This window comes from Sparus aurata, chromosome 13 (genome assembly GCF_900880675.1).
Source record: "Sparus aurata chromosome 13, fSpaAur1.1, whole genome shotgun sequence".
Lineage (NCBI taxonomy): Eukaryota > Metazoa > Chordata > Actinopteri > Spariformes > Sparidae > Sparus > Sparus aurata.
Genome location: NC_044199.1, coordinates 17,640,449 through 17,763,721, shown reverse-complemented (window position 1 = coordinate 17,763,721; position 123,273 = coordinate 17,640,449). Strand labels below are relative to the sequence as shown.

The 123,273-nt window shown below is 40.2% G+C and overlaps 7 protein-coding genes across 9 annotated transcripts; 5 read left to right on the top strand and 2 right to left on the bottom strand.

Moving 5' to 3' along the window:
- The first annotated feature begins 4,275 nt into the window (after positions 1–4,275).
- nccrp1 (P1, F-box associated domain containing) lies at positions 4,276–7,985 on the top strand. The gene is made up of 6 exons (XM_030437037.1): positions 4,276–4,514; positions 5,755–5,835; positions 5,929–6,025; positions 6,177–6,272; positions 6,883–7,021; positions 7,550–7,985. Exons 1-6 carry the CDS (start codon positions 4,373–4,375, stop codon positions 7,694–7,696), a joined length of 702 nt encoding a protein of 233 aa, XP_030292897.1. The 5' UTR covers positions 4,276–4,372; the 3' UTR covers positions 7,697–7,985.
- A 1,794-nt stretch (positions 7,986–9,779) lies between these two features.
- slc8a2a (solute carrier family 8 member 2a) lies at positions 9,780–36,581 on the top strand. Of its 2 annotated transcripts, XM_030437230.1 has the most exons (14): positions 9,780–9,923; positions 24,235–24,648; positions 25,384–25,521; positions 25,709–25,936; positions 26,017–26,295; positions 26,941–27,375; positions 27,813–28,174; positions 29,616–29,719; positions 30,293–30,310; positions 31,401–31,513; positions 31,852–31,875; positions 32,535–32,634; positions 34,879–35,142; positions 35,334–36,581. In XM_030437230.1, the coding sequence occupies exons 2-14, from the start codon at positions 24,301–24,303 to the stop codon at positions 35,708–35,710; spliced, it is 2,790 nt and encodes a 929-aa protein (XP_030293090.1). In that variant the 5' UTR covers positions 9,780–9,923; positions 24,235–24,300; the 3' UTR covers positions 35,711–36,581. The 2 variants fall into 2 exon arrangements, with proteins under 2 accessions (XP_030293090.1, XP_030293091.1); XM_030437231.1 differs by lacking the exons at positions 30,293–30,310; positions 31,852–31,875.
- A 2,651-nt stretch (positions 36,582–39,232) lies between these two features.
- hnrnpl (heterogeneous nuclear ribonucleoprotein L) lies at positions 39,233–50,724 on the top strand. Its single transcript, XM_030436901.1, has 14 exons — positions 39,233–39,345; positions 39,849–39,967; positions 40,653–40,890; positions 41,947–42,032; positions 42,178–42,274; positions 42,381–42,453; positions 47,633–47,668; positions 47,915–47,983; positions 48,077–48,327; positions 48,855–48,976; positions 49,092–49,293; positions 49,383–49,440; positions 50,030–50,125; positions 50,248–50,724. The coding sequence occupies exons 1-14, from the start codon at positions 39,262–39,264 to the stop codon at positions 50,304–50,306; spliced, it is 1,590 nt and encodes a 529-aa protein (XP_030292761.1). The 5' UTR covers positions 39,233–39,261; the 3' UTR covers positions 50,307–50,724.
- Positions 50,725–52,022: 1,298 nt separating this feature from the next.
- LOC115593407 (interferon regulatory factor 2-binding protein 1-like) lies at positions 52,023–57,428 on the top strand. The gene is made up of 2 exons (XM_030436900.1): positions 52,023–54,068; positions 56,528–57,428. The coding sequence occupies exon 1, from the start codon at positions 52,268–52,270 to the stop codon at positions 54,041–54,043; it is 1,776 nt and encodes a 591-aa protein (XP_030292760.1). The 5' UTR covers positions 52,023–52,267; the 3' UTR covers positions 54,044–54,068; positions 56,528–57,428.
- On the bottom strand, positions 57,423–65,041 carry micu2 (mitochondrial calcium uptake 2). The gene is made up of 12 exons (XM_030436902.1): positions 64,797–65,041; positions 64,333–64,462; positions 62,371–62,402; positions 62,204–62,279; positions 61,938–61,985; positions 61,509–61,591; positions 60,737–60,790; positions 60,519–60,616; positions 59,363–59,534; positions 59,178–59,286; positions 58,919–59,076; positions 57,423–58,026 (listed from the first exon to the last, which is right to left on the bottom strand). Exons 1-12 carry the CDS (start codon positions 64,992–64,994, stop codon positions 57,925–57,927), a joined length of 1,260 nt encoding a protein of 419 aa, XP_030292762.1. The 5' UTR covers positions 64,995–65,041; the 3' UTR covers positions 57,423–57,924.
- A 2,834-nt stretch (positions 65,042–67,875) lies between these two features.
- On the bottom strand, positions 67,876–99,452 carry sptbn4a (spectrin, beta, non-erythrocytic 4a). 2 transcript variants are annotated; one of them, XM_030437937.1, is made up of 20 exons: positions 98,694–99,452; positions 98,334–98,488; positions 88,290–88,553; positions 86,940–87,173; positions 86,606–86,695; positions 86,234–86,512; positions 86,007–86,137; positions 85,645–85,849; positions 81,952–82,197; positions 81,685–81,819; positions 81,124–81,365; positions 77,630–77,768; positions 77,424–77,508; positions 76,883–77,094; positions 75,090–76,540; positions 74,875–74,935; positions 74,509–74,777; positions 73,614–73,784; positions 73,409–73,451; positions 67,876–71,080 (listed from the first exon to the last, which is right to left on the bottom strand). In XM_030437937.1, the coding sequence occupies exons 2-20, from the start codon at positions 98,454–98,456 to the stop codon at positions 70,781–70,783; spliced, it is 4,680 nt and encodes a 1,559-aa protein (XP_030293797.1). In that variant the 5' UTR covers positions 98,457–98,488; positions 98,694–99,452; the 3' UTR covers positions 67,876–70,780. The 2 variants fall into 2 exon arrangements, with proteins under 2 accessions (XP_030293797.1, XP_030293796.1); XM_030437936.1 differs by having other exon boundaries at positions 98,334–99,452.
- A 20,069-nt stretch (positions 99,453–119,521) lies between these two features.
- On the top strand, positions 119,522–121,145 carry bhlha9 (basic helix-loop-helix family, member a9). The gene has a single exon (XM_030438605.1). The coding sequence runs from the start codon at positions 119,716–119,718 to the stop codon at positions 120,586–120,588; it is 873 nt and encodes a 290-aa protein (XP_030294465.1). The 5' UTR covers positions 119,522–119,715; the 3' UTR covers positions 120,589–121,145.
- Positions 121,146–123,273: the final 2,128 nt, after the last annotated feature.

Here is a 123,273-nt window from a genome sequence, read left to right as displayed (position 1 = left end):
TTGCCTCTAACACATCCCCCAGCTTTATGGAAGTGCAACACAAAATTACTGAAATACACCTATACTATATCTGCTAGAGGTATATATGCATGGCTTTGATGACTGATGACTTCAACGGGTTGCTGTTCATCTAAATGTAATGCCTTTAAGATATATTCTTGAATTTAAGCAGTTGCTGCATTAGATGCTCTTATACAGGGAAAAAAAGACAATTGTACTTCTGCAAAATACAAGCAATGTGTTCTCTTCTTCAGACCCTCAGACATTTTGCCCATGCACTGTAGGGAAAGTTTAAAATATTTTTCACACCACTTCTTGATGCACCTAGAATCCACAAGGTGGAGACATTTACATAAAGTGTGTGTTTGTGTTTGTTGATCCTGCCCCTCTCTGTCATCTTTGTTTTGCCAAATGGTTGCTTTCGATGTAAGTATTTATATAAAATGCCATATCCAACTCCAGAGTCAAATCAGCGCTGATCAAAAACATTTGCAACAAACAGACAAGTTACAGTATAAAGGTAAATGGGTCAGTAAGATAAGGGCCTTTTACAGGTTGTAAGTCAGGTCAGTTAAAAGCATCAGTAGGCACCTAATAATACAGCTAAAGGCAGGATGTTGTACAGCTACAGTACATACTTAACACATATATTAAATGTATGTATGTAGCAAAACAAAAAGAAAGATGAAACGTGTCTGAAATGATCACTGTTCAAACCTGGTTGTCTTAGTTTCAGTAAAAATATAATTTTCATAATGAATACATTTGACATAATATCTACTTCACCTTAAAACAAAACTGCACACCCATTTCTGGTTTATAGGGGGGACTGTTTACTATCTGCAGCTGGCCTTCCTGAAAGGAAAGAGAAACAGTAAAGTTAAAGAGTCTCGACTGCCAGGAATCACAGTGCAGTCACATCCTTTTATATCATTGAACAAGTGACGTTAAAAGTACCCTGCTGAAGTCATTACATTATTAAAAGTCCAGTGTGTAGGATTTAGTGGCATCTGGCATATCCCCCTGAATCCTACATCTGAGACTTTAATACTCTTTAGCGTACAGTTGGCCACACCTTCTTAAGGCCTGTACACTGTTTACAGGTCACCTACTGAAGGAAAGACTGTAATGAATATATATAATATACATAGTAAAGCAGGTTGGGTTTGAAAATGTCAATTGTTTCAGTTTAGAAAAAATCACAAAATCAGTAACACATAAAGCTTATTTTAGTTTAACCAGTGCACAGTTAGTATCAATTCATATCTGCCCTGTGAACATAATGTGCCTTCATTTAAACAGTGCAAAGGTCAGGGCAGAAATGTCTCTACAACAATCCTGTAACCAGGGAGGGATCATATAGGGGCAAAGTGCAAAAGAAATAATGAATTAAAGTTAGCTTACATGCTGCCACTGCACACTCATAACATTGTACAATATGAGTGTGTTCTGTGGATTCTGCAACTGTAACAATTGAAAACTATGCACGCTTGAAGCGACAAAATGGAGCCTCCTGGAGAAAAATAGCTGATTGTTGAGTCTCATCCCCAGAATATGAAATAGCAGACTGAAGCTTCAGGTTGGCTCACATGCTACACCAGCTCATAGCATTAGTTTTTGACAACCTGGGGACGACACTCGACATCAAATAATTCCTCTAGGAAGTTACGTGTTGTCGCTTTGAAATAAATCATACAATCAAAAACAGTAGCCCATAGCATAAGAAGTTATTTGAAAGACTTTTTACATTTTGCTCTTCCATTAACCCATTTGGTCAGAGAACATTTGATACCCACTTTTTATACACACAGGTTCTGTTACGTCCTCACTTGTGTGAAAGATAATCAGACAAAACAAAAAGCCTCATACTTTAACCTGTAACCTCCAATCAGCTGATAAAAAAAGAGAGTAAATGACAATCAACATAGATAACAAATTAAATCAACCAAACACATACAACAAAAGAAAATAATAAATAGATTAAAATAGTTGAAAAAGTACAATGAAATTAGAAAAAAGTTGTTTTTTTAACATTACACTTAATTTTTATTATTAGTAGTAGTATTATTGTTGTTGTTATTTGTAGTTTGGTTACATTTTGGACTAATCTAACACGCTCACAGCCTTTTGTCAGTTCTGGGGCTCCATAATCAAAACCACTTGATCAGACACCTCTCTTCATAGCAAAACATTAGCCTCATAGCATAATTGCCTAAGTCATTTTTTGGCCAAATTGTGATATCTGCCTAACTTTACTCTCCTACCACTGCTGCATCATCCTGCCTTTCTGCCTATGTCCTTGGCCAATCACAACACTCATTAGAATCCAAAAACACTATCTGCCTTAGTCATCTCTTTGACTTAGGCAGTTTTGATGATACAACAAAAATGGCAGAAAACATGAGAAAGAGGGCTCGGCTGTCCACAAGTGAAGCATTAGCTCTTCTCTTTGATTCGTTTTTATCTGGAAGAGTTCATATTTATTCAATATCCAGTGACAAACTTTCAGTGTGGACAATGGACCATCAATGGGTTCTTATGTGCCCCCAGACAAAAGCAAGTACAATGTATTATAAAACTAAATTACAGATGCACAACTTTGCTTGCTTCAACCTGAGTAACAAAGATAGGTATTGTTATGCTTGGGAGGAGCATGAAGGCTCCCTCAGCAGTGAGGTTTTTGCCCATCTGCAGTCCAAACACTTTGAATCAATCCTAGAGGCCAACAGAAACATCGAGAAAGTCATTGTCTGGAGTGATGGCTGTGGATATCAAAATCGGTGTGGTACCATCAGCAACACCTACCTTCATCTGGCCATGAAGCATGGTGTCACCATTGAACAAAAGTTTGTGGTTGCAGGGCACATACAAATGGAGTGTGACTCCATGCATAGCCTCATTGAACGGCGCATCATCAAAGATATTCACACTCCACGTGATTATATTGTCATTTTTGAGACTGCACGAATGCATCCATCCCCATACAATGTGACTCAGCTATACCACAATGACTTCATGAAGTTATCTGGGGCCTATGTCAATATTCAACCAGGTAAAAAAGTTGGTGACCCCACAGTCCATAACCTCCGGGCTCTCCAGTACTTGGCTGATGGTCAAATCCGGTACAAGTTGGATTTTGAGTCTGACTGGGAGGACCTGCCTCAGCGAATCAGCATCTCCGAAGAACCATCCCAGAGGAAAATGTTACTGCTCAAAGCTTGCTCCTTTATGGCTATGGAGCCGTAAAGGAGCTCAATGAGAGTTCTCATTTCAGTCTCGTTGTAGTCTTTTTTGGTCTCAAACATTTCTCATTTGTTTCTCCTAAAATTCCTTAGGATCAATAGGTGAGACTTGAGACTTTACCACTTAAACCTTGCTCCTTTCCAGCAATGGGGAGACATTCTGAAACTTCATTGAGAGCTTGATGAGATCTCCTTTGAAACTTAAAGGGAGCCCAAGTTGAGATTTTCTGCACCTGTTTCTCAGGAGAAACAATTGAGAAACAAAAGAAATCAGCCACAGCCTCACTTTGGTCTCACATAGATCTCATAGTTGTCTAGGAGAAATGAATGAGACACTACTGAGATCTCTTTTTCAATTTTCATTTCCTCTGGGATTCCACTGGGTCCCACTCTTTCCTTCCCAATTGCCAATTACTCTCAGGAAATTCAATGACTTGCAGGCAATGAAACCAGTACTAGCAAGAGTGGCCCACCAGTACTATGACAACCTCCCTCATCAATAGACAGTGTGAAAATGAGTTTGCACAGCACCTGAGTGGAACTTTGATTAAGGGTGGGAAAGGAAAACAGTAATTAAGGTTAGACATTAATAAACAACTTGGTTAAGGTTGACAAGTTAAACATCTTGGTTATATTTAGGAGAGTAAAACAACTTTGGTTATGTGATGTTTGCATCTATATGTAAGAGCAAAAAATGCCTAAGTCATGGCATATTCTGCCTAAGTCACTTTTTATTTGTTAGGGAATTGATGATGGGTCTTTTTCTTTTTGCATACTTGTTCACACATCTGGTTGAATGTACTGTTACAATATCAATAAAAAATATCAATATGTTTTCTAAAAAATATTTTTTTTCTTGTTTTCCAAAAACATTAAAATATGACTTAGGCAATTATGCTATGAGGCTGACGAAAAAAAAAATATATATTACAATATCTTGTTATTAATGATATGGTATTATTCTTTTAGCAGCACTATGAAACTACTGTGACTTTAAGAGGCCAGGGAGCCGTTTATATTGCAATACTCGTTGCGACACTGGGGTGTGGTTTAGAGTACAGAGCAGAGAAAGATCCTCGCTGACTTCCTGGATGGATCAGTGACTTTTGACAGGATTGTGTGGTGGCACCATGTCCGCCGCCGACTGGAAGCAGAGGTGTGAGGCTGAGTGGAGTCTGCAGGGCGCGCCGATGCCCGACAGCGTGGACTGGAAGTCCGTGTACGAAGCCAAACCGCTCGGGAGGAATCTACTGAAGAACCCTTCGCCTCACGGTACCACAACACTGACACACACGATTCCTGCCTGTTCTGTACTGATCCAGAGACAGATTTAATTCACTGTGCTGATGCAGAGGACCATCAGACGTCAGCGATCTCCAGTTGGTTCAGGTTTCAGTGCTGACACAGATGGGTATGCTTATTAACTTGGGGAGGCGTTTAACGAAGTTTCTGCGTTGTGTTTTGATCCATTAGCAATCATAAAGTAAAGTAAAGTTTAGGCCTCTTCCTTAACTGACCATGGAAAGTTTCTGAAAGTGGTTTCAGTGTGTTGTAATCAACCATATTGAGCCAATTAACTGCAACCTTTCTCTACTTATTGAATCAGTTGCGCAGCTTTGTGCAATCCGGCCAGTGGTTTTTGTAGGTCTAATGCAATACTAGCCCCAACTTGTGGATGGGTCTGTTCTTCATTGCTGTTTAGATGCTCAATATAAATTCTGGATCTACAGTGTCTACATGTACACTCAGCATTGTGGCCTCTTCATCAGGGCTCCCCAAAGTGGGGCCCAGCCATAAGGTTTGATTTGGCCTACCAGGTGTTTCTAGCAAAACAATGAAAAGATGATATTCAATATGATATAGATCTGTGTTTACGCTAGTTTACTGTCTGTAAGGTAAACCGTAGGACTGTAGGTTGGTCAAAATAAAGTACTTTGAAAATGTTACTTTGGGCTCCAGCAAATTGTGCTGAGCCTTTATCACGTTTAATGGGACATTTTGAATTGATTCATCTTGAAAAATAACTGGCAGAATAATAGAGAATGAAAACAAATAGTAACAGCCTTAATAGTAATGAATAACTCTTTTAAAGCAGGTTTCGTTAGCTCTATTTCTAAATTTAAAAGGTAAGTTAATTGAGGTTTAAAGGGGCAATTCATCCACATCCACATTAAAGGATAAAGGAATAACAGAAGCTAGGTAATTGTATTGTACTTTCCAATTCAATCTATTTTTTTCTAAACACAAGTGATTACTCTGTTCACTTGGATTAAAAAAAAAAAAACTTGCAAATTAAAAAGCTGGATTACTCAGTGACACTCAGCATGACTACACTGGGTGTGTCCCACAATGCAGACATAAGCTTTTGTGCCGACTGATACTTTTAAAGTATGTGTTTTCTACACAGCGGCACACCTAGTGACAGGCAGATATATCTTGTTTGTGACATTTACAGTGGGATTACAGTGGCATGGTAACATGAACAGTTGTCCCTTTGTCTTATTTCTCTCAGGCTTGAGCAAGGACACCCCTCCACCTGAACCGCAACTGTCTGATGTACCAAGACGTGGACCTCCACGTTTTCAACCTGAGGGTGAGGGATCAGGATATTTTTGCAGCAAATAAAAACGAAGGAAATTAAGTTCGTAAAGCCTCAGATCATGTTAATGTTTCTCTTAATTCATAGGTGACTTCAGTGGCTGGACCACAGGCATAGAGGTCCTACCCTATGATACAAGCGACATCCCACCAGGTGCTGTGGTCTGTCAACTGCCTCAGTACAGGTGGGTGTTACTGGGAATTAGATGTTTATCTCACAGCTGGTTGTAGCAGGGAATGCCAGTGAGCATATAAATATATGGTCAGGGTACAACTTAAAAAAGTTGATCCCACAAAATGACCATGTAATAAGTGTGTCTCATGTCTCATCCTTAGCTGGTTCTCCATGGAGCAGGTTGTGGACCTGAAGGCAGAGGGACTGTGGGAGGAGCTGCTGGACGAGTTTCAGCCTGAAATAGTCATCCAAGACTGGTGAGTTAATGAGCACCCCACCCACCTCCCACCTGCAGCCCTGCAATAGACCATGTTATCTTATCAGCAGGGCTGTAACACACGTAGATGACATCATGTACAGTACATGTTTTACAGTCTGTGTAGGTCTACCTGAATAATATAAGTTTGGCATGTGTTTGTAGATGATATGCAAACAAAGGATAATCTGGATTTGCCTGTATAAAATTAACTGCCTTTCAGTCATTATTCATTTTATTTCACATCCCTTTTGACAGGATGTTAAGATATTGAATCCAAGGTTCATAATTAATAAAGCTATAGATTGTATAATCTAATAAGACTATAATTACAACTTTTGTATCTTCTGCAGCACAGAAGTATTTCTTCCTGTTTTGTTGAATATTCATATCATTGTTATTTGATAGAAGTTACCAAAAAGTCCATGATTTTCAAAAGTGTTCCATTAAATTACCTCAGTGAGGAACTCTGGAAAGATCTTTTGTCATTCGGTTCTGATAATAGGGAAAATAGGATTTTCCTCTGTTACTTTCTTTCATAAAATACTACACTTTGCTATGATTTCTTCTTCTCCTCAACATAAACTTCTTATTGTCTATCGTTATGTCAGGTATGAGGAGAGTCAGCTGCATAAGCACATCTATCAGCTGCATGTCAAGTTACTGGGTGCGGACAAAAGTACAGTGATCTCAGAGCACACTGTCAACCCCACCGAAGACTGTAGCGCTTACTCACACACATGGAAGGAGGTGAGTTACAGATTCCCCTGGCAAATGCAGAAGAAGTATTCAAATCCTTTAGTTAAGTAAAAATACTAATCTGGCAATGTAAAAATACAACATACCACATAAATATGACAAGTGAAAGTTCTGCATGAAAAATGATACTCAAGTAGTACATAAGAATTAGGATAAATGTAGTTGGTACTGGCCATTTGAGCAAGTATTGAAATGACACCATGTGAGAACAGGGAAAAAAAAATCACTATTTGTCAGAGCTGTTAACAACACATAGACATCTGAAATGTGACCCCGTTTTTGCACTGTTTTTTGTGAGACGTGAAAAGGCAAAGGGCTGGAAACAACATGTTTAATCTTTCTTTAATTTAAAAGCTAGTTTAATTATCCATTGTGTTAAAGTAACTGTAACTGAAGCTGGCAAATGAATGTCATGGAGTACAAAAAGTACTTAAAAATTTTCCTTGAGTACAAGGCTAAATGTGAATGTACTTTCCACCACTGCAGTTTTTCATTGCATGTCTCTCTGTTGGCCTGCAGGTGTCATATGTGTTCTCTGGATATGGACCAGGGGTGAGATATGTCCACTTCCTGCACCGACTCAAGAACAGCTGGATGAATGATTTCTTCTCCACAGTGTTCGCCAACAGCTCAGTGATTGTCAAACCAACCAAAACCAGCTCCTAGGCTGGATACGACCAAAAAGTGCCATGCAGATATAGTTCATTTAGCCATTAGCCACATGCCATGCAGACTTAGCTTACACAGTCTATGTAACCACATGATCAACACATATTCGCTTTTACGCCGGTTATCATATCTAGATTTCATCACACTTAGAAAAATGTCAAAGTATGTGATCGTCAGACCTTTGTATTTACTTTTTTATGCTTTAAAATATTTTACATTTGCATTTGGTGATATTCACAAAATACCTATACAATGTTTTGTGCAATAATAAAACCCAGTTTTCTTATTTCAGAGTTCATTATTTATTTCAAGCAAGGAAACACGTGTCTGAAAAACTAATCTACATGAAGCGGACATACAGTATACTGTATAAACCATATACGCACTCTTACTCCATATTTTCAGCATATTTTCTCTAATGTTAGTGGTGGGTCTGTGTGGATAGTGGACTGTTGATGTTACTGTAGGGGGTGATTCTGTCCTAACTGATGCAAAACTCATGAATCAACAGGAATCAGGATTGCCTAGGAATATATATTTTTTTTAAGATTTCATTTGATTTCTCAGTATAAACAATCTACATCATTTACACTTACACTTACATCAGCGGAAACAGAGACCTAAACAAATGGGGGGAAAAAAACCAACAACACACACACACACATTTACTCCACATTTGAAATAAGCAGGTACGGTTCTAGGGGGGGGGGGGCCAACAGGGGCCAGTGCCCCCGTAACTCTGAGTCTGGACCCCCCTGTGGCCCCCCTGACAGTGAATCTGCATTAATAATACAATGACAGATTTCTTGCTATGATTTTGTTCTGAAGGGAAAGGCAGAAATAAAGTGTCTCAGCAGTTTACTACCCAATCAAAATTGCTGAAATTGTAAACACTGCTTTGTCTGAATGAGGGATTTATCCTTTTTTACGGGTTGTATGTGCCCCCTAACAAAAAAGCCGGCCCCAACCTGGCCCCCCTATTAAAACTGGTCTAGAACCGCCACTGGAAATAAGCAAGCTCAACTTGTGACCTGAACACCCATCTTTTATCCTCAACAATATGAGCACTTCTTACGACTTTATCATGTCCTAGATGTCATTAATAATGTAATTTAACCTAACCCTTAGTGTGGAGATTGCCAGTGTTTCAGAACAAGTCTCTTACATAAAATTGAGAACAAAAGAAAATCTCACTCCTAATATCTTTGTTAATATACAGTTTATTCTAGGTCCATAATTATGTATAATTTCAAACCTTCATTTCATACACTTTCTCCTGTATTGTCATTAAGTCTGTTTACATGTCTCAGATCACCTTTAAGATGACACTGTCCGGCACCTTATTTGAAGGGGTTGTAAATTATAATTTGTAATATTTATCCTATTATTATACTAATAGTGGATTTGTAAAATGTATACACATTTCGCACATTTATTGATAAATATTTCAGTGCTCTCAGCAAATAAACCCTAAATAGCTGTTTATGCTTATTGCTTATATGCTAAAATTATTATTTTCTTTTCCTTTTTATATCAATGTTTGTTTTTAATATTCTGTGATATTATGTGGTGATATTACTCTGTGATTTTATGCTTTTATCCTATGTAAGGTGACCTTGGGTGACTTGAAAGGCGCCATCAAACAAATAAAATGTATTATTATTATTATTATTATTATTATTATTATTATTATTATTATTATTCTATATTAGGAGATTCAGACCAACTGAACGTAGGTTCTGTAGTGTCCAGCTCCACTTCTATCAACTTTGCGGTTGCGATCCTTTACCTGCTTTTGCTGCCTTCAAGTGTTCTCGAAAACAACTCGTATGAGATGTATATACACACATCACAAAGACTAGCAAAACAAAATGCTGTCTGGCGTTTAAATTAACAGAATACTGTATGGACAGCAAATGGACACATTTCTAAAAAGCCGTAGTTTCCGACCAGAAATTCTTAAATCCGCGTATACAAGTCGCTTTCAAATTTTCACAATGTCCGAAACGCGAACTTGGGAGGAGACACTGAACGCGTCACGTCATCCGCCGCGTGCGCTCGCAGCATCAGCAGCGCCGTTAGTGAACGGCGATGTGAGTTAACGGGAAAGTTCACTCTGTGAGTCCAGCTGTGTGTCGAGACGGGGATAGTTTTACCAGGCGTGTGTTTCCAGACTTTCAGAAGCAATGCCAACCTTTGGTGGAGCTGTGCCATAAACCAAAAGGTAAGAGACGATGGGAAGGGGGGATACAGGGAACAGGTGTAGCGTTAAACTTGTTCTTTTGGTACACTGCTAAAGGCTACGCCCTGGTGACAGTCTGTAGTTTTGATTGATAACATACTGATATTAAATAGGTCAACGACCACCGCTCCAATGTATAGCCTATGGACCTGTCTATTGACTTTTAACTACACTATTACTCAGAGCAGCAGCTTTTTTAAACTTTACAATAAAGAAATGTGGCTAAGAGTGGCATTGTAAATATAGGCTAGCTACTGTCTCAACGAATCCTCATTCAGCAAGGGAGCACATATTGTACAGGTATGACGTCGGTTAAACAATGTCATAAATACAATCTAATCATTAAGAATTAAAATCTTTGTGAGTTGAAACTATTAAATGTTGCTGGGGACCATTTGAATCTCTACTATAGGCTACTCCTTGGTAATAAAACAAGAACAACAAAACACCCCAAATACATACATTGAAAGTTGTAGTAGTCAATTTACTGGCACAGCACACTGAAATACGACATGGTTAGATGAATTTGGTTTAAAATCTATACCATGTGTTTCAATATACCTCAACTGGAAACACTAATGTGGATCATCACTGGCAGCTTTCCTGGCTCTGGCACAACATGCATCATTTGTTTGATGGGATAAAACCACATGTATCCTGCTGCAGCTTCACTTGCATGCACATATGACAGTCCATGTCTGGAACTAATCAACAATGCCCTGCTTGGCTGTGTCTGCCTAACCCTAAGCCTGCTCTAACCCTTTTCTTCTAGTTGAAGGAAGAGATAAACATTTAGATTAGAACTTTTAAGTCAAGGATGTAAAGGATTGTATATTGATGTTTGTGAATTCCTTCTGGACACTTAGAAGGTCCTATTGATTTTATTTTGAAAGATCACTGTGCTTTGGCTCTGACATTTTCTGATGAGGTTCTGAACTTCAGAGCTGACATTTAGCTGACATAAAAGCATCATTCATTTAGCAGATTGGCAGCACCACATACAGCGTCCCGCTCGCCTATCTCTTGTGTCCACGACAGTCCTGGCTGCCCACAGGCGTGTTAAGAGTTGGTGATGTGAGACAGGAGGCGTTGACTGCAGATTCAACCCCAGTGCCTGTCCATTATATTTGATTACGCACACGATAACCCATATATCACTTTTCAGATATGAATACAAAAAGACACCATGATCACTCTTATGGTTTTTGCATATTTTAACTCATACATGCCGTTGAGGCACATGTACAGTGAACTTGGGGTCATTTCAGCACCACAGAACAAGCAAAAAAAACCCAGAACACTAAAGCAGAGTTTATTTCAAGTTATTTATCCACAATAATGGGTTATATATAAAGATTATATTATAATTGTGATATTAGTTATATTGTGATATTAGTTATATGATGATATGAGACTATATATGGTCTTACGTTTGGATATCATGATATTGTGAAAGGGCGTGTTTCTTTTCCCGTATTTAAAGGCTGCATTACAGTGATGTATTTTCTGAACTTTCCCGACTGTTCCACTTGTTCTAATACTATATGTCTTTACCCACTTAGTCATTTCATCGACATACTTCAATAATCTCACTGTTTTAATATGTTGTGAAAATACCAAAAGCCATGCCTACAGTATTGTTGCAACATGCATATGAATGTATTCGATCAACAATATTGTGATATTTGGTTTTGTTCCTGAGTCCCAGCATTTATCAAGTGCTTTAGAGGACATTTCAGAGTATCAACATATCAGCTATATACCTGAACACACATTTTTTGCAATGATCCGTCAAATGTGCTTATCAAAGGTAAGTACCTTTGAGGCAGGATATTTTACAGATTAACAATAAACTTTTCGTCAAAAATGACCTCAGTGCTTGGAAACAGTAAACTTTACTGGGAAATCATTATAAAGTACCTCAGACACTTACTGCATCATGTTCGTGAACAATAAAAAAAAGAAGTTATCATATTGGGACAAATCGGACAACATAAATGCCAATACCAATACAACGAGCTAGCCAAAATTGGCCATAAATATGCAGTTTTCTTATGAGACAACCAAGAAAATAATTAGCAGGGCTGCACAATTAATTGTATGTAAAACAAGTATGCAGAATTGCAATATGGCTAAGTACAATATCTACAAAGAATCGCACTTTTTGATAAAGGTAAAATGTTTGACACAACAGCAATATAATGAAGTGCTGTATGGTTGCAGAGAAGTCATGGTACACAAAGCCTGTTCTCCAGATGTAAGAAAACATGTTTGTGGTGACATTAAAGGTTTTTCAGTGAAAAATTGGAAATTGTGGGGCAAAAATGATCGTTCCCAATAATCATAAATCAAATCTCAATTGCAGTCCAATAAAATAATTGCAATATCATTTTTGAAGGTATTGTGCAGCTCTAATTAGCAGGTTTATCCATATTTAAAAGAATCACAAGCTGCAGCCCTATTTGCAAGTTGTTTGAGGTATGCAGTTGTTGTCGTGTCTTTGGAGGCATTTAAACACAAGGAAGACAATATGTGTTGCGGTGCAGAAGCTAAATCCAAGCAGTCCACCACTAAAGCTCACTGACACTTATCCTGAAATGCAACCACAACCTCCCCCACGTATGTGCCGGCTCAGGTAAACCAATGCTGCAGCATTGTATGCAGGCACCGATATGTGTGCAATCCCAGGTGCCACAAGACACAGGGCTATACTACACCTTACGTTTCTCTCACATTTCCCCCGCGTTCGGTCAGTACAACTGTGGAGTCGATCAGACTCTCCTGCTGAAACCTTTTCATCCAGTTGGGTCTCCTTTACCCTGAGAGAATTAGATTACTGTACCTCATTTTGTCATTGATTTATAATTTACATTAATGACTCATGAAGGCCAAAAGCCCCTGCCACATACATAAGGATCAGATAAATATTGTAGTTCTATGTCACAGCTCTCAGTCACAGTTTTGTTTGTGGTTTGTTAACAGACATTATATAGCTTGAGGTTACAGCAGTGTATAGATAGTATTTAGCAGCCTCTCTGCTACTGTATGTCTGTGAGAGAGGAGAGATGGTGCCTGTGGGGGTCTGTTTTGTTTTCATTGACTCCCTAGTCTATTGTGTGTTCAGGCCTGCTGGCTGCCTCTGCACATTTTGTTAACATGTTGTTGGTCTGAACTAGATCGTTGCCCAGAATCCAAACGATAAGTGTGAAGAATAAAAGGCACCATGAAAATGTTTTAAATGGAAATTAGTTAGTTGTTTGTTGCCTTTTCCTTGCTGTCATCTTTGTTATTCAGTGGGTTTTTCCACCTTGTGATGTCACCCAATATGTTAACTTGAACTGAGTTATAAGTAGAGATTTTCTCCTAATTGAGTCACAATGGAAAAAAACCCACAAAGTTTCAGAGATTAGTGTTTATACAGCTGACACCCTTAGATTGTCATATCACCTCTCTCATGCATGACTTGTACATTTTAATGGTACAATTACATATGTCTGACACAACACTAGAGATGTATAAAATTGCATGGCCATTTGTCTCTCACAACAGTTTTTGTTTTTCGAAACAGAAATAAGACAGTAATCAAATAATACAGTACACAATGATATATAGATTTAAGCAAAAAATCAGGTATTATTTCTGTCATGCACATGCTATGCCCTTGAATGCCCTCACTTTAGTGGTGCAATGCTCCTTTTCCTACTTTGTTGCCATTGATTTACATTGCACTGAAAGCCCAACTCTTAACCCACAACTACCTCGAAAAATAATGTACTGTAAAGTCCTTTTTTCGAAATAAGAACAGAGAACAGAACAGAGTGTGCAGTATGTGTTTGTATATCCTTAGGGATGCACAGACCAATAACTTAGCTGCCCGATTTTGGGAAATGTATATTGTCTGCTTTTTATTTGGATCTTTCTGTATGTAATAGAGCTGATGCTAGGAAACCAAATTGCTTTCATTGACTTAACAAGCGCGGGACCTATACACTGAGATACAGTAGGTGGTGGTATGCACCTTTAAAGTTGGTTTGTGATTACAGTGAGAAGAGTTGTAATTTGCACAACACATGTTCCACAAGGATTCAGAAAGGAGGGAAAAAGTCTACAAGTCATGTGTGAAGTCAGTTATCCTTTCGGTATTGGCCATTAGAAGCAGGTAATTATCAGTTACTGGCTGAAAAAAAACAACGTATTGTGCATCCATATATATTGAGTTAGTTATTGAAGTTTCTGACAGTATCCTGAATATTGCATAACTAGCGTCCCAATCAGGGGTCATGCTGAAGTTGAGAATGCTGCTCCTTCTAAGGTGACAGTGGCTGAGCAGGGTGTCTCAGGTAATGGAAACCTCAGGAGCCGCTGTCTGCTGGCTGTCACTCGTTTGTCTGCCAATCCGTTTCTGTCCACCTCACCTCCGGCCCCATGCGGCCTCTCACTGTCCACCCACCTCTTCCTGTACGATGACCCTGGCTGAGGCACACGTGGAGAAATCTTCAGAAAAGGAAGTGTGTAACGTTCTCACCAGATGGGAAGAAATGAGAGAAGAGAACGGCTTAGAGATGTCAAATGGATTGTTTACCCCAGAGTCAAGCTGATTAGAGAGGAAGAGATACATTGACCCCCCTACTAGCCCTGAGGTTTCAAGTGGTGTTTTCTGAAATCTCACGATGTATAATTCATGGTAAACATGAAATCACCCCAGGATGAAGTAGCATTTGTTGGTATGAAAATATATACCATGAGATGGTTTAAGATAACATCAGTGTCAGAAAATGGTGAGAAATGTCAACCAGTGTTTCCCAAAGCACAATACAGCATCCTCAAATGTCTTCTTTAGTCTATAGCCTAAATATATTGATTTTAGAAATGAAAAAAAGAGAATGAACAATAGCTCAATTGCTCTAAATGGGATTCAGGAAATCGGATTTAATCTGTAACTGGTGTCCAAAATTTATCTTGTAAGCTTATGGGCCAATTAGTAGGCTATCAAAGTGTATTGACCTCTTCCTAATGAGCATTGTCAGTCACAATTTTCAAACATGTAAATGTCTATCAAAGCTACCATGCTTCATCATCATCGGAGTATAAACTATCTATTATGGTTTTTAAGAGTTATGTTGCTAAGAAAAAAATTCAACAGTCACATTATTTCTGATGATTTGGTTTTTAATTCATGGCACTGCTAATGCTTCATAAGAAGGCAGTGTTCATTAGTCCACAGAAAATCATCCTGAATACTGTTGGAGTCACATTTGTCTGTTTTTTTCGTCTTCACAGGACAATGTGAATGCTTCATGTTGCTGACGATTGGAGAGTGTAGTACGTGCTTTTCACCAGAGGGCAAGACTTGCACAAAATAGAAATTATATTTAGTTTCTGTACTTTTACTTACTCAAGTTCATTGTAGTTAATGAACAAAACATTTGTAGTCAGTCACTCACTCTAGTACCTCCACCAATGAGGTTACTATATGTTTTCACCTGTGTCCATTTGTTTGTTTGTTGGTTTGTCAGCAGGATTACACAAAAAACTACTGAATGTATTTTTCACAAAACTTGGATGGAGGATGGGTCTCTGCCCAGAATAGACTCCATTCATTTTCGTGTGAATCCAGACAAAGGGTGTATGTATCTAGGATTTTTTTCTCACTTTCTTTTACAGTGCAGGATTGTGAGGCAGTTTTCAACATTTTAATGTATCTCGATGAATAATACAAATTAATATTAATACAAATCCGAGATCTGGTGATCTTATATTATGATTAAGCAGTTATGAGTGGTTTAAGATTTAGAATGGCACAGGGCTATTGAGGTGGATCTTGGATTAGGCTTGATTGAATTAAAGGGGGCTGCGGGACCCTGGCAGAGGTATGCGCTGTCCTGAGTGCAATTCTAGGTAAAGCTTCAGGCCTTCATCAGGTATTATTCTGTGCAAGAACTTCGCAGTGATTTTTCAATGTAGCAGACATTGAAAATTCACCATTGGACTATACATAAGCAGGCCAGAGAAATGGAGCTGAACTGTGCTGACTGAAAGTAGATCACCATACATGAGGAACTGAACAGTATGGCAGCGTGCCCACCGTGCTGTAAACTAAACCTTGTGCTCAGTCGAGCTTGCACTGCTGCTGTCCAGATTGATGGTAATATTGACCCAGTGCATACAAGGGGAACAGAGACTGTGCACCACTTGGGTTATCTTTCCGCCATTACGTCTGCATGTGCTTCTCCAAAACCAATTAATTCCACATGGGTACTGATTGAGCTGGTGCAGTTAATTTATATTCTGAGTTACTTCACACAGTGCAGAGATATAGTACAGCTCTTTGAGAGGCTTTGAGAGTTACTACTGCAGAAGTTTAACCTTTTCTGTAGGTCACTTTCTGAAAAGTTAAGGTTAAAGTCGTTTGCAATTGTCTTTTAAGCATCACTGGATCCACACAGTTGAAGACTCTTCAGTCTTTCAAAATAAGTGCATTCTTGCATTCACTCCTGTATCCAGTGACTAACATATCTTGCTTGTGTGGGACAACACACATGTTTAAAGGTTGTTTAAACATTTGCAGAGATTACGCTTTGTGGAAAGTTTCCTTGAATGAAAACAACTTAACTGGATAACTCTTTAACAACCCCTGGTCTGCTTTGTATATACTTGCACTAAAGGTTAAGAGCCCTTATACATAAAAATGTTGTATGACTTAATTTGAAAAGATGAGTATTAATGACTTACAGCTTCTGCTCTACACTCACATATCTTTCTTCGTGTTTTTTAAGGCTTTAGAAGCCCTTTTTTTCTACATTGACACAGAGTGTCCTAGTTATTCCTACTAAAACAGTTAAATCCTAGGAAAAGAATTAGAGACAGAAAGTGTTACTTTTCTTGGTGACAGATTTGGTCTATTCTATCATCCATTTTCATCCACATTGAAACACTAAGATGAAAATAGTATTGGCACAGTGCAGCCCTTAAGTCGCATTCTGACCATCTGTATTATTTAAGGTTAAGGTAATCCAACGTTATTTGGTAAAAAATGGGAAATGTTGGATACAAAAAAGTCATGTTTGTTTACAATGAAGCCTGCGTGAGATACCTTTAATGCCACATTAGTGGTTTGGCCCAGTCTGTCCGTCTGTCTGTATGACTGTGTGGAGACTGGTGGATTGTCTTACACTCTGATTCATTGGGTTCATTGACAGGCCCATAGCAGCGAGCCAAAGCCCTGTGTTACTTATTAAAGGGATGGATCTCTTTCCTTTCTTTACTTGAACTGCAAACAGAGAGACAGTTAAACAGAGAGACTGTCTAACTGTCTTGATTTGTGTGCAACTTCAACATAACAAACATTGTTGCGCTTTACTTAATTCTTTCATACTTTTTTGCTCAAATTAAAAACGGAACCTATAGGAAAATTTGCTTGGAGCTGTGGTCCATAAGACTGAAGGGAAAACATCTGTTGAATGAATTTGCTTTGGTGCAATGTCCGAGTGGCATGAATTTGTACCAGTGGTATGTCTCATAACCATGAAAAAGACTTCCAAAACACTTTGTAGCACCTTTAAAGTCCCAAAAATGTTTACAATTCTTTGGATAATGGAAAAAAAACAACATTTTAGAACAAACAGGGTAGAAGCAGAAGGACTAACATAATAGACAATAACACAAATACCACCAGTAAGTAGCAGTTACAACTCAGCACCAAACATGCAGCCCAAAATGAATAAATTACCATTTAACCCTCTATTCCCAGCTTTCTCTGCTCATGATACTAGTGCTGATGAACAGCAGCAGATTAAGAATGTTGTGATAATCCTTGTCTTGAATATTAACAAAATGATATCAGATTCCTGTAGGTGATATCAGATGGAAGAATTAACTTATAATTAAGATTGCACATATAGATACAACCATTCAGTAATAATAAATAAAAGAACTTAGGATAGACTAACACTTTGCTTATTAATTAGCAAGGTTAGGGGTGTCCTCTCTGGCAAACCCTGACTGATCACGTACACAGAAATATACACATATTTGCAAAAAAATAATGAAAAAACCTCTCCAGAGCCAGTGTTTGGTTTGTCTGTTCTGGGCTACTATAGTAACAAGGCTGTGCAACATTGCGGACTCTGTTGAAGGGGAGCCGCTCCCTCTGTAGATATAAAAAGCGCGGAAACACAAAACAACACAACAACAAGACAGAGAAATTGCATTATTATTATTCTTAATTATTATATCCAATTTATGCCAATACACCCCCTAAATCCTACACATTACACCTTTAATGGAAATAGTATTTCTTTTCACCTTCAAAATTATTTAGAACTGTTATAACTAATATCTTGATATTGATCGTTTAAATGAACCCAGAGAGAATTATGACCTGATTCTGCAGAGTGTTTTAGCATCATTCAGCTCATTTATTTTGGTTTTACAGCAGCCCTTATCCACCAGGTTTCCAGCAGCAGCAGTACAGCTGGTTGAGCACCGAGCAGCAGACAAACACAGTTAGAGACTAACTGGTGAACATTTGAGCATTTAGCTGCCAAATATTTCCCTCACTTGTGATTGACAGATGTTTTGTACCATGTTCACCATCTCAACTTGACCAGATGACAGTATGTTGTCAATAATATTAATTTGTGTATCAATAATGTTATAGGGAGAAATGAGTGGCACCAGGTGATTTATAACCACACAGATAAACTGCATTTCCTTCACAGTATTCTAACATCTAGTTGTGAACACAAAGGTTCCTTGGTATTTATGTGTAGCTAAGATGTTTGTTTTTTCGTCTTGATGCATTGATGAGCTTTGGGTTGTAAAGTCTGAAGATACTTCATCCACTGATGCATTCATTATTATCGTCTTAGATGGCATCTTGTGGTAGCAGCCAGCGGAAGATGTTTCCACAAAGCTGTGAATGACAATGGAGTCACTCTTGGGATTTAAAATGAACCTGTTTGTTTGTAGACAGCTAAATAAATGCTATACATGGGGCTTCTCTGTGCTTAAGAGTAACGCTGGCTTGGATTGGCTTTCTGTGAAATGGACGCATGGTATGTTACCTGTGCATATACAACATTTATTATCTGTGCATCTGTGTGCAAAGAGCTTACATCCAGGAAAGGTGATCTGTGTCAATCTGCAGACAGTTAATGTTCAAGCTGTGCAGTCAATGCTGTTTCTTCCCACCAGTGATGGACTGGTGATCGAGAAAGGGTGTGTGTGTTAACATGACACATTTCAGGTCCTTGCCTCTAAATCAACTGTGGCAGTGGACCAAATTCAACTGTCTTTGGAATTCTCCAAATTCTCTTGCAAAAACATGGCTCATAGGTTTAATCACACATTACTCAGCTGCAAGTCCAAATCAAAAGCCCCTTTTCACAGCCTGTTCAAGGTGGCAATTGTTATGAAATTAATGGATTAGGTCTAAAAAATGGCAGAACATGGTGAAATGTTTCGTTTTGTCATCAACCCAAAGATATTTAGTTGACTGTCTGGAGGAGGAGGAAACAGAAAACATTTACATTTAAAATGCTGGAATCAGAGAATTTTGACTTTTATTTTTTATTTAAAAAAAACACAATTGATTAATTGTTGCAAATCTTGAAGATGTGCCAGTGTAACTGCACACATGTGCCACCCTCTAAACCTGTATTATACCACCTATATTATATTGAGTTATCAGGCCCTTCTGTTAAATCTTGAAGATACATCGGATACTACTTTATGAACTGTGTCGTGTTTCTTTTTTCTTTTGATTTTGTTCGTTTGTTTTCATGCATTGAATTTCATTCTCTGCCCTTGTCTCTTTTTTGTGTCTTTGCACACTTTCACTTTCAAAAGATTGTTTTGATAAATAAATAAAAAATCCTTGAGGTAACAAAAGTTAAGCTGCCTATCATGCCACAGAATCTGACAGGTATGCTCGAAGCCATATTAGAAAGGATGTCATCCACTGGTTCATCTGCACTAAAAACATTTGAGTCACTAACTTTTCTCTGCAGTTGAACATCTGGAGCAATGTTGTGTTTTATGTCAAGTTTAAATGAAATCACATTAATTTCCTATTATTGACGCTTGAATGCTCATTCTCTGCCTCACCCGAGTGCTGTGCTTGTCAAAAGGAGCATCCTTCATCTGACAGTACCCCATGTCAGGGTACAGGCAGGAAATATTAAACTGTTGAAGGTGCTAACTCCCTTTTTTGTTGACACTCTTATCAGTGTAAGATAACCCCAGGCAATCACTTATCGGTGGTGCTGAATGATAGCAGCCGTGTCAGAGGCAGTAAGGGGAGATGAGCTGCCACCCAGCTCTCTGTCCCTGTGTGCTGAGAGGCCAAGCAGACCACAGATCTGTCAACACCCCGGGACCCCCAATGACCAGCAATAACCAAGGCTTTGTGCCTTATGCTGTGCACTTGTCTCAACTTTTAACATGAATGTGTAACACATTTAAAGCTTTTTCATCCTTTTTTGAAGTAACACACATTTAAATGCTCTGTTGAGTCAAATCAAAGAGAGTTTACCTTAATAAATGGTACTGCAGACGAAAGCTCTGATCTTTGTACGAGTGGCAGTAATTGAGCCATTTATCTCTCTATTTACTCCATCTCAACTGGAGAGACTAGGAAGTACTCTCTTTATGTCTGGCTGATGAATCCACCCAGCTCCTCTACTGAATGATGTTTACAGTGCTGCTCGTAGGTGACATGAAAGGAAGCGATATCCTGCTATATTTAGGTGAATGCATTAATCAATAATGCATCCAGCTCTTCCAGCACTGGCTTCTTGATTATCTGGCACTCACATGTTGTCCTCTGTAGCCCTACAGAGCAAATCTGGATTTGGACCTTAAGCATGTTACACATATTAAAACAAATATGTAATACAAGATGCTAGTTAACTTTTACTGATGCACTTTAAAAATGTTGAAGCATTTGATCACACATATGCTTTTTGATTAATTGGTGTGTTATGTGAACATGTTTGTATGTGTGTTTTAAATGAAAGAGTTGGCTTTTGTTGTACAAGCAAGCTGGTGCTGTCATTACATATAATGATATTTTAATACGTTTAATAGGGCCACCATATTTAGAATTGTTTTGGAAGGAAGATGTATTTTATGGTCACTTTGTTATTAGTGCACTATTGTTGTCCAAAAATGAACGTTGAGGAAGTTATTTTTGCCCCCCGCCCCAGCACTCACTAGTGTAAGGTGGCCCTCTGTCTGAGGTCGTGGTAACCATAGCAGGCCTTGGAAAGTGAAATGCGATGCGGCGGGCCCTCTGTGCTGTGTTTCTGAATCACAACTCCATAATGAGCTGGCAGAGCTCAGGCTGCATCAAAGATGCAGCACCCCAGTATCTGTTTCAACTCACGCTGCACAATAGTGCAGTGTCACCTGTACAGGGGGAGTGGAGGTGGTGGGCCTGGGAGGAGCACAGAGAGACTGAAAGCTTTCTACCACCCTGCTCCACTCACACCAGTACATCCTCAGATGAGCTCACTGTGTAATCTGCCTGGTAGACGTTACTATGTGACTGTCCCGTCCCTGCTTTGACATTGTTAAGCCTTCCTTTAGTCGAAAAACACTTAATGATCATAACGCACATTAATTATACATGAGGAAGATAAAGTATAGTTACTAAAAACAAATAGATAAATATAAAAACAATTGGAGGTTTCTGGGAAAAATCATCATGACTCAGACATGTATTACACTTTGTGTTGTCAATTGTAAATTGAGGGATTTAAGTGGCAGATTTAGCTGTAGAAGAAAAGATGAAAACTTTGTATCAAAATAGGGTTTGTATCAAACAACATCTTTAAGGCTAAAGAATCAGCCTCAGAAATTGACAGTGGATAGTAATTAAAGGCAGACTATGCAGGATAAGACAATTGCTGTTTGTTATCACACCATTCGAAGAGTAAATTATTCTAGAGGAAGATTGTTGAGTTTCACTCCTAGGTCATCAAATACTGATGCTTTGGGTTAGTGGCTTTCCAGCTAACCCATCAGAAATGTCCCAAACGTAGCAAAATAGTAAAGATAAACAGGCAGTGGTTAGGAGTCTCTGCAGACACAGATACAGTCACACACTTCTAATGAGTCATAGGTGATGTTTATTTTTGTATGTGTCTATGCATTTTTTGTGGGGGAGATCCTGCATAGTATACCTATAACTGTTTTTGAACTGTATCAAAGTAAATCTTTGACAGGGCTGTAAGACAGATATTTGAGAACAGTGTAATGCTTGGTAACATTACAACCCAGTGATTAGTTATAAGACCTGTAATGGCCAATAAATAACACACACACACGCATGCACACACACACACACACACACACACACACACACACACACACACACACACACACACACAGAGTGGGTGTCACAGAGTGACAGGTTAAGGTTCCTCTCACTGTGTGTCAACATTAGCTGAGATAAATAAACTGTCTGTCTGACTATAGTCTGGATTTTGACTCTTTATAAGTTTGCAAATTTGTTTTCAAGTAGTGTCATCACAGCATGAACGTGTTGAGACAATGCTTCTGCTAGTAAAAGACTGCCTGAGTCATGAATTAGCACGTAGTCATTCTTACCACCTGTGCTCACTGATTAGTGCCAGAGAATAAGAACCACGTGATCTGCATGGCTTAACAACCTGGCTTTAGTTTCTCTGGGGTCATTTTGATATGCTGTTAAGATCACTCTGTTGGGTCAGTTTACTTTTAACCGCTAATAACACGCCTTTGTGTTGGTGTCTAGGTGTAAAACAAAACAAACTGCATTCTGGCTTACTGTGCTGCACTGTCCAACAAAGACATCCGCGAATCAGCATGTGGCTGATTATCAGTTTTGCAGGATGAAGAGATGGTGCTCTGAGAAGGACCTTCGGTTTTTCACTCCTTGTGCAGAGTTGTTTTACATCTACATACTTTTGTCGACGGTGTATCTTTACACAGAAAGCTGAGGTGCTCTACATTTGAAAATAAATCCCTTTACAGTAGTGTTAGACCTCACATTGGCTCCCTTAAATGTTTGTTCGCACTTCAATAGCTTTTTTTAAACAACAAAATAGGCTACTGCCTGAAACTCTTTTGCACGCATGTCAATATTGTTTTAAAATTTTACATCATTACATGTTATGTGTAACTTAACTAGACTAGGCTATCTCGTTTCCATTACCTTGCGTTTTTAAGTAGCCGCTTGCCCCTCAGAACAGAGTAACAAGAAGCAGCTGTTTAAATCCCCCTCTATGAAATGGGACGGCGCTTCAAGACCCTAATACCCCATCAATTGTTGCTGATTGGGTGTCCGTGAACAGAAACGGCCGGGCATTTTCCAATATGCCGTCTTCAGCTGTGGTAATATCTTTTGTGTTACTGTGGCAATCCTGACATTATGATCATAATGGCATGTGTAACTCATCTGATGGAGACTGAAAAGCATGGAAGCTCACAATTAGTTCACAACTTCACGCTATCAATCAAGTCATCAAATAAAAAACAACACTGCTTCACTACCTGGCCACTATTGGTGCTTTATAGGCTAATAGCGGCTTGTGCTCTTACACTGCCAGTCTGCACTGATGTTAAGGGAGCGGTATCAAGTGCAGCAATTTCACTGCTGGACTTGAGTTAAATTTTGGGTGTCATATGGCATTAAAGGTTGGGAATGCAACTTTGAAATATGTCAAAATGTCTGACTGTCATTCACAAATCAGCAATAACAATTTTGGGAGGGCAATGTTGCCCAAACACTTCACCCTACCCTAACAAGGATCAGGACACAACACCCCTAGGTTTTATGTCCAAAACAGAGAGGTAGGGCTAAGTGGAAGAGGCCCAGAGGTGTATTGGGATTGGCTCTAAGAGTCTGTTTACTGAGGCAGTTCTTAAGCAGTATGGTACATTGAGCAAAATGCTAATGTTGCACTATGTACAGCTGAGGCTGATAGAATTGCCATTAGTTTCGCAGGTATTTGGTCATGTCCCAAAGTACTCGACAAATTAAAGTTTGACCAGATGATGTGGCCAGAAGTCAGAGGATCATATAAGTATTATGATCATAATTTGTATTTGTAAAAAACAAAAACAAAAAAAAAAACAATAAAAATAATCCAGAATCCATCCAGTAGTTGTTGAAATATTTCAGCCTGAGCCAGTGTGCTGGACCAAAACCAGGCAGACCGCTGTGTAAAAGTGAAAGATTCTCTAGACAGAAATAAGGTAGACATAAACTGTAAATCTGTTACACCCCATTGTTTCCTCTGTTCCTCAGGAGAGTCCTCTGACCCAACGAGTGTCTCCCCCAGTGACTCCCAGACCCTCCTGACGCAGGGACATCATGGGACCCCTCCCCTTTCACCTTTCCCCACTCTTATTCCTCCTCCTCTCCCTCCTCCTCCTGGCACATCCATGTACCTCTTCCAGGCCCCAGGTTGTGGAGCGAGCGTCTGGCCCCGAGCAGCCTCAGTCCTCTGGCAACACTACGGGGTCTGGCAAGCGGACGTGTGCGGACGTTGTAGTGTGTAGACCTGGTATCCTGCTGCCAGTGTGGATGCCAGACAAACCTCCAGTGGGGGAGCAGGCAGGGAGGGCAGTCATCTACTTTGTCTGTCTCATGTACATGTTCCTGGGTGTGTCTATCATCGCAGACCGCTTCATGGCATCCATCGAAGTCATCACCTCTCAGGTATTGTTGAACTTCATATTTATAAGCAGTAAAATGCAGTCATACTTAATTTGATACAGAGCTTTGATGTTACATTCTTACTTTGTCAATGATTAGTTGGTCGGTCCCATTCTACTTTCTCGGTTTGTGGTGGATGTGAGGGATTCTTGGGAGAGTCATTGTGTCATTATCCCACAGTGGCTGCTGGTCAGCAAGAGTTATATAAGCTTGATTGCAGAAATTCTTAAATATATTAAAGATGCACGATGTAAATGGTGTGTAATAATTTATGTTAGCATGCTATCCAGCTAGCCAGAGTTGGTTTAATTCACAAAATGTCTATTATTCCTACACATATTTTCCTTACCCAATAGAAATATATGACAGTTTCTCTATTTTACTGAACTAAGACAAGATAAATTGTCTCGTTAACCCAAATTTAAGCACACTTCATTAAAACTGGACATAAACTGTTCAGCAAAGACCTCACCCAGTGTTGGTTCTCTCTGTTCAGGCCTTTGAGAAAAGTAGACACTGAAAAAAGATGCATCACAAATCCTGGAATCTCTCTATGTTTCCTGTTCTTTTGAATACAGTGGAAACTGCAACTGTACAATCTTCTCAACTGTATTATATCTGGTGTTTTGAACATTGTCATACTGTGACATTTAAAGTGATTCAAATAACTGAACTTGTGTACAATTAATTAATTAATGAAAACACTGTTCACATTTTCACAAACTTGTGTCCTTGTAGGAGAAAGAGGTGACCATCACCAAACCGAATGGTGAAACGACCGTGACGACAGTGAGAGTCTGGAATGAGACTGTCTCCAACCTCACACTCATGGCCCTCGGCTCCTCAGCGCCTGAGATCCTGCTTTCTGTCATTGAGGTACAAACTACCCATGATATGCTTTTAACATATCCGATCAAAGAAAAAAAAAATGTGTCTTTAGCTGTAAATGTGTTTTTTTCTTTTCCTTTCTTACATTTTTAAAAACATGCATGAACTGCTTAGACTTTTTTTGAGTTTTTTTTATGTGACTTTGTTCTGTGTCTGTTCATTGAATGTTTCTCAGGTGTGTGGGCACAACTTCGATGCAGGGGAGCTCGGCCCAGGCACTATAGTGGGCAGCGCTGCCTTCAATATGTTTGTGATAATCGGTCTGTGTGTCTGGGTCATCCCTGAGGGAGAGTCTCGCAAGATCAAGCACCTGCGAGTGTTTTTTATAACGGCTTTCTGGAGTATTTTTGCCTACATTTGGCTCTACCTCATACTGGCTGTCATCTCACCTGGGATTGTAGAGGTGTGTTTTGTTGACTGTATATTCACTTCTAATAAATCAATGTGTAAATCAGATAAACCTCATACTGCCTGTATTACCAGGTTTGGGAGGCTGCCGTGACGCTGCTTTATTTTCCGGTGTGTGTGATCTTGGCTTGGATTGCTGACCGCCGTCTGCTCTTCTACAAATACATGCACAAGCGTTACCGTGCTGACAAGAGGCATGGCATTGTGGTGGAAATGGAAGGTGACCTTGCGCCCAAAGGCATTGATGTGATCATGGATGGAAAGTTGTCAGATGGGAGTTCGTGCCCTGGAAACTCCTCCAGTGTGACAGTCTCTGTGCAGACGGGCAATGAACTAGATCAAAAAAACGACGAGGTAAGACAAGTGACTCAGGGAGAAATGCTCTTGTAGACACACACACTTGAGATTAAATTATGTGAAATCATACCTATTTTGCCTTTGAGTTCAGACTTGGCATTTATTTGTTATAAAGTAATTAGAGCTCCTTATATTAAAAGGTTTGGGCAGAAATACATCTGTAGTGTTTTTTAAAAGAAAGGACTAAAGGAAGAAAGCTACTCGCAGGGGTACATCCCTGTTTAATGGGAATTTAAAGAGAATACCAGGCTAGCAGGGTTCAATCCCAGCAGGAGTCTGACTGGCAGGAGTGCAGACAGCAGGAGTCTTAACAGCAGGATGTTGACCAGTACGAAGATGAGCGGTAGGCGGTTCTAAAGTTTCCTTGAGAAAGATCACTGCATTACTCTGCAAATTGCACTTTTTAAAAGTATTGTCCCAAGACACACCAACACTCTTGTCAGTATGAACTAAGCTATGTCTTATCATCACACCAAACCCTTTGCACACAACTGGTGTAGTCACAAAACTTCTGTTGTAGCTGCCACTACTAAGGAAGATCTGAAGCAGTTGATGTTTTCAAGAGCATTTTTACAGAACATTTGGCAGTACATGTACATTGCAATAAACATGTTGTGTTAAAACTGGTTTCCTCTTGGACAGGTGGTCCGCATCCTGAAGGACCTGAAGGAGAAACACCCAGACAAAGACCTGGACCAGCTGATTGAGATGGCCAATTACTCTGCCCTGGTCCATAAGAAGAAGAGTCGTGCCTTCTACCGGGTTCAGGCAACACGCATGATGATTGGTGCCGGCAACATATTAAAGAAACATGCTGCTGAGCATGCTCGTCGCTCAGCAGGCCAGGATGCTGACATGGCCACATGCTCGCACATTTGTTTTGAAAGTGCCCAGTACCAGTGCACAGAGAACTGTGGCACTATGAGCATGGGGGTGATCCTTGATGGGGGCACAGGCCAGAACACGTTTTATGTGGATTATTGTACAGAAAATGGCTCTGCCAATGCCGGCGCAGACTATGAATTCAGTGAGGGAACCCTGGTGTTTAAGCCAGGAGAGACCCGCAAAGAAATCAAGGTGAGCATGGGAAAAATTTGGCAGTGAAAAGTAGCCATTTTACTCAACGTAAAGGAATTTGTTATTCCACTCTGTTTCCAGTTATTCTTCACCGCTAACTGTCAAAATATCCAAGATACAGAAAATATACAGTAAACAAATTATGCAGATGATGTTGCTAAACTATACTAAGGGCTTAATTTCCAGGTCAGTTCCTGTTAGTAAACACACCAAAGCTGGCTCATCCATCTGGGCTCAACAAGCGACACAGAGAAATCTATATGCCATCTATGTGCCTTCAATACAATGTTCTCTTAGTTTGTGTGAATTTTTAATGATTTCAGACTGTAATAGTGATCATGCCACTTATATTTATGGGAGCCCAGAATAGTAATATGGAGTAAAGGACTATACATGAGGAGTTTGACCATACAATACTCATACAATGTGCTCTTCAGGTGGGCATCTTGGATGACGACATCTTTGAGGAGGATGAGCATTTCTTTGTGCGTCTCAAGAACCTGAGGTTAGAAGAAGGTAGAAATGAAGGGACAGGGAGTCCACCCAAGGGTAGACTAGTGGAGCCGCTGCTTGCCACCATCACTATCTTGGACGATGACCATGCTGGCATCTTCACCTTTGGCCAGCGAGTGCTGCGGGTGAGCGAGAGCACAGGCACTCTGATGGTGACAGTGGTGAGGAACTCAGGCTCCAGGGGCACCGTTGCTGTGCCCTACCATACAGAGGATGGCAGTGCCAAGGCCGGGGTGGACTATGAGGAGACCAGAGGGGAGCTGGAATTCACTAATGAAAAGACCAGGTGAGGCACAGTTGTCAAGCAGACTCCTGCTGGGATTGACAATTTTTTGAGTCTGATACATTTCCTGAACATGAACATCAATCTGTTCCTTTCCAGTTAGGTTGCATCTTCCCACTCTTAAACATGATATACATTAAAACAAGGATTTTACATTATCAAGAGCTGGTAATATGATACCATTGTAGGGTTGCAACATCATCATTTTTATTGTTGATTAATCTTTCAATTGTTTTTTCAATTGTTTTCCCCAAAATATTACTTAAACCGATAAATCGTTTATCAAAATAGTCATCAATCAATTTAATGGTGGACAAGTTGATTAGACTGTTTGATTGTTGCAGCTCTAAAAGATTGCCTATGTCAACCAAGGCCATGTAAAGACCAAAACCAACAACACGTTAGCCTGTCTCTGTACTTTCTGACTCCCCTTTTAGGTATCTGAGAGTCAATCCCAAGCACAGTAGTTCTTACCAATGACATTCATCTTTAAAATTTGGCAAAAATACATAATTTCCTGTTTTGAAAAGGGTAAATGGTTTCCTGGTAATTTCACAAATGCTACTCAAATGCAAGTAAATTAAATTTTTAAAAACACCTAAGACAGTGAACAAGAAGACTTCTGTTCTCTCGCAGTGTTGACACACAGCACCCTCAATGCTTTTAATTTGGCCTATTAGTGCTTAGTTTAGGAAAGGGGCACCTGAACCTCACTGAAAGATTACGATGGGTTCTCAGTCACCCACTCCAAGTGGAGTAGGTCCTATTAGACAGAATTACCTGATGACTTGACACCCAAAGATAATCCCGTCACCGATCAGGTGTGGGAACCTCCAGTCACCCCATGTAAGCTGACAGATCATTTTCCCATTAAATTTTCACGTTATATAAGCTGTGTTTGAACATGGACTAATTGTACACTTAGGTTAAGATTGTCATGTAACATAACCCTTCAACAGATGCTGCACAGTAATGGGTGAAAATGTGTATATTGTATGTAATGAAGAAGTATAATGGGGTGTAGCCCTGTTATTTGATCTTTTTTTCAGCTGGGTCCATTATGCTGTCTTTACATATGTACTCTCCTTCCAATCTGCCGGGAAGTCTTCAAAGTATTTCACTAATGAACTATACAGACATTGATTAAGCAAGGTAATGTGTCTTTTAGTTTAGCTGTATATCTTTGGCACATTGAGAAGCAAGCGCACACTCTGTTTCAGTCTGCATTATTTAATTCCATTGTTCCATTGTGATGAATTATTTAGGTCACTTTAATTTGCGTTGTGATTTAGATGGTAGACCTTTGGTTTAAGATGTGGGGTATTGTGTATTTATGCACCTTAAAGTTCACTGTATTTAACAGTACTTAATTCTTTGTTATATAATTATAAATATATACTGTATGTGTGTGTCTGTGGGTGTGTGCATGCTTACATATCTCCAGTCAGGCCTTAAAAGTGCGCATTATAAATGTGGAGGAGTACGAGAAGCAGGAAAACTTCTTCATTGTGCTCGAGGACCCCAAATGGCTGAAGCGAGGACTCTCTGGTAAGTGTGCAAGCTTTAATGTCGGCTGATGATTGATGATTATGGTAATGAATATCCATTGATTGTCAAAGAAAATTTGGTCATTTACACTAACAATAAAATAATACACTCCAAGTGGATGGCAGAAGAATCCAAGATCAAGTATCACAACAAAAACAATAACAACAGTAGCACAGGTGGCTGAATGCTGGCCACCTGCGTCACAGTCAGTAACCGAAGATTACACGCTGCCATTCACTCAGTCTCTGTTTCAGTGCAGCATAGGCACTGCAGCCAATTATGAATTTAGTATCCTTTAGTTGCCTGTTCCCTGTAACATTAATGTGTTAAAAGGATGGTGCGGGAATTGGATATGTGCTCATTAGTGGAGGCCATAAAAATCAATTACATTAGTTTGTAATGTAAAGAAATGTAATTCATCAGGTGAGAGTGGAAGGGATAACAGTGTTTTCAGTTCTGTTTCTGTTTTAGGTTTAGATTGCATTTTAGATTCTCTCAAGTCACTCTAATGTATTCGACACTGGGAATAGAGATGTTATATTGATTTGAATTATTGTCTGTCTGTATTCACAGCTTTACTGCTAAACCAGGGTAAGAAAATTTTCGTGCAGGTTTTGGTGTTAAAGGTGCGATGTGCAGTATTTTTAATACCAACAAATTACTGTGAAATGACAGCCTAGGGCATGAATGACTGTAAAATAAATAAATAAACAAAAACTACTGAACAGATTTTCACAAAATTTGGATTAATGGTGGATCTTGGCACAGAATGGACACCATTTACTTGTAGTACGGATCCAGATAAAGAGATGACTCAAGTAATTTTTTTCTTACTTTCTTTAACTTCCTGAAAAAGGACATTTTTCATTTTTTTTAGTTTATTTGTCAGAAGACAATGCATGGATCTTGAGACAATGCATGAATCTTGATGAAAAAAAAAACCTGGGAGGATCAAAATAAAAATTGTTTTATATGGTATTGGATTAGGCTTGATTGATTGAAAGGGGACTGTTGCGCCTTGATATGTGCTCTACTGAATTCAATTCAGACTGCTATTCTACTCCATTTATCCTTTTTATAGTTTTTTTGCTGTAATATATTTATCAGAATATTATTATGCTGGTTAATTGTTAATTGCTTATTGGTTAAATATGATCACTGGGTGTTGTCACTGTGCAGCAAGCTGCTTGTATTGGTTGGATGGGGACTTAAGTGCATCTTTGGCTATGGCGTATGACCGCCTCTGAGGTAGGGCCAGTACCATTGCTGCGGTTGGGGTCTGTCAACAGGATATGCCCAGGCATTTTGGGATTATAGCCATTTTTCCTGATCAGAAACTTGCAGGCAGTGGTAGCTGTGCACAAACCTCTTCAAGTTATGCCAGTCATATTTTTAAAGTCATAGGACCATGAGACTATGAATGGGGTTTGGAAAAAAATCCTATTGGGTCCCTGTTTCAACAGGAAAGACACCAAATAATGGAAGCAAGATCCTCTCTAAATGCTACACACAACACCTTTAACGTACTTTGAAAGTGTGTGCAGAGTGTGGAATGGTTTCTTCATCTTTATGCTTTAGGTGTGGGCCTGTATCCTATGCTAAGGTTTTGGATGCATGTGTGTTTTGTAGACAACATGATATTCTAAAGGCTTGATAATAAAATATCTCTGATCCTGGACAGGCAACCCCACACCTGAGGAAGAGGAAGCCCGGAGGATCTCTGAGATGGGCAAACCCATCCTGGGGGAGCACAGCAGGCTAGAAGTCATCATAGAGGAGTCCTGTGAGTTTAAGGTGTGTAACTGGCTGATAGGCGACATTAAAACAACTCTGTACTCTGACAAATGGATCTCCAAATACAAGGGATCAACAGGTGTATTTCAAGTTCATCAGGAAATACCACAGTTTTAACTACCATCAGTTGAACAAACACAGCTAAAAGGAAAGTTTCAACTCATTATTATGACTGCATGTTTATAGACTAAATCTAAATAATTGGAGTTTCTTCAAACAGACATTTGCACATATCATTGCTCTGCGTTATTGCAGACAAAAAAAAAAACTGTGTTGTAAGCATGTTGAAGTGTTTGTGTTTAAATGAATTAACTGCCTTGCACCCTCTTACACATCAGACTCCCAATGGAGTACTAGACCAGGTACAGTTTCTACCTGCATGCTGAGTGTGTCTTGTCTTATCTTATTTTCTCATTAAACTGTTATTATACTCTCTATTTTAATCTTTGCTAATCTTAATTGAAGTTGCAAACAAGTCAGAGTGTATTTATTCATGTGTGTGGTGTATTAAATGTTTGGGTCACTTTGTTCTAAGTTTAATTGGAATTCTGCAGCAGAACAGTGAAGCCATGTGGATGTACTGTAAATATTTCACACTGGGCCTAGTCTGCATCAACTAGTCTATGAAAAGATAGACCTTTTGAGATTAGTTTTAGCCTTTTTAATCTTTTTTCATTTTCAGATACTATATGTAAATGAGTATCTGCAAACAGCCTCATAAAAGAAGGAAAAGAAGACGATAGACAAGATGTATTAAGTTTTAGGTCTTTATACCCCAAACCTATACCGTTTGGCGGTAGAAAAGCAAGAAGAAAGAATATTTTCAAATGAAAAAACCTTATTTACTTTGTTTACTCAGAAGAGATCAAATGATCAATTTGACCTTCAAACCAGCCTCCAAAAGTGCTTGAATAGATAGTATTTTCTCCGACAGAAATGTAAACCTATCTGTTCTGTGTCTACTATTATGAGCTATGTCTACCTCTGTCCCATTATTGACCTATTTAATGTGGAATTACAGAGCACAGTGGACAAACTCCTGAGGGACACAAATCTGGCTTCAGTTATTGGCACTCACTCGTGGAGAGAGCAGTTCATTGAAGCCTTCACAGTTAGTGCAGGTCAGTGGCTGTTATGTTGCTATGTTGTTATGTGTTCTTATTATATTCATTGTTTTTGTGGATCTATGAAATTAAGAGTATTGATCAGAGGCATAGTTGTGGAAATTTAAATTAATATTAAAAAAAACTTTTTGTTTCCTATTTTTGAGACTTTGTGTTGGATATATGTCTGATGGACCATGAACAGGATTCACAATATGGCTAAGGACGCTAACAATGAATAGGGAAGGAATTTCTTCTAATGCGCTACATTAGGTAGACATTCACAAGTTTTGTGTAATTCACAAATTTAAAACAATAGTTCAGTATCACTCATCTAAAGCTCACGAAACGTGTGAAAACAAGAGGTTGTGGTAAATGGGGGGTTACATGCTCGTCCAAATGTTATGCTCATGTGCTTCCTGAAGGAGAGTTAGATGAGAAGATAATAAGCCAGTTGTAAGAATATGTAAGAATTTAAGTTTAAAACATTCAAAAATAACCCTCTTGGATTTTACTCTGTATGTACTGTACTTTTCTAATGTTTTTTATGTTTGTTTGCTTGTTTGTTTATTTGTTTGTTTGTTTTTGTAAGATGCTGTCTCTCTCATCATGTGTATATATGTCCTCTCTTACAACAAATTTAACATGCATTGTCTCTAGATTTACTCATCTATTTTTATCATTACTAGTGCAGTGCCCGTAAGAAAAATGTATTCCTACAGAAAAGTGGGAGGTTAAGTAGCTTTTTCATGGATGGCCAAATGAGGCTGTGTTTGAAGGTGGGACGTCAAGGATATTTAGGTTTGTTGTGAAATCCGATATTCCAGGGTATAATTGGCCGTTTTTGACTATTTTTGAGTTTGCCATTATATTTCACCTTAAAAAATATTTACTTGGTGTCATTATTTTCAGCACAACCTCACATGTGTGACTGTACAGTTATTTTTTTATTTTGACATACTGTATTAACACAATGGACCTAAAATCACAAAAAAACATAAAATCCGAGTAGAAGAAGTTAGATTTTTTTACTGTGAAAACCACAAATATGTTTAACAAACCTTTTTTATTACTTATAATGCAAATATAAATTGTTGTTTGCTAAATATGTGCCTAAATTTAAAACATTTACAAAGTTATTTGTAACTTATTACATTTAAATGCAGGCAATGCTCATTCAGCAGTCTCCTCATTGTTTTGACTCATTAAACAAAAAAACGACTCCACAACACACTAAACACACTACACCAAACACTACATAACACGCTAACTATACACTCCAAACACGCTAAATGTCACAAATCTCTCAACTCTCATCATCGCTGTCTCTATCGCTGTCACTATACCGACCGTCGTTGCCTGTTATTCATCCACCTTTATATATTTACTTTTTGGGGTGGGATTTCTGTTCTGAGTGTTTCTGTATTTCTTTGTTTTGTTGAGAAAAAAGCTCAATAAACAAAGTAAAAAAAAAAACATTCAAAAATGCACCACAATTATTAACAGGATGTGAAGAAATAACGGTTTTGATGTGATATCAAACACATCTATGTTGTGTCTTGCAGAGATATCTAATGAAGTTAGCATGTTAACCACCTAGCCCCTTGCCACTTTGTATCTCAATAGTAGCATAGGTGACAGAAAACATCAACAATCCCCGGTGCTCTGAGCTCCCAGCCAGGCACAATCCGCTAATATGACCGCCGGCTGCACTGTTAACTGAGCTTACTAGCTAATGGCAGCTACAAAGCTATTTGTTACTCTGGCGATATGCTGTCCCCTATTTGTTTGGAATATTTGACAAGCAGCCAATTCTCACATATTGCACCTTTAAATATAAGGCCAAGACTACAGAGGCCATTTTGAAAATGTATCCTTACATTAGAATAATAGATTATTAACAATGAAAATGGCAAAACCTACCCCAGGACCCTTGACCTGTCAGTCAGTTGCTAGGTAGCTAATGAGCACTAAGGGCGCTCCGCATGTCAGAACAGGTGAAAATTAAACATAAAGTGAGAATACTAGTTTACAACACATATCAAAGAAATCAAAGGACATGAGATGTAAAAAAAAACACACACAAAAAGAAAACAGCTGATCTACACAATAATGAAACTGAATATATGACAGCATGGGGTTACAACTTTCCTCTTAACAGATTAATTTTACAAAACAAGTTTTCTGCTGCTTGGCCCAAAATGTTGCTATACCAAATTGCTGCTTTGTATGATTTATCTTCACTGTTTCTTCTTTAAACAGGTGATGGAGATGAGGAGGAGCAGCGAAGTCCCAACTGCTGCGACTATTTCTTGCACATAGTGTGCATTTTCTGGAAGATTGTGTTTGCTTGCATCCCACCCACTGACTACTGGAATGGCTGGGCATGCTTCATAGTGTCAATCTCTGCCATTGGTTTCTTGACAGCCCTTATTGGAGACCTTGCTTCCCATTTTGGCTGCACTGTCGGCCTTAGAGACACTGTCACTGCGGTTGTCTTTGTAGCACTGGGGACCTCACTTCCTGGTAAGTGATTGACAGTCTAAGTTTTTGCAATAGAAAGTCAATACCCAATTGGGAGGCAAAAAAAGTAATGGAATAATAATGTCAGTTCAATTTATTTCAGAAGTCTTAGCCAGGGTAAGAAGCACTGAAAGGGTCTTGTGTCGGATAAAGTATTGAACTCTCTGTGCTCTAACTTCACTCTTTTTTTCCAGATACCTTTGCTAGTAAAGTGGCTGCCACCCAGGACCAGTATGCAGATGCATGTATTGGAAATGTGACAGGGAGCAATGCTGTTAATGTGTTTTTGGGCATCGGGGTGGCCTGGTCTGTGGCTGCCGTATATTGGGAAGTCAATGGTAAGGTCTTCCGTGTGGACCCCGGCTCACTGGCCTTCTCCGTCACACTCTTCACCATTTTTGCCTTCTTCTCTATGGGACTGCTGATGCTACGCCGGAGGCCGTCCATAGGCGGCGAACTGGGAGGCCCGCGGACCACCAAAGTCCTCACCTCACTGCTTCTCTTTGGACTCTGGTTCCTCTACGTCCTCTTCTCCAGCTTGGAGGCCTATTGCCATATACAGGGCTTCTGAGAGAGCACAGCTGGGAAAGTAATAACTGCACAATAACTAACACATCACAAGGACATTTACTGGTACAGTACTGTTACAGTAACTACCACTGAGAAGACCTATCATCACTTGACAACTGCTGCCATGGTTCATGAAAAAATATATACATACTCTAGACTTGCACATTCACATCTTTATGTCACATCCACTGCAGGACAGTTCCAGTCAGTAGAATTGATTGGGACAGTAATGATAAATGAAGCAGACTGAATAACATGTAGTGACTGTTTTTGATAAATGGTCAGCATGTACTTTGTGAAGTCACTGGATTTTGCTTGACACTGGCCTGATGCCTGAAGGATCGTAACCTGAATTTCGTCTTGTTTCTCCTCACGCTTACAAAGGCTGGGTCAGATTAGCCGACCCTAATGTAGTCATAAAATCAATGACAGCTGCTTTTACCTAGATGAGCAATGTAACTGATGATACATAGCTGGTACATGAGAATAATGTTTGCAGAATATCACTGTGCTTTGTGTTATTGCAGCACAGACTGTAATTAATGTATATCAGGACACAACTTAGTGTATCAGCTTATACAAAGGCCACTTGTCACAGGCAAGAGTAGAAGCTCCAATTCCCAAAGTTTGGTGTTGTCAGTAAGCATTAATCCACAATTTGGTCCGTTTGTCCAGTTAGAGTTAATGGCTAATGTAGTGTAAAGCAAAAGTGCTGTTACTATGGTTACCTCCAGTTTTTGCGCACCAGTTTAGATCAATAGTTAAACTGTTGACTGGAAGTGTTTGAGTTGTCTTGGTGTACAATTTTGAATAAAACTGCTAGCCAATCAGAAGAAAGTATTTAACTCTGAAAAAAAAAAAAAAAAACCCACTGAGCACAGATTGATTATAACCTACAGTTTGGGAGATACACTGCTGTTGTACAATAAATCAATATATATTGACATACAATATATGTATATTGTTTAATATGTCTCACTGATAAATTGTGTTTATCTGTTGAGTTATGTGACACAAGGTATTCTTTAGTGTACTATAATGCACCTGCTGAAATTGATCTCACTGTAAGTATTGATCATAGCAATGACCAGAAATGCACTAAATAGACCCATTATTGAAATGTATAATTAATAAAGAATTACATAGACAATGGACCTCTAATAAGCTGTGGAATGAAAAAATGTAACTAGTATCTGCCATTAAGTGTTTCTGTTTGAAAGTGATGGTTTATTCACCCCTGAGGTCCTATCTGTTTATTTATCAATGGTGTAATTTATTGTCTTTGTAATTTCATGTATTTGATCTGATATGAACAAAAATATATTGTAATATATTGCAAGTTCTTATAATTACATTGAAATTTTAACTGAGTGTGTTTCCATTGGATTCATCAAGCACACATGTTTGACTACTGCATTATCCTCGTAACAGTAGATGAAAACAAATGAGTAAATGGCTCTGAAGTAATATCAAGAGGTTTGTAGGGGAATATTGCATGTCATCAAGGGGATTTGTTCTGGATTGTGAACACTTACTTAAATATATATTATGCTGTTTAATTCTGTATTTCGTGTCAAATAGAAGATATGTTTTAGGATTGTGCATCCAAAAACACAGATAACAGTTTCAGGATTCTTGGAATGGTAAAAGAAAATCGTGTGTTAACATGGATAAGGTAAGACCGCTATGCAAGTAAGATATATGATAGTGATACAATAACTACCTGAGATGCTTATCCTGTGTTTGAAGGATATGTTCAACAAAAATGAAAATTCAGTTATTTTCTACTCACCCCCTTGCCGATGCAAAGTCTGGGGAAGTTTCGTAGTCCGCAAAACATTTCTAGCATGCAGCATTCTCCTAAACAACTGAAGTAGCTGGGGACTTACACTACTTAAAAGTAAAAGACAACTATAAAATATACTAAATTTGGCCTTGTCACAATATTGTCAAGTCCCCATCTGCTTTAATGGTTGAGACTACTGCAACACTGTTTTGCTGTAAAGCTAAAACAATTTTTTGAGGACTACTTCGCCGAACTTTCCATCAGCATGTGTGTCAGAGGATAATGACTGAATTTTCATTTTTGGGTGGACTTTTAAGCATGATGACTGTATGCAGAGCTTTACTTAAGTCTAGTGCTAAAACATGTCTAGAAATGTGGCTGTCCGTCACAAAAAGTGTCTTCACTCTGAGCAGAGCTGCCTCAGTGCTGTGTAGGACTCTAAAGCCACATTCACACTTCTCTGAGATCATTCATTTGAACCTGCTTTTCTACAACCCGTTTTCATGTTTTTGTTACACTCAAGTTGAGACAGAGGGTAAACTTTTTTTTATTTCTCCTGACCATAGACCAGGGGAACTATGTTGTTTTGGAGAAAAAATTCAAGCTGAGAATTTTAATATTTACGATATTAATGAGGTTATAATACAAACTCAGAAATATGTATCTTTTTCATAAATGAATAAACAAGCTGTTCTCAGAGGACATAAGGTCCCGGGAACACTGAAGCTAGAAAGGCGGCAGGGTCCGCCAGATATAAACAAAGTAAAACTGTATGAAATTGTGCTGTCCTTTAAGGTCAGTTTGTTTATTCTGTCAAAAAAAAAGAAAAACTAAGCAAGTATGTTTCTTTAGTTTGTTTTGGCAGAAAACAAAATCAGTCAATGAAGGGCTTTCTCTTCTGATTAGAAGGTAGTTTTTAAAAAAACATCTTTAAAGGAACAACAATTGGCATGGACATTTTTGCTGAAATTATCCTTTAGGAATTCAGAAAAAGTGACAGAAGTAAGCGTCAATGATGCAAATGCAGAGACCAAATGAACCTTTGGTCAACTTGTAATAATACAGTTGTTATTTCCTGATTTTCTGAGCTGGAAATTGCTCAATTATAATGTACAACTAGGTAAAACATTTGGAAACATCCTAACGGATTATGTAAATTGCATCATGAAGTTGTCTGTGAGGACAATGAGTCAAGCGGAAGTAGGTTAGTGTTTCACAATTAAGAGTGACAGGTTTGTTACAGAATCTGTGCTGGGGAAAAAATGTTTGACCCATGGTTTAACCCACCGCCTCCCCTGGAGGACGCAATCATTTCAATGATTGACAGGGTAAAGTGACCAACAGTAACATGTGTAACATGTGACGTTTTGCTGCAACATTCACCACCCGTCGTGAAAAAAAAACCAAAAACATTTAAGCAACCTGGTCTAAAAAAAAATCAATGCAGTTGTCATGTCGCAATTTCAGAATAATCAAAGTTTTTGAGGTAAAAAAAAACATGCTGCCATCGCAACATTTGATTAACATTATAAGGGGCGCACTCAGTTGTAGAAAATGTCAAATTATTTGAACATTGTCTCCTCTGCAGAATAAAATGTGATTTTTTTGAAGAACGGGAGTCACCTGAAAGGTTAAGTCAAAACTTCAAACTCCCAGCTATCGACAACGGAACATTTTTGCCATTGTTTTTAGCTGTATTTACAGTGTTCCGTTTTTTCCCACGTACTCTGAATGCAGCAATAGACCGGCATAGGGGACAGGACAACATGGCTGCTGCTGCGGGCCGATATTACGGAGAAGGCGGCAGAGCAACGAAAAGACAGAAAACTGAGGACGGAGGAATGACAACGGTGAGGGTGTCCTCAGTGCCCTGGTGGTTGGTGTTATATTATGCTATTTGATTGGTTTTGCTTTTCATACAGAAGGAAAGCTAAGTAGCTAGCTAACGGACGCAAACCGTTTCACGTTAACGCGAGTTTGGTCAGGTTTAGCCAGAACAGCGTTTTAACATTTACGGCCACATAATCTAATTTGTATTAACTAAATTGCTACTAAAAAAAACATGTAAGTCAGCTGTCTTTTAGGGTACTGATAAAAATACGTTAGTTCATGATTCGCCGTGCAAATGAATATATAATTGGACGTTTTGTCAGGCCAGCGTTTAACATTCATCTGAACGTGGGTTAACGTTACTCAGGCTCATCTCCAATGCAGTAACGGTTATTCTATAAAGCTCACTGACTCCAGCTGCTATTCACCTGCCTCTGCAAATCTGCCGCTCCAGCCCCTCTTCATCAGCGGTGGAAGTATTTTTATGACCCAACAAACATTATGTTGTGTGTTTCGTTTTCAGGAGAGCTACGATGACCCTCATAAACCGCTACCCTCCCCGGTGGTGCACATCAGGGGCTTGGTGGACGGCATCATGGAGGCTGATCTAGTGGAGGCCCTTCAGGAGTTCGGGGCCATCAGGTAATAACGTGCTCACAGTATTCACTGTATTCTTCAGTGGTGTGACTCTCGCGCTGCATGTTTCATGTCCTCTGATGTGTAAGTTAAACATTCCTAATAGCCTCATAAAGGCACTCACAGACAACTCAGTCCTGACCGGCTGTCATCTTATCAAGCTGTCATGTTAGAAAATAGTGACTGAGAGAGCGCTGCCGAAGTCTAGCTCTGGGATAGGTCTACAGTTCCTTTCCCATTTTGGTCTTGAGCCTGTTAGATGCTTCATTTCTTTTTTTCACCAGGCACCAGTTTGCTTCTTATCTGTTCTGTTGCATACAGACCACTAGCTTAAACAGGGATATCTTCGGTTGTCAGCTGCCCTTTGTCTTGTATGGGTACGATGATAAGTGCAATGAAACTCAAATGTATTACAAACGGTGTGCGGCCAGAAAGCCTTAACAGTTACCCTATGTAGGGCTGCAGATTTGAATGTTAATTCTTGCCAACTCTTTCAGATCATTGGGAATCCGTTGTTTCAGCATTAACACAATGCTAGTTTTAATTTTGGTCGTCATAGGCAAGGTCGACGTAATTGCGTTTAACAGATAATTTTTTACATTAGTGTGACTTGTGCTTTTTTTAATGAAATATGGTTAAGTAATCCAGTTTATGGGTCCTCTAATTTTCCTCTTGAAATATTTATTTACAGTTATGTGGTTATGATGCCCAAGAAGCGCCAGGCCCTGGTGGAGTATGAGGACATGAATGGCTCCTGCAATGCTGTTACGTATGCAGCAGAGAACCAGGTTTACATCGCAGGCCACCCTGCCTTCATCAATTACTCCACTAGCCAAAAAATCTCCCGGCCAGGAGACTCAGACGACACCCGCAGCGTCAACAACGTGCTGCTGCTCACGATCATAAACCCCATCTATCCCATCACCACGGTAACGTGATCAAAAAATGTAACCTTGCGTGCAGTGACAGTGGTTCATAATATATGTAGCAGTGTGTTGACCTGAATACATTACTTTATGATTACAAATTAGGACCAATTAGTCCTTCATTAGGAGGTCGAACATTAAACCCTGTGTGACAGTGTTGGATATGAGCAATGACTGACACTTGCTTCATGAGAGATGAAAGGATTAGATTATTAAATGCTGAAAAAATCACTGTTTTATTAGATGTTCCCGTCAAATATTGACCTCCGTTATGTTTATTGAGCTTCGAAACTGACTTTAGACTTTATCACAGACTTACTTTCGTCCTTGTCACTAGATGTGCTTGATTTCAGAAAACATTTGTTCAGGTTGCGTGGTTGACCATATGTGGTCTGTCTTGCGTGTCACATTTGGGTCTGTGGTGGTAAGGCAGGCTATGGCATTCAATGTAAGCATGTGCTTCATTACAGTGAAGCAGGAATGGAAAAAAAATATATGAAAGTGTTTTTCTTCATTGAGTAGGTGGGCCTATTGCCGACACATTCATTAGATTTAGAGATTTAGAGATTTAGAGATTTAGAGAGAGAGAGAGAGAGAGAGAGAGAGAGAGAGAGAGAGAGAGAGAGAGAGAGCCATATGACAGTGGAAACACATCAAGCATGGCCATGCATTTGAAGCGACATCACCCAGGTGTTTCACTGACAGTAATGAAAACGAAGGCTGCTCAACAACTGCTTATCACCGCAGCATTTACAAAGTTATGTTAAAAATTATCCGATCTGTCACTCTGATCCGTGAAATGATCCGAACCGATAATTTTTTTTATCCAATGCACCCCTAATAGATATGTATAGATGTATAGATATATACTACTGTGAATTTTCTCTCCACTACGATGTCACAGAATTTTTTGGGATAAAAGTCTTGGAATAACATCCAGCAAGGCACTTTGCGTCTGTGTTGGGTTGTGTGTAATATTTTTAAAGGTGATTGGTGCAGTCTTACAAAGTGTGCTTTATATCAGGAATTCTAAATAAACTTACCTGTGTACCTCAACAGGATGTGCTCTACACAATTTGTAACAACTGTGGTCCTGTACAGAGGATTGTCATCTTCAGAAAGAATGGGGTTCAGGCCATGGTGGAATATCCTTTTCAATAATTGCCTTTTTAATTGGCATTTACATTTTGACACACTATTATTTTACAGTATGTTGGTGTTTATTTGATTAGATTTGGGCCCTCACAAACCTTCATATAACCAGATGCTGCCTTAACTCATTGCTGCCACATTTGATTCAGTCCAAAGTGCCCAGAGGGCCAAAGCCTCTCTGAATGGGGCGGACATCTATTCTGGCTGCTGCACTCTAAAGATTGAATATGCCAAGGTAAGTGTATGGCATTGTCTAATCAACGTTTGTGCCAGTTGAATTAATATCAAATGTTTGTGACAGGAAGCCATTTTTGATTTTTGTAATGCAATCCTTTTCACAGCCGGCACGCCTTAATGTCTTCAAGAATGACCAGGACACATGGGACTATACAAACCCCAACCTCAGTGGCCAAGGTAACACGCAGTCCCCAGTCCTTCCTTCCCCCTTTTTCTTCCTCTTCTCCTCTCATGCCACTGTATGGGATGGTCAGGGTTCTCTGCCTCCGGGGGTTTTGCTTTTGATCAGAGTTGAATGTTTCTTCCAACTCAGTGATCAGAGGCAGTATCCTTGTGATGCCTTCACAATCTTCATGCATTTTTCCACCACACAGCAGGCTCAAAGTAAGGGCATGAGGAGCAACCTCGAGGGCAGCCAACCTCAATTAAAGGCTCATGCATGTGAGAAGCCCAACGCGCACCCATCACAGCAAATGCAGGCACACCACTCTTCACATAGGTTCACATTCCCTCAAGAGCATGTCACAGCTGCACAGCCTCACATCCCTGCATACTCTTATACAGGAGACACTACAGAGACTATCACACCTGTTAGCATTCTTTCAAACATAGTGGAGATTTTATCATAGCTCAAATTAGACTTACTGGTGATCTGCACTAGTCAGCAGAGTTGACTTATTGTGACCCCTAGACACACCTCTTTTTAAAGGTCCCATGAAATGACCCTTCCCAGGTTTTATTGTACTGTACAAGTATTTCTGCATGAGGCTTGGACCTCATATTTAACCATCAGCGGAATGAATATTCTCCGTGGCACTTTGTAATGATTGTTTGATTCAAAATTATAATCAGCAGAGACGGTAGCTGCTGATGTTGGCTGGCATCTCAGTCTGCAATTACATTTGTATTGGACTTTCATGGATGCACCAATAAATCAGCCAATAATCACCTTGTTAACTGGTATTGGGCTATGTGCAAATAAGATTACATTTAACAATAGCAGTGGCTGATGATTTATGACCTACTACCTTATGATATCCATGCCATCAATTTATAAGGCTATGTAAGTCCTGAAACATGGTAAGCTAGATTTATAGTGATCTAAAAAGGCTTTTAATCTAAAAAAATAAAAAAAAAAACTATCTATTTAACTTGACAGAAGGATTTGGGGTTTTTTCGGAGTGAAGGTAATTTCGTAAACTTGTATGATCAAATTTGTATATTGAAGGGGTGAATGACTTCAAAACTGTCCAGTGTTTTTTTAGAATGATGATATTTTTGTTTCCATGACACAAATGAGGGACTAAATAACAAAAATACCCATTGCTATCAGTAATGACTGGCAGCCAAACTGTTATTTTAAACATTGGTATTGGCCTAATACCAACTGACCCTCAATGACTTTACATGTGCCACAAGCACATTATGTTATTTAAGAGCTGACATTTAAAAGTAAGTTTTTTTTTTAAAGGCTTTTTTTTTGTGTGTATGTTTTGCATGTTAGCATTGATGCAGGAAGAACGGTTCTGGGAAACATTCTGCTTTTCATGGGACCTTTTAATGTTAAACATGTATTACAAACACACTTGGTAGTGTCATCTACATTGTTTAACTTACAAATCAATATTTGTAGTGTCGTTTTGAGACTCACTTAAGATCAGATAATGTCAAAATGGTTTTAAAGGCAGGGATTACCTTATTTGTTATTGGATATGTGTTTTGTTGATGTGATGCTTAATGAATACATTAAGAAATCAATAACTAAAACTCAAGATCATTGCATGTCTGTAACCTCTAGGAAAGAAACTTATCAGCCACCTGGGACTTGTGGTGGTAGAGATTCTTCTCTATCACCATAGTGACCAAAATATGAGTTAAACTTCAGAATACTGCTAGATACAAATATCTACTTAACATGTATTGTGTTAGTAGCCTGATGGAGAAGACAATATTGCAAATCATGATATTACATATTTCCCTCTTTCTGTTTGGTCAGCAGTAGAATTTTACTGTGTTTGTAAACCTGATTACAGATACATATTTTACTTCAGTGTGCCTGTATGGAGGAACTCTTTACTTATGTTTTGGCCATCACTGTAAAATTCTGTAGTTGTTTGTCTTGTACACAACCAGGACCACAACATGTACATTTCAGGTTTCATACAGGTGTTTGACATCCTGATGATTGATATTCTTAAGATTGTGCTGCCTTATCAACCAGAGGTACTCCTTGTGTCCTCACTGGGCAAACTCATACAGACTTACCTGAATCTCTAAGCAGACACAGCGGCTTCTACAGCTACAGTATAACAGCACCCACAGCCACAACTCATGTAAATCTACTCTGTGGCATACATCGGACACAGTGGGGCAAAATACTGGAACACAACCTCAACTCACTACTTCCTTATTCCAAGTCCATCATCACCCCTATCTCCACCACCTGACATGGGACTCCATTTTACTTTTGGTGGTGGACAGTAGCCACCATTTCAGTTTGAGGGACAGAAATACTCCAAGGCCACGCGAACAGACACCTCGCATATCCACCACAGACTGATAGATTGATAAACATCTACCAGCACCTCTTTACCAGTACAGTACATCTCATCTGCAGATCCCTGAGGAGCCACCACTTTTGACACAACACATTGCTGATGAGGGCGGGAGTCAGGTGTGTGGTCGTTGCGGCCCGCCTCCTAGCCCTTGGGATGTGCCTGCCATAACACAACCACAGGTCAACAGAGGATTTTTCAGACACACTCAGCCTGACCAGGGAACAGACGATACCACACACTGGGGCAGTAAACAAGAAAGAGGCCGTTCTCTTTCTCAGATGCTAATACAGCTCGTCTCTACCTTCCTGGGCTGAACACAACATGACATGACAACGAGCTGAACATCCATGGCCACACACAGCTGAACCGCCATGACAGCACATCGTCACGCAGATATTCCAGATTGTCAAGCACTAGATGCCTTTTCACTTTGCAACTGGCCGACAGCTATTAAACCAAATAAGCATCATGAGAGCGTCCATTTTTACATGAGAAGAAATATCCACGGGGGGGCCTATGAAGACACAAGCATCAAACACCAATCAAGCATACAAGCACAGATGCAAACAGATAAAAAATCCTTTCCTAAAGCTTTCTACATTTATGGACTCTGGTGTTCTGTTTTTTCCCTGTACCTTCCTCCCCATTTCCCCCCTTCTCTCTGTGCTGTTCTGTTGTTGTTTCTGCGTTGTTTCATTTTCCCTTTTTTTGCACTGGCCCATAGTGATGCCTTTAACGCCTCCCGTGTGATGCAGGTTTGGCTCTGTGTGTCTGTGGACAGACAGCCCACTCTCAAACGGTGCAAATGTCCTGCTTTGTGGTCAGAGCACGGTAAGCTGGAAATGAGCCTCTAATAGCAACTTTGAAAACAAATCGGCAGCAAGTCAAAACCAAGCTTGGATGTGTGGATGTACTTTTCTCTCTGGTGGTGGGGATGCAAGGAAGGAAAGAAGGAAGAAAAGACTGAAGAGGGAGAATGAGTTGAGGCTGGAGTCAAGAGGTTGGCGGGTAGCATCCTTGCTGAAGACTGCCCCCTACCTGCCCACTGTGTCCCATGCTCCTTGTGTGGTGCTGTAAGTACTTGACAGAAATGAATGAATAATCTGACTTGATGGTTAAAAGTTGACAACATGACTGCTGTTGTCTTAAATTGTTGAGCCTTCATGTTAATACTTCAAAACTGGCTCTGAATTCTCTTGGGAATTTTCTCTTCATAAAACTTAAAATATTGGATTATAAGATTGTGCTACGTAAATGGTCATATGATTACCCAGCTCAAAATTTAGTTCAGTTCTGGGAGTGTAGCAGTTAATATGGATCTTCCATGTTGTTTGTTCTAAATGTAGGATTTTATGTCACAGATGTGGATTTTTGTTAAATTGCTGGTTGTTTTTATTTTATTTTGGGTCTGTTCTAAGGTTGCTGCCACACATTGCAGTGACACAACCACAGGTGTTTTGTTTGCTCCTGCAAGGGTATAATGGAACTGAAACAGATTAAGGGTTTTCTGCTCACTTTGTGTAGAACAAAACATCAGAATTTGTTATATTCAGATTGTACAATTTTCACAATGCTAAATTATATGCAGTATGGGTTGTGATGCCCATTTGCAGACTCATGTCCCTTGTATTGCCTACTGCTGTGTCTTAAGCGGCACATCAGTTAGCAATCCAGGCACACTATAGGCAGCCACTGATTTAGTATGGTTGATTAACTTCACATCTGTTTGAGTGAAATTCAGTTCACTGTCTAGGCCTTTTAATACACAATCTCCCAGTGTACATATCACTGTTCCTGTAGCGTCTGCATATCACACATATTCTGCAGTTAAATATTTAGGTAATTCTGTTTCACTCAACAGATGTGAATATGTTTGGGTGATACTAAGAAAATCTGTCAACTAACAAGCCACTGTAGGCCTGCAAGAGACCTGCTGAGTGTTGCAGACTGGTATTGTCACTTTGACATTACATTACTTAATAATGTGGTTATTTTGATTCTGGTGTGACTGCATCTTCCAAACGTGGTGTAGTCCGATCATAACATCATAACAAACATTAAAGGGTATATCCAGATGGCTTATACTTATTGATGCCCTTGAAAAGTCCTAATTGATACAGTTTTGACAAACATAAAGTTATCATCAAATGATACTCATGAGGAAGACAGTCCTCGTTTGATTTTGTTTGATTGAAAACTTCTTTAATCTTTAATTTGATATCTAGAGTCTTCTATATATACTCCTGATTATAATCTACAATAAATTATATACACAATGTTGATGACCTGAGTAAGATGATGATGATGGTTATTATTATTATTATTATTGTTATTATTAATAATGAAAAATAACTTAAATGAGAACATTAAAATCATGTTTTCATAATTAAAACTTCAAGATTTGGCCTCTACAAAATGGGTGGCTGTCATTGACCATTATGGAGTATGTCAGTACTGGCTTTTCTGTTGGTTTATTCGAGCTAGTCTACAATTTGGGTGTAATTGTTTTCCCTTCCACAGTGTATTCTAGTCAGTGAGTTAGTCCTGATGTCGAATTCACTTTTGATGTTACACCTGTGTGTCATTCTCCTCTGTAATAACTGTATATAGTTCTCACAGTTTTCAATAAAACATGTTTAGACTGCAGGTGCTGCTCATAGCTCTGACGCATATTTTCTCGCTGATCTTTCCGTTATTTAATTGCCTAGGATGTAAAAAAATGTTTTTACAGTGTTGCCAAATTTCTTCTTTTTTAATGTCAATTTGGATTTGATGTGTGTATATGTGTACTTGCACAGATGCTGATGGTGAAGGCAATTGGAACAATTCACAAGGTGTGTGTGTGTTTGTACATGGATGGCAGATGATAGCAGCTATATTTCAAAAATCTCCATTATGTCACTTGTTAGATTAGCAAATTAGAGCCTGCAGACTTTATTTGTAACACTTAAGACGCAGGCCCTCTGTTGCATGTCAATCACAGCCTTGTCCCGTAGCACATAGTAGCCCATGTAAGGTACCTGTTTGAAAAGCTTTAGCAAGGAAGCTGTTTGGCAACTTTGACTTTACCATTCTTTTAGATCCTAATGCCAATCCAAACAAACGCCAGAGGCAGCCTGCTCTTCTGGGAGATCACCCGCCTGATTATGGTAAATGTCCAATAAAGAAATTGATGTGCTGTTTTAAAAGACTAAATTGCATTCCAGTACTGTGTTTGTACCTCAGATCTCTTTTTCTCTAAGGTGGCCCGCAAGGAGGTTATCATGGCTACAATGACGACAATTACGGTCCCCCTCCTCCCCACCGCATGGGGCCAGGAATGGGAGGGCGTGGCCGTGGTAGTCAGCGCTATGGCCCTGGATATGGACCACCACCCCCTGAGTACGGTCCTCATGCTGACTCACCTGTTCTTATGGTGTATGGCCTTGAACCCTCAAAGATCAATGCTGATAAAGTCTTCAACATCTTCTGCCTCTACGGCAACGTAGAGCGGGTGAGTGAAATGATGCTGACCAAACCATGGACAGACGGTTGATCTTTAATTATGTAGGGTTTTTTTCCAGCAAAAATGCAACAGATTAGCTGGTTCCAGCCTCTCAAATAGAACAATTTACTTTCTTTTTGGCATATACAACAGTACATTAAATACATCCTGGTTGTAGACATTCAGTCAAACAAAACCATTTTGTGCCTCAACCTACAATGGCGCAATGTTCTCACAACCTAGAAGTGAAAATTGAACCTACAGAAATGTAAAGGTTCAAGATATCTGTGGTTTGCAGAAATGTACGTTGCCAACGTTTACGCTGGCGACTTGGTTGCAGGACAGTACCATGGCCTCTGAGAAATTCTTCATGTCATTAATTTTTCATTTTATAACATTTCATAACATTTCATAGACTGAATGATGATTCGATTACTTGAGAAAATAACTGACACTTTAATCAATAATGAAAATATTTTTAGTTGCCACGCTAGCTGTTTGTGTGAGTCAGCTGGAGGTTTTCTTTTTTCTTCCAGATTAAGTTCATGAAGAGTAAGCCTGGAGCAGCAATGGTGGAGATGGGAGACTGTTACTCTGTAGACAGGGCTATTACTCACCTCAACAACAACTTCCTTTTTGGACAAAAACTCAATGTTTGGTAAGAGCAGCAGTTCAAACATTACAAAACATTGGCATACACTATTTAAAAAAAAAAAAAAAAATTCAGAGTTGGATTTACAGACACAAGACCTGTGGCCCTCTTTCCTTGGCAGTGTGTCCAAGCAGCAGGCTATTGTGCCAGGGCAGTGCTACCAGTTAGAGGACAATACAAGCAGCTTCAAAGATTTCCATGGATCCCGCAACAACCGCTTCACCTCCCCAGAGCAGGCAGCGAAGAACAGAATCCAGCATCCTAGCAACGTCCTACACTTCTTTAACGCTCAGCCCGACATCTCTGTAGAGATCTTCAACCAGGTAAGAAGAACAAGCAGGACTCTGTCTGAAGTGTAGAATTCCCACAATCCACAGCCTCAGATTTCACTGAAACTGGTCTTACCTTCCAGGTCTGCGATGAATTGGGAATTAAGAGCCCCACAAGTGTGAAACTTTTCACCGGAAAGAGTGAGTTGTTTATATAGATTTTTTTTAAACAGTTTTTAGTGGGTAGGTAGATGTAAGAAAATCAGGCAATAAGTTACACAGTTGAGTCACCTTCAGTGTTTCTTTTGTTGTTCACCTTATTTGGTCCAAAACAGGCCCTTACTGTTCATATATGATATGCAACAACACAGCAAGTTGCCAGAAAAAAAACATTGCATTTGGTCTTCAATCTGGTACTGATGAAAAGTAATCAAAACAAAACCAATCTTTCTATTGGCAAGTTGTTATTTGATAAATGAATAGCTTCAGAAGGGAGGATTTTTTTTTTTTTTTTTAATCATGTCAAGACTATTTCAGAAACAGAAAAATGTTTCATTATTTATTTACTAATATTTTTGTTTACAGTTTTATGATGTAAATTCCAAACAAATGTTTAAAAAAGGAATTCTCTGTGTACTTGAATTCACTTAAATTAAAATGGCAATACATACATTCCAACTGGTTGTGGATCTGTTGGGAGGCCTTTTCAGGTATATTGAGGAAAGATCTTAAAACAGTTGAGTGTCATCTACTATGAGAATCTAATCACCCTTTTTGTGTGGCACTAAAGGTGAGAGAAGTTCCTCAGGCCTTCTAGAATGGGAATCCATCAATGATGCCATGGAAGCCCTAGCTCTGATGAACCATTACCAGATGAAAAACCCCAGTAAGATTTCATCTCATTACTTTAACAAACGTATAGTTTTTATGATTTTACCGTAAATATAAAAGCCTTCTTAGTGTATTTTGTCTTTTAAAATGATTTTTTCCCCCTCTTTTCTCTTACAGGTGGGCCTTACCCTTACACACTGAAACTGTGCTTTTCAACCACACACCATGCCAACTAAATACTCCCCTCTCAAGCTATTTGTAACAGTTTGTGTATTTGCATAGAGTATACTGTAGTTCTGTTGTCACGTCCAATTAAAAACATTAAATCAGTATTGACAAAAACTAGGATTGATGTTACCTAAACTATGCTTTTATATGATTTTTATTTTACTTTAACCATGTTTTTCGATCAGCTGTTTATTTTGTATGTTCACAACACTAGATTTGAATAAACCCCACTACCCTGAAATAACATTTCAGTTTTCTGTTTTTAAATCGAGTGAACAGTGATAATAATGTGAATATTGATGTAACTACGGTTCATGTCTGTCATCAGAGATGGTTTGTATTGTAGCGTTCATCATTACTTCACTCTTGGCATTAAAACATCCATGTCCTTTCATGGGAAAATAAACATACATTTATTGACAAGTTCTTACAGAGAGAAGCAGTTATTTTCTGGATAAAAAGTCACTGACATCTCTGTGCTATACTAAAGTGGTCCAGATACCTTTGCATACATCAGTGTCTGGGCTATAGAAGATAATCACACAGATTAAAGGATGTTTTTTTGTACTAATATGTGTCTATAAACATTTCAATGTCAGTGGCCACTTTTTGTAGTAAGCACTGAATATTATTCTTGCTGGAATTGGTTAAAGTTTCCAGTTTCATGCAAAAGCCACATCTGACTTTGATGACTTGCAACTTGATTGAATACTAAATGATGTAATACTCAAGTTCGACTTGGAGGATACAGACCTGTGACTTAACTTGAATGAAAAAACACGACTCAAATTACCTGCTTGTGTTCATTTTGTGTTTACAGCTGAGTTTTTTTATTGTGGCTGTCAGTATTTCACTGTTTCTAAGTAATGGAATGGATTTTTATTTCTGATTGAAAAGCAATTAAGAAATAAACAAGCTTTCATAAAGTTATTTGTTTTTGATTTGATAACATTTATTTCACTGAGTCAGTTTACAGATTTGTTATCTTGAAATACTTTTTGAACAAGGTCAGAATAATTGGTCATTTGCACAATAACTCAATAGGGACTAATACCTTGTTTTATATATAAAGACTGGATACTGCAGGTAATATTGCAGTATATTGACTTGCCTCGCCTAAGAAAAAATGGCTTTGTTCTTGCTTGAGAGGACCAAATTATTCGAGTCACGTGTATTTAGACCTACAGTGCATTATTCCCAGTGTCAAGTGCTAGATTAATTAAAGCAGTTAAACAAAAGATATATTATCATGTATAGATATATATTGTGTATTTAACTTTTAACCATTTTCTAGAACCCAGCTCTAACATGGAGATCTGACAGTGTGATTAGAATCACAACCTTGATGAACGCATGAACAGGGAGCTGTAGGCAGCAGAGCTATTTACCCTGCCCCTGTAACGAACACCTAAACTCGTGTATACAAACGGGTATGAAGAACAGGGCCATGTCTGTCCCTTTACAGGTATGATATTTTCGATATTTTACGATAAGTGCAGTTTCCAGCGTTCGTGTTCGCTGTCAGTAAAATGCAGCCAACATTTCCTCCCCTCCCTTTTATTAACCGATTTTATAACCCTGCTCATTACCTATCCTGAGTATTTTTATTCCCCTGAAGTGCTCTCAGGAGTGCAATATTGGACAAAAAGAAAAAAATACATACAGCGGTCTAAGAATGAAACTACAACTCCCATAGAGCACTCGGCCTCTGTCGCGTAGGTGTTTCCGGTGTCTTATGACATTTTACTTCCTTCCACACAGACCGACACGAACAAATCGAGAAAGAAGACGTCGCTAACTTTTAAATGCTGCCGTCAACAGTCGCGTTTTGAGCTCAGTTTTCGTTTCGATTCCGACGTAAAATGCCCGGCATGCGGCGTGCGGTGTCCGAGAACTGAAGAATTGCTGAAAACGCCGACCGTTACGTGTAGGCCTCCGAAGAAAGTTTGGTCGAGGGCCTGTAAACAACATGTCCTCCGCCTCGCAGTCTTCCTCCAGACGGCAATGGTGCTACCTCTGCGATCTGCCCAAGATGCCCTGGGCCATGCTGTGGGAGTTCAGCGAGGCTGTGTGCCGGGGATGTGTCAACTACGACGGGGCAGACAGAATAGAGCTCCTCATTGAAACTGCCAGGCAGCTGAAGAGCACGCACGGAGTTTTAGACGGCAGGTCCCCCGGTCCACAGCAGGGAAAACCCAGCTCGGCTGGGCCCATTGAAGCAGGGCGGCAGCATGGAGAGCGTATAGATAGGGGGAGGGGTGAGTATGGGGTGTCTTCTCGCCTCCCCAATGGCCTGCACAGAGCTGAAGATGTGGCCATGTCAGAGGGCAGCAGACAGAGTCCAAACACACGTCGGGCTATCGTTGGGGCAGTTCCTAGTCTTCATGGCTCCATATCCCATGCCTTGATAGCTCAGGGGCTGGTAGCAGCCCCTCATGGGCTGTTACCGTTATCAGGCTCCAGGGCCGGGGCCACACCTATGGCAGTCTCAGCTGCCCCCATAATGGGTGATGCTGGCAGAAGACAGGCTGTGTCCCTGGGTGTGGGTGCCAGCACCTCTGCTCTGGTGGGTATAGATCCTGCACTGTGGAGGAACAATGAAGTGATGGCTGAACTGAACGAGGTGGCTCGCAGCAGGGTTGAAGGCTGGCCAAACCGTCCCAAAGCAGTCCGGGATGTACTTGTAGCTCTCAGCAGCTGTGTCCCCTTTAATGTTCGTTTCAGGAAAGACCATAACCTAGTGGGTCGGGTCCTGGCCTTCGACGTCAGCTCCAGTCCAGAGTTTGAGCTGAAGGTCTTTGTGGAGTATCCTGCCGGCTCTGGAATGATCTTTTCAGGTGTCCCAGACCTGGTCAGGCAGATGTTCCGAGACTCAGCCAAAGATGCAGGTAAAGCAGTGAACTCTGGGCTACGTTATGTGGAATACGAAAAGCGTCAAGGCTCAGGAGACTGGCGTGCGCTCTCTGAGCTGTTGAATGACGGTGTGCGTATGTTTAAGGAGCCCCCAATCCCAGAGGTTCTGCCTCAGCCAGATGCAGGGTTGCCTATGGCAGCCGCTGGGCGCCCTGGACCAGCGAAAGGCACAACTCGACGCCGCAAGGCTTCCCCGGGCTCTGAGAATGGAGAGAGCGAAGGAAGGCCTGATCACCCAGCGAGAGAGCCCTGGCCCCGAGGTGCTTACTCAGGCATGGAACCTCTTCCTGGCATGGCCGCCCCTCAAGAGGGCCCACCCCGTTTACACAGCCAGCCCTCACCTATCTCAGCGCTCATGGGAGTCGCTGACAGCCTGAGCTCCAGCCAGATGGCCAGAGATAGCCCCAGCATGTCCACAGCCCACTCCTCAGCTGGGCGCCCCACCAGCAGCAGCCCCTCCACTGCCTCCACCTCAGTCTCCCAGGCAGCCTTGGCGCAGGGTTTAAGCGCGGTGGGTCAGAGCAGCAACGCCGGTGCTGGGGAGTCTACAAGCAGCGCCCAGGGCACTCTGCTGTGCTGCACCCTCTGCAGAGAGCGCTTGGAGGACACTCATTTTGTCCAATGTCCCTCTGTCCAGCACCACAAGTTCTGCTTCCCGTGCACCCGAGGGTTCATCCGCAGCCAAGGTCAAGGTGGGGAGGTGTACTGCCCAAGTGGAGAGCGCTGTCCCCTGGCTGGATCCACCGTGCCTTGGGCCTTCATGCAGGGGGAGATCTCCACCATCCTGGCTGGAGACGGAGATGTGACAGTAAAGAAGGAGAACGACCCTTGACGTCTCCATCCTGTTGTGGTGAATGGTAAGACAGCAGTGGTCCTGAGAGGGACGGTTAGGATGTCACCAGGTTAGACATAGCATTTAAAAGCAGAAAACAGTTTGAACGAATCAGAACAAAACAAAACAAAAATGAGAAAAAGACAAGTAAGTAAAATTCCCATAATGATAGGATTCAGAAAATCAGTTGAGTTACAAGTGAAAAATGAAATCAGTTTAATCAGTAGTGATACTGTTTTCTTTTTTCAGCTGTGACTGCCCGGCCCCAAATGACATGGCATAAAAGAGTGTTCGTAAAGGTCTTTAAATTTCAGGTCAACTCTTAATCCTTGTGCCTGCATGGTTAAACTCAATCAGAATTAATAGTTTAATGGATGTTATCACCGGTCTTCTACACTACACAACAGAATATACAGAGCAAATAAACTCATTGGAAGGATTGTGTGTGAATAATAACCTTTTACAGTTGCTCAGGTAGTGTAAAAATAGAAGGAAAGGTGAGCTCACAATAATGCATTTAAATAACACCATCATCCCAGTACATACACAGGTTTGACAGGATAAGGGAGGCTTGCTGTCAGAATCACTGCAGAGCAAATGACAGAGGGGAACTATCAGTGTAAATGGTTGTTGTTTAATCTCTTTATATTTTGTGAGCCCCAAAGAAACACGACCTCTGCCAACAGTAGATATTGAATACTTTCCCCATGTTTTGTTTACTGTGTGTGTGTGTGTGTGTGTGTATATGTGTGTGTGTGTGTGTGTGTGTGTGTGTGTGTTAAAACACAGATTACAGTGGAACACTAATAAAGCACCATAATCATTTTGGTGACGCTTTATAATGATCAGCTTGAATAAATGGTAGATTAAAAGTTAACTATAAATTAGTTAACAGTTTTGTCACTCACAACAAAGAAGGAAATGCTTCAAACCATCTTTTAAAGACATTTTAAAGCTTTGTAAACATCAGTTTCAGCTTTAAATTGGTCATTCAAATAATTCTCATACATTAACTACATATTTATTACAAATTCACAAAGTATTATTAACATCAGTTGCAAATTTCCAATAAGCAATTGCTTTGTCAATGGTTTATAGATCAGTTAATTGTTTATTAACAGTGACATAACTTAACTACAGTGTAATTAACCATAAATTTCCCTTTTATAAATGATGAGTGTTATTGTCATTTCTCCCTTGCAATTTGTAAATCATATTTAAAAAACATTTCACTTATGTATATGTATACTGTATATTTTAGACTCCATGTTTTTTTTTGCACATAATCAGACCATTCACTAATAAGACACAAAACAATGTCCAGTGTGAAATGGTGTCAAGAGAGGCCTTAACAGTTTGATGCTGATTCAGAGATCAGGTTGAGGCACAAAATTCAATTAAATCTGACGACACTGGCTGTGTGGAGATTTTTTTTTTTTTTAAAGTGAAGAGACACAGGATAGAATAAACATTTAAGTGGACTGATGTAATTGTATACACAGTTTAAATATCCCACCTCCATTACATTTGTAATGTTTGACCACAATTGGATGGTCATTGCATAAAATGTGTGCAAATTGGCTGATATAAATGGATATCCACATTTTCTTTCTCACTAATATCTGCATTGGCCCCAAAAATCTAGTATTGGTCAGGCTGTACTTTTGGCATACTATAGTAGGGACAATGAGGCCTATTTGTACCTCCCTGCTGTAAATAATAGGGATAGACCGATGATCAGCTGTGGTTGATAATCAGGGCCCATATTCGGCATTTTCTGATTATCGGTATTTGTGTTTTTCTTAACAGATTGCTAATAGTATAAACTAGTTTTAAACATGTGCTACTTTGGCTCTAATGCAGCATCTTCTCACACAATGCCCCGCCCACAACAACATCTAATAGGTAACATGTCACAATTAACAGCCTATAAACGCAGAGTAATCTGAATCTGCAAAGTAACTAAATGTATCAAATAACTACAGTGGGGAGGAAGTATAAATTAGCAGAACATGGAAATACTCAAGTATCAAGGTACCTCAAAATTGTACTTCAACAATATTTCAGTAAATTGTACGCAATTTGCAACTTTATGTTTTTTAGTGTCCTTGATTTCTAATAAATGTTATGAGAAAGTACCTGAACCCAGAGAAAGTTCCTGGATCCAGAAAAAATACTCTCAGACCTTTGTAAATGACATTAGGAATTTTAATACCCTCCAAGAGCCTTTTTAACTGAACTGAATTCAGTATTTTTTAAGCAGCTTTCTTGTCACTTTCTCTCTACTTCTGACATAACTTGTATTGTTAGTAAATTGTGTGTAAAATGCACCTCAGGCATCAAGATAAAAGTTAACATTTAAAAAAAAAAAAGGCGTGGAGCTCAGTTAGAAAAGAAAGCTGTTCATTGTTACTCTACTGTTTGTAATGTTCCCAAATCCTTACACTTACCTTTCTTCTTCTCCTTCTTCTTCTTCTTCCACAGTGGATCAAACACTTTGAAAGCACTTCCCTATTATCTCAAGCAGAGGTCCACTTTGGCTACAGTTCATCATGTGTGCCTCTGAGAACAGAAGAACTCTGAACCACAGGAGGACAACTACACACACCAATAACTAAACACACACCGAGACTCACTTTTGAGAAGAGGGACATGTCCCGTGTGTCAGGGCGGGGCTCACCTGCGAAGGCCGGGCTGCTCCGTCACAACTGAATGTTGATTCCTGACCACATTTCTCTCTCTCTCTCTCTCTCTCTCCCCCCCCCGTCCAGGGGCCTCTCATCAGGCCTCGTCTTCAAAGCCCAGGATAGAAAGCACATGCTTGTTTCAAGAATGACAATCTATTTTGTCTTTCATTTGTGTTTTTGTTATATTCGTTGCATACTGTCTTACACAGGTGGACAACGGCGAGATTGACAGAATAATGCATTTCTTCAAAAAACAAATGAATGTCCAAAATGTGGCAAAACCATTGGGTCCTTAAAGCCAAGGATTTAAAAAAATGTAATCCCACAATATGTCTCTTACGTAATCTCCTTATATTGTATGTCAAAAATGTGAATTTACTTTCAATATGGCTATGTAATTTCTATTTTTGATACAATACAAATTTATATGTATTTGTTTATAGTGATAAGAAGACCAAAGATGGCTTCATGCTCAATGTAATTTTATTGTATTGTAGCTGTGTATGCTGTATTCACTGATAACCTTGGCATCAGTCACTAATTTGTTCATCTATCGCAGAAGTAAGCTTGTTTTGTCTATTTACTTTTTGAATTCTATGTATGGTAAGATAATTAGCACCACAATCTTCAATGGTTAACCCACATACTCATGTGATCTTAACAGGTCAATTCTACAATAAATGACAAAATAGTTACTAGTTATAGCTGCTTTATTCTGTGGACCACCTTGTTGAAACATTTTTATAAAACTTTATTTGATAAATATTTTTCACAAAAACATGAAAAACCCACACCCGATATTATATAAGAACTTGAAAGGGTATCAACATGCACAGGAGTGTATATTCATTGAACCACAGTTTTGTAAACACAGAGGAAAATAATGTAAAAATAAATTAAGAAGTCATCAGCCATTCTAATCTAAACTGCATGAATTGATTAGCAAAAAGGCCAGCACAGTGCACAAAGTAATGCAAATAACGCCACATCCACAGTTTTTAAAAGGTACATACACATATATGTCTGTCTGCACAATGCATTACTTATCTGTAAACATATCTGTACACACAGTAGTGGTGTGAATCCTCTTTACATGTGGTTACATTTATAATCTTGTTCACCCCACTTATTTGATTATAAGAGAACAAGGTTGGTAGTGGTATAGTGATCATCTATCAGAGGTGTCCTGGTGGTTCAGAAGGGGCATCCGTTGTCCCCCAGGGCCTCCCTAGCTGCCTTCATGGTCTCTTTCTTCACACATTTCCAATAGCCAGAGAAGCCGTTCTGATGCTGCACCTGAGGGAAGGACCATGTTCATCACATCAAACTGACATTCAATTAGAAATTCAGAATTCAGAATTTTTATCTTTACAAATAGCTTGCCAGGATAAAATGAAAGGTACATGTATGTAGACAATTGATTTTGTATAAATGAAAAATCACTCTGCTGAACCAAAGAGATACAAGTAGGGTATTTGAGAGCATGCTATGACAAATGCACAAATGTTTTTTGTCTAAGATTTCTTCAGCAGTCGATATGATGACAGGACTAAATTAGAGCAATAGCTCAGAATTTTGGGAAATTTCTTTAACTTTATTGACGAGTTACAGGTTATGGCTACTGATTTTCTCTAGGCTAGCTGTTTCTAGTCTTTATGCTAAGCTTGGCCAACTGGCTGCTTGCTGTAGCCTTCACTTTATGAGTGATATCAACCTTCTCACCTGACTTTTGGTCACCTCACCTTAAGTGTGGCTGGTCAATCCGTATATCATTATCATGATATAAGACAATATATGGTCTCAGATTTTGGATATCGTCATATGTTGATATGACCTACAGGTTTCAAATTCTGCATTCCAGTAAAGGGATTTAACTTAACCAGACTTATTATAGTTCTAATACTTGCCTTCACCCACTTCAGTAATTATATCAATTGGGCCTATTTCTCCTTTACTGATATATGTACCAATATTGTTACATTTGATATTGTCACCCATACTAGTATTTAAAAGCGCTTATGAAATACTGAGATGTATTTTGTGTTATTTTAAGGCCATGTTGCTCAAACAAAAGCAAGTGAGCTAATTACTCAAAATGTGAAATGATTCCTTTCAGATGTACCTTTTTTTTTTTTTTTTTGCAGCTATTAAAATATGATATAAAAATGATTAAGATGGACAGACTAACCTTTAGACCGCGCAGTACTCGGTCTGTCATCACACCCATGAATTCCTTATGGCTCAGGCAGTTGTCTCCGTCCATATCAAAAAGTTTAAATACAGTATCCAGCACGTTCTCAGACAGATCGTGGCCTGTGGCGATCCTCACAGCTCGCTTGAACTGGGCTGTAATGAGAGGAGGAAAGATGTAGTCTCTAGATTCTACTCTACATAGTATTTCATAAAACCTAAATAAATCTGAATTCTACTTAACAGAGAGGTGTTACCCATTTGAACAGGACGATTGGCTCCAGTCACCAGTTTCATTGAAAAGGCAAAATCCTCCAGATTATTGGTGAACAGACAGAAGGCCTTGAACTCATCAAAGGTGATACTCTGCAAGAAAAAACATGTCAGTTTACCTTGATGCAAAACTGAACCAGGTTTTCATCAGATTAACTTTCTGTCCAACCTGGCCAGCAGGGATTTTCTTCCTCATGTTCTCCCAGTAGACTTCATTGTCTTCTTCATTGGTGTAGTGAAGCAGCCACTCTGCAAAGTCTTCTCTTCGCATGGTGTCCATACCTTTGGAGAACTGCAGGAACTCCATCTCCTGGACTTCAGCCTGCAGGTCCTCCATGAACCTGAACAACACAAGATCTTTACTAGAAACCTAACGTGTGAAGAACTAAGAGTCCTGCTGAGGTTTATGAGGAAAAAAAGGTTACAATAGTAGTACTTAAAAGAGTGCAAAACAAATTAAACAGAACATTCCTGGGTCAATTAAAAGGGAAAGTAAATGATAGAAGGGATAATAAAGAAGGGAGGTAAAGAAAAAAAAAATGGTGGTGTGTTATGGTATTTTACAATGGCTTTGGCCACAATATCACACACAGCACATCAAATGAAAAACACCTGCATGGTAATTGGGCAAAAGGTTAATCAGAGCATCACAACATTTGATATTTTATGATTGATTTTTTTTTTTTATTACTATTGCATTTTAAAGTTAGTATCAAGTGCTGTCAGTTATCGTATTCAAATCAGTATGCAGTGGTCAATGTTATACAAATAAAACTGAGATAAAAAAATGAACTGTATTAGTTGAACATGCTGTAATATAGCATAGTATTATATAGCAACATTTCTACAGTGTGGACACACATTTCACCATCTTTTTACCCTTTTTACACACACATCGCGGACGCAGAATTAAATATCCGTTGCAACACGCAGTTTATGTTTATACCTCTGTTTCACACTAACCCCGTGTTTGGTTGATATTCAGGGGATAACCCCACAAAGTCAGGCCTAACCCTGCTCTGGAGCAGGCCCAGCAAGCCCTGGGCTAAAGTCGGGGTTGGCCCCTGTGGAATGTGCCAGGATTATGCCAGTGTGCAGCCAGGTTACAAGGCTGCAATTCGGCCCTGGGATAAGTACAATGTGATGAGCCATTTTGTGTGCAAGGACAGCATTTTGTGTTTAAAGGCAATAATCTGTGCACTTCATCCAGCTCATTGAGAAACTTGATATAAATTGCCATTACATCTCAAATGTGGCTAAACACTGATCATTGTATGTATTGATTACAGCAGTAAAGTATTTGACTACCAAGGACATCTCCTTACCTGCAAAACTGCTGATACTGCAGCTTGTTTTCCCCTTTCTTTCCAAAGAAGTAGGTCTGCAGTGTTGTGTTAACACCTTCTCCTTCTTCCACTGGTTTCTGTTAACATTCAGGGAATATACGGTACAGTACTATTAAACTGAACAGGCAGGCATTTCATTATTTTGCTAGTGATGCTGAAAAGAGCCAAATTCATTTGAAGGTAATGTGAATACTGACCTCTGTGCTTTCCTTAGGAGCTTTCATTTTACTTTTCCCAATGATTTTCTTCAGCTTCAGAAGCAAAAAAAAAATAAAAAAATCAAAAACACAATATTTCCACAATAAAATTAAAAACAACTTAACTCAATTTGAACACACATCCTGAATGCTCGCCAAAAACGAAACAAAAAAAGGATGATTTTACTGATGAAACCAGCGATAAGACCTTTATCCGAGTCATACAGGATAGACACTGCAGCAAATAAGAATCCATGCACTTCTACTGTTGAATGCTTTATACTTGTGCACCAAGTCACTACATGAAAATACGACATAAGGTGCATGCGTGCCAACATGCTGTCTGCCAGCCTGGGCCTGATCTAGACTAAGCACACTGCGGTATTGTGCCGTCATCACAGAGGACGAGTCAGGTTGGAACAGACACAAAAATGTCAAGTGGCTTTACATAAATGGACTACAGTGAGTGGCTGACTCAGGCTGCACAGATGCAAACACATGACAGATGAAAAACAGACTAGAGTCACTAGCAGTGCAGCTCTCCCTCACCTTCACACGGAGCCATGGTCCATACTTACAATGGTGGGGCATCAGTGCTTGACGCAGCATTAAAGGTGGCAGCATTTTCACATTTAAATGCACACGGACATTTGAACAACTGGAATCTCTGTACAATGTGTTTCTCCATAATTACATGTGAAACGACAAGTGTTATGTTCAATATTAACACATCTTGCTGATAAAAAAAATCCTGATACCTCAGAGGTCTTACCTTGAGAAACTCCTTTTTGTCCACATGCTCATTGCCGTCAACATCAAGCATTTTGAATGCAATGTGAAATCCTGTGCGCGGCTCTGCAACAGCAATGCACTGTCAGACATCTGAGCTCTGTCTTAACACTTTTAGAAAACCTCACACAAAACAATGCACTTGGTTAGTAGGGCAGAGTAACATTTCTCAAAACAGCCTTCAAGACAGTGCTTACAGAGTTACAACACAAATCAGGTCAGCAGCTGCTGATTAATGGTCGAGCTCCACTCAAATGTGCAGGTGTGCGTAGCTCCAACAAGCTCTTCCTCGAGACAATGCATCCACTTAAGTCACAAAATTACAGGCCAGTCCATTCATCATCATATTACTGAGGGGGGGGAAGACCCTGTAGGGCCCAGCAGCTCAGGCAAGGTGTGGGAATCTACTTACTAGTCAGGATAGTCAGCAGGAACAGATACTCTGTGTAGGAGATCAACCCTGCAAGACACAAAAAGCGATATTGTGGAAATATTAACCAACAAATATACTGACCGATTTTGGAAAAAAAATGCTAACATACAGACATAAATGTTTCGAGTTAAGGTCACACAGATAAAATTAAACATGAATAGGAAACGAACAAACCCATTCTGATGTGGATCTGAATAATACAGAGTATTCTATTTGAAGGTCCGGTGTGTTGACTGAAGACTCACCATCATCTCCTATGGTTCTGAACAGATCATTACCGGCCCGAACTTTAGAGGCAGACGCCAACATTTTGTCAACTTCCTGCAAAGACGGCGACAAAAAACAGCAAAACTGATGACGTGATAACTATACGTGCTGCTTGAAACTACACAACGTGTTGATTTAAACATACCTTTTGTGTTAAAACTTTCTTCTGCAGCTTTCCTACATGAGAGGAAAAACAAGATGTGTTAACAGAACAACAACCTTCGATCAATGAACAGAGGGTACGTAGATGTACGTAGATGTATTTCATGCACCTTTATCTATACATGGTTTTTATCTTGTACAATAAATTTCATTCTACAAATTAGGGGTGGTGAAAAAAATCGATAATTGATTTATCGCGATTATAATATTGATGATCATGATTCGATTATTAAATTTCCAAAAATCGATTTAAAAAAATAATATACATATATATATATATATATATATATATATATATATATATATATATATATATATATATATATATATAATTTTTTTTTTTTTTTAAATAGTAATACAAACTGGAGTCCTCCTCTTACTGGCTTCCGCTACATGGTCCACAATCTGGAGCCAAGATATGTTATTCCATCCCAGAGCTTTTTCACACTTAAATTGATTCTAAATCTTTACAAGGAGACAAACCTTTCCGTGCAAGTGTCCCTCAACTCTGCTCACAGGGTAGCAATAACGTGCGATGCCTGGACATCCAGAGCTACAGTCTCATATGTGACCGTTACAGCTCATTATGTCAGCAGTTAATGGAAGCTAATGTCCTACGTACTGCAGACGAAAGCTATGGATGATAGCCACACAAGCGCAAATATGTGAGTTTCTCAAAGCAATGGCAGATGAGTGGGGAATAGAGAAACACGCCCTGGTTCTCGTCACCGTCAATGCTTCTAACATGAGTCCGGCTGCTGAGCTTGGCAACTTTCTTTTAAAAGTGAAACACTACATTTAAAACAAATTAAAAAATAACAATTTTGATATTACAATATTGAAGGTGCTGTGAGGTGTTACTCCCAAGATAAGTAAAATAATTCAGCAGCTGACTGATGTTAAATGGAAGATCAATAATCGTTAATAATTGAAAATCGAATCGATAATCGTTAATAATCGAAAATCGATTTGTAATCGAATCGAGACTTCAATAATCGGAATCGAATCGAATCGGGAAATTGGGCCGATTACCACACCTACTACAAATGAAAATCTATCCATGTGACTCAGGCAGAAATATTCACAGATGACGGAATGTTTTGAAGTTTTATTTATGTTTTGTTGAATGTTCACCAGCTTCCCTCCTCAGTCTCTGACTCTGACTCCCCATGAGTTATGTCTCAAGTGATGATATGAAATGCAAAATTACCTACCTACCTATAAAATTACTAATTTCTCTCTGGGTTTGAACCACGATGAAAAACATTTGGTATAATGTCAGTACATAACTCAACAAGATATATTTCAACAAGTCGTTTTTATACATTATAAATGTTGAAATGTTACATATTATATATTTACATTACTTTCTTATATAGAATTTGGCACTGAGGGTTATCTGTAGTTAGGGTTAAATCTGATGACACCATGGCTCCCAGAATAAAAAAAAGAACATTTTTCCTGTTGTAATTATTTTTACAAAGAATGTTTCAATCACAGCCTTACAAAATGATACAATCATCTCCAATACAATAGGAAGCCTTGTTTTATGCATTTGGGTTACATCTGATAGCGACATGAGCTGCAAGCACATTGCAGCTCCCAGCACAGACGTCTGATATGTCTGATCTCACTACCTAATGTCCGTCTATTTGTGTTAAAATAAAACTTTGCAATGCAGCATTTTCACATAACCACTCATATCTTAAAACTGGGCTTTCAGTATACTGCAGGCAAGGTGATCTCATTTTTAATCACTTCAAACAATCAGATTTGTTGTATATATAAAGCTCTTACAAGCAGCTATACCTCCGTGTTTAATGTTTCATTATTTAGCTCAGTCTTTACTGCTAACCAGGACTCTTCTCCTCAGCATTTGCACAATATCAGTCTATTCTAATAAAACCATTAGCTGATGAAGTGAGTGAACGTCAGAGCATCTTACTGTCCACGTTCTCCAGCATCACGGAGAACAGGAAGTCTCGCGGGGTCATGTATGGCTCCTGCTCGTACACCACCGAGGCGAACTGGATGAAACGTACCCTTCTGGCAGAACCCTGGGGAGCTGCGGCTTCCTGGAACAGCACGGGTGACACAAATATCACTGTTGGTATCACAGGAACCGAACCGTGCCAATACTGATGGCTGGTCTGATAGGAAACAAATCCTCTGCGTGGTGTGTCAGTGAGTGACAGCTCGGGGGCGTTAGTTGTTGATACCAACTTCGTCGGCTTATTATTAACGCCCTCTCTGTAAATATTAATGTGAGTGTGTCGCAATATCGTATTTAGTAACACATGACTTTAAATCGCATCAGACAAAAAATGGAATTGGTACAGTAGTCAGGTGTGTCTGACTGTTTGGCGTCAATGTCGACGACACAAACTTTTATGAGGTGTGTGTACTCACTTTTTGTTCCTCAGCATGAACAGCGAAGGGCAGAGTCCCGATGCTGGCACGGTACTGGTAATAACAGACCAGCCCAGTTCCGACTAGACACCCGAAAACACCAGGGCCGACCGCACGGCGAAGTGCCAGACTCTGCAGAGACCGGGGGCTCCTCAACGCATTCCTTAGGACAGCCGCAACTCTTCCCCAGCTCGCCATTTTCGGAGAGAACCCTACTAGCTGAGTGAACTCGAAGGCTTCCGTAGCTGCGTACTGCGTGTGAGCAGAGCCACGCCCCTAGTTACAAGCTGAACTACCGGTCACGTGACGCCCCAAGAAAGCCCAGTCATGTCCACAGACAGAGAAAATGAAGGAATGAAGGTACAGACAGACGTCAGAGATCTGTGAGAATGGGATCAGCTCACTAATACATGATCAGGACAGAGCTCTCAACACAGTCTCACGAATAAGCTGCAATGTTTGGACTTTTGTAACATCAGTTTTAATATATAATAACGAAGAACAAATCCATGACTTCTTTAAGTCCCCCACATACATGTTTTAAGACATAAAAATGCTCTTTAAATATTAAATTGTCCTAATTATGGTTTCCCACACAAAACAATTACTCCGCTTTAAAAAAAATGACATCTTCTTCTTCTCCCTCATCAATAAATCAAGAACCTGTCAAGATGCAGATTGTATTTCAGCACAGTACTTTAACTGCTGCTGGGCACAACATGTTTCCAAAGTCCACTGTCAGTGTGTAGACTGGAGGATTCAGGTTTAACCTGTTGCCTATTGGACTGTTTTCCAAACAAGCTGTAACATCAGAAATCCTGCACGGATGTCCACGTTTTGAACTGACTTCAATGGCGAGCAAAGACAAACTCTCCTCCTTCAGCAGGTGAATGTGCAGACAGTCTTCTAGCGTCAGATAGATTCATTCTGCTCGGTGAAGCTCAAATATCACAGTGAAGCAATAATGAGCAAAACACATTTTTGACTAATAAATCATTATCAAATATATTGGGCCTTTAAAGCGTAGGTGCCTAAATGGTACACTGGTGTGCCATGAGGCCAGTCCAGGTGTGCCTCTGGATTTTGTTACCAATATACATAATTATTACAGACATCTAAACAAGTAACCAATGATTCTTTATTTTATTTATCAGACTATATCTGTACTTTGTTTGCCTAAATTTCCAAATATACACCTTCAACGGAACTGCAGTAGTATGTTTGTTAAATTTTATTTGGCATTATTAAATAAAAATAAATGTGTACAGAGATTGAACATGTTTTAGAGGCTATTTTGCACGTATATGAATACAGGCTTGCCTTTAGATTTTGAGAACCACTGATTTAATCTAATTTCATTTTATGACACTGAACGCACCATGAGAAACCCACTCTCTGTATTATAAATAAGGGTACATTTTTTACAAAAGAAAACCGATTGTGAAATGGGTCAGCAAAATTAATGTACAAAAAAAGAGGGCAGATGTAAGTGTAGATGAGTAGATGGACATTTACATATACATTTTTAAAAAAAAAACACAAAACACTGAAGGACAGGAAGTAACCAAAAGGCATTGTGAAGTCTTTAAGATGTGTTTACTGGGATAACATGAGTCGGCCAACTTAGCTCGTTTTGCACAAATTTGATGAGTCCATGCCAGCTCGAATACATGCTGTCATTAAAGCAAAATGGGGACATACTAAGATACCTTGAAATACATGGACACTTTTCAAACATTCAACTTTTTGCTGAGATTGTTAGGCTTGTTATCATTTTTGAAGAAAAAATAGCATTACATTAGGAACAAATGCTAAATAGAAATATTTTTACCAGTGATCTCAGACTTTTTGACCATGCTGTTATCAGCATTTGTCTTGGTGAAAGACAGTTTTGCAGCGTGTAGATGTATTGCAAATTGTTTTAAATCAGACTAATAAACCACAACAATTCACCTGAAGTATTTTAAGATCGCTCTTGGTTTGCAAAGGATATTTTACTGAGAATGACGTGTAAGGGTTTAAAGTTCCTGTCGGTGGCCATTATACAAACCTACAGAGGAGAAAAAAGACAATGGCAAAATCAAGGGATGAACAGATTTTATGAGACAATACCATAGGTCATATTTCCACAGACAGATATTGGCAGATGTTATTCAATTCGACAAACAAATCAAAATTAAAATGTACATTCTTAAAACATACATCAAGTTGTGCAGAATTTGTGCAATACTGTATACATGTACGTATGCTTCTGTGTTTTCTCAGAGAGTAGACCCTGCATCACCACTCCTGTCTCAAACTGTGCATGGGGCTGTACTTCGGTGCAAAACAAAAGTCGCATGAACCTTTATTTTTACTCACATAAATTATTCACATGTCCACTCACATTTGATTTCAAAGTGCACGTACGTAGCTCGGATGAAATTCAGCAGTTTCATTTGTTGCTATAAGAAAAGCCATAAATACAGCATAAAAATGTTTGTGTTGAACCAGTTACTGTATGTACAGAAGCAAGCAGGACAGATCTGAAGCATTCCGATAACCCCTTGACATGGACACAGTTTGGGAAATACCAGCCCTTCAGTTGTTTCCACCAACGACTCGGTCGTGCAGTCGTGTCAGACTGAAGGCTAGTTCAGCTCTTACTCCAGAGGGTGCTAATGTGAGGGACACACAGACTCTGATGTTCGTAAAAAAGACATTTATGTATCAGTTGAGTGTGTTTTTATATCAATATCACACCTACATACTTGACTGTATGTCCCTATAATATATCTTATGTATGATCTGGAAGCACCAAGGCTTTAGCATCAAGTATATGGAGCTTGATGATGTACAGTCAATGCTAATCCATGCTGTGTCTTTTCAGCTGGAGTCTTCACCTGCAGATTCATGGATACTGAGAGAGAGAGAGCTGCAGTAAAAGTTTGTTAGTCACAAGAAGAGAGAGCCACGCAGCTTGTAGTTGTGAGTGGAACAAACTGTCTCCATTAGGTGTGTGTGTGTGTGTGTGTATGTGTGTGTGTGTGTGTGTGTGTGTGTGTGCGTGTGACAAGCATGTGTCCACATCAAATCCACGTCAAGTTTGCATCAGCAAGTTTGGAGGTTTTATTTAATGTCATAGCAGCAAGTTGTAATGTAAAGTAACAAAGACATACACACTTGTAAGACCATCAATGAAGGAAACAAAGTTTGCACAATATTATTTTTTTTTCTTCAGTCACGGTTATGCTGCCTACTTAATTTTGACTGTTACTGTTATAACATAGTGGAAAAAAAAAATCCCCCTGTGTGTTTCATAAAAGTGATCCTGAAGCAAACACTTAAAAACGCACATGGTGATGCGGGCTAAATATCTACCATGAGCAATGAGTCAGAACAATTACAGCCACATGAAAATACTAGAGCTCCTATCTCAATGATAAAAATATGTATTGCAATGACAGGCTCACTGTCAGACGAGTGAAACCTTCTTCATGTCTCAGTAGCCAATTCTAAGCCTTTTCCTCTGAACCCCTGTTTCAGCAGACTGCATGACATGGCACTTATGTAAAAAACAAACAGTGACTGACAAATAAAAATAACATTCACATCATAACACAGCTTATCTATTCTCGTTCGTCTAAATTTGAAGGCTTCAGTAATACAGACAGATGCAGCAGACTGTCACTAGAATCCTCAAGTCAGTGAATTCACACAGTGCTGCATCTGAGATATACTTTTGGTGTTTTTATAGAAAGGAAGACTGTTAATTAGTCATTTCTTTTTACATATTTGAGGTGCAATCTGACAGGACGGCAAATGGAAAAACACTGTAAGTATATTTGAATAAAGTCTCCGCGGCTGTCACACTGCATGTGGGTTTCCTCCTTTGTCTTTTAAATGGTCAACAAGGCTACATTTGACGGACACTATGGAAACTTTAACTGTACTTCTATCCGTAAAAATAATTGACACACATGACAAACAATGGGTGGACTAATGCGTGATCATCTCTGTGGTCACAGCATACTGTACTTCACTTTAGTCACCAATAATTAGATTATCCAGAGCAGCATGTACTGATCTGCCCTGGCTATTGGATTATTTTTCTTGTCTGTAATATATAAATTTAGCACACCTCTCACAGACACACTGACTACTCAATCAGCTATTATTACAAGTTCTTATTGGGGCTGCGGGGCAACTCCTGAATCTGTTATGAATAAATATAGGCATATAAAAATACAACAAGCATACCTACAGTATGTCCTGCTGCTCTTCCCTGGTAAAAGGTGTTTCAGACAACTAGATACTGGTGTACGTATATACACTATGATATTTAATAGTGACTCCTAATTTGCATATTTTTCATTTAAATGTTATAAACATTAATATATTTGAGTGATGATTGTTTTTATTTGTGGATTAATACAAATGTTTTAATTTTACCCATTTCAGTTCAGAGTATTGTTTTATTAGAGCACAGGATTTATTGGTATACATACAAAGATAGGTATATACAATTCATGACTTGAATCATGACAGTTTTACATTTAACTTGCCTTTGATGGAGAGAATCTAATCAGTTTGGACTTCAAATGAAAGACACAGGGTACAGAGAGGTTTAACTCTCAGTGAACTACTTCAAGGTTTTACAATTTTGGGCACCACAGACTCAGTGGTGATTGAACATTTCACAGCTGAAATCAGTACATTCAGTGGAAAATAAAATTGCAGTAATACAGTACAAACAGCAGAGGGGCCATTTGGCTTCTTAATTCATGTTACAGATCAAGGAGTAGTCACTTCTCTGGTATACCACCTCAGAAATTTCTTGTTTCTTCTCATGCTTACTGTGGATAGAAGACAACCTTCTTTGTCAAACTTACCTCTGGACTCTGAGAAGTGGACCATGAGAGCAAAATCCTGTCCCCCCCCTCTCACATTAAATTATTGCATTTCTAATACTGCCCAAATGATTTCAAGAACATAAAAATAAAGGCAAGTTTAACAGGTGCACTAATAGACTATCTCATGCAATGTTCTGATTTTTGTCATGTATACAAAGGCATTGTGTCACAAAGGCTAAGTGTCACTTTGAGCATTGAACACACCTTGGGTTAATGGATTAGAATTTGATGGACAGCTCTTTTCTTGACATGGATCACTGTGGACAAATAATAATAATAATAACCATAATAATAATAATAATAAAAACTCAAAAGAAACTGCAGAAATGTGTAGTCATTGACACCAATGAAGTCAGGTGGGTAACACCAGCATTCCATTATATTTAGATGATTCAAAGCTAGCCATGTGATGGGATTAAATGTCATTATGATTAGTATACAGATGTGTCAAGTGTCTAAGGTGCACAACTGCATGGAGAAGCTTACGTGGATGTGACAAATCATAGAGTTCACATTTGCAATTATTTCTTGTTTCCTTTTCCCTTTTTCTCTCTTCAACAAAGAGAAGAAATAAAAAAGTATATTGCTTCAAAAAACGTTTTTTTCTTTTTTTAATATTGTGAAACATTTCATTCGCCACTTCTCGGGTTTGTCTAGCTAGACAGAGCATTACATTATCAGTCAAAGATACATACAGAAAGATGCTGTGAATCCAAGAGATTAAACGATCAACGATGGGACGTGACAGTGGCTTATTCCTGGGACCACTTGTTGGAGTCTGTCTGTCCGTCTGTGTGTCTGTGTGTCCGTCTGTGTGTCAGTCTGTCTGTCTGTCTGGGCCAACCTCCTATCTACCAGCAGGTGGCACAATGCAAGCACTGATGTATTGCCTGGGTGAAGGGGAGGGGCTGAGAGAGATTAGACTGTCACAGTAACAATAGTCAGTCCAAGGGCCGTGGCCTCAGTGTGTTCCAGCTCTGTGACTGAGGATCTGCAAACCTAGCTGCACATGCTCTCCATCCATCCATTCCTCCCACCCACCGCATCCTATGCCTTTAGTCAGTGAGTAATGTTAAAACACAAAGGGGCTCCTCATTTGCTCTTTCCAGACGTGCTGGAGCCCCCTGCCCCGCCCTCCATTTTGTCTGCAATTTCTGATGTGTCTAACTTCTCCGAACCATCCCCTTTCTCTGACCTCTCCTTCTCGGACCTCTCCTCCCCCTCGGCCAGCTCAGACCTCTCTGACCTGGCGTCTGCGTCACCCTCCGACTTCTCCTTTCGCTCAGAGTGGTCAGGGTCCATGGACGAGGTGCCTGGCTTGTCCCACTTGGCCATGTCTTCATGCTCAGCTAGACAGGTGGTGATATTTGAAGTCCAAGCCTTCAGGTCCTCCTACAGGAAGCAGAAAAAGACACAGGCATGTAAGGAGGCTCTTTCTCAGGTAATATCTTTCTGTTGTCTGTTGTTTTTCACATTATGTTTTGTGTTTGATTAACACCAGGTCAACATTATATGTTTATATTTGAGCCTTCAAAAGAAAAGACAATGCAATTCAAACTGTGCATTATCCCCTTATTTTAACTGATTTATTTCAGGTGTCAGTACAAAATGGTAAGCAACAGAGGCGGTAAATGTTTCTAGTACAGACAGTGACAATAGAATTGAACATGACTTTGAAAGAGTGGTGGAAAGAAGTACTCAGATCCAATATAACAACTTACTACAATACTACATCACAAACAAAAGTCCTGCGTTCAAAGTACAGATGTATTATGAGCAAAATTAACTTGAAGTAATATGGCCCACTGATGAAAGCCCTTTGCTCTAGTAATAAAAAGCAAAGCAAAGTTAGCGATGCGCTCAACCAACAGTGGTTGGTCGGCCAGAGAGAGTGATTGGTTTGCATCATAATGACAAGAATAAGTTCGCCTAATGTAGACAATGAATAAGTATATACTATGGTTAGGCCGATGAACAACGCCAACCAGTACTTATCCGTGGCCATCGTAACATTGTGATTCAAAAGGCTCTTCACCAGAGAGCACCAGAAAGTGGCATGTCCCCTCAGAGTTGCCGTAGGGCAAGAGTTGTTGACAGTGATATGTGGAGAGGAAATGAAAACAAGTATGTTGCTGCTCAGTGCACTTACATTACATCTCCATGTCCCGTTTACTATTTTCTTAGCTTAGTTAGGGGAGCCCAAGACACTCAGTAGTGTGTCAGTAGTCTTTTTTTCCCCAAGGGCCGCTGTTTCTCTCATTTGAGGCGTTTTTACACACATTTTTCTGAGCTCAGCTTCCTTGGCTCATCATCCAACGTTGTTTTGTGCATATGAGGCTGATCAAAGCTAAGTTACGGACATGTGGTGCAGAATTTTTGGAATTTTCCTCTGCAGGGTGGGATTCATGTCAGAGCAACGGAGAGAAACAGCGGTGGCTACAGAGGTGAGCTAATAGCAACTGCTGCCTGAGGACAACACTGAGGGGACACGCTGCCTCAAATTCATTAACAACGATGTCATCGTCCATCACAATGTTTCACTGTAGACACCTTCATATGCCAATTTGGCAGACATCGCCCAACCCTAGTATGTACATACTGTTACTTTTACAGCAACCGTGTTTTATTCAGTAAATACTAAGTGTTATAATTACTGTCTCAATAAACATCTTTCCATTTTTGCTTTCACGTGGTGTTGTTATGGAGGTGTGGCAAAGCTGCCAACTGCCAACTGACTGACTCAACACTGGATTGCTGGAAAGCAGGGAGGTCCATAAATACACCTGCAATTGTCGCTTCTGGAAATCCTCGAAATTGCCACTTTAAAGCATCAATAGCAGAGCAAACAATCTGCGGCACAATTTCGCCTGTGACTGATATATTATAAATATAACATTATTCGATACTGACGCATCAATGTTTAAGCAGTGTTTCACCGTTGCAGCTGCTTGAGTTGGAGCTAGTTTTTAACGACAATATGGGTAGTTGTGTAGTTTAGACCAGTGGTTCGCTACCTTATGGGGTATATGATACATTTGAGGGGTTGTGAGAGGATTAATGGGGCTAGAACAAAGACTTTTTTTTTTTGATATGTCAGTGTGTTTTTTGGTTTTGTGGACTTTGTTCTGATCTTTGCCTTTTTCAGAAATATTTGTCAATTCTAACTGTTTGGGCCTCAAACAGTTACTTAAATGACAATATCTAAGGAGTTGGAGGGGAAATGTTTCATTGATAGAATTGCTGACAACTCAGTGACATCTGTATTTTTGGAAAGGTTGTCAATCTTTTTGTGCTGGTTTAATCTTAAACTCTGTGTTGTTGTATTTGTTGCTAATAAGCTATCAAGCCTGCAAACTGGAATCTGCAGCTCACTTTGGTCGTTTGTTCAACAAGTTATGGTGTGGTACAATATGTATGTTTGTAGTTGTAAGTTGATGAGATGGAGACTTCAGCAGCAAAGCTAATGTGTGTTGTTCAGTCCATAGCTCTTATGTCGTATATAGTAGCAGGCTGCTGTCTGGGTCAGTGTTACTGTCTGCTCTGCCTATCACAGAATGAAAAATAAAGCCAACCTAATATTATTGAAACTGTGGCAAACCTAATCTATAAAGGTGTAGTGTCTCTCTCATAGACATCTTGTGTGGCTATTAGGTCTGAAGTAAAGGATTAAGTCTTAATGTCTGCTTCTCTTAAACATGATTTAAATATGGATGTTCTTACCTCATCTTTTGCATGGAATGCAAAGTTGTTTCCATCGTTCATTCTGTTCAGAGAAAATCAACAGGGATTGTCAGTACTGCCCTTATCAGTCTAATGAATAATAAATTATACTACAATATTTTGTGTTGTGATGTTTCAATCTTAAATCTGGAGTTTTTAATTTCAAAGAAAATGTACAAAAATGCCACAATAAAGCAGCTCTTACTGAAGAATGAAGACATTTTTCTTCTTCTTGTATCCCATTGTAGGATCAAATGTGCAGTTACTAAGGTCAACAGGAGGCTCTTCATTGTACGTTGTGGTGTGGTTCCTTGCATCCTTGTAGAAGGTCAGCTTTCCCTCTTTCAGCACACAATATACGTTCACCCAGGACTTGCTGTAAAATCAGAATTAGACATTAAGTGGATCTTAACAGATTACAATTCTGGACATAATTTGGGCCAAATTGATGTAACTCTTCTCAAATTATTATTTTTTGCTTCTACCATAATAAACATTATATGACACAGTCGTTATGAAGCCGTTTCCCCTTGTTACTGCTTCTATGACTATTGTGCTTTCTGTGAGATTACAATGAAGGCAGTGGCAGATATACTGATAGAATTCTTTATCATTTCAAAAACATTGGAGTACTTTTTTTGAACATAGAAAGACAAAAGCTGTCATCTTCTTCCAGCAGCTGATGACTTTGTAGGTTGAAATGTCATCGTCAGATTAGCATAAACTAGCTACATGAGTTGGTTGAAAACACTGGCGCTGGCTGACTTTTAAATCTTTCCAGCTGTTTAAAACCATCATTTGTAAAAGAGGTCTTAAATATGCACTTTATCACTACATAAGAGATACTGTGCAAAAAGCTACATTTCATGTGAAAAAGCATCTTCACCATGTTAAGCACGTCAATAAACATCACATCACATATTTTTTTTGTTAAGAACCCCATTCAAACTGCCTGAACAGTTGGGGAAATCCAAAGCTAAACAGGCGTGTTGTGACTCGATACGGTTGCTACAATTGGATAATTGCTGGACAGGTTTGGACTTTGGCAAATGGTCAATTATAAGCTTTGTCTATTGTATAATTTATCATTAGTGCTGTACCTATTTGGGCTTCTCTGCTGAGCTTCAAGGTCAGAGGTGGTAGCCTTTTTGCGGTACAGGAAGCCTTCGTTTTGGGCAGTGTGTGAAGGTGGCTGAGGTGTTGTTGGGGCACCAGTAGCTGGAGCTGAACGAGAACGGCGGGTCTCCTCAGGCTCTTTTGGACGGGGCCTCCTCCTGGGTTTTGGGCGGTCCCTGGCACGAGGGCGTCCATCAAAACGAGTCACGGGTGCTGAGAGGCTGCTAGGAGGCCGATAAGGCTCTCCCCGTGCCTTAGACAGCAGAGAAAGAGGGATCATGACTCCAAGACACAAAGACAAATTATCATATACAACACTAATATGATACACTGTATGCAGGCTAACTCACATTTGCTGCTTCTCTCTCCTGGACTTGTTCTACAATCTCTGCCATGGTGGATCTCTTCTCCCTGCAATGAGTCACCCAAACAGTGAACACAATCATTATGTGACCCTAAAAATCATTAGGAACACGCTGGACAATGCTGACAAGGCAAACTGAAAAGCCAAATTTTGTTAGCATCATTTAAATTTTACTGTCACCAGCACAACTCATTCACATACCCTGAGCGTTTGTCAGAGCCCTCCTTAACAGAGCCCTCCAGGTCACTCGAGTCCTGCCTCTGCAGCCTCTGCTTGCTGCTACCCTCCTGTTCACTGGATGACTGCCTCTCCAGGCGCCTCCTGTAGCGCTCCTGACGCACAATGAGCGGCAGCTCGTTGAGCCTGGCCTGGATCTCCTGTTCACTGGAGGTCTGTCTACCCAGCTTGTACTCCCTCTCTCTCCTCAGATGGTCCATCTGAGGATCAGAGCGGCTGCCACGGGGATCCCTCTGGAGGCGGCCATGGAGGAGCTCCAGCCCTGACTCTGGACCCATATCAGCCATTGGGATGTCCCCAAACTGTTCCCGCTGCACTCTACTGGCTTCTAGGAGGGGGTTTACAGCCTTGTGGATGTGGTTGATCCTGGGCTGCATGAAGTCAGCTTTCAGGTGCTGCCATGCATATGCCATTTTAGGGTCCATGATGCCACCACTCTGCGCCAGGTAACCAGAGCTACCCAGACTTCCACTGCTGTAATGATTTTGTGCCAGAAAGCCTGAGCTACCCATTCCCCCACTGCTCTGATAATTCTGTGCTAGGTATGCAGAACTCACCATGTTAGGCTGCTGTGCTAAATACCCAGAGCTTCCCAAATTAGGCTGTTGTGCCAAATACCCAGAACTCCCCATATTAGGCTGTTGTGCCAAATACCCAGAACTCCCCATATTAGGCTGTTGTGCCAAATACCCAGAACTCCCCATATTGGGCTGTTGTGCCAAATACCCAGAGCTCCCCATATTAGGCTGCTGTGCCAAATATCCTGTACTCCCTAAATTAGGCTGCTGTCCCAAATACCCAGAACTTCCCATGTTTTGTGTTTGGCCCAAATATCCAGAACTGCCCATATTCTGCTGAGGCATAAAGCCAGGGCTTCCCATTCCTCCACTGCTTGGCTGCTGAGCTAGGTTACCTGAACTTCCTAACCTGCCACTGGCTAGATGGTTTTGCATACCACCCACACACCCAGTAGTCAGCCCAAAGTACCCAGAGCTCTCTGCACTGCCAGCAGTTTGATGGTTTATACCCAGATAAGTAGAAGTGTCCGCTCCACCACTCTGTGAGGTCAGCGCAGAGAAACCGGAGTCACTTCCACCTCCAGCTGCCTGGTGGTTCATCCCAAGGTATGATGAGCCCACCAACTTGCACTGCTGTTCCAGTCCAGAGAAGCCTGATCCATTTATAACTGGGTTGTAGCTGGCTAGGGTTGAGGAAAATCTCTGGGTTGCAGCGGTGGCACCCAGATCCAGACTGGTCTGTAAGGGTTTGTGTTCTATATGCGCCTGTACCGTCTGCCTCAAGAAAGGTGAGGTAGCACTGGTTGAGGGAATACTGGGCGTCAGACAAGATAATGGGAACATCCTTCGGCTGGAGAGTGGGGTTGTCTTTTTCTCCTCCTCTTTTTTCTTCTCAGCCTAAAGAAAGAGTTAACTAAATAACTAACAGCACTAAACAAACCCAAATCAAACACATGATGATCCAATAAAAGTTATTAAGAATGATTTGCTCAAACCAGTCTCTTTTAGTGGCTACTAAACAATGGAGCATGAAAGTCAAATGGGGGATGCAGTGAGTGAGGGTACAGGACATGCAGTAAACGTCATGTGGCAGATAAGCCCATAACGATGCAAACTCATGGCATGCGCACATGCCTGCTAAGCAAACATAACATCCCAAGGTCACATTTTTTTTCCTGTAGCAGCATTAAATTGTGACTCCACCAAACTGATTAAACATTTATCTACAGTCAAGCTTACTGCGGAAAGCTGGCGGAGAGAGCTGAAGCGTTCTTTCCAGGTTACAGCAGCCTTGCGGAAGGCCTCATGGCGAAGGATGAGCTGCTCAACCTCGTCTGTTTGTGCCCGGGCCTCTCCTCCCTCTGGCTCCTTGGAGGTGATCAGCGGCTCCTTGGCCTTCAGCCAGGCTTCTGCCTTCACTGTCTCCTGGGCAAATTGGAACCTTTCCTGTTCTGGATGTGACAGCAGACCAGCAGTACTGTTACATCACACCACCACTACATTTTAATGCACACTCCAGTAGCAATGGTTGTGTGTACATTATGGTGATATTTACTGTATGTGTGAGATCACAGTTCGGATGCATAACTTATCACTTCAGTCATGTTCAGAGTAAGTGTGTAACGTTCAGCTCAAACAAGAAGAACAATAAGATTCATACATAATTCATGAAAAGAGGACAACGTGGAAAAACCATTTACAGTCTGAGCCCATTTGACATTTAACATGGTGTTGTGTTAAGAGCTGCCTCTGCTCTGATACAGTCGTCTCTTCTACTCACTGCGCTGTAACTTTTCCTGGTGTTTGTCCCATTTTTCAATAAGATCCTTCTGCTTAGCCAGAAGGCTGTCCAACTTCTCTTTGATCTGTGGTGACAGACAGCTTGCAGTCATGACCACATCAACACATCTTAAGTAATTGCATGCTTTTATGTATTCTTTTGTGGTATGTGTGATATTCATATGGGTTTTACTGTTTTTGTCTGACCTCCTCTGATGCAGGATTGCCTGCAGCTATCAGGATCTTGCCGAGATCTGCACACTGCTGTATTGTCTTGCTGCGGCCGTCTACTTTGGCTTTCAGCTCCTGATGTTGTTTCATCATCCCCTCCAGAGCCATCAAATCCCTAAGAAAGGGATAGATCAGATTATTTAGATAAGATTTAGCAACAAATAATATTAAGAAATCCTAATAACAACAGACTGTAAAATGTTAGCTGAATAAAGTATACTCCTTTACAAACTGTAATAGAGTGCTGCAGGAAGTAGTGCTAACACCCGGAATCAGAAACTCGTCTTGAAGTCGACACTCACTACCAGGTTAGCCTATAAAATACATCATCCCTGCTTCTCTCTATATAGTGGTGTTAAAACGATAAGTCAATCAATAAGTCAGTTGTCAGAATTTCTAGTTAGTGGCATGGCTCTAGAGATGGTCCGAACTACCAGATGGATGTGTATGTAATTTGTGAAAGACATTCATGGTGCCCAGAAGAATAATAATAATGACTTTGGTGATCAGCTGACTTGTCCTCTAGTGCCAGCAGCTGAACCAGCTTACACCTTCCTCACACAAATAGACAATGTAATACCTCCATGGACACAACATGATAAAACCCTCCGATACTGGTTTCTATAGCCTTTTATGCTGACAACACCTGCTGCGTAATTCTTGTTTACAATGAGCATTACAGCCTAACAGAATCACTGGACTGGTTATATACTCTTAGTACCGTTTTTCTTTTTCCCAAAGATTATTTTTGGAGCCTTTAACCTCTATGTCTTATACTGTTTGTAAAGAAATGGACAGGGAATTTGGGGAGACATGCAACAAAGACTGGATCTGAACCAGGTACATTATGGTTGCATGTTTAGTTTTTTAGGTCAGTGTCAGGCCACCGTTGGCCTAAAAAGTAAATGGACAATGATTTTGATATTAAACTAATCATTGAATTCAGTTGAAAATTAAAAACATTACCAACACTTAATGGTCCCAGCTTCAATGTAAGTGTAAGCATTTGCCAATTTTATCTATATAACCTGGGATAACAAATCGAAGATTTGAAGCATCCTTGTCATTGTAAATCATAGAACATCTCTGGGTTTTTGATAGTTCCTTGAACTGGGCATTTTCAACATTGACATTACTGATTTGAACAAATCAGGATAGTCACTTCAAAGCAGTTACAAGTCCCAAGACCAACTGTACAAACAGCTGTTTGTAATTATAATGTGCATGGCACAGTTGTATCACTGCCACCATCAGGAAGAAAACACAAACTATCCCCAGCTGCTGAGAGAAAACTGGTCAGGATGGTCAAGAGCCAACAAAATACCACTAAAAAGCAAGCCTGCAATGACTTAGAAGCTGCTGGAAGACAGGTGACAGTGTCAACAGTCAAGCGTGTTTTGCATTAACATGGGCTGAGCAAGATAAAGTGCCCTTGCTCCTGATGTGGTGTCTTAAAGCTCATCTTTAGTTTGCTGCTGATCACATGGACAAAGAAAAAACTTTCTGGAGGACAACTCTGTGGTCAAATGAAACAAAAATGTAGTTGTTTGAGCGAAAGAACAGCTATATGTTTGAAAGAGAGAAGATAAGGCCTTTAACCCCAAGAACACCATACCTACTGTCAAGTATGGTGGTGGTAGTACTATGTTGTGGGGCTGTTTTGCTGCCAGTGGATCTGGTGCTCTAAAGACAATAAATGGAATAAGGAAGAAGGAGGATTATCTCCAAATTCTTCAAGAAAACCTAAAATCATCAGCCAGAAGATTGGCTCCTGTGTGCAGCTGAATATTCCAACGGGACAGTGATCCCAAACACACATCAAAAGTGGTAAAGGAATGGCTAAATCAGGCTACACTTGAGGTTGAGAAACAAATGGACTGTGCTGATGAAACAAGTCGGTGCCAGGAAACCAACAAATTTAGTTGAACTTCACCAATTCTGTCAGAGGAGTGGTTCAAAATTAGCCAGAGGATTTGGTCACATTTTCAGAAGACCTCAAATAAATTCATGAACCAAACTTCATAAATGCTTTTTGTGACAAACGAGTATGTGTTCCCCTCATTCTGTCATGGATAAATGAGTTGTAGAAATCATTGGAACTCAAGACGGCAAGTTCTTTACATGTGTATATGAACTTTTTTGACCATGGCTGATTAAAATCCTGAAAACAGGTATTTCTTTTTTAAACCCAAGGTGGCGTCTTCAAATGTCTTGTTTTGCTCAGCCATAAGTCCAAAACTATGACATAAGAAAAAGCTGAAAATCTCCATAACTGAGAAACTGTAACAAGAGAATTTCTGACATTTTCAGTCCTGTATGGTCGTGCATATGTTCAAAAATCAGCAGCTGCTCTAAGATTTCAAGCCAAGTGTGAAAGAGCTGGGATCTTATTGCACAGTGGAATTGGCTGGGTGAAATGACAAATAATGGCGATGATTATTTTGTAAAATGTATTGCCAAAAATGCATCATATGAAAAACTGAATAACAGATGTCATATAAGATTAGGTCAAGGTGGCATCCTTATTCAACACTAGGGATGTATATTGTTAGGATTTTATCGATACCGATACTCCTTATCGGTACCGATAGCTGAATTTAGCACCGAGCAGACAGGAAGTCAAGTACCGAAATATCAATATAACATCCGGTTACTTTTCAAAATAAAACAGTCCGTGTTGACACCAGCACACAAATCTCAAAAAAGAGACAAACACAAGCTCTTCTACTAATCCTTTGGTCGGGAACACTTCCTGTAGTTGTTTTTACGACACATACCTAGAACTGCGGCCGCAAGTGATTATGTGATTATCGCGGAAACTCCTCGGCCTCGCGACACCAGCTTTGGCTGACTCAAAACGCAACCGGTGGGTGTGGGTTACCAGATGGCAGACAGCGGAGCAAAACCGGATCGGAGCCGTAACGCAACGGACAGTATGCAGGAGAAATTTGGGTAAGCATCACCAAACACTTGGAGCATAGTATGAAGCTAAAGGAGTGCAGCATGTTTGATTGCTGTAACAAAGTGAGTACAGTTAGCAGCCTGGCTAGCAGCCCAGCTAACGCTAAAGACTGCAGCGCCGTGCAACCGGCTTCGTTTCTGCGATGTCAAGTCATGGAGTTTGTTGTTAAGTTTATAGTCTTTACGGTTGGGTAGACGTTCAGAAACCATCCATGTCAAAAACCAATAAAAAATCATCAAAAAAGTTTGTTTTTTTTAAAAGTACCGATAACAGAACTGTTTGTCCGGAATCTTAACGGTACCCTGGAACCGACACTTAGGAGCCGGTACCAAAAAGTACCGGTCCTCGGTATACATCCCTTTTCAACACAGTCATGAAATTCTCTCTACAGGGACAGCGCAAGACCACAAATACTTGTTGTTTAACTGAACACTAAAGCATAAAATGCAGTTACTAAACCATACACTGTATACAATAGGATTTATGCACAACTTCTCAGATGTCTTACCTTGGCTCATCCCATCCTATCTGGCCCATGATGCCCTCCATCCACATCAGGTTTTCACGCACCACTGAGAAGAACTGCACCTTGTCGGTTACTGAAGTGACCTGGACGCGGCTGGCCTCACAAGAGCTCAGCAGCTCCTTCCACGCCTCCATCACTTCCTGCTCTTTGACCATGATGGCCTCAGCTTTCTCACCAGCATAGATGGTTCTCAACTGGGCAGCGTTCTCCTGCAGCTGCCTCACCTGCACGAAGACAGGATGAAGAGAGTTAGTGGTAGCTAGAAGAATGGTTGTGTTTGTAGGAAACACATTGAACTGAAGTGATTTTATTAGAGGTTATGACTGTTGATGGAACAAAACAAGCTATTTAAAACAAGCACTAATAAACAAGAATGTATTAAAATATACTTATTTATTCTAAGGGTTAGATTCTACATGGATATGGCAAAGGATTCCGTTTTTTGTCAAACATATGTTTGGTGAAATGTATGTGCCCTAATCGCAGCGCATCGTATGAGCAGAAAGTACAGTGTGTGACTCAGAAAGAAATCAGATCACTTGCCTGTGCGACTAGCAGTTGAAGGGCATGCTCAAAAGAGTGCATGAGTCTCTGCAGGGTGGCTGGGTTGGTGATGTTGGCTTGGCACGCCCTCACCTCTGGCAGCTGCTTCATCTTCCCCGCGATCTGAGCCAAGACCTACAACACAGGACAGCATCATCACGAGCATTTTAAAAATAGAAGCTGCATGTCCCAGACTGTCTACCTTTGAAACGGCGATGAAGAGCACTGTATACCTAAATCACAGGCTGGTATTTGTTTTGACTGTACCTCTTTGCAGTCAGTGAAGAACTTGTGCAGCTGGTGCGATGCTGCCAACATCTGTCTGCGGGTTTCCATCAACTCCAGGAGGTCGGCCCACGACTCGTTCAGGCCGTCCTTCCACTCAGCAATGGTGGCTGCGTCCGAGTGGCCACAGTCTATCATCTCGTTCACCATTTTGTTCACCTGCTCCATGCGCTGCTGGCCAATGTTGTTGGTTTCTGAGGCAAACTTGGTAAATCTCTCCTGAAGCACCTGGAACACACATAAACAACACAACACTACAGGGACTGGACACAAGAACATGAACTAATTCATTTTGTTACAATGCTGTAAAATTAATTGATGCAAATGTACTCCCTTTGTGAGGCTCATAATACTTATTATTTTTGAGACATTTTTGAGGCTTTCTTTACTGCTAATTATGCTTGCTCTCATCCATCAACCTTCTGTCCTCTAGCCCGTACCCTGGAAACGAACCGAGGTCCGCCACCATCAAGGATGTTTCTATTCCTTAAATGTGTCTAGGTAAGGGGAGATGAGGAGCTTAGAATGAGGAACCACAGGTGTAATTTTGTATTTGTTGTTGTTGTTCTGTTAGAATCTGTTTAGTGACTAGTCAGTAGATTTACAGTTTTTGCCGAATGCTCACACACATGTCGGAGACTTTGGCTCACTGTGTCATAACTTACAGTTTTTGCCGAATGCTTACACACATGTTGCAGACTTTGGCTCACTGTGTCATAAGTACACAGGCCATGTTAAGACACAGCGCATGGAGATAAACTCCTAAATTATATGGCAAAATGAAACAGACATGGTACACCTAGAATGTTCAACAAAACATAGTGTTGTAAGGGAATGATTGGAAGACATTTAGGCTATGGATCCTGTCTCCTGTTGGCATTTGGCCGCATAACCTCATCCACATCACAGGCAATGTCCTCCCTTGCCAAGCAACGGGGGAAATATCGCCTTGCATGCCGTATCCAACCCTGTATGGACCTCACCTTAATGTCGCTGCATGCCTCTTCCATGGCTTGTAGAAGAGGCATGCGGGCATGTGGCTGACGGTCATAAACTTTCCAGTGCCATGCTGAAAAGAACTCCTCAATTGGACTAAAAAATGGGGTGTATGGTGGCAAGGTGAGTGCAACAAATCTATTATGGTTGGTGAACCAGTCCCGAACAGAGCAGGTGGAAACTGACATTATCCCAGATGACAACAAACTGGGGCTGCTCTGGCCCCTCACATCAGGTGTATTTGTAGTGCTATGGCTTCTATGGCTATGGCTAGTCTGTGTGCTTTTCCAATTGTAGTTGTGTTTTGTTTTTTAAATAGATGTGTTTCCCCAACGATTGCAAGAGATTCCCTTTTTGAACAATGTGTCTTATGTAAAAAACAGTGTGTAGTGTTTTGCAAGAAGTGTGCTGGAGAATTTCAAACAAAGTGCAAAGCATATATTGCGTTTGCAGGGTTGGTGCTTTTGTTTAGGGCATGGTCACCAAAGTTAGAGGTTGTGATGCTTTGGGCATAGCAACCACTTTTAGTGTTTAAGCATTAGGCAAAAACTGTAATGTGACAGAAAAACTGTAGTACTGGCCCGTTAAAAAATTATAATAAAAATAAGAAAATAAATAAGGGGTGGATTTGTCAAACTACCTGGGGAAACTGTAATACAGTTTTTGCCAAATGCTTACACACATGTTGCAGACTTTGGCTCACTGTGTCATAAGTTAACACACACACAAAATGAAACTCTTGAAACAAAACCTAACAATCCCATTTCAAAGCTGTTTTTAGCATCAAAACGTTAAACACATGCACCTTTGAATTACTCTATCCTAGCAGCAACAACACACAGATGTGCTTTATGCAAAACACAGCTGTATTCAGTACTTTGGATGGTTTTTGACTTTAGAAGTCTCATACAGATTGTTTTTTTGTGAAAGATTTAGCCACTACAGTTGATTGAGACACATGAAAACAAAATGGAAACGCTTCTGAATTTTTTTTTGTTTTTCAGGATTTTGCAAATGTAAAAAAAAACAAAACACAAAGACATGGTACAACTAGAACGTTCTACAAAACATAGTGTTGCAAGGGAATGATTGGAAGACATTTAGGCTATGGATCCTGTCTCCTGTTGACATTTGGCCACATCACCTCATGACAGGCAATGTCCCCCCTTGCCAAGCAACGGGGGAAATATCGCCTTACATGTCGTATCCAACCCTGTATGGACCTCACCTCAATGTTGCTGCTTGCCTCTTCCATGGCTTGTAGATGAGGCATGCGGGCATGTGGCTGATGGCCATAAACTTTCCAGGGCCATGCTGAAAAGAACTCCTCAATTGGACAAAAATGGGGTGTATGGTGGCAAGTTGAGTGCAATAAATCTATTATGATTGGTGAACCAGTCCTGAACAGAGCAGCCCGATGAAAACTGACATTATCCCAGATGACAAGAAACTGGGGCTTCTCTGGTCCCTCACGTCAGGTGTATTTGTACTGTTATGGCTTAGACTGATTGGTCTACAATTAGATTTGAAATGTTTTCATGTGTGTGAGTCTGTGTGCTTTTCCAATTTTAGTTGTGTTTTGTATTTTAAATAGATGTGTTTACCCAACGATTGCAAGAGATTTCCTTTTTGAACAATGTGTCTTATGTAAAAAACAGTGTGTAGTGTTTTGCAGGAAGTGTGTTGGAGAATTTCAAACACAGTGCAAAGCATATATTGTGTTTGCAGGGTTGGTGCTTTTGTTTAGGGTATGGTCACCAAAGTTAGAGGCTGTGATGCTTTGGGCATAGCAACCACTTTTATATGCATTAGGCAAAAAATGTAATAGCACCAATCATCTTTATTATAGAGCAGAACATTTTGATGTAGGAAAGCATATAGCTATACAGAGACACATTCACAGTTGTCCTTCAGTCCTGAGCCTTTAGCCTTTTACAAAGAAATTATAGATTTTAGAGATAGAGCATTTATAGCTTTTTTATTGCTCTCTCGTGTCTACAGCCATTAAACATCAGGTGTTTTTCTTTCAAACTGCTACTTTATTAATTCCATCCATTAGGACAGTTGCAATGCTACGCATCATGAGTTATTGCCGTCCCCACAAAATGATGCTGGATTGACAGAGAATGTCTCGTTTGGTAAACAAAATTGAGGGTGAGTCCTTGTGTCACATAGCCAAATGGAGGTGTTTTCCTTCTGCAAAAAGATTTTGGATGTTTTTGCATCTGGCTCACAAAACCTCAACGATAGTCATGACTTTATAGTCATTTTTGTGGCTGTAGCTTGTGTATATCAGTGTTGATGCAATTGTCCAGCTTATCTAGGACATAAACTGACAAGAATAATGACAGTGAGTCATCAATTAGAGTAGAACACTTCTCATAACCAAAACAGTGCACATTAAATTGGTTTATTTGGAGATTTTCAAGCTAGATTGTTTTATTACAATCTTACAGTTGAGTGGATCCTTAATGTAAGTCCACAGTGTTGGACATACACGGCTCAAACAAACATGTCTCTTTCAGATTTTTGTATAACATTACTATGATTAATTAACCACCACTACCACCACATCAACATCATTGTTCTTCTGATGCTACATATTCCTATGATTATATGATCATGGTTCATGGTGTAAAATTACAGAATCTCAGTAGTGCAGCATGCTGATGAACTGACCGTGACATCCTCCAGGTCTTGGCCCAGCTCAGTAGAACTTGCCACCCCCTCGCGCTCAGTGATCCACTTCTCTAGCTCTTCCACATCCTTGTTGAGCTGATAGAGCCAGTACTGCTGCTCCAGCTTGGTCTTCCTGTGCTCGACCATGTCTTTCAGAGACACATACAGCCGGTCTATGTGGGACTGCTGCTTGGTGATTTGCTCACTGTGGAATATTGAGAGAAAAAAAATGTAGCAGCTACCAATAAGATGAGCATTGACAATATCACCCTAATATTATCCAGCACTGTAGATACAGCATGAAATCTAACTTTCCTCTTTTGTACAGGTGAGTGCATATGTGATGGTGGTTCATTCCACACCTATCTGGGTGTCCAAGTTCCAGAAGATGCTGGCATTGCTGGGATAGCATGCCTACAGTCTCTGCATATGTTTCCACTGTTTGCTCCAGAGCCAGGTGGGCCTTCAGCAGCTGCAGCGTGCTTGCCTCGTCCTGAAAATATCAGAATAATGTAAGGATGTAGGATTCACATGTTCACTTAAGATTTATGCTAACAAAGACCTGTGTGACTATCAGGTCTATCCTTACCGTGCCTTTTTCTTCATTGACCAGATGAAGCTTCTGACCTGACAGCCAGGACTCCACTTTAGCTGCCTCACTGTAGTACTGCTGAGATTGCAGAGTGGCATCCAGCAACACAGACCTCCTCTCTGTCTCCAGCTGCAAAACCTCCCACAGCTGGCGCACATGCCCCGCCCCTTCGCGCACAAACTCCACCTCAGGAGTCCTCAGTGAAGCGATAATCCCCGCCCTGTCCAGAACCTCCTCAACACGAGCCCGCCGTCCTGTCAGCTCCCTCTGGAGTGTCTAAAGGATCAATCAGAGATAAGCGGTAAGAGGTGAAGCAAGTTTTGGTCACATTTCAACTGATCATGGCCAAATGTCATATTTGACACTTACCTGGTTCTTTTTAACATGCTGCTGTACACTCTGGAGGTTATTCCCATAATCCTTACAGGAGGCCACGGGAAGCCTCTCCTGAATCCACAGCTAGCACGTAACAACAGTCAGGTCATTACATTTTCAGTTTATGTAAGGATCTATGTACAGTATCAAACATGGAAAGCATCAGTGAGACACATGAACTTTGTATCATTAATTAAACCTTTCACATTCTGATTCCTTAAATGTATGTGACATAACACCATCAACCTTAACACATACTTAGTCTGACAGATGAAGCAGAGGACACTTATAACTTGAAAGGATTGTAAAAAAATAGGTTGGCACTCACTATTTCATCCTCCAGGTCTTGGGCGACTTGGTGCATCTCTTTGGAAGCCAGCAGGATACGGCGTCTCTCCTTCAGGGGCTCAATGAGGCGGACGATGCGGGTCTCTACCCCATCTGACTGCTCGCTGCCCTCCCTGTCACCTGCCGTCAGCCCTCGCTGGGGTAGGCAGACCCCCTGCAAGCTTCCCAGGTCTCCCACATCCTTGTAAAAGTCCCCTATCTGAGACTCCATAGCCTGCACCAGAGGGAAGGGCAAGGTCATTTTACAGCCATATGATGGATGGACAAACACAGTACATCAGCCGCTTTCCTATCAGAACATTTCAGGGTTATGTAAGCAGGCTGTCTCACTTTAAGGAAAAAAAGAATATGGTGCATTTTTTAATGCCACTGATCCTCGTGTCTGAGAACATGCCACAACAGCGGCCTCTTCGGACACATGTCCGAGCTGAGGTAAATTACATAAACAACAATTAGCTGAAGTATGCAGTCTGTCAAAAGCATCAGCTACATAAGGGGAGATTAGAGAGTTTTAGTCAAAGAAATATTTCTCATGGGCAAAGGTGCTGTGGAGGTTGAAATAGTACTTTTGGTTAAGGTAAACATCACAGGGTGGAGTCAAGGTTTAAATTATTTGGCCAACTGAAGCCCACTGGTAGTCTAAATACATGTAGCAGGACTCAAGGACTAAATCATTATTTCATATTTTAAAAACTTGTTTAAATGTACTATATATTATTATAATATTTAAACATTTTAACCTAGGTATGCTCTTCAAAAACCTCCCAAAACCTTTTCCCGCTGAGAAATAAATGTCAAGATTTTTTGTCACGTGCTCAAACAACATGTGCAGTGAAATACAGGGTGGCAACCTCTTGAGGCTGCGTTCAAATAAAGAGTACAATAAAGAAGAATAATGAGATTAAAAGTGAGAATTAGAAAAAAATATATATATAACAAAAAGATTTAAAAGATTAAAAAAAATGTAAATACATTTAATATAAGGATTAAAATAAATAACAGGAAAAGCTTGTATAGTAAATTAGCATAGACTGTAGCTGGATTTGCAGTTAGATAAAAAAAGGTCTAATGTACAGATGTCACTACAAAAACGGAAATGTGCAGAGCAGTACAAAAGACAACATATTAGACAAGGTGGAAGACATGCAGAAGTAAGAGTATGAGCAGTTACGGTGGAAACTCAACCAATATAATCAGTTGTGGCTGAATAGCCGCTCCCTTTCACATGTGAAAGTGTTTCATATATGAAAGAATCATTTGGGTCTCAGTGAAATAATTTTGTAACAAGAGACAATCTCTTAGAGAGACCCTGTAGAGCCTTGAGACTTGCCTGGAATTTCTGGAGCTGCTCATTGAAGGTGGGCAGATGGTGTGCCTGCTCCAGCTGGGGGGGCTGCCGCTCCAGGTGGGAGAGCTGGTTGTCGAGGTCCGAGTAGCTCTTCACAGCCGGTTCTGGCTTGTTGTTTTCAAAGAGCTGCCGGGCCTTGGCTTTGGTCGTGGTCTCCAGGTCGGACCAGCACTCTCTGATCTCCTCCAGCTTCTGCTGCACGACTGAACGCAGCTCCGGCTTCTCCTGGATCAGCTCCTGACCCTCCTACAGATACAAGGTGTTAAACTGCATGACATATTTAAGATTGATCATGAGATCACTTTAATGTAGGTTACTTTGGATTTTCATACGTGATAAAGCCATCCTTTTTAAAAATGACATTATGTGCTGGACTGTTATTTCTTGGCTGAGTGACTTTTTGCGTCTCGCTTGTATACCACTTTAATGTCAGCTGTTGCTTCCAGGGATGGTTCTTATGGGCTGAGATGGTTGTTGGCTGGTACCAGAGATACCAGAACTGTACAACTGCTGCAAAGAACTGTCCACCATTTTAGATTTCAAGCACAAACACATTGAAAAATCTCCACACCTCCACACTGTTCCTAACCATGAATGTGGATCCTGTTTTTTCATCTGTTGTATGTATTAGATTATATATATATATTATATCAGAAAGGAGAATAACTTGGATAGTGCTGAAAGTGAGTGGCTAAATTCAGTTTTGTCCCCCAAAATAGCTTGGGATAACACATCTCCATGCCAAGGCTGGAGCCCCCTGCTTGAAAAGAAGCAGGTGTAGGGAGCAAAGTTTGGCCTCGGGCTGACCTAAAAATCATGCATGGCAAGTCTAATAAACCCCTGTTCTGTCCTTCGCCTGTGCTCCTCTGCTCCTCTTCCCTCCACTAAATCTTAGGCTTTGTTCATGACGTGATCTGGATGGGGAGATGCGGAGAGATCAAAGCTTGTGGCGTTTTCCCTGTGTCAATGAAGCTCTTCCCCGAACAAGATTATTAGCAGTCTCCTCCCATACCTAGACTTATGGGAGTAGGAGGTGTTTTCCTTCTGTGACAAGATTTTGGATATTTTTGCGTCTGACTCACAAAAGCTCACTTACAGTGTAGATCTTCACACCTGATAATATTGCAGATTTCTTCCATTTTTTAAGAAACATGCATATATGCTCACCATTCTTAGGTTACATTTGATAGTGGGTGATGTATACATTAGTTACTTAGCTTGAATTGTGATAACAACCGTGCATATGTTGGATTTCATCTTCTAAATTCTTCTTCTCTTCTTTATCGTTCACAGAGAGCTGGACCTATATCCTATGGCTTTCATAATGCAGTGCTGCATTCCTCCTCTTGGCACAGGCTCTCTGCTTAACTGCTGCTAGCGCTCACTCTCTCACATCCCTCTCTCTCGCTCCTATCTTTCCTCAACCTCGCTCTCCCTCCCATAATGCAGAGCCAGCAGAAAGCAGGTCTCTCTCTCTCCTCTTTTGGCTTTACTGACACACAGAGTGAGGCAGAGGGAGAAGAAATCAGAGAGGGGGTGGAGAGAGGAGAGGAGAGGAGTGGAGAGGAGAAAGGCAGAGTAAAGGAAGAAGGGAAGCAAAAGGAGGAAGAATCAAAGGTTTATGGAACAGAAATGAGGCTGCGGGTGTGCTGGGCTGTGCTACAGCCTGGGCACAGTTGGATCCAAAGGGCATCTGTGAAGTGAATTTTTGAGGCAGTCATGGCCGACGTAGTGCGATATTTTAATGGCTACCACATATGAATCATGCTATCGGGGCAGCATTGTGTTGCCAAAGTCTGCAGGCTGTCTTGTAATGCTGATGCAGCACAATGAAATAGTGGGTGGGATTAAAGGGCTTGTTTTATACTACTGGCACAAACAACAATGTATTCACACCTACTGTATGCATCAAAGTAACACTATGCACCTCACGCTAGTATCTGCATAATACTAAGAAGAAAAAAAACAAAACACTGAGTACACATTCAAATTCAAATTGCTGATCAAACTGTCATAATGCTGTAATTTTCACTACACTGACAATGCCTTTCAATCTTTGTTTCTATATTGTCCTTTCAGCCCAACCCACAATGCAACACTTACACAACACATTAAAGTGAAACTACCGACTTTGAGAGGATTACCATTATTTCCCTCTGAAACAACTTTCAGCTGCGATGGTCTCTAAAAATACTGTAACATTATTGTGCATTCATGATCACTTATTACTTAAAAATATTATACTTATTCTTATATAATAACTAAAAAACGATATTCATGTCTTTTGAAATCATTTATGAATAATGGATTTCACCATTTCTAGAAAGCTAAATAAGATGAATGTCATTATGACTTTATCTACCATTACACATCTATTATACTATGTTTTATTTCCTACTGTCTTGATTTTAAACCATTCCCTGACCAATGATGCATGGATGGCATGCAATGCTAGTAGCATTTTATTTCTGAAAGAACCATTGCCATCAAGAATTAAACTTATCATCCGTGAATACAGTTGTTTAATACGGTTACATGCCTTAATATTTTTAAACGCTTGTTTCAAAAATAGCAGAATGGACATTTATTTATATTACATTGCGGAACTATGATGGAAATGACAGTATTTAGATTTGGATTAAGCAAATAAAGTCAGTACATTTAAGTACATGTAGTGAATTGGAGTATGGATGTTAGAAGTAAACAGAGGATTTGGTATATTCTTCAATACTACATTGTAGAAGTGAGAGACTGTTAATCATGCACCCTGCACGTTCACATTTTATTGAAGTGTTCCGAAAAAAAAATCAAAACTAAATCACTGAAAGGTGGACGTTATGGATGCGAAAACTCAACAGTTTTTCATTAATGCATAAGAGTGTTTTTAGATATATAAGACTTTTCAAAAGCATCAAGACAATCAAATTCATACTAGATGTCAAAGCAATTTATAAAAATCTCAATGTAACACACTAATGAACTAAAGTGTGCTTGGAGTTACACATTTAGCCCTGAGAAAATGGCTACTGGCAGCTTTCTCCATTTCTAATGCATTGCATATATATATTGCAAGCTATAGTGTTGCAATGCTATCTTATAGCAATAGCATGATACAACTGGGCGGAATTCATAACTGGCAGTGTTTAAACAAAGAACGAATGACAATGACAAGACTTGACTGTAAAATAAGCATTAAAAGTATGTTACAGAATGCCTTATTTCCAAAAGTTGTCGGTTTAATCCAATTTAAAACATTTGCACTAACTCTGGCTCAGACATCACTGGATTAAGAAAAAAAAAACTCAGGTCAATTGTCTCTTGGTCATTTTTTCACTTTGCTGACAAGGTTGTTTGACATCATGACACAAGTTACTGAGAAAACTAATGATCAGCAATTTTAGAAAGTGTTCAGCTACGATCATTTCATTAGGACACTCTTATCTCACATGAAACAGCTACATGGCCGATAAAGAACTAGAAAGGGTAAGATGTATTCGTACTTCATAGTGCCAGTTACCAGTGGTCTCAAAGTTAGCCAACAGAATTATAAAATCTTTTACTAGACGTGACCTCTTTAATTATTATAATTTGATGGCAATGTTGGCTGTTAAACTATAGGTTTACACATATAAATAAGTCATACTCATACAGATGTCTAAACATGATGCTTCGTATGAGGTACTGTTATATGCTTGATCTGGTATTAATGAACTAGCCCAAGCATTTAACAATCATGTATTTGCATTGCTACTTCATATATGGGTTGCAAAGAAACTCAACAATAACACAACGTAATATTCTATAACACATGGCAACCAAACTACCCAGAAATCATATGTTTAACCTGAGGTAAGCTATGGGACCTTCACAAGATCCTGATGTTGCATTGTGGGTGGCACAAAATTTAAATAGCCAAAAAATACTGATCAGTCCACACAACACCATTGTTACACGTGGCTACAATATATGGTCCTCTGAAACTGTTGCTGCCCTGTGAGTCACAACTGCAACTCCAAAAAAAGGTGGCACACTGTGTAAAATGTAAATACCGTACTGAGGCAGCAAAAGACTAGAAAATTGTTCCAAAACCCCATGTTTGGAACATTACACAGGTTCATTGTTAATGCTAACAGTATCATGATTGGGTATGAAAGGAACATCTTCTAATGGCTCATTCTTTCACAAGTAAGGGTGGGGCAAGGTTCTCTACCTTTTTAAAAAAATGCATGGGCAAAGAGTTCAAGAACAACATTTCTCAACACACAATTGCAAGTAATTTAGGGATTTCACCATCTACAATCATTAATCAAAAGATGACTGAATGCCAGTGACCTCTGATCTCTCACTGCACTAAAACTGCATTAAAAACTGGCATTGTATAAAGGATGAATACTTTCAAAAACTGCTGTCAATAAACACAGTTTGTGGCTTCATATATAATCTCTACCATGCAAAGAGAAATCATATATCAACCACATCCAGAAATGCCACTGACTTCTCTGGGCTCCGAGCTCATTCCACATGAAGAGACACAAAGTAGAAAGTGCATTTCCTCTTCTCTGAACCTGTTTCGTCCTTTTTCAGCAACAAACTAAACTTACCAAGTGGGAACACAGTGGGAGAAAGGGCTAAAAAATAGGGAGACTCCCACTAAAATTGTAATTGTTGGCAGGTATGATGTAGTTAAATTGATTCTTTTTGTCCGTTTTGGGTGTTTTATTTTGAAAATTGACCGAATCGACAACCGTAATCGACTCCATTGCCCATATTGCCCCAATCCCATCTTTTGGGAAATTTTAGCTGGCATCAAATTCAGAATGAGTGTGTATATCTAAAGAAACAATACAGTTGATCAATTTGAACATCAAATAACCTGTCACAATTTAAACAAATGTAATGTCAGAAAGGACTTGCAAATCATTGCATTCTGTCTCTATTTACAGCGTCCCAACCTTTTGGTAATAGGGGTAGTATAAGTCTTGTTCTTCAGTGTTGGAATTCTGCATGATGTTAAGAATGTGTGTGGATAAACATTATTTTCATGAGAGAAGAGATAAACATAGTTACAAATAGTTTTGAGGAAAATCAAAAACTGTGAAACTGGTTCCAAGCTATGATACCCCCTCGAAAACGAGATGCTGCATCTCAAGGGGTTATCCTAAATAAATTGAAATTGAAATTGATAATGTCAAGCTCCTCTAGTTCTTCACTTACTGGTTAAATGATAAAACTGATGATATACTACAGTTCTCTTTTAAGCAGTCAAAGCATGATATACAGAAACGTATTCATCCTTGCCATAGTTAGTCCAACCATCGGGAAATTTTCTTTTGCTTCAACTCATGTCATTTTTTATTTACTCATTATTAAAAAGTTAATAAGAATGATAAAACAGAGAGGGCTGGGTGCATGATTGACTGTAGTTTGAACACAAAATTAGTTCCAGCTCCATTGTTATACACAAACTTTTAGAATTATATTAGTGAGCCAACATTGCTTTAGGTGACATATTCCTTCATTAATATGAACATGGAAATTCCATACACAATGTCCTGCTAACTTTTTCTGGAGCATGTAATGCATGTAATCTATTGCTGAAGAGTGTTAAGAAAATTTAAATGATACATGCATAATAGAGAAAAACAAAGGTGTTACTAATAATGGCTTTTTTTGTCTAAGTGAGCCATGCACAATACCATGACCCTGAAACTGAAGCAGCTAAATTTAAATCATCCATTTTATCATTTACACATTTGCTTCTCCTACTGTGAAAAAGGCCTACTGAGAGAGGTGGACCAACACAATCTAAGGTGTGGTCTACTGGCATTTATCATTTGATCACTGGTTTATTACAGTCAGAAAATTACAGAATATAGCCAGCTGAACATACAATGACACTGACTTTACCGTATGTATTTAAGAGAGGCAATCATCCCTTGTTAATCTCCTCTTCAAAAGTTATACGAATCACACATAAATTGGAGATGAGAATAAAAATTTAAAGATGATTTTAATAATTTTTGAGGTTTGGAAATTGAGACTGTTAAAAAACAGGTAGAGACTAAATTAATTTATAAAGATGCCCATAATATCTCAGACAGAGAATGTGGATATAAAATATAAAAGCCACATCTAAAAACAGACAGTCATATATTGATAAGTATGTAAGTGGCCTGTGTTCCTTAGTCTGTCAGTTTTCTACTGTATGTGTTCAAGCGACACAGGACCACATTTTGTCTGTGTGTTTTCAAGCACTGACCCCTGAGCCCATGACAAGGCTTGGCACAAGGTCAGCTGTTAGTCCTCTCACTGTAACAGAGAAGCTCCCACAGATCCTCCACCAACAGGGGCCGGCCTGGAGCTGTGTGCCTGCTTCATGTGCTGAGTAAGTACTGAGAGAGAACAGAGGTGAGGGGCCGCGGCAGGAACCCTTCCAAAAGGACGCAGAGTTCTCCGATCATGGCAGGACGCGGCGTCATCTTTTCTTTCTGTCTCTCAGGTAACGACAGAGAGCGAGATGGGGGTAGATTAGGGAGACACGAGGTTCTCTGTAACCGCCTGTACGGGTTTATGTACACAGGAACTTTAGGAAAACATGCCAATCAGCAAGGGGAGAGACAATCTCTGTGGAGCAGCCATCTTCTGCACTCAGTGTCAGTCCTTTCAGTTGATTTATCTTGTATTTGGCATGAAAGGTTATACAAATGCGCTGATGATTCAGAAGTTAAGCAGTATCCTGTTTCAGTCTGTTTTCATCTCAAGTTGAAATGTCATTCGAGGCAGGACCTCTCCATGTCACGTGATAGGCAGAACATTAACTGTATTCTTTTAAATTCTGGAAAAATTAAATATTCAAATTTAACTGAGCACTTATATTAAAGGCAACTGGTCATGGGTTAGAAGGTGTCATGGTTGTCAAAGACACATACCATATAACTGTACTGTCAATGGTTCAATCAATCTGGACCTTTTTTGCCAATTTCATTTTTACTGAAAAAAAAATATTTAAAAAATCATAAGACATCTCTATCTATCAAAAATATTGCAGCTCCTGCAATTTGAATATTGCGACTGGCCATACTGTGATAACACTAACATTTAGATACATTTTGCACCTCTAAAATGAACCATTGGTTACACTGCAGTGGTAGGTCCCAGGACAGTTTATTTTATTTCACTGCTGTTGAAGATAACAACATTGTGATCAGGATGTTGACACTAGGCCTTTCACGTCTGATTTTAATGTATAAAACAAATAATTGTTCCAGCATTATTTTTTCCATTTGTATGTATTGCAAAAGTTAAGCTAATAACACCTATTTATAACATTACTCTTCCATTTATAATTTGTCAAATGCTAAACATCTTTATCAACTTCCCAATATCAAACTAAACACATTGCATTCATGAGATGCACAAACCTAGCTGATCACTAGAGATGATTTGTGATGGCCATCTTAAAGACAAGCAAAGAAAAAAACTATGATTACACATTATACCAGGACTGCAACTAAACATTTTCATTCATTAATCTGACAATTATTTATTATCTACTTCACTTGGTCTATACACACTTTTCAAATTTCTTTTGTCCATGGTGGACTTTTTATTTTATCCAAACAAACAATTCGAAGCTTATTTCAAAGAGTCTTTTGAGACTCTCAGTCTTTTGACAGTCTCAAACTCAAAAATCATAATCTACTATAATATTTACTATATAATAGTTAAAACAAAAAAAGAGGATTCCTAGCATTTGAAAAGCTGGAACCAAAGAATTATTGGCATATTGCTTGAAATATGGCCGATGATTAGTCAATCATCAAAATAAAACCTAAATCAATTGACTAATTCATAGATTGACAAATCTACTCTACATAATAGAAACCAAAACCAAAATGTAAGTGTAAAAATAGATATGGCAAACCATATTTATTTTAAACAATAAATGCTATAGATACTAAACCTATTTGACATTATTGTTTAATTTCAAATACATAAAACATTCTAGTACACTACACTATTCAACAGATGATAAACATAATATACTGTAATATACTGTACTACTAAGCCATAGGGTGTAACACCGTTGAGGACACGAATGAATATGTCTGCACGAATTGAGGGACTGAAACTGTGAACTTATCAAAAAAACGTCTAAGAGAAAATAAATAAATACATCTGCCAAAAGGACAAAGCTATCTGCAAACATTGACTGGCATCTAAAAGTTATTTTCAAGCTCTTTTGCATCGTGACTGAAAAAGTTGAGGTGTCTGCTGTCTTAATGGGAGGGTCTAGACTTTAACATGATAAGCCTTAAAATAAATTTCACACATGGACAACCAGGATGGCTAATGAGGATTTCCTTATTAGGTAATATACAGTAGTGGGATTTGTCTTCAAGGACCATGGTTATAATTAGTTACACTGCCATCTTATGAATATTTAATAATACTGTATATACTACAAAAAAACTATGTGTAAAAATCTATACAGTCTGATGAATGTCTTAATGTATTCAATAAAAAATTAATAATTAAAACACTGGAAATATCAACAATCACATCTTAGGATATCATCAGAGATGTAAATACATTTTAGCAAGGTCAAAATCTGATAAAACTCACCAACATTGTGACTACATTATTGAGCTTTAAATGTGTGTCTAGGAGTCACGAGTTAAGTATGTAATCGCACCTTCTGTCATACTGGTACAGGCAGAGGGCAGATAAAAGCCTCTCATTGGTTTCCCGGTTTAAGTGAGAAAACTGAGTATTGAATAATCAAAAACATTGCTGACAAAACACAATTTGCACAATTAATTATTGTGCACTGACAGATTTCACCCCGGTGCAGCGTTTGACCAGTGAAATGCTGAAAGGAAATTAGTAATCTGCTCATTAACATGCCTTAATTTTCTAATGAGAAAATAATAATTGAAATATTTATAAAAATGGGGGGGATTATAGGATTCCAGCTGCAAAAATGGTTTCTCTCTGACATTTCGCTAATGTTCATGTGATGCTTGGGGGCTGAAGGCAAAAGAGCACTTCCTGGTTTAACCACTTCATAATTTTTTTCCCTCTTTTTTCACCCAAAATCTCATCAAACTGAATCAATTATTATACATCATTTCACATTTACCGCACATACCTTAAGTCAGCAATTCTGTTTAAATTGTTTAAATTCCGTCACACTATGACACCTTTTCCATAAGCATAAGTATTGGTTTATGCAAAATTCACTTTACGAGGTGCACTTACATCTCATATTCTCTACATGTCTTCGTCAGCAGCAGCTGGACATGTGACTGAGCTGAAAATGACAATTTTCTGATAGAAGCAATATGTTTGTGACTTAAACCGGCCAAATGCAATGTGCCATTAGCAGAAATGGAGTCTCATTGACAAATTTGCATCTCAAGAGCCCACCTGAGCTTCAATGAGGCTGAGGGCACGGAGAACATTCTGTGTGGAAGGGATGTTGCTCTTACAGTGTAGCAAAGCATGATGGGAATGCGGGGCAAAAAACAAGAATGTTTTTATGATATGAACTGACCTTATATCAGCTGTGTGTTACCAACTGATACCATTTGTGAATAGATGGAGATGAAGGAAAAGGCAGTCTCAGCTGCTGCAAAGGTTCACGTGTCCTCTATATAATTCACGGTAACCTCCATAACTGAGCAATGCAATTCAGATGGTCTAACTTCTAGGAAGAAAGAGCAGAGAATCACAGGGACCATACCACCTGAGAATCTGAAAACATGGCCACTATAGCAATATAACCTTGAGAATGTAATTCAGGATGTCCCCAAACCAAGTGATGAAATGACAGCTGAGTGATGACATCTCTGCCACTTTCAACTATTCAATTTTACTGCCACCACACCCACCATCATCACTGTTTCTCAGTCATGTGCTCTCTTTGGCATGGTACCCTCCCCCCGACTCACCTGCTCTGCCTATCTGACCTCCCCATCCAACCATCCTTCCCTCCATCATCATGCCCTGGTCACCTCCACTCACCTGTTCTATCTTGGCCAGCCATTCTTTATTGCGGGCCAGCTCCGCCATAAAGGCCTGGTGCTTCAGCCACTTCCTGTGTAGCTTTTGAGCCTCATCCCGCGCCGTGTCTCGGGCCATAAGCATCTTCTCTTCCACCCGCTGTCCCAATCACTCAGCTAGGGGAGACAAAAATAGCCACCATCAGGAGCCCAACGCTCGAGCCAGCCCTTCTTCCCCCCTTTCCCACAGGACGTCCTGCCTGCCTCGACGCAAGAGCCACCCGCTCTGCTCTGCAGGGGCCTGGGTACCTGTGCTGTCACCACCCACCCCAACCCCCACCAGACACCCTTTTCTGGAGAAAAAAAAAATCAAGATAAGCACCTCAGCAGCAGTGGTAGCAATGGAAGCACTCAAGCCCTTCCTTTGGGTCGCCCCTGGGTCCTCATGCCCTACCACTTCATGGGTCTTGCGGTCCTGATGCTGCAGTGCCTGCTAGCCAGTCTCAGAGAAGGCAAAACAACCAGCGAAATAGAGGAAATGCGCCAATGACAACACTGGTAAAGAATGACACACACATCCAAGATTGCTCGCAGGTTGTGGGTTATCTTCTACCTCCAAATGTCGAATACAATCCAGCCCTCAGCGGAGGTGTAGATGTAGCATAGCCACAGAAGAATCTTTGAGCCGGGGCAAACCTGACCATCCACCGCTCGCCAGTCCCGGTCAATCTGTAGTCCTGTCTAATGATGCTGTAGACAGGAGGAGGAGGAAGAGTTGGAGTGGGAGGAGCAGGGTGAATGGGATGCAGAGGCAGTGCAGAGGAGGCCGGATAACATAAGCTATCGGCTCTTGAAATGCATCGTTCCCACCGCTGCAAAGATGCACACGCAGGCTGGTGTGAGATAGCACACTATTTTCTCTCCTCAGTTCCTCTTCCTCGTGTCCCCGAACAGCTCAGCCGCGGTTGGTGCATGCTGCTGCAGTCCTTGCCTCTCAGCTACACTCCTGTGTGTGTGCGTGTGTGTGCTTGCGTGAGTGTAAGTGTGTGTGTGTGTGTGTGAGTGTGAGTGTGTGTGCAATCACAATCAGCACTGCAGTGCCGGAGCAGAGAGAGAGAGAGAGAGGGAGAGGGAGAGAGAGCGAGAAGGAGGGGGGGGGGGGGGGCAGTGAGAGGAGAGGGGGATAGGAAGACAGAGAGAGGGAATGGAGAAAGGGGGAGCGCCAGAGCAAAAAAAAGAAAGAGGAGAGCAAGTCAAAAGAGGGAAAAGATGGTGTTGGTGGGGGGGTAGTGAAACAGAGAAAGGAAGAGGGAGCCTGCGTCATCCCTCAGTGTCACCAGGGACATTTCTCTGCACTAGAAATGACTGCACTCGGAGCAGGAGCAGGATTTGGGAGGGAGGGGGGGAGGTGTCGTTTTAAAACAGCTGAATGAGAGGGAAGGAGGACGCATGCACACATGGTCCACAGTGAAGCTGACTGATTCGGATCACTGTTCACTCTCCCATTTTAAGGGGACCTGCATGAGATTCTCCTGCTGCAAATATGTCATTTTGCTTCAGAGCGTGCAGACACTTTATTGTGTACTTTGGCTAATACTGCTCCCTCAGATCTGAATTATAGATAATCAAGACAATTTTATGTTATCAAAAAATGTGTTTTGAGTTCAATTCTAATTTTTTGTCTGTGTTTGGGCTGCAGCACCAAAAAGCATTTTTTATTTATGTACTGTTCTTTAAAAATAAATTTTTTTATCAAATTGAATAATCATAGCATCCAGAGTTGATTAAAGTTTTATGAGTAGAGGCTAAAGTGGAGCACTACCCTAAAACACCAAGTTTGTTGTTCAAGCTGGTTCTATATTTCCTTTTTATTTTTGTGCTCGGTTCAGGATTTAATAGATTGTCTGCAATTTTTTTGAACAAACAAATCCTACCTCTTCTATTATTAAAATCTCTAATATAATAAACATAGCATTACACTAAACCCTAAGGCATTAATCAGATCTCATGAGATCTGGATTTGAACCAATTTTATTTCTCCCATCTGATCATTGGTAATACAGGAAGGCCTGTATAACCCCCGCTGTGATCAATTTATGAGTGAAGGCAGCTTTTGGTTTGATTTTTAAAACTTAAGACTATCTACTTCAGATTTATTGAGCCTTCAAAATCAGATAATTCAGTGCTCAGACTCACATTATTACATCACATGGTCTGGATGCAATCCAGGGACAACATATGTGAGTAAGACAATGAGAAAAATAATTATATCTTTGACAAAACACAGCCGGAGATGGCATGATAAAAAGCCATATGCAAACTAGACCTGACTTCCAAAAAACTGAGATGCTCATATCTCAAAATAATGTCATATCTGAGGTACATATTCATATTTCCTATATTACACATGAACACCATGAAGAAAAACCAGTGTATGCAAGCGGATCACATTAAAGGGATTTGATGGTCAAATCTGCTGATGATATGTATAATCATAGCAGTGGCTAGGTGAGGCTTAAAGACCTTAGCATTGTGCAACAATGCAATGCTACATGCTAAAGTTTAGCATATATTACTGTCTATGTTAACCATCTAAGTTTAGGTTATTAGCTTATCATGTATTAGATTATTATAATTCATCCTGTGGAAAGATATCTGTGCAACATTTTAACAGTTGTGAAGACAGCTTTCTCAAAGCCACGAAGGTCAAGCTAGTGACATACGCTGGCTTTTTTTGTCCACATTATGTGTAGTTGTCCTACAATCACAGCGCAAATACCCAGTCGGAAAGCACCAAATAAATAGATAGTTTTCTTTACTTGCCACTAGCACAATAATTGTGAGATACTGTGTTTTCTGGAACATGAAGATGGAAAATTAATCCCTATGTTTTTATCTTTTTGTCCATTGTCTGTACAACTGACAATTATTTAGGAATCATGAGGAGGCGATTAAGTGTCTGCTTTGTTTCAGCATCTGCTGTCTACTTCTAGAATGAGCGCACTGTGTATACTACAGCAGAAGCAGAGACTGGGATATAAGCTTCATCTCTTTGCTCAACATCACTTGGAGTTAAGTGTATAGGTAACTTTATGCAAATCGTTAAAGGAATAACTGCAACAATTTAAATGCCTTAATGCCTAGATAGATGTCAGTTATTCAGTAAATTTTCTTTTAAGTTGTTATGTTATGTGACGTAAATTCTTTAAATGGGCCACATTAAAAAAAAAAAAAAAAAAAGGACCCAGGTTTCGAATGTAACATGTTATGCCATAAGCTAGGACTCGGGAAAACAACGGGACACTAATTTCAATGTAAACGCAACCATAGAGTCTTTTTGCATGGATGACAAAAATTATCATACTTTTATAAACATTTATTGCATATAACTGGATCTAGAAAGCCACCTCATGTTTTAGGGGATTGAGTGTGTCTGTGTTGTCAGGGCTTGCTCATTTCTGTTCCTCTGTGCAATGCCCTCAAAGTATGGTCCTCAAATCAGTAACTTTATTTATTCTTCCTTTGCATACTCCCTACAGTTGTACCAGTTATAAACATTTATTGCATATAACTGGATCTAGAAAGCCACCTCGTGTTTTAGGGGATTGAGTGTGTCTGTGTCGTCAGGGCTTGCTCATCTCTGTTCCTCTGTGCAATGCCCTCAAAGTATGGTCCTCAAATCAGTAACTTTATTGATTCTTCCTTTGCATACTCCCTACAGTTGTACCAGTGATTTTTAAAACAACCCTACTGGTATAACATTCCCACTAGCAGCCACTAGAGGCTACAATTTCCAAGAAAAGTGCCACCACAATTATATTGATGCATGTTTGTCCTGATACATAAACAGACAAAATAAATAGGGTAATTTAAATTAAATCTGTGGAAACACCAGTGCTCACAGCAATTGATGAAAACTGATTATGTATGTGTTGTGTTTGTAGGGAATATGGGAAGTATGGGTTACAAAATCATAAGAATTCATGCTTTTGAGAACCACATCTATCCACAGCAACTTTTCAATGACCAAAAGTGCGCTACAATACCTAACAACATTGCATTTCTTGCTCCACCCTCCTCCACAATACACATTACACTTAGAAGAGACCACGGTGAACTGCCCCATAAGGCGATCAGTTCCCATATTCCCATATTTAAATGTACATATAAAAACTGGATATCCATATATACACGCATTATTTGCCATGTATGAATAGGATACCACTTGTATGAATAGGATACCACCGACTGTCACTGGTCTGGTGTTACTTTACCTTTATCTACGCAGTTGCCCCTCATAAAAAGCACCTTTGCCATGTAAGGGAACAACCTGAGTGTGGGAAGTTTTGAATTCTAGCTTCCTACAGGTAAGAAATCCAAAATAATTGATCCTGTCTATTTAACAGAAAACAAATGCAGCCTAATCACACCACCTACAGGGGAGAATGAGCCCTCTCCCAACACCAGTTGGCAAAACATTGGGACAGGATTTTTCAACCTTTCTGGCTTGCCACTCTGGTGACTATTAAGGCTAATTGCTCAATAGTCACTGGTTTAAGCGTCACCTTCTCCTGTCATTAAGGACAAACAATCCAACCCTAAATTTATTACTAAACTAATCCCAAAATAAAAACCATTTCTCTGTTAAAATGTTACGTTATACAGAGAACCAAAGCCATCATCTATGCCACTTTTAAACAGTGACATTACTGTTGCACAACAAGGTTCAACAAGTCTTTCTATCCATACACATTGCACTATATATATGACCATGTAGAAATGCCACTGGAATGTCAAACACCCACAAAACATGCTTCAGATGTACATTTATAGTTGATTTTGGGATAAATTCAAAGCAACAGTAGACTGTTAACTGCTGTTGGGCAGAACAAATTAAAGTTTAGTAAAATATGTTTTTGCACGCCATTTTCTATCTACCGTCTTTTAAGAATTTTTAAACTCTTGTGCAATTGGGGAAGCATTTTATAAGCATTTCTTTCATTGATAGTAGACTGCCTTGACGATAAAAAATTGGTTAATCATTAATGATATATGAAATATGTTTAACTAAAAACTATTTGCAGGCTTGATCCATCCATCCATCTATTTTCGTCCGCTTATCCGGGGCCTGGTCGCGGGGGCAGCTGCCTGAGCAGGGGTACCCAGACTTCCGTCTCCCCGGACACTTCCTCCAGCTCTTCCGGGAGGATCCCAAGGCGTTCCCAGGCCAGCTGGGTGACATAGTCACTCCAGCTTGTCCTGGGTCTTCCTCAGGGTCTCCTCCTGGCGGGACATGCCAGGAACGCCTCCCGATGTAGGCATCCCGGGGGCATCCGAAACAGATGCCCGAGCCACCTCAGCTGGCTCCTCTCGATGTGGAGGAGCAGCGGCTCTACTCCAAGCTCCTCCCAGGTGACAGAGCTCCTCACCCTATCTCTGAGGGAGCGCCCCACCACCCTGCGGAGGAAACTTATTTCAGCCACTTGTATGACCCAAAGTTCATGACCATAGGTGAGGGTAGGAACGTAGATTGACCGGTAAATCGAGAGCTTCGCCTTTCGACTCAGCTCTCTCTCTGCAGAATTCAGGTTTGAGCTACTATTGGTCAGGGTGACAGACCCCCTGCTGATCAGGTAGTCAAAACCCCAGAGCATTCAATGTTCTCTCTCTCTCACTCAATGCGCTCTACTCCTTCAACTTTGGATCTTCAAGGGCTCCTCTCCACCTCCCTCCACGGGGCTGCCTGCCTTCAGGATCCCTTCGTCTGGGCCCAACAAGCTGTGGAGAGCTGCAAGCTGCATTGACAGCAGGCCCAAAGAACTTCTCCTCCTTGCAGCGACACGAGGTCCTGCCAATCTGAGGAGCTGAGGAACACCAAGCAGGTTAGCACCGAGCTGCTATCCTTACAAAGGAAAGGAGCGACCAGTTTCCTCCTCTGCCGACTTTCATCAAACCTTGCATAGCAAGAACAGCTTGTTCAACATTGGAGCCCCAACTTTCTCCTGCAACCACCAGCACCTTCTCTTCAAAGACTGGTAACGTTGAACTGGGCTTAGATAGCAAACCACAGCATGGCTAAGCACAGGACTTTAAACTCTGTTTGATGTAATGTGTTCAATTTATGTGTTTGTTCAATGTTTTGGTGTTATTGTGACCTCAAGTCAAGTTATTGGTGGTTTGCTTTCCTAGACAGCTAATTCGACAATAGTCGAGTTATGCTTCACGCAGACTCAGGGTCTCTGCATGCAACTAACCATCTTCTATAACCTGGCACCACGTCATACACACACATTTACTCACAGACACACACATTCCTTGAGGCTAGAGCATATCACACCCACACGTGATATCATTGACCGCCATTGTTTCTTTGTTCTGCCAGGCACTCACACACACACGCTCACATACACACACACACACACACACACTTGTATATAGTACATGTTAGTTAGATTGTGTGTTTCCATTTTGTGGTAAATAAAAGACCTTGAACCTTCTTGCTGTCTATTTAATATTGTACATGAGTGAATGTTGCCAACCTCTACACTGTCAAGAACTCCAAAATCCTTCAACCATTACTAGCTGTTATGGTAAATTTGGTTGTAGTTATTAAGCTAATTATTAACCAGAGTTATAAACAGTTCAGTACATTTTTATGAGACTGATTTAGTAAAATTGCTATCTTTTCCCTTATTCAAGGGTGGTGCCCCAAGGTGATCTAATGAAAATTGGATCATATTATTTATCATAATTAATGATTATCCCAAATAATCATTAATTATTATTGATAGCCAAATTTGACCTAAATCCCCCTTTTATTGTTGTTAAACACTCCTTAACCGGAGCTTGTGTAAGGCGAGGCCCAACAACAACGACCGCATTACGGCGGCCGCTGCACCGATCCGCCTGTCAATCTCACGCTCCATCCTTCCCTCACTCGTGAACAAGACCCCAAGATACTTAAACTCCTCCACTTGAGGCAGTAACTCTCCCCCAACCAGGAGGGATCAAGCCACCTTTTTCCGGTCGAGAACCATGGCCTCGGACTTGAAGGTGCTGATTCTCATCGCAGCTGCTTCACACTCAGCTGCAAACCGCCCCAGAACATGCTGGAGGTCCTGGCTTGATGGAGCCAACAAGACCACATCATTCGCGAAAAGCAGAGATGAAATCCAGTGGCTCCCGAACCAGACCCCCTCCGGCCCGTGGCTGCGCCTAGAAATTCTGTCCATAAAAATAATGAACAGAACCGATGACAAAGGGCAGCCCTGCCGGAGTCCAACATGCACTGGAAACAGGTCTGACTTACTGCCGGCAATGCGAACCAAGCTCCTGCTCCGGTCATACAGGGACAGTACAGCCCTTAGCAGAGGGCCTCCGACCCCGTACTCCCAGAGCACCTCCCACAGAATGCCACGAGGGAACGGTTGAATGCTTTCTCCAAGTCCACAAAACACATGTGGACTGGTTGGGCAAACTCCCATGAACCCTCGAGCACCCTGTGGAGGGTATAGAGCTGGTCCAGTGTTCCGCGGCCAGGACGAAAACCGCATTGTTCCTCCTGAATCAGAGGTTCGACTATCGGCCGAAAACTCCTCTCCAGTACCCTGGAATAGACTTTCCCAGGGAGGCTGAGGAGTGTGATCCCCCGATAGTTGGAACACACCCTCTGGTCCCCCTTTTTGAATAGGGGGACCACCACCCCGGTCTACCAGTCCAGAGGCACTGTCCCCGACTGCCAGCCGATGCTGCAGAGACGTGTCAACCAAGACAGCCCCACAACATCCAGAGACTTGAGGTACTCAGGGTGGATCTCATCCCCCCCGGTGCTTTGCCACTGAGGAGCTTCCAGACTACCTCAGCGACTTTGGCTTGGGTGATAAATGGGTCAACCTCTGAGTCCCCAGCCTCTGCTTCCTCTATGGAAGGCGTGTCAGTGGGATTGAGGAGATCCTCGAAGTATTCCTTCCACTGCCCGACAATGTCCCTAGTCGAGGTCAACAGCTCCCCACCTCCACTGTAAACAGTGTTGGTGGAGGACTGCTTCCCCCTCCTGAGGCCCCGGATGGTTTGCCAGAATTTCTTCGAGGCCGACCTGTAGTCCTCCTCCATGGCCTCCCCGAACTTTTCCCAGACCCGAGTTTTTGCTTCTGCGACTGCCCGTGCTGCCGCACGCTTGGCCTGCCGGTACCCGTCAGCTGCCTCAGGAGTCCCCCGGGCCAACCAGGCTCGATAGGACTCCTTCTTCAGCTTGACAGCATCCCTTACTTTCGGAGTCCACCACCGGGGTCGGGGATTGCTGCCACGACAGGCACTGGAGACCTTACGGCCACAGCTCTGGACAGCCGCGTCAACAATGGAAAGGGAGAAGATGGTCCATTCGGACTCAATGTCCCCAGCCTCCCTCGGGATCTGGTCAAAGCTCTCCCGGAGGTGGGAGTTAAAGACCTCCCTGACCGAGGGTTCCGCCAAAGACCCGGCCACCAGGCGCTCGCCTGTGAGCCCCAACCCCAGGCCTGGCTCCAGGGTGGGGCCCCGGTGACGCCAATCCGGGTGATGTAAACTTCCTCGGTGTTCTATCTTTGAACCGATCTTGGTCTGACCCGTCACCTAGGACCCTACCAGGGGCATTAAGCCCCGGACAACATAGCTCCTAGGTTCATTCAGGTGCTCAAACCCCTCCACCACGATAAGGTGCTGGTTCAGGGAGGAGTGCAGGCTTGATTAGAAGTTAAAAGTTGAAAATTACAAATGACTTGTGCTACTTGTTTTGATTGATAACACAGTCTGTCATACCAGTATTTTGGATTTTATTTGGATTTTATTTTCATATAATTGATAAGCAAGTATTTAATGATTAATCATTTACATCCTTAAATTCAACGGTTTGGACTTGCTCTTAAAAGCTGTAGACTGGGCTGCATTCTTTCCCTTATGGTCCTATGATAAATAGCAGATGACAACACAACCACTGTACATACTGACACCCCTTCATAGACATCTGAGCACCAGAGAGCCTCTCAGCTTCTATGTGGTACTAGCTCAGCTACAACACAGGTGCCATACAGACACAGTAGATTTGTCTCCAGATTGTGAAACAGTTTTAAGATTAGTCTCTTGACCAAAGCACAGATTAGTTAGTGAACAAGTTCAATGTTTTAGGAAATATATTATATAATATTTTTTTTTTGATATTTGCTATCTTTCATAGAGTTAGATATTTAAATGGATATCAGTCCTATTTTTAGGACAGTTAGCCTAGCTTAGCATTAAGACTGGACGCAGGGGGAAACAATTGGCCTAGTTCTGTCTAAAGTTAAACATAGACCGACCGCTGTCAGTCCAAGGAGTGGACTGAGTGGACTAATCAATTCACTCAAAAACTGTTCTTTGGACTGATACTTTCGCAAACAACATTAATCTACTGTTAGCTGGTTAGCTCTGACTGCTAGCAGTTTTCACAGAGGTGTGATCAAACTGTCACAGAGGTAAGTCACTCTGGTCAGTCTGTCCTCATCTCCCGTGTCAAACACTACCTATCCACCTGGTCATGACCTCTGCATTGGTAGTCCGGTGCAGTCCTCTGCTAAACTTTCTAAATACACTGAACAAAAATATAAATGCAACACTTTTGCTTTTGCTCAAATCTTTCATGAGCTGAACTCAAAGATCTAAAACTTTTTCAATACACACAAAAGAACAATTTCTCTCAAATATTGTTCACAAATCTGTCTAAATCTGTGTTAGTGAGCACTTATCCTTTGCCGAGATAATCCATCCCACCTATAGGTGTAGCATATCAAGATACTGATTAGACAGCATGAATATTGCACAGGTGTGTCTTAGGCTGGCCACAATAAAAGGCCACTCTGAAATGTGCAGTTTTGCTTTATTGGGGGGGTCTGAAAACCAGTCAGTATCTGGTGTGACCCCCATTTGCCTCACATCTCCTTCGCACAGAGTTGATCATGTTGTTGATTGTGGCCTGTTGAATGTTGGTCCACTTCTCTTCAATGGCTGTGCAAAGTTTCTGGATATAGGCAGGAACTGCAACACGCTGTTGTATACATATCGTATACGTGTCGTATCCAGAGCATCCCAAACATGCTCAATGGGTGACATGTCCGGTGAGTATATGCTGGCCATGCAAGAACTGGCCACTATAAAAGGCCACTCTAAAATGTTCAGTTTTATCACACAGTACAATGCCACAGATGTCGCAAGTTTTGAGGGAACATGCAATTGGCATGCTGTCTGCAGGACTGTCCACCAGAGCTGTTGCCTGTGAATTGAATGTTCATTTCTCTACTATAAGCCGTCTCCAAAGGTGTTTCAGACAATTGGGCAGTATATCCAACCAGCCTCACAACCGCAGACCACGTGTAACCAGCCCAGGACCTTCACATCCAACATGTTCACCTCCAAGATCGTCTGAGATCAGCCATCCAGACAGCTGCTGCAACAATTAGTTTGCATAACCAAAGAATTTCGGCACAAACTGTCAAAATACGTCTCAGGGAAGCTCATCTGCATGCTTGTCGTCCTCATAGGGGTCTCGACCCGACTGCAGTTAAGGACAACGAACACAGGTGCATTTTATTGATGGCATTTTGAATGCACAGAGATACCGTGACGAGATCCTGAGGCCCATTGTTGTGCCATTCATCCACGGCCATCACCTCATGTTGCAGCATGATAATGCACGGCCCCATGTTGCAAGGATCTGTACACAGTTCCTGGAAGCTGAAAACATCACAGTTCTTGCATGGCCAGCATACTCACCGGACATGTCACCCATTGAGCATGTTTGGGATGCTTTGGATACGACACGTATACGATAGCGTGTTCCAGTTCCTGCCAATATCCAGCAACTTCCATTGAAGAGGAGTGGACCAACATTCCACAGGCCACAATCAACCATCTGATCAACTCTATGCGAAGGAGATGTGAGGCAAATGGGGGTCACACCAGATACTGACTGATTTTCTGACCCCCCCAGACCCCCCCAATAAAGCAAAACTGCACATTTCAGAGTGGGCTTTTATTGTGGCCAGCCTAAGGCACACCTGTGCAATATTCATGTTGTCTAATCAGCATCTTGATATGCCACACCTGTTAGGTTGGATAGATTATTTTGGCAAGGGAGAAGTGCTCACTAAAACATATTTAGACAGATTTGTGAACGATATTTGAGAGAAATGGTTCTTTTGTGTATATAGAAAAAGTTTTAGATCTTTGAGTTCAGCTCATAAAAAATAGAAAAAAAGTGTTGGGTTTATATTTTTGTTCAGCGTATGTTGGGTGAGACGGAGCACTCAGAGTTTGGGTGTGTAGTAACACTTTGAAAAAAGTAGTTTGCACGACCTGTTGTCTAACCATGTTGGAAAGCTAGAGTATTTATAGCAGTTTTGAATAGTCACAGTTGAAGGCGTAGAGAAAGCTGGCTGTCATTGAGAAGAATTATTGCTTGAATATGGAGATTATAACACTAATAATCAAAATGATAAGTCACTGTTCTGAAGCAAAGTGAGTTTTAAGAGTTTTAAGAAGCTCAACACACTTCATGCTCAGTAGTTGTGTGGCATCTTTTTGCCACTAGAGGGCAACCTTTCCACAAGTGTTTTCTTTTCTTGCCTTCTAAATATGACAGATACATATGAGGACCTCAGCCAGGGCCAGATACTCTAAAAAGTCTGCAGTGATCTTATGTAATATGTATATATATGGACGAGTGCAGTATAAATACCACAGCAGAAGCAAAGACTGGTGTATGGGCTTAATTTCTTTGCTTAACATCACTTGGAGTCACTCATATGTCCATTAATTCTTGATGCATTACTAAGCTTTCAGTATTTTCACACTTCATCCAAGTAAAAAACAATTTTGATTATTACATAGTGAGATACAGTCTGACATATATTAAATAGAAACTTTTAAATGCTTTATTGGCTGTCCAGATAGATGTCAGTAAATTTTATTGTGATGAAAATATTTGTTTTGTGATGTGTCATGGGCAAACTGCGCGTTGTTCACGCATTTGATAGAGGTGATATTTGTATAGGTCTACATCATTAAGCCAAAAATATAAATAGATGTTTTTCACTTTCGGGCAATGAGCACATTGCTAGACACATTGTTGTGGGTTTTGTCCCTGAGTACTTACATTGAATGTGCATTAAAGGAATAATTAAATGGCCAGTAGGAAAAGGAACAGTGTTACATATTACTACTTACCTTCATTTAAAGTAATATATTATGCTACAAAATTATTGTCTGCATTGGTGTAATACATTACACTACTTTTTAGTTACTTTCAACAAAATGCCCAAATATCCTATATAGAACAATTGAATAGCCTGAATCTATCTATAAATACGAGTAACCTCTGACTGTCTGTGTGTGTGTGTGTGTGTGTGTGTGTGTGTGTTCCTCAAATATCTCTGTGGATCAGGATCAGACTGACCTGAGAGTTTCAACATGGCTGCTGCGTGGTTCAATGGTGTGATATTTCGCATTTGTTTGGACTGCAATGATACCGTTAATAAATTATTTCATAAATGCTTTACAAATTCCACAAGCATTGTCCACCGGAGCCACCACAGTCACGTGCGCACCAGAGCCAATCACTACACACCGTGGCCACATGCGCACCAGAGCCAATCACTGCAGAGCCCATCGCGACCCCCCACCTTAAGAAACAAGCAGATTTATACCTGCAGCGGTGCGAGCTGGACCGGGATTTTGCCGGTGGTTCGGTCCCGTTCTGTTCTGTTCTGTGCATCTAAACTGACTGTTGTGGATTAATGAGATTAAACGAGTCCGGACCGAGTCTGTTCGGGTCTGAGGAGATCCGGAGACGCGCGGACAACAAAGTGGAATCGGAATCTGTGGATGTTCGTGTGTAGCTAGCCACTAGCTAGCAGCTAGCCGCTAGCCACTAGCTACACGGCCCACCTCCCGAGGCGACGGACCGGAAACATCGGCACGTCCAAAACCGGACCTAGGGTAAATAATGTCCGCCATGCTTTTTCGCGAACATCGCCGTCACGTTTGCTTTGTTTCTGGTGCAGGAAGAAACGGTAAAAACGGGCTTTTGTCACGAAAGTGTCCAAGCAGCAAGTTTGGTTGTGGGAGGGACCTAGGCGGATGATTGACATGCAACGACGGACGGTGTGTGTGAGAGTTGAGAGATTTGTGACATTTAGCGTGTTTGGAGTGTGTAGTTAGTGTGTTATGTAGTGTTTGGTGTAGTGTGTTTAGTGAGTAGTGGAGTCGTTTTTTTGTTTAATGAGGAGAAGCTGAATGTGGAGCAGGCAGTGCAGCTCTTCATTCAGCTGGAAGGAGCACAGGCAGACCTGAGCATTGCTTGCATTTAAATGTAAATAGTTACATATAACTTTGTAAATTTTTTAAATGTATGCACACATTTAGATAAACAACAATTTATATTTGCATTATAAGTAAAAAAAATAAATAAATAAATGGATTGTTAAACATATTTGTGGTTAAAAAATCTAACTTTTTCTACTCAGATTTCATGTTTTTTTTGTGATTTTAGGTCCATTGTGTTAATAATACAGTATGTCAAAATAAAAAAAATAACTGTACAGTCACACATGTGAGATTGTGCTGAAAATAATGACACCAAGTAAATAGCTTTTAAGATGAAATATAATGGCAAAATCAAAAATAGTCAAAAACAGCCAATTATACCCTGGAATATCAGATTTCACAACAAACCTAAATATCCCTGACGCCCCACCTTCAAACACAGCCTCATTTGGCCATCCATGAAAAAGCTCCTTAACCTCCCACTTTTTTATAGGAATACACTTTTCTTACGGGCACTGCACTAGTCTTTTTAAACAAACAAATGGCTTTGGACACAGGGATGAGCATGTCTGGTAGGACATGATGCTGAAAATGTAAGAAGATACTGTATTAAACTCATGCTTTTGTTTTAAATGGGCAATTATTGTTAGGCTTTATTTGGCAATGCCGCTGTTTAAGAGGTTTGAAACATTAAAAGGCTAATAACTATCGCGTCGGCATAAACTGATCTGATTATAGCAAAGCTAGCTTAGCGTATCATTGTTTTTGACAGGGATTTTGCTGACAAGCTTTCTAAAAGCTGGTGATTCTACTGCTGACAGAGGCTCCCGATCTTTAACAACACACTCTGCCACAAGCCTCCTCACTTCTCTGGGTTCAGTCTATTCAAGATTCAAGAATTCTGTTAGATCTGTTGACGATTGAGATCTAGCGAAATCTATTTTTGGGTGAAAAATTAAGCTTGCTCGTGCTCTCATCCTCTGCTTTTCTTTTCTGCTCGCTAATGTCATCTCTCTCAGTTAGTTTAGTATTTGGGTGAACCCTCTCCAGGTGTTTCTTTAGGGTACTTGAGCTATGTCTTGCTGTAGAGAGTTGGGTCGGCTTCCCTCCCTGACATAGTTTACACCTGACTATTATGTTCTTGTCCGGTTATGTTCTTGTCCTTTTCTTTTACAAAACTCAAAATAAAAGGAGTATGCCCAGCTTGCAAATGTAGAGCCTGAGTCTGTAGCCATCTCAGCTGTGCTAGTGTGCAACCAACGACACATTTTTGTGGTGATTTATATATTTTTTCTGGTGACGGAAGGGTTGGATGGATTCTTACAAAAGCAATATGTAACATGTTACGTGACATGACTGTATTAATACATTACTGAACTGTTACGCATTATATTACTCAATTACAGGTTAAATAAATATATTATTGTAGTTTGTTGCTTTTTTAAGGCGTTAAAGAGGAAAAAAGAATGATTACAGCAAGCAAAACGTCCATATGGAGATCTGATTATTGTTTCAAAAAGACTTGAAAAATGGTGTATCTATCCTGTCACAGCACTAACTGTGGTGCACTTCTGGTGGTTGAATTGTTCTAAATAACTTGGTCCTTAGGATTAAAGAGAATATTTAATGTGAGATATCCCTCTAGGCTTAATTTGATGGAATGAGGTCAAAGTCAAATTTGACAGAGCAAATCTATTCTAATTACATCTTCAGACTTGTAGCACAAAAAGCATCTCTTTCCATTGAAGGAGAGGTTAATGGCCAGAGGGAGGACAAGGTTATGACCTCCGCAGGACTGACCCCAAGAGCAAAGCTACAATTATCAATGACCACATGATGACAAGAGTTTGATGGGAACTTTCATTTGTTCTTTAACAAATAAGCTAATTTTCAACCAGCAGGCTCTCATGTATTATTTTAGATTTTTAGGTAATCCATTCTGCCAGTCAATTGTTGATTCTACCTAACCACTGATGTCAAACAACTGTCCGTCAACCTGTATCCCTGGGCACAGGCATTTCACACACATCCATTTAAGAGAGTGTTGTAAACTTATTAGACTCATTTAAACATAGTATTGCCGTGATTCTTTGTTACCACTTCTGTGGTCAGAGGGTATCACTTTAAGTGCTGTGGGTTGTGTGGGAACTAGCCTACAGACAGATAACCTTGACCACATGTTCCAACACTCCAAATGGACCCTGTAATGATAACCCAGTGTAATGACTGACTGCTCTTACGAAGGAATGCACTATGAACATACACCACTGCCTTTTTGTGGGTTTCTTTCCTTTTTTTTGTTTCTATACACATTTCTTGTCCTTTAATAACTGCAAAACTGGTTTTAATTTACCTTAGAATGGACATGATATGGCATAAAATATTGTTTAAGGTGAGACACTGCAAGAAACTTCCCCAGTTGATTACCTAAATTCAGACACTTTTGTATCATAAAATCGTATTACTTCTGCTGAGGACAATATGTTTTCACTCCGCCTGTTTGTCTGTTTGTTGGTTTGTCAGCAAGATTACACAAAAACAACCCAACAGATTTCTATGAAGCTCGGATTGGACATGGGTCTCAGCTGGAATGGACCCCATTTACCATTTTTGCAGATCAAAGAATGGTTTCTCACGTTCTTTAACATTGCAAATTAGGGCTCCTTGTTTTGACATTGTAATTATTTCAGGGAAATAATTACAATCATCATAAAAAATCATCATAAAAAATATCAGGTGGATTTCGGTGGCTAGCTTGAGTGTATGCGAAAGTGGACTGTTGGGCATTGGTGAAGTTTTGTACTCTACTCAGTGCCATTCTACTTAAAAATACACACTGTTTTATATAGATCAGATTATGAATGATAAATAAACAAAAAAAGGTGAATAAGGTAAAAAAAAAAAAACAACTTACAGATAGGTATCAACATGAAATTTCCCCAGTTGATTACTTGTACAAGGGGTACTGTAATTATTTTTTGTACTACAACTTTCCAAATGTTATATGTTTAGATATAGAAATCAGTCAATCTAATAAAATACTCACTGTTTTGCACAGATTTACAGAACATAAATCTAAAATAAACACATAAATATTTATGTTGGATGCTCTTTTGCCACTAGTCTGAAAGAAGACATGTTATGTAACCAAAATCTCAAAATACACAGCTGTGAATAGCTTAATGTCTGTACACTGCAATAAATACCTTTCCATTTCTAGTCCATATGAACCTGCTGTAAATACTATCCTGTAAAAACAAGTGATTCATTTCATGATTCAGGTATTTAGGGCAGAGGAGGAAGTATACTGACATTCCTATGTGCAGGAAACTGTTAGACATGTCATGACATCAGTACTGACAGATTTGCATGGTTTTGTTACAAGGTATAAATCACCAAGAAGGGAAGTTACAGTAATGTTCTGCTTATGGCTAAATTAGAGACCGCAGGATTTTAAGTGACCCAAACATGAAGTATGCTGTTTTTTCTCTACATGGCAACCAGCTAGTCTTTATGGCCTGAATGAAACATATGATGGCTTCATAATCAATTGGTTACTATTACTACAAAGGCAGTATTAACATTCAACAGGCATGTGGACTTGAGACTAAATCAAATATGTACATGATGACAAATATGAGTTGAATGATTAAAAATAATGAAGAGGTCACTGAATTGATCAGTGAGATGTTCAGCTGTGTCTTTTTTAGAGCTAAATGTATCCTGGTATGATCAACAGCTTGATAAAAAAGGATGACGACATTTGTTGGCCTTAATCACAACATCCATTGCTTTGTAAGCAACCACCTATTTTACTAGTTCCTTCCCCAATAAATCAAAACACTTTCAAGTTCTCAGAGTGGTAAACCTCTGGAAACATCTTTCAGAATCAACTTCAACACATCTCTATGATTAATAGCCAACTCAATGACAGATATTCTGTGAATAACACTTTCAATGTCGAGCTGTGCGTGCTGAAATACCCGGGGCATTGTTTCAACCCGACAACTGAGATTTTATTGCTGGCGTGCCCACTGAAAGGGATTACAGCAGCCAGCTACACGTAATTGCCAGTAATTTCAGACAGTATGATTCACATTCATATGTGTCAGTAGACTTGCTGCTTTCACGTTTTGTTTTTAACATGTTGGACAAGATCTCTCGCGCAGACACTCGTTCACCCTGTCACGAAAAGACGTGTGTTTCACTCAAGCCTGTCTGTGTGTTGACAGAAGAGAACAGCTCATACTAAACTTGAAAAAACCTGAAATCAAAGTGACATGTTGTTTTTTGTTGTTCCTTTTTTTTTTTAAACATGCCAATAATTCTTAAAGACTCACTCTGTTGAGTCACCACAGTGTAAAGTGTGAATTACAGAGGTATCTGGTATCTGGAGAGATCATCTCCTAATCTGATACAACTGGCAATGAGAGGCAGCATTCAGTGCTGACACCAAAGATCATAAATGATAGATATACACAGATCTGCAAGGCAGGCAGCTCAGTGTCCTGCAACGCCAAAGATAGAGCCTCACAATCGGAGCTTCTGGGGTATGTATATATCTGTAAAGAGAATTCATGCTAATGTTGCCATTCTATCAGTGATGGAAAGAAGGTGTGGCACTTTAAGGTCAACAGTGTAGGATTTATTGGCATTCTTCGGTAAGGTTGCAGAACGCAACTGTTGGCTTACACCTCGCCTCACTCTCCTGCACAGTAGCTGCTAAAAATGAGAAATATGTGAAAGGCCCTCTCTACTCTCTTTTCTGGGATACTGCAGAAAAAGTGTGGTGCAAAATTGTGGACTTCATGAGGGAGAACCACATATAAAAGACAATTTTATAAATAAATCAAATGATAAAATAAAACATGACAATTCTTAGCCAGGTGATCAAACACGTATGAAAAACATTGTTATGAATATTATAGATTCAATTTCTTACAATAGTTCCTACTAAATCCTACACACTGGATCATTAAGTGCAATTTCAAGGGCTTGTACTTCAGTATTGGTCCTTGACCAAGGACATAATGTAAAGCAGTGTTTTTGCAATAAAATAAATTAGAGTACAATATGACAAATAAAATAACTGTCATGAAATGACCACAGATTGGTAGTGTACAGATGATAACATTGATTTTTACAGACATTAACTATCCCGAGGAATTGTGGTGTGACAAATAGTGGAGGAGCAGTGATAACATGACTTTTTTCTGACTGGAAGCTTTTTATTGAGGTGAGAAAATTCCATGGCAGACACCAAAAACATGCATTAACATACCACTGGAAAGCCAAGGTTAGCGAACCTAGACCTTACTCACTTATTACCTCTAACTACCCCTTTGGAAATATATAATGTTTGGCACACAGACCTCTAATAACAAACGGCTAACAACCAGTCATTATGGGGGCTTGAGCAGGAGATTTACAAATCTTAGGTTCAGCGGCATTGGACAGGTTCCCTTTGCTTGAAAATGGTTATTCCATCAAGGGCATGGCGAGCTGCGTGATAAAATCTTGTGATTTATTCCTGGCGGCTGATAATTACTGGTGTCTTGTCACCTGTCAAAAATGAATGGACGGGGAGAGTCCGAGGCTGTAGTCTTCATGCTCTTTACACCGCGGCAGTAAATCTGACATGTTTGTGAAGTCATAAATCACAACTTGTGATAAAGCCTACGCACTTGGAGCTGAGCGGCATGGCCTGAACAGTTTTAACTATAAAGGTATGCAAAAGATCAGCAAGGTTATTTAAAAGGTGTGGTAAGTACAGTGGGTTAAGTGGTTACTTTACAACTTCACAGGAATGGTCTCGGTTAAACTCAAAACAAAAAGGACAAAGAAAGTGAGTGAGAAAATCAGTTGGACAATGACTGAGTTTTTGTACAAAATGTTGTCCTAGATGATGATTTTAAGATCTTGTCCGTAATATACACAATATTTCTATTATATTCAAGTAACATTAATGGTACACAAAAGTAGTGTTTTATATATCACATTAACTGTTGAAGTGTATGAACACATTGCATCATCAGGGTTTCATTGTTTCAGTGACAAATAGCTGCTCAGATGTCATATCAACGTCAGAATTAGAGTTTGTGGCCTTATCAAATAATAGGGGTTCTGTCTTTTTGACAAACAAATGCAGATCCTAGTGGATTTAACCGTGAAGGTAAGAATTGAGAAAAACCTGAGCAATGTGGAATGCAAGGTTGACTCGTGAATGGCTTTAGGGTCCAGGTTGTCAAGTTTCACAGAAAGAATAATTTTTCATTCTCTCCTCAACTAATTAAAAATGTACAAGGTTTACTGTATGTGTAAATACTCATGTTGTATGCAAACACTGGTACTTCACTGACTATATAAGCAACAAAGGTATGAATAATCCAAGTCCACTCTGTGTTGATCTCCTGGACAGAAAAAGGGGAGACTAAAAAGTTCCCACCTCAGATCAATAGTTTTGCTTTTAGAGCTGAAACTCTGAGCTGTAATTGTTTTAAAGGATGGTGTCTCAGAGTCGCAACACATACAATAAAAACAAGAGGGCAGGAAGGAAGCAATGCTTCTCAACGACCCCCAGTTCAGCGTCTGGAGGCCTACCCTTTAGTTACCTGACCTATTGCACTTGGCCAGAAGCCTAGCTAAAGGTCAGTGCAATCACCTTTCACTATCCACCACGATATCTGACTCATAGATGTTTCATCTGGATGCAGGTCTTTCCCCTTTTATATTCCTCAATTAGAAGCTATTTTGTATCATGAGTAGTAGGAGATGTAAATAAAAGCAAGCCTTTTTCAATTCAGTATCTAGTATGTCTTTGTTTTGAAAGTGACATGAAACCCATCGCCTTACAAGTTTTAATAAAATAATTTCACACGTTTTTCAGTGTATTAACAGCCTAAATCTAATCAAAATGCAAAAGATTATGAAAGATCGATAGTGTTACCAGCAGCAATTGTAGGTTCTAATTGTAAAATATTTGCTCTTGTTTTTTCTCTCTCTTTGAAGTCTAGTGCTCTCTCTGCTCTTGTCCTGAGGTGCTGCCCAGGCCTGATTTATGGGGATAGGTTCCAGGGAAGCGACTCTAAATTACATGGCCCTTAAACCTGCGCAGAGAGAGACAGAGAGGGAGAATCGCCACTCTACAGACAGCTAATTGCAAGGACAAATCTAACCTACGGTAGATAAGAAGGTTCCTCTCTTTCCAGACCTGAGAAAAGGGGAAATGTGTAAAACAGATTAGACCACTTGGATAAATGTGCAATTTGTCATAAATGTCCTTGAAACTATTCACAGAAAATTAAGATGAATATCACTTCCCTGCTAATGATGGTAAAAGGTAAGCCGCCTACATTCTGTGCAAAGAATTAAATAATTGTTTTGTCGGAGATTCAGTCTGAGTAGCTTGGTTGTTCTTCTATGTGAAGAAAGGCATTGTGATGACGGGAAGAAGAAAGGAGCATAAACTAACATTACAAAACTCTACAGCCTCATGGAAAGTCTGGAGCACTCATGGAGTCTGGCATTATAGCTATGTTACAGGGTGAAAAACAGAATTAAATCCTCTTTAAAGGTGTTAAAGGAAGTGTAAAGTTAATTGCTATTTCCAAATAATTAGTATGTCTTGCGTACGTTATACACTGACGTGAAGTGTTGAAATGTTTCTGTAAGATCCTGTAAGGGATATGAGGGAGAGTCAGAGAAGGAGGAGGAGGTGACAGTGCCATTTGCCTAGAGGGTGCCCATAAACCTGGAGAGGGAGAGAGAGTGCATCATTCCTCACAGGTGACTGTACCATGTGACTTCAAGAGCTTTAAAAAGCAGGCCAACCTGTCTTGTTGAGGTACAAGTAATCACAAGGCACCAGAGGAGTCAGAGGAGGAGAATACCTGGGCTGTCGGCACAGCAGCAAACACCGACAGCCCCACAAAGCAAGCTGAGGAGCACTCAGGGAGTATGTCCGTTAGTCGCAGCAGCCTCACAGACTACAACAATATAGACTATTCGTGACAACTACAAAACACGCGCGAAGGTTTTACGCAGACTTGTCTAGTGTCCGTGTTGTTGACACAATGAGCTGCAGCAGTGTTGCTGGATCAGAGTTCTCTGAGGAAGAGCTGGAGCTTGGCGTGCTGGACCAAGGGGAAGACGAGGAGAGTCCAAAGGCATCTTTCCATGACAGTGAGAGCTCCACCAGCAGCCCGAGTGACCCAGAGGAAGGCCAGACCAAGAAGCGCAATCGTCCAGTCCGCTCAAAAGCTCGAAGAATGGCTGCTAATGTCCGCGAGCGAAAACGCATCATGGACTACAACCAGGCCTTTAATGCTCTACGTGTTGCTCTGAACCATGACCTCAGTGGTAAACGGCTTTCCAAGATCGCTACACTGCAGAGGGCCATTAACCGCATCTCTGCTCTCTCAGTATTCCTGAACTCAAACCCGCCCAGCAAGCCCTGCACCCATCGTGAGTGCAATAGGTCATCTGTGGCGCCAGTTACAATGGGAACATCTCAACTTGAGCAGACCAGGGTAACGGTCCCTCGACTGGAGCACCAGAGCTATATCCCCTGGCACGCGTCCATCTCTCACCAGATGCAGCCACAACAAGGGCCTCATATGCACAGGCTGCCCAAGGAGCCACACGTCTACATGGATAACACTATGACATCTTGTCCGCCCTCACCTCATTACCCTTGTTATCCCACTGAGGGACAACTTTATGCTTCACATGGACACTGCGGCAGTCCCCGTGACCATCCGCCCAGTCCTCTTCGATACCCTCAGGTGGGTGAGGGGTTGGGGTACCAGCCAGGCATGTGGGCCTCCTGCCCTCAGAGATACATGGACACTTTTGTGGAGCCTTCTCCAGCTCTGGGGCTTCCCTGGCAGGTGAGCTACCTGCAGGAACCGGAGCACAACCTATCTCTGTGCTCTGACATACTGTAATAGGGTACACCCACCGCTGTGAGCCCTAAAGACTGCTGATAATGCCAGTGGACTGATGAGTGACCTCAGGGAGGAAACTGTTTTTGTGCTTCTGTTGTTGCAATCAACTCAGTATTACAGTAAAACTCTCTTGTTAACAGATATATATGAAAAAGTGCAATTACAGAGACTGCAGAATGCTGAGACTGCAGAATGATGTATATATTGTGAAATGTATTTTGATCTCAAATTTCAAATGAATGTCTCAATGTCTGCTGTAGATAATACACCCACAAAATTGTGTTCTAGTTGCTCAGCTGTTTTGTGCTTCTGCAAAAACTGTTGGAAAAGATTATGCATTGCTACATATGTGATAATAAAAGGAAATGCAAATAGAGTAAGAAGAGGAGCAGTTAGTGGCATAATCAACAAAGATGTGACAGCTTACATATGCGCTATACTGTTATGTAACTCACTATTACTCTATGATTTATTTCAAGAAGTGGGCATCTTATGGAAATGGTATTAAAACCCAATTTGTTCATGTATTTATTCTTTGTATCTCATAAAAAGTCATGGCTGTTTGTACATCATTTTCTGAACATCAAAATTAAATGTTAAAATTATATGATTCCTGTTATACTTACTTTCATGACAAAATGTTTAGCTGCAATCCCTTGTTTCTTAGGACTTTCATACAGCACTTTCGCAACACTTTGCTTTACAAATGCTGTGTGCATGCATGTCCATGTGAGCATGTGTGCATGCATGGGTGTGTGTGTGTGGTTTGATTATAGCCTAGGGTTGGTAGCCTCTACTACTCTGAGTCTGAGATGACAGAGGTCCTTCACTTAGTTGAAAAATGTCCTTACAAGCCCATTCTTGTCATTTTTCTGTGAGAAGAGAAGCCAAGTTGCTTTTAACACAGAAAAATAAAAGCATGGGTCGACAGGGAGAAGGACAACACTGTCAGTGTTTGTGTTATGTGAGCCGAAAACCTCAATAAGCAGTAGAGGGGTATGGAAATTATGTCTAGCTGAATATGCTTTTCTTGGCTTTTTGCTTTCTGCGCAGAAGTAAAATTAAGTAAAAACTCTGATCTGCAACAAATTGGCAAGTGACATCATTACTAGTAACTACAATACATCAGTTTTTCTGTGTGCTGATCAAGTTGAGTAAATTATAACCACAATTTTCCCCCCTAGTCACCTAGCTCATGTTAGTCAACAACAGCTTTCCCTCCCCTGCTGAGCAGCATGTCATGGAAAACAGCTTTAATATCAGACTATAGGACGAACCAACCGACAGATTTATGTGGGCTCAGGAAGGAAGACTCTGCCCCGTCATCAACGAGGTGAAATCCCCTGTCGGGCTGCACTGGCCCGCAGGTGGAATTGGGTGTGTGAGACTTTTTTGAACATCCTGGAGGTCTCCCAACAAGGGCCTCGAGACGCTGCTGAAAAGAGTTAGCCTGGGGAGAACTACTGGAGGCTTGGTGGAGAAATAAATAGTGTGGTACAACAACAATTAGCAGGCAGGAAGGAAAGGGAATACGGACAAAGAGATGAATGGGAAGGAGGAGTAAAATGATAGGAAGAGGAGGATATAGGTGGTGAGAACACGGCAGAGTCTACAGCTGAGCCGTCGTTCAGCTTCTTTACAGACGTGAATCACTAGAAAACCTTGACTCACCAGTGAGAGACGAGTGTGGCTGACAGCACATGACGGCATGTCTCTTCCTCCTCCTTCTTTGGCACAAAAACAGATATCGACTCACTCTGGTGCCAGTTGATCCTACCCACCTGGGTCCTCAAGAGACTCCAGAGTGAAAGTGGGATGTAAGCAACGTGCGATTCCACTGAAAACACAATTTTCTGTAGTTTTGTCGCTGGTTTATTTTACAGAGAGACTCCACATCATGTCAATAAGACTGCAAAAAGCCTGGCTCTTTGTTTCCAAAAAACAGTTGCCAACAGAAAAGGAGGATTGAAAAGATTTTAGATTATTGTCACTGTGAATTTTATACAAGAAAAAAACTAAAAACACCCAATAAATTACATCTGTAAATTAATTGTCAGAATTGTTAATTAATTGCAAAAAAAGTTATATTAAAATGAGTTTAGATTTGCATTGAAGAGTGACACCATTTCCCATATATAATTAAAGTCATGTAAGAAGTGACTGTTTAAACGTAGTTAGATCTAAGTACTGTGTGGTTAATTGGTTAATTGATTAACAACAAATAATTGGGTTCGGAAACCTTAAAATGAGAGTTTACTGCTTATTGTTTTCTAATATGATTGTGAAACCATATTATGCAGTTTAAAAATGTTCTAAAGAATGACATTAATCATTGTTTTGTCCCACTGTGTATTAACAATACATGTATAAGCTATTTACATGTTTGTGAGAAGTATTTGGTCCACGCAGAGAAAAATCACATTACTTTGTCGGGCCTCTGTGCAGAAAAGCACTTTAAAAGGTCAACTTCCATGTTGAATTGTGACTCACCTGAGGATTTACCTCACTTCTCTGACATGTGAGCCGCACAGTGATGCACCTTTTGTTCAGACTGTTCTGCCTCCTTTACACCCTCAACTGCGAAGCTGATGGAAAAGAAAACAAGCAAACACAAGAGAAATGATGCCAAGACATGAGGGTGTGTTTGCATGATATATGGGGATGAGTCAGCCTTCAGAGTGAAGA

Coding starts and splice junctions, on each gene's coding strand:
- slc8a2a (XM_030437230.1), top strand. CDS start 24,301: ATGGGACCCCTCCCCTTTCACCTTTCCCCACTCTTATTCCTCCTCCTC. Junction 27,376..27,812: donor AGACCCGCAAAGAAATCAAG/GTGAGCATGGGA, acceptor TGTGCTCTTCAG/GTGGGCATCTTGGATGACGA. Junction 31,514..31,851: donor AGGAGTCCTGTGAGTTTAAG/GTGTGTAACTGG, acceptor CTTACACATCAG/ACTCCCAATGGAGTACTAGA.
- hnrnpl (XM_030436901.1), top strand. CDS start 39,262: ATGGCTGCTGCTGCGGGCCGATATTACGGAGAAGGCGGCAGAGCAACG. Junction 40,891..41,946: donor CCATCTATCCCATCACCACG/GTAACGTGATCA, acceptor GTACCTCAACAG/GATGTGCTCTACACAATTTG. Junction 49,441..50,029: donor GAAACTTTTCACCGGAAAGA/GTGAGTTGTTTA, acceptor GTGGCACTAAAG/GTGAGAGAAGTTCCTCAGGC.
- nccrp1 (XM_030437037.1), top strand. CDS start 4,373: ATGTCCGCCGCCGACTGGAAGCAGAGGTGTGAGGCTGAGTGGAGTCTG. Junction 5,836..5,928: donor TCCACGTTTTCAACCTGAGG/GTGAGGGATCAG, acceptor CTTAATTCATAG/GTGACTTCAGTGGCTGGACC. Junction 6,273..6,882: donor GAAATAGTCATCCAAGACTG/GTGAGTTAATGA, acceptor TCGTTATGTCAG/GTATGAGGAGAGTCAGCTGC.
- bhlha9 (XM_030438605.1), top strand. CDS start 119,716: ATGAGCTGCAGCAGTGTTGCTGGATCAGAGTTCTCTGAGGAAGAGCTG.
- LOC115593407 (XM_030436900.1), top strand. CDS start 52,268: ATGTCCTCCGCCTCGCAGTCTTCCTCCAGACGGCAATGGTGCTACCTC.
- micu2 (XM_030436902.1), bottom strand. CDS start 64,994: ATGGCGAGCTGGGGAAGAGTTGCGGCTGTCCTAAGGAATGCGTTGAGG. Junction 61,986..62,203: donor CAGAACCATAGGAGATGATG/GTGAGTCTTCAG, acceptor TGTGTCTTGCAG/GGTTGATCTCCTACACAGAG. Junction 60,791..61,508: donor ACAAAAAGGAGTTTCTCAAG/GTAAGACCTCTG, acceptor TTGCTTCTGAAG/CTGAAGAAAATCATTGGGAA.
- sptbn4a (XM_030437936.1), bottom strand. CDS start 98,456: ATGCTTATGGCCCGAGACACGGCGCGGGATGAGGCTCAAAAGCTACAC. Junction 86,138..86,233: donor TCAATGAAGAAAAAGGCACG/GTAAGGATAGAC, acceptor TGATATTTTCAG/GACGAGGCAAGCACGCTGCA. Junction 85,850..86,006: donor GAACTTGGACACCCAGATAG/GTGTGGAATGAA, acceptor AATATTCCACAG/TGAGCAAATCACCAAGCAGC.